The sequence below is a fragment of the Artemia franciscana genome, chromosome 4 (assembly GCF_032884065.1).
Source record: "Artemia franciscana chromosome 4, ASM3288406v1, whole genome shotgun sequence".
Classification (NCBI taxonomy): domain Eukaryota; kingdom Metazoa; phylum Arthropoda; class Branchiopoda; order Anostraca; family Artemiidae; genus Artemia; species Artemia franciscana.
The window spans coordinates 5,312,520-5,456,698 of NC_088866.1; the positions used below are offsets into that span (position 1 = coordinate 5,312,520).

A 144,179-nucleotide genomic window follows, 5' to 3' on the forward strand; every position below is an offset into this window, starting at 1 on the left:
GCATATTCAGCTTGACTACTAAGGTCCCTGCGGCAGGTCAGTTTCTGAAGAAGAATAAAAAGAAGAAGAAGAAAAAAAAAAACAATGGCGAAGTTTAAAAAGAAACGCTAAGAAACATTAAATGGGTTTTGTGATTATTTTCGACATTAGCACCAGTTTTTAGTCTTACAAGTTACCCTTTGTACAAGACCTGCAACATGAGGGTAATCAATCGGGTGTCTATACTTTGGCATATTCAGCTTGACTACTAAGGTCCCTGCGGCAGGTCAGTTTCTGAAGAAGAATAAGAAGAAGAAGAAGAAGAAGAAAAAAAAAAAACAATGGCGAAGATCATGAGGGTAATCAATCGGGTGTCTATACTTCGGCATATTCAGCTGACAAAAGAACAGTTTGTCTGATTTTTTTTGTAACACAAAACATAGGATGTTTGCCCAGGGAAAGCCTCTCAAAGCCCAAATTAATTTGCCTAAGGAGCCTTTCATTACAAATGAAGACCATTTTCTTCTTTTTTACTTTTATCCTTTTTTTTTCTCAAGGTACAACGAAAATGAGAACCTGCTACAGAAATAAACCTTGTTAAGGCAAATAATAATCATCAAAAAGTTATCAAGCAGTGATAAAAAAATGCCAACAAAAGACCAAAAAAGGCTTCTTTTCAAAAATATTCTCTAACTTCAAATTTCATACGATCTAACCACTTTTTTTTTACAATGGCGTCAATTGGGGGAGAGGGCAGGGGAGGCATGTGCCCCTTCCAGGTTTTGATAATTACCCTTCTTTGGGTGTATCTTCATCGTAAAAGAACTTTTTTGATATTTTAATTCAAAAAACAGAAAAAAAAAACAACAAAGAATTTGCTTTCTCCCTAGATTTTGAAAATACATTTTTCCATCTACCTAAAATTTTCGTGGATTGATGCCATTCTTTTTGAGGGCTGCTCAAATGACTATTTTTGTGATTGTTCTTTAATTACTATTGTAATTACTATTTAACATTGTAATTATTATTGTAATCAAACCAAACAAATTGAATCGTGCTGAAATAGTAATTACAATATTAATTAAATAGCAATTACACTAATTATGTACTTAATTTCCAATGTGCTTAGTTACCCACTGTATTTATTAAAAAAGCTTAAGGGCTGTTTATTTCATTAAATACGATAAATTTAACATACTTTAATGTTTTTTCTTTGAGCCTAAGAAAAGTACAAAAATTATTGAGCAAAAAGCAATAATAATTAAGTAATAATAATAATAAAAAAAAACAGAAGTAACAATGACAATTAAAAAAAAAAAAACTAAGTGGAGAAGTTCCACCAACTAGCCGATAGATTTCAGCCAATGAATGGACTTCATCGGGATTCTAAATGATTGGACTAAATTCCATAGCAAACATTTCAACAAATGTGGGGCCCACTGAAGATATTAGGGTCATGCCTAGTCAAATTTACCAAATACTATTTATAACCCCTTTAAAAAAAATACCTACACTGTTTCTCGATGATTTTTTTAACACTGAATATTCTCCTACCTGTCTTCAGGGTCACCACCCCTAGTGATTTATCACTATTTCTAGTGATTTTTTACACTGGCTAAACAAAAACAACCATTAAATTAGCACAAAAATCTCTAGATTGTTGAAAAAATTACTGACCACAGAACCACTGAAATCTTGTAATTTTCTTCCTCTTCGAGTGACAACCCTGTCTGTCTTACGACACAGGACTTATCGATATTCATTTGTATCCACATCACAGATATATCTCCATCAATTACAAATAAATAACAATTACACTCATTAATAAAAAACACATTCACTCCACAACTGTATACACAAGGGAATAGTGTTCAAATGAGATGTCTCTAAATTTACATACTCTTTATAAAAGTAAAATAAACATACAAAAAGTGTCCCACTATCTTTTGTTCATGATTGGGTTGGCAAGAATCACACTACCATGGGAGCCGTAGCGTGTCATAACGGGTGTTCCTGTACTTGAGGAAGAAGGTTGGACAGGGCGTGGCCTGGGTTGAATAATAAACGAAGATTGCTCAACCTATAAAATGAAATAAACCATCAAATCAAAATAAAACATAGAAACAGTCATAAATGCAACTCGTTAATCCATTTCTGCTGTCTTGTATCAAATCACTGAATTCTTTTTCGCTGAAGATTGGGGTACCAGACAGAACAAGAGCGCTGCATACAGCGGCAAATCTCCAGCATTTTTACTGGGGGGAAAGAAGGATCCGAATAGTCAAGGGACAAAGGCTACATAATAATTTTGTCTCCAAATTATTAGGGGGTAACTGCCCCCCCCCAAACGATGCCCCTGGCTGTATAAACAAACAGCCATAAGAATTAAATCTATTATTTGTTTTTTTGCTGGTCACTTCTTATAGAAGAAGTGATCATAGAAACTGTTGTTTGGCTCATTTGACTAGAAACCGAAAGCACCGCTGCCGTTTTTGAGAGCTGAAAGTAATTGGAGTGCAACCACAGCCTCCCTTGCTACCTACTTTTACTACCCACCCCTCCTAATCCTCAAAGACATCTAGTCAAAACTTTAAGATAGACATTTTATCCAAAATAGTCTAGAAACGCAACAAATATGTCTCAGGGAATGAAATGACTCCCAAAGTCCCTAGGATTATTGGCGTAAATACTTCAAATAACCAATATCTTAAACATAGGTTTTATGATGTTAATGAGTTTGTTTGATGTTGGGTATATGATTGGCTCGAAATTTTGTGCCAGATCGTCCTCAGGCTCAAAAGAATTAGAAAATTTTGAGTAGGTGAGGGGGTAGGGGTCCAGAGATTGGCTAAAACACTTTATATCCTGAATCAGCTTGAAAATTACAGCCACAAAACATTTGGCCAAAAGACAAAACCTTTGTTTTTGAGAAAACAAAAACACAACAAATTCGTTTATATATGAATTGTTCATGTGTACTTTTTTCTGATTCATTATGTTCCACATTTACCAAAATGTTTTGTATTTCCTTTTCTAAAATGCAGGCATGGTTGAATTATTGAGCTTTTTAAATGAAAATCCTGTTTGCTTTATCTTGACGTCTAAACAAAAAAATTTTCGGCACAAAAACCATAACAGTCCATAACGTTCATAACAGAACAATCTACAACATAAATAACAATCGAAGTACTCGAAGCATATTCGAAAGTTTGTTTCTCTCTTTCGTAAGATTTGTAATGTGTGACATACCCTTTTTTTTTAGTTGTTCGTCGTTTTATTGTTCAATTTGTCGTTTAATATTATGTTACCAGTTGCTTCTCAGAGGAGTAGTTTTATTATTGTATAGTTTAATTCCAAGGGTTGTATCATGAAGCAGCAGTTGGATTATTTACTTTTTATTCTTCAAAGATGTTAAGTACATATGACACTAAAAATCAAATTCAGACGAGAATAAAGCAAATATAAATCCTACATGATTTCTAATCTGTCAAGACTTATTATTATTTTTTTTTAAAATTCCCTATTTTTTTACTTTGTTGTCTTCAACTTTTTACTTTCTCAGTTCCTAAATTTAGGTCTTTTAACCCCCCTCCCCCCCGAAAAAAGTTCTTTTTTAGCAAGAAAGGGAGGGAATATTCAGAAGAAGACTTGTTCTTCCCTCCCCTAATTTCAAAAATCAAAATACTCTGTCTTGCAGCTCAGATTCTTCTTCACAATTCTGTAAAGGTTACCAATATAAAACCCACACAGATCCAAGTCTTGGGAATGGGGTCCTGTTTGTACACAGGACTTGATGGAGAACTTAAAAAAAAAAAAAAAAAAAAACGCAACATGGGTGATATATAAATAAAACATCGGTGAATAAAGCGAAAAACAAACTGCACTCAGAATTCTCGAAATTTTTGGGAAAGGGTGTAGGTACAATACCCCCTCTAGGATAAACCGGAAAAGACAGCTAGAGCCCTATTATACTTTCGTAGCAAATACACAGCAAGGCTAATAAAAATATTGAATAGGCTGATTAGGCTTTGAATAGATTTATGTTTACTGATTTATTGGGCCTTTGCACTGCTGTGAGCTTTTAATAGGAGTAGTAAAAATAATAATATTCCCAGTTTATGTAACAAGGTAACAAATAATCACATTTGGTGAGTTAAATCACACACACTTACTTGGCTGATTACGCTGGTAAACGAAGTATGGTATGTATTCCTTCAATCAGCGAAATAATACCCCCTCTAGGATAAGGAGGGGTATAATATCCCCTCTAGGTTAAACTGGAAAAGAGACAGCTAGGGTCTTATACTATCTTATTCTTATACATCTTATACTTTCATAATAAATACAGCAGGATTAATAATCATATTGAATACATTATTAATAATGTTGAATACAATTTTAATAATAATTATGGAATACACTAATTATACTTTGAATAGGTAGTGGTTGACGTAGGTGGTTGTGTTGTTCTTAGCCGGCTTAGTACTGCAGTGAGTACGGTTCTTAGTTGTTCTTAGTACGGAAGTAGTACCAATAATAATATTCCCGATTTATGAGAAAAAGAGATAAATGATCACACTTGGCGTGTTAAATAGCACACATTTACTGGGATAATCACACCGGTAAACGAAAGATGGTGTGCATTTCCATCAATTAGCAAAATGATTTGAACTCGAGCAAAGTGTAAAAGGGACAAATTTGGTACTTTTCAAAAACTTACACAAGTTGTTCAATGACCTTTTATGGGAAAAATTTCACAGACTTTCATATACAGAACTCAAATATGGAGCCCCGGCTATGTCACCATTTTGAAATCATAGAAAAATGACTCATTTCAATAAGACAGCACATCTTATAATTTAAGAACTAATTTTTACAAACCACCAGAAAGAATTAAAAGGAGAAATATCTTGTTGTTGGAATAAAGCTTTTCCCTCCACCGTTTCCCTGATGAGAAAAAAAAAGTGGAAAACACAAGACAAATTTTGAAATTGTAGCTTAAAATTAATTTTAGTATTCGAAGCCCTTCTTATGTGGAAAATACCCTACCCCCTACCCCAAGGAGCGCTGGTCTACTGAGTATATTAATTAATACCAAAACTGTTTTGTTCTCTTATAAAATGTGCTATTCAACACGTTAGTCAATTTTGGAGGTAGGAGGCAATTGCCCCACGAGACCTCTCCCCAAGATTTTGAAAATAACTTTTGCCGCTATTTTTCACAGAAAATGTTTTTTGTCATCTCAATTGGAAAAAGAATTGAAACATGACAAAACTGCCCCCCCTCCAGATATTGAAAAATACTCTTTGCTGCATTTTCATAAATTGATGCGCCTGCTTTTCTCACTTTCCCTTTAACAAGCACCCTCTTATATTTTCAGATGGGGCGTATACCCAATATATGGCTAAAAACTCCTGAAACTACACGCTTCGATTTGGACATATATTTTATTTAAAATAAAACTTGAAACTAACAAATTCTGTTCGGATGTTGCCTTACTTGTTTCGAATTATCCAGTTTCTTCTTCTGAGAGGTAAGGTTTAATGGCCTATCATGGAGGCCCAATGATCCCACTGATTCTCTTACACCAACGCCACGTATGACTGATACTTGAGTCGTGGCACCTGTTGTTAATACTTGTGCACTCGAGATCCCGTTTGCCTTTCCTGCCTAAAAGAAACTCAAGAGTAAAGAACAAGGCCGTATCCAGTAGGCTAAAGAAGGGGGGGGGGGGTTGATCCCCCTCCTGAAATATTTTGTCTGATTCGTAAAAAAGTAACAAAAATGGATATAAACAAATTTTTATGCGTTTTGTGAGGTTTGTTTTGTGTCATCCTCCCCCCCCCCCGCGAAAAAAATCCCCGTGTAAAAACATCCCCTAAAAAAAAAAAAAAAAATACTGAATACGGCCCAGGTCAAGAGTCAAACTTAGCCTGCTGAGGAGTTGGAGTCGCTGGAACTTGGAAACTAAATGAGCTCCTAATCCGGCTGATGGAAAACCACCCTCTAGCAAAAGTCGGAGTCGAAAGTATAGCTTAGCTTGCTTAAGATTTGGAGACGGTAGAACTAAACAAACTCCTAATCCCGATGATGAAATTCCCCCCCCCCCAAAAAAAAAACAGTCGGAATCGAGAGTATAGCTTAGCTTGCTTCAGATCTGGAGACGGTAGAACTAAAGAGACTCCTAATCCCGATGATGGAATTCTTGACATTACCCTTCATAATGCTTCTTCTACCTCAACACTGCTTCTTCATGCTACCCCTTCATACCGCTTCTTCGCACTACCTCTTCATAGTATCTCTTCATACTTGCGTTTCGTACTACTTCTTCGTATTATTTTTTCTTACTACCTCTCCATACTCCTTCTTCTTACTGCCTCGTCACACTACTTCTTCATGCTACCTTTTCATACTGATCCTTGATATTAACTCTTACTACAACTTCTTAGAAATACCTCAACATACTACTTCTTCGTATTACCTCTTTATAATACTTTCTCCTACCTTCTTCGTATTATTTTTTCTTACTACCTCTTCTTACTCCTTCGTATTACTGCCTCGTCACACTACTTCTTCATGCTATCTTTTCATACTGCTTCTTGATATTAACTCTTTAACTTCTTCCAACACAACTTCTTTCACAACTTCATAAAATACCATTTCACACTACTTCTTCATACGACCTTTTCTAACTACCTCTTCATCCTAATTCTTCAACCTACCACTTCATACTATTTTTTTGTGCCACATCTTCATAATACTTCTTCATATTACCTCTTCCATACTACTTGTTCTTACTGATTGTTCATGCTACTTCTTCAGATTACCTCTTCATCAAACTTTTTCATACTACCTCTTGTAATACTTTTTCGGACCATATCCTGATACTACGTCTTCATATTACCTTTTCACCTTTCTTCATGCTTTCCTCTACCATGCTTTCCTTCTTCATTTCATCTACCATGCTTTCCATGCATACTTCTTCATGCTTTCCTCTACCTCATCTTCAAAAGTTTGAAGATAAATTATACAAAATTAAATCTTGTGATGAATGAATCTGGTATTAGCTAAAACTCATGACGAATGAGTCTTGAGCACCTCCAGCATAAAATCTAAAACGACTGGAGATGATATTGATGATGAGATTTAGTCCTCCTTCTCACCGATGTGACTTGAGAGCCACGCACTCCATAAAGACACTAGGTTATAGAAATAAAAGGGTTATTATGCAGGGGCTTCTTTATTGAACGACTAGAAACAACATTTGCAAGAGTCAAGCAGCACGCCTTTTAAGCTTGGTTGACGCCTTTTACGCCTTTTTTGGTTACGCCTTTTAAGCTTGGTTGACGACAAAAGTCTCAATCAGTGAAGGCCAAGCAGAATACTAGAACCGTATTGTTTATCCCCCGAGAAGTCCTATGGTTTGTCTGTTTAACATCTCCATGGGGATCAGCCTTGACTTTACAGTTGTAATAATGCTGGATAGCTATTGAGAAAACATGAAAGACAATTGAAATATGAACTCGCTTAGCAACCTAACAGTTCATTAGACAGTTCAAAACTTTATTAGACATTTCACAGACGACACTTGACACAACTACAATGGCGCGTAACTAATATGGCGCGTAACGACTTACGCGCGCGGGGGGGCTTGGGGGGGCGCGAAGCGCCCCCACCAACTAGGTGTTGGGGTGGCGCGAAGCGCCGCCCCAACAGCTAGTATATATATATATATATACAATATATATATATATATATATATATATATATATATATATATATATATATTATATATATATATATATATATATCACATAAAGCTGTACTTGTTGATACAGAGCTAGTGTCATGCGTAAAATGCTCACTGCCATGTTCTCTAAAGTCCCCAACAGCTTTTGCTTTAAATCTCTAGTAGTGAGCTACCTATTCACACCCCCCTGGGGCATGGGAAATCCCCTTGGCTTTGATAAGCAGACATAATTGCTGTGATAATTCACAAAAAGTTATGAGCCATCATTCTTAGAGCGGGCTGAACTAATCTAACCCTATTTAAGCTAAACTGAACTAAACTTCAAACTGAACTAATCAAACGATAATTTCGTCCGTTTATCCCAAACATATTTGATTCTCAATATGCTTAAGACCTGTTTTATTAAGAAAGCGTCATTCCAGGTCATTCCTTACTTTCTACATTTTATTAAGGAATGATGTTCGCAAAAATTAACTAAAGACATAAAGGCGAACTTTTCCCTGTTTTATTAAAGAATGATTCCTTGCCTGTCCAGGCATATCAAGGAATGATAAGGAATTGCCATTTTTGTGGCGTCAATTCACGAAAATTAAAGTGGGACGGGGGCAAAATGCTTTTTTCAAGATCTATACCGGGAGGAGTAATTTTTTAAATTTTCTTTTATGAAAATGCTTTTAGAAAACATTTTTGAATGAGACTACCCAAAAAGCTGGCTTTCCAAAATCTTAGGGGGATGAACTGTCTTATATTCCGTTTTCTGGCGTGTATAACTGGTTGGAAAATTGTTCTTTTGGCATCAAAATTATTTTTGCTGCATCTCCTATACCTTAGAAAACGTTTTCTGTAGAAGTAGTTATTGAAGATGGTGAAAATAACCCAACACCACAAAGGTATCTGACAGTGTGGCGGAAGAAAAAAAAAAGGTTGTAATACTAATTTTAAAGGCATTATTTACAGAAGAAGCTGAATCTTTATTTTACATCATTACACAGATTGTAACGACATAAACGATTTTGTCGAACCCGCTCAAAACATGTTTCGAACCCGGTGCCTAAAAACACAACTCTGGCTGTGCCCTTCAGCTTATACCCTTGAATACATCCTTCAGCTATCCAGGAAAATAATCTGCATTTTTTTAATTTCGATATTCACCACAAGAATCTAAATACCTTCACGTCTTGAAAAAAAAAATTAAAAAAAAATTATCTATAAAGATATGTTTATATGTTGCACGCGTAATGCATCCAGACATTTTCTTATTTAAAAAAAAAAATAAGCTGTCTATTTAGGAAAATAGCGAAAAAGTGTTAATTTACCCAATTACATCCCTCTGAATATAAAAAAAGAGACTTACAATACTGGTAAATCCAGGATGTGAAATTTGAGGTACATATTCTAATCGGGAGCCACATTCAGCTACTTCAAAGGGTTCTCTAACAACACACTCCGAGCTTTCCCTAGTAGAACTACTGTGATAATTCGACAGAACTATTGGGACCCTCTTTTCCTGTGGCTGGTTAGTTCGTAATTGATTCTGATTATCTAAGTTATAGCTCTGAACATTGATATCCTCAGGATCGCTATCTCCTCGTTCTAGAAAAAAGAGACCATAATGTTCATGACAAACAATACAAATATAACAAAATCACCAGAACTTGCAAGACATGGAAGGGGACCTTGAACCTCACGTGCATGTAAGGGATGATTTGACCCTTTCAGAAGCCAATTTGACTAACTCCAACTTTTTACAGTTTTTGAACATTTAGCGTAAGTCAGACGATTCAGTCTTAAAGTTAGACGATCAAAAGGACATTTCTTATAAATGAGGGTATTTCCTAGAAATTCTAAAAATCTAAATAAGATATTTTTCTTTTTTAATAGTTCAACTAGTAGCAGCAAAGTCTTTGGGACAACATGCATACAAAAACAAAAAACTATAGCGCATAATTTTTTTTTGCTATGACTGAAGAATTCCCCCCCCCCACAACACTATTTCTGAAAGTTTCTTGTGCTTCTATCCATGAGGCAAAACAGGATACACTTGTTAAAACTAAAAATTTAGTTTTCAGGAATGAAAACTTTTGTATCTCCCTTTTTAAATGGAGGGAGGTACAAAAATACCAAAATAATTATATACAGCGTAGATTCACCAAAACAATAAATTTAGAAATATTCAAAAAGAGAAAAGATTCCCCCTTTTCTAAAAGTAAGTGCGATACAAAAATACAAAAATATATCTACAAAATAAAATACACAAAAATATAAATTTGAAAATATATAAAATATACATATACAAAACAAACATACACGAAAAATATAAATTTGGAAATACTTGTGAAGAGAAAAGATCCCCAAGTCTCTTTTACCTGAATTTTTATCAATCTGCAGGCAAAACATGGTCTGATATCACTTCTTCTCCACAAATATAACTTTTACCAACAAGGAATATTCAATATCTATTTTTGGCGATTGAAAAAAACCCCTAATATCGAGCTCAGACCCCTAACCTTGAAATTAGATGCTATCAGCTGAAGCTTGATGGGTCTGTAAGCTGGTTTTATTAACATACTACATTATTATATTAATATGTATTGTGTATTTTGAATTGAAATATACAAATAAACGGGTTATCTATAAGCACATCCCTGGAGTTAGGAATACTTCCTAATTACGATTGGCTAAATCTATTTTCAAGCACATAAGGAAACACCTAAAATGTTGGACATTTATCTATTCATCTATAACCCAATTTTTCTATTTGGTATGTTTAATTATTGTCACTGTTCAATATGGCAACCCTGACGAAAATATGATACTGACCTTAAACTGATAATTTTCAAACAACCAAAAGAAGGATCTTTTGTTTTTCAAAGTTTTTTTTTGTCCGGTTTTTTAAAGGATAAATAGACCATAGATGGGTATAGAGGCAAAAATTTATATTATTTTTGTCCTATAAAGTCTTATTTCAAATTCTTTCTTATTTTTTAAAAGTTTTTACTTTGTTTTAAGAATTATATTAATCGAAGTTTAGTTTATAGCAAGCTAAGTGAATTTGGTCTAGCCATTAAGGATGCAGAAAAAGTTCTTTCTTTAAATGACCATTTTCTTAAAGGACACTGCAGGAAAGGACAATCTCTTGTTGGTCTTAAAGTAAGAACTGAACTTATTTTTACTGGCTATTTGTGTTTTGTTTTCAATTAAAATTAATCTTTATTTCCCCTTACCCCCCTTACCTCCCCCACCTTACCTCCTCTTACGTATGGTAGTGGCAATCTAGTAAAGAAGCCTCGTTCTCCAGTAGTACAACATCTTGCAACATCATGAGTAACATCTAATGAAGTATCAAATCAGACCAAGTCATCTGATTTTCCCCGTCAGATGACTGGTGTATTATATAATCACGATCAGTTTATGAATGTTTATTTTGACGACTAGATTACATTGTCATTTTTCATTCATTATTGAAAAACTAAGATTAAAATAAATGGTTGAGATGGGTGCACGTTAGAAAACAGACTAGAACTCAACGACACAATATTTATGACTGAAAATGTGGCATCATGTAAAAAAAACCATTAAATAAAGAGTGATGTTAAACCAAATATCATTAAAATATTTAAACTAAATATCATAATTGAAATATATTTAGAAAAATTAATTGAAATACAGAAAAATTGACTATCTTTGAAAAAAACTAACAATTTAATAATTTAAACAGATGGCGCTTGATCACCTTCTGTATTGTTCAAAAACAAAAATACGTCATTTTAAGACGTGTTCCCATTTTGCGTAAGACGTGTTCACATTTTGCGTTTTACGCAAAATGGGTAGTTTGTAAAATTGTAGCTTTATTATTCAGATGGATAGCGATAAGATTAATTTATTTCTTGGGTAGTCGATTGACTACGTGGAGAGCCACAGAAAATCACTTCTTACGTGGAAAACTAAGAATTTTGATTTTACTCGAGAAAGAGCGGTTTTTAATGTTTTCTTTGGCTGTCAGTGACACTTTGACCGCTTTTTCTTTCAATAATTTTACGTCAGTGGAGAACTTTACGTCAGTGCCACTCTGAATAGTCGAACGCAACGTCATGGGATCATCTTCATTCATATAAAAGACCTTTCTACGCAACTTGTGTTTCAGATCTAAGACAGATGGCACAGTTCCTAATACCTGCCGTAGATACACATGCGCTATGGGCGCTATATCCATACATGCGCATTACATTGACACACATCCATATTATCCTGTTAATCCACCAGCATATCTGCAACCAGTATTTTTAAGCATAAGTAAAGTTTACGTCCTATGATGTTTGAATAATAACCACAACTTTTCTACCGTTATTTTTTTTTTTTTTTTTACTATTGACCTTATTTATTTGTTTTTTTTTTTGTAGCTTATTAACTGAATTATAATATCAGTATGTAATGAAAATTGTGAAGATTAGAATGATTAACACATTCTGCTTTTATTCAAGAAAGAGTGGCTTTCATTGGCTGTCAGTGATGCTTTGACTCAAAGCATCACTACTTTCCCTTCTAATCAGGGCTGAAAAAAGGACCATTGGAACTATTGGGCCCAATCGGGCCCCGCGCCATCATCAAAATGAACAATTGATTTTCGAAATTGTAAAGTGTTCTTAACAATTTCAATAAGGGTTGCTTCTGGAGAGAGTTCATTTTCCAGGCTAAAGCCAATAAAAACTTTGCGATATTAACAATAAACCAGGGTATACTAAATAATGAAGCAATCATGTTGACTGAAAGTGAAGACACAAGAAAAATCGATTTTCAAACCGTTTTAGAAGCATTTGCAGAACAAGAATTTAGAAATATGTAAATTCATGTGCCTATATTCGGTGATGTAAATCTTAAAAGGCATTTTCAGCAGTTTCATTTTCACGCAAATTAACGTTAGCACAAAATGAGTACAAAAAAACAAAACAAAAGAAGGACAAAACCTAAGGTCCAAATGAACAAACTGGACCATACGATGAGACAAGATCAAGAGAACGACCGGAGAAAAGTAAATGTACGAGGGATGATAATGAACAGCCTAGACCAGTGGTTCCCAAACTTATTTAAACACTACCCATTTTACCCGCAATTCATTTTAGGTACCCCTTCTAGTTAGTAAACTATAGCTAAAATATATATAAAATCGCCAGTTCTAAAGTAAAACGGTTGTTTTATTTTTTGTTGGCCGGCCACGTACCTCCTAAAAATTGTTGCGAACTCCCAAGGGGTATGCGTATCACAGTTTGAGAACCACAGACCTAGACCCTCAAAAGCGACAAGACCAATCCAAGCAACTAGGGCAAAAGTCCCTGAAAATACTCGACGTAGATAACTTCGAAGACCACACTGCCTTTCCGTGACGAAAGTAAAACAGTTCAAAATAGGATGATACCTTTTTATTGACAGTGAATAGATATAAAATTATTTAACTGGATATTTTGAACACATATACAGTGTTCATCATCAGCAGTAAAACTCTTTGTTTAAAAAAAAAGTGTTTTACTGCTGATGATGAGCACTGTATATGCGTTCGAAATATCCAGTTAAATAATTTTATATCTATTCACTGTCAATAAAAAGGTATCATCCCTATTTTGAACTGTTTTACTTTCGTCCCTGAAAAAATGTCTAATGAAATGATAAACGAAAATAAAGATAAATGAGATATGCAGTTAAAATATTAGCGAAACTGACAATTAGAACAAGTCAAAAACGAAATTGAAGAAAAAAAAACGCGGTTTCAAGACATGCGAAATGAGGATAAGAACGAAGAACGAAAATTAAGAACAGAGAAATGTGTAGTTAGAAGATATACAACCGTGAGAACAAAGAAGTATGCAGTTAAAAGATTAACCAGCAGCGAGAATTATAAGCAATACCAGGAATCGGAACTTGCCAAAGATGAAAGTGAAGGACAAAGAAATGTAGGATTAGCAGACACGCTAAAGCAAGTACCAAGAGTGTCAAAAGTGACAGGGAAGAACAAAGAACTGTGCTGTTAAAGGACAGCGAGAATCAGAACGAGTCCAAAATGAAAGTGCAGAAGAAAAAAGGAACTTATGTACAGAATGGTAAACACTCGGGAACAAACCGGTTTTATCTGTCTGTATTAAGAGACAATTAGCTTACACTCAGTGGAAACAAGCGACGGGTGACAGAATACATTGTATTTATATAGTTTGGGCTATACATTTGCACATTAGGGGGTGGGGGTAAAGTATTTGGACAGCGTTGAGTTATAGTTGTAGCTAACACATTTTGCATGCAAACCCGCTACACTTTACCCCCCTCTCCCTAATGTGCATAAATATAGCCCAAATTTGTTTCCAAAGTACTATATTTTCATTATATTTTCGTATATTTCATTAAGATTGCCATAAATTCAATTCTTGTGTGTGTACCATTATGTGCATAAGTGCTGACAGAAATATTATGTGAGGAGAACAGCACCATCACAATCTTTGATGCCAACAAATTGTGGCATAAAACCCAGTAAAAACCTACAAAAAATGGCGTAAATTATGCAAGTGATATTCACAAGTCATTGGGACCCTTCAACTCCATATGTATTCACTGTGGAGTCCTCCATTATCCCACAGGAAAAGTAGCTAACAAAGATGATTTACGTTGGGACTGCTGCCTCCTTGGTCGAATTGCATTCATGCATCAACAATTTCCAAATGAATTTGTTCGGCCTGTTTTAGGACATCACTTGCTCTCTAAATAGTTCCGCAGACAAATACAAAACTGGACCTCATGTTTTGCTTTAGCTTCATTCAACGTAAGCGATGAGTGAACCAAAAATAGTCGTAATGTTTTCAGCTTCAAAATAGCTGGACAAATTTATCACAGAATTAGTTTAGCAGCTCGCCCATCACAGACCCCCTGAAGGTGATCTTGAACCATATTCATATGGCCAAATGTACTTTACAGACCCCAATGGAGATGTTAATGAACACCTTTCACATCTTTTAAACTATTCAGTCGTAACCCAACAGATCTCTAGGAGGAAATATTTTGAGACACAAATAGCTATGCTAAAGGTTACATAAAATGCAATAATAATAATAATAATTTATTTATAACCCACAAAGTACATTAAACTGTGGAGTAAACACACAAAAAAAGAAAAAACAAGACAAAAAACATAATAACATAAATAACATAGCAGCATAACGACATACAACATAAATAAATTACCTCCAATCAAAAAATGGCCAAAGAGGGTCAAAAACACCGACCATTTGCCGAGTTTTAAAATATATATCTTTAGATAAATGTTTCAGTCGCGAGGGCGCATCAACGATGTCAAATTTAGAGACGACTGTATGATTCCGATACCACCGAGGCAGACGCAGCAAATACTTGCAATACTTAAAATATCCTGAGCGTATTTTCTTTGTATCCTTCTTGCGAAGGAGGAAAGCAAAACCAGAAAGATAAAAAACAGCAGGGGCACAAAAACTAGAATAAAGACGGCATAGTCCATTTCGGTTATACCGACCACGATTTGGTGAAATTTTCGCGTATCCAACCCGCATACTTTTCAGCACGCTGGACGTAATAGCGGAGCAAGTAGACGAAAGTGACGTGGAAAAAGAGAGACCCAACCATTTAATACTTGCTGAACATGGTATAGTTGAAGAACCCAAGCAAAGAGGTGATGCTGGTGGAGGACTCCCAAAACACAAAAACTCACATTTGGAGGCATTAACTGAAAGGCCTACTGTGGATAGTGCGGCTGAAAGCCGGTAGAAGTTGGTAATTAGGCTATTTTTTGTCCGGCTAAGAAGCAGAACATCATCAGCATAAGCAACGTGACTAATGCCTAAATTATCATTGTAAAAAATTGACGGTTGAAGACGTTGGAGACACGAAGCTAAAACACATTTAAAAATGCTCGGGGATAACACGGCACCTTGCCTAACGCCTTTTTTAACAGGAATATACTCCCCTACCGTACCATTCCACTTCACCCTAACTGAAGAATTAGCATACCAATACTTAAGCACGGAAACAATAGAAAGGTTAACACCCGAGGCTGCTAGAGAAAACAAAGCATTTGAATGAATTACATTATCAAAAGCACTAGATATGTCAACAGTCAAACAATACAGGGGACTTTTTTGAGCAACAGCTTGTTTCATTAGCCGACCCACAATATGGTGAGCTTGAAAACAGCCCATACCTTTTCTAAAACCAAGCTGGAAGGGTGTAAAATTGCACTTGGAGTTAATGGCCGGTAGCAATACATATTCAAATAGCTTACTAACAAAAAAAGACACAGGGATAGGACGATAATTAGAGCAAGCACTGGGGTCCTTACCCCTCTTGACTATGGGAGATATACAACCGGACAAAAAACTATCTGGCACAACGGACTGTGCCAAACACATCTGAAACAATAATTGCAAATGCTTCAGCAGTTCAGGACAATCATAAGCAAAAAACTTGAAGCAAAGACCATCACTATCGAGAGACTCAGACTTATTCACTTGCATAAGAGCTCGGAGTATAACACCAGATTCCACCGACAACACTTGAGATTGGCTGATACGAATTGGGAGGATTGAGTTTACAAGCTTTGTAAAATGATTTTGGAGATTAATATTAAACGAAAGCAAAATATTTTTATAATGAGAAACGAAGTCACATAGCCGAAGAGACGAATTAATTGGAGGTGAACACTTAACACTGTTTATAACACGATCCCAGGATTTCTTGTCACAAGGACCATCCCAGGCATTTAGTCTCGCTCTACGCAGGGAATATTTGTACTCTCGTTTGGTTTTCTGTTTTATTTGATGTACTGAACCAGAAGAAGGACGATTACAGGCTATCCACATACGGAGCCAGAACTTAGCTTTTTGTTTAGCTATCTTCACTTTAGGATCAACTTTCCAAAAGGGATTGCGAGTACCCGTTCGCACGCACTCGGAGGGTACAGCTGTTTTAGCGGCAGACTTTAGACAGAACACTATTTGCTGATAATACGAGTTGATATCTATCCGCGTTGAAATTGTAGATACAGATGTTTGCAATAAGTGGAAAGGCACTTTAATAGATGATAATAACTGGGACAATGTCAATACATAAAGTGGAACATTGGTATTTTCCCAATTTAACTTTGAGAACCACTTGGGAGAGTTACGTTGCACAGAGGTCGCCATGGAGCAAGATAGTTGGCACGTGATTGGTAAATGATCGTCGTTGATTTTAGAGTCTTCCACATGAACTATTGATGAAAGTAGAGTTGAATCTGACACAATTACATGATCAAGGTTGGAAGTAAGACCACCACGATTGTGAATATAAGTAAATAGAAGATCTTTATCAGCAAGATGGAATCCTCCAGGTAGTGAATCGAGAAAGATTTCAGATCGGTCGGAATTAGATAATAAGTCAGTGTTCATGTCACCGGCGAGAACCCATTTGGTATTTTGTTTTGAAAGGTCGCTAAGTAGTGTTCGTAGGCGATTACATGCTTGTGAAAAACTAGACAATGACTGCACAGTCTTTTTATTACAGGGGAAATAAATGTTTATAAATGCGGTATCACCACCTTTTATCGCTAAGATGTTAGCGTCGCTTTGCAATAATATCGGCTGAGTCTTGTGTCTGAAATAGATGGCCAGACCTCCTGATGGTCTTCCACGGGTTTTTTGGGCGGCTCTCAAGAAGGTATAATGGGTCCGAGAACGCTTTAGGCTATCAACATTCACTTTAGAGAGAAGGTGCTCCTGTAGAAACACAATATCATTTTCAAGTAGCTCACTTATCAGTAGATCCTTGTCTTTTGTACCATTAATATTAAGGGAAACAAAGCTAAACGGAGTTTGATCATTCATTTATTAGCATTGTTTAGAGCCGATCGGAGAACTTTGCATTTCAGGCTAAAACTTACGTGTTCCATAGTGCAATTTGCACATTTTGGTGAGGCTTGGCAAGGGTTTTCCTTAGAATTCACATGAGGGCCAGAACATCTGGAACACTTGGGATGTGCTGGTGAGCTGGGACAAGCTCCAATCAGGTGATCAGTACTTTGACAGCGAAAGCATCGACGCGGAATGGATTGAAAGGGCTTAGCGCGAAAAATTTCATATCCAATACGGATTCCCGACTCCAGAACCGCATTCAGAGCGGTTTTGTCGACAAACTCGAGGCGAAAAGTACGAGAGTCGCCGATTTGACTAGCACTAATAAGTCCTTCCACTGAGGCCTCCAAATCAGCTCTTGAATAATTATGGGGTATATCCCGGACCACAGCTAAAGGCTTTTTATCAATCACTCTGGCTCCAACGTTAGGGATGGAGCTAGTAACAGCTTCAGCAAGCGAGTCGGCTGAGCACTTATCGCGTACCATCACAACCCAGCTTTTGCTATGTGGCTTAGATTTTAGACTTATGATTCCGTCGTGACCATCCAACGTTTCGAGCTTCTTCATGCGAAGGATAGGGTCGCTGAGCTCCGGGGTGGGTTTCTTACAACGACAGCGTAGGATGGTTTTTTCTTATTTTGAGTAGGGGCTACAAGCTTAGACTGTCTCTCTGTAACCTTGGACGCAATATCACGCAGCTGTTCAAGGCAAGAATTCACCTTGGCACTGAGGGTACTGAAGGCATCGACAGGGATCATTGGCACTTCGCTGGGACATTTGATAACAAAGTCCGGAAGCTTTATGTTCTGGGAATCGCACTTTAAAAGCGAAGAAATAATGTCCGAAGCACAGTTTAATGCAGCATTGGCTCCTACGCGCTTCGATGGGACTTCATTCGGAAAAAGATTTAAAAAAAGCAATTTACGGGTCTCACCAAGAGAAGAAGACTCGAAGAAATCGGCCAAGTACTCTTTTATCGTATCGGGCGAAACTCCTTTTGCAAGATTTTAGTATATATATATATATATATATATATATATATATATATATATATATATATATATATATATATATATATATATATATATATATATATATATATATATATATATATATATATATATATATTATTTATGAATGTTTATATATGTTTATTTATCTATTTATATACTGGATTTTATTTTGCTTAAAAATTAAACATATAGATGTGCCCCGTGAAAAAATTCCAATCGGGCCCCGCACCTAGTCGATCCAGCCATGCTTCCAATAATTTTATGTCAGTGGAAAACGCCTCTTATTAGTCGAAAGCAATATCATGCAATTATTTTCATCCAATCAAAGACCATCTCATGCTATTTTTGGTTCAAATTTGAGACAAATGGTAGGGTTCCTAGTATCTACCATACACGCGCAACTCATGGATGCAACTCATGTACATCCACTCAAGATCCATCATACCATCAATAAAACATCATGAAGCCACAATTTTTAGGCAGAACTAAAGTTTACGTCCTATAGTGTTTGAGGGATTCATATTTACATTTCTACCGTTTTTTTTTTTACAATTAACCATAACTAATTTTGCTCTTTTTTGTGAACTTGGTAATTAAATTAAAAAACAATCGGTAACATAATCTTGGTAAATATAATCTTATAATCCTATAATCTTGGTAAATATAATCACTCGGTAATATAACCTTGGTAATTAAATTAAAATATAATTAAAATTTAATTGAAAGTTGTGACGATTACAGTGACTTTCTTCTTGGCCAATGAGTAGGTAGCTCATCTTCACCCAAGGGCACTAATTGGGAAAAAGGGAGAGAAAGGCGGATTTAGAGCCTATATTTGCATTTTGAACCTACTTCCTATGAGGAAGAGGAAGGGCAGCTATGAATTTAGCAGGGATTTTTCAGCACCCCTAGCTCAAAACTACCTTATAGAATCTATATGTAGTATATCCAGAAATGAAGCATTATTTAACCACACTCTGTAATTCTGTCCATTCCTAATTTCGTATCCTCAGCATTTATTCCATTATGCCGCTGAATCAAAGAAAATAGCCAACTATATGATTATGCAGATATCTTTTATAAGAAACACATTATCATTAATCAAAATGAATTTAAACATTTTTTAATAAAAAGAAGGCAGTATCTCCTTCTGCCATAGTAACATACCTGATGCTGTGGCTGTGGTTCGACTTTCCCTGTCATCTTCAAGATACAGATCTTTTTGCTCAAAATAAACACCCAAAGTTCTCCACGGGTCTCCAAATATTTGATCTGATGGACTAGATTCGCTTTTGACTTCAATCTAAATAAAACAAAAACATTACTTTGTAAATGTTTATCAAACCTATATAAAGGGAGACGGGTGGAATAGTGATAGCGGCGGTTCTAGCCTCTCTAGCACCCAGGACAAAATATTGATTAGCGCCCCCCCTCTGTCCCCCAAAAATTTGCAGGCCAATTTTTAACGAAGTTTTCATTTGTTAACAAAATTTTACCAACTGCGCCCTCTATTTTATTTTAATAAACATAAAATTTCAAAGATTACAAAATGATATATCAATTATTTAAAATTTTGCACCTCTAATATTTCTGCGCCTAGGGCAAGTGCTCTCGCTTCTAAAACCACCTCTGGATAGTGAGCTGTCCAATTAAAGAACAATGACGAAGACCACAATGCTTTCCATCATACAAACAAAAACAGGTAAAACATTGAGGAACTAAACTAAGACTGCAAAATTTTTTATCTTTAAATGAACATTTCGGCTCTACATCAAAGGGCAGTCGTCAGTAAAGGACATAAAAAATATAGAATAAGACTTACAATAAAAAGTTTGGTCATTAAAACTAAAATTAAAACACTCCTAGAATCATTACTTCAAGGAAGTTCAATGACGACTGAAGAAAAACAAGACAAAAAAAAAGCAATTCATTCAGGCAAAAAACAAATCAAGAGCATACTTTCAGTGCTATTGTCGATTTTTGGAAGCGAACCTAAAAGGTCTCTTTGATTCAGGCTCATTACTATTAGGTATTGGTTTTGTTATGTAACTCGTTAAATCATTTGTAATTCAATTTGCATGTAATGCGCTAAGTGAATACTCCCCTAGATCCCTACTTAAAGAAATATTTTCATTTACCTGAAGTTTAATTTCTATTGGAAAACTGGAATCTTCGTCTGGACTGGAATCGGGATCGTCCCCGAAAAGGGCGGGAAGATGTCGTAAGGAAAAGTTCAAACAAAAATGGAACTTCCAGAGGTTAGAGGGTTAGAGGGAAAATTTGATGGAGGAGTGTGCGTAACTACGTTGGCCTCAAGCAGCTTGGTGCTGCAGTGAGTTGTTAGTAAAAGTAATTTCTATTGCCTCCCGGATCGCCTCTTCATAAAGACTGTTTAAGAGATCTTCTTATTCAAAATTGAAAGCCGAAAGTTCACTAGGAATCTTCTAATCTTTGATTTGATGAAGCAGCCTTCGCTTCTGATTTGTTAAATGACTCGAATACCCTCCCCCCTCCCCAATTGTTAAATTGTGCCCGACAATTAATGAACAAAATACTATTTTATTTGGGTTCAGGTAGGTTCTGGACATGCATTTCCAACTACCCCCATTTTGGGGAGTGGTGGTGCAGAAATCCTTAATTGTGCATCTTCAAGAAAATGAAGAATTAATAAGAAAATCTCAAGAGGCTATTTAAAATAAAATTTTTAACTAATGTCTTGCAATTTTGAGACATGATAACCTTAGATAAATATGGGCGAAAAGATGTCGGTTCGAGGTCCATTTTAATAATGTTAGACATAAGGAATAAAACTTTATTATGAAAAATTTCGTCAGCCACCAACATAGACAGTCTAAAAAGAAAAGACCTCTACAGACACACCCAATACCGTAGAAGCATCCAGAAAAAAAAAAATGGCTTTCTTCCTACACATTTTGCCTGGAAGTAATACCTTCCACATGGTTCTTGCCAAACTAGAAGGGACAGTTTAGTTTTTTGTTCATTTTAAAGAAAAGAAAATTATACTTTGCATGCGGTGACATAAAGCTATGCATTGCTAAATTTTATGGTTGGCATTGACACAATTCCAAAGAGACGGGCTTAAACAGGGGCTTTTACATCAACATCGTAGAGAGCAGTTTCGTTGAACTCTCCATTCAGCAACCACGAGGTTAAAATTTTAACGCGTGTGTCGTAGACAGACTTGCCACCCCCAGTGATTTATCACTATTTCTAGTGATTTGTTATATTACCAAAGGAAAAATCAATAAATAAGCACATAATTCACTAGATTATTGAAGAAAATCACTAAATCAACTAAAATATCACTAAAATACGGTGATTTTTCCTCCGGGTGGCAACCCTGGTCGTAGAGCAATAAGTAGTTTTTTGCTTTCGATTTTCTGCTTTAAATTCGAAGTCCTTGGCCTTCGTTGAAAAAGAGATAATTTAATGAATGCCCTGAAGAACTCAATCATCATTAAAGTAATTATTTCTAGCCAATAATGGCAGATAACAACAAATGTAGCCCCAAATATTGTTTGCTAACACATAAAAGGGATGAAGACGGCGATCAGTTCTGCATGTTTAACAATTTCCATGATTTGTCGCTCGATTATGGTTGCTTTCGGATGATACTTCGTAAGCAATCCATTTTTTTTTCTTTGTAGTATCAATTAAGGTCGGATTGATTAGTATTGGGCGATATTGGATATCAATATATCGATAGAGAAACGTAAATATCAATATCAAAAACGATATCATTTCGGCTTTTCTTGTATCTACCGCTGAACGCCCAACAGAAAAGATCCAACATAGAAAATTGTTTCGCAAATGGTCAAGAAGAAGAATAATGTATTCAGCCAATTGACTCGTACATACTGACATGCAGCATGGACAGCTGTATCCATAAAGCCAGTTGTCAGTAAAATTCGTCCGCGGTTGCATTGACAATAATGGGTGAGTCGACAAAGTTTTCTGCCCAATTAGGACCACCTTTGGGGTTTAAAGCGAGATTCCAGTCAATCCAGCCAACAACCCAGTGGTGGACTCAAAAATTTTGCTGAGAACTTTCGAAAGGCTTGGCTAGATAAAATACCTTCTAGGCTCATAGGCCTTGTTCAGATCACACTCGTCACGATTGCCACATAACTCAATCCGTGTTTCAAGAAACTGTATATTATTCCTGACGATCTTCTCCGTGTTCAGAGTAAAATATCAAGAGACATGAATTTGGCCTTACTGTAATCTGTATCAACAGATGCAAGTGCCGTGACAGTCCCTGTGATTCAGCCACTACAGAATCAAACCAGTTTGTGGAGTTCACATGAAGAAGTTTCAAATTGTCAATGCAAGGCAAGCTTCGTCAGCAGCTGCATCTGTCAGGGCTCTTCAGATTTTCAGTAGGGAGTCTTAAGTTCCAAGAACAAGAATCAGACCAGTTTGTGGAGTTCACGTGAAGAAGTTTCAATAGTCACTACAGGCAAGCTTCGTCAGCAGCTGCATCTGTCAGGGCTCTCCAGATTTTCAGTAGGAAGTCTTTAGTTCCAAGAACAAGCATGAAACCAGTTTGTGTAGTTCACATGAACAAGTTTCAATATTTAATGCAAGGCAAGCTTCATCAGCAGCCGCATCTGTCAGGGATCTCCAGATTTTCAGTAGGGAGTCTTTAGTTCCAAGAACAAGCATGAAACCAGTTTGTGTAGTTCACATGAACAAGTTTCAATATTTAATGCAAGGCAAGCTTCATCAGCAGCCGCATCTGTCAGGGCTCTCCAGATTTTCAGTAGGGAGTCTTTAGTTCCAAGAACAAGCATGAAACCAGTTTGTGTAGTTCAAATGAACAAGTTTCAATAAATAATGCAGTGCAAGCTTCATCAGCAGCCGCATCTGTCAGGGCTCTCCAGATTTTCAGTAGGTCTCAGTAGATTACGGGTCTCAGAAATACCTATACGAAGTTGTCATGAAATTAGTGTCTATGTCCTCCATCAATATCCTTTCTGGCAGTGGAAGCCAAGTATGATTAATTAATTAAATAGTTTGTGGTAACAAACCGTAGCGAAGGAGCAACTCAGCCAAATAGCAACCGAAACTCTAAAACATAGAATTTCGGTAACAATAGATATATCAAATGAATTGGCTTTTTTTGCCAACTCCAGTTATGTAGAATTCATTAATTTTCATGTACCTAACCAAAGCTAGGAGGATGAACAAATCTGTATTATTTCCAAGAGAGGGCGGAAAAGCCAATAAAAAGTCAAAGAATCTTAATAGTAAATCACAACATGAGATTAGGTATATCAGACAACCTCACTGTAAGGGTTTCTAGCTTCCACCTGCAAAAATAATTTTGCCAGAAGAAAGATCACGGATGTGTGCTTATGTGTTCTGTTTTGTAGGCTATGATTCGCCTAATTTTTTTGCTTTTTTTGCCATGGTGATTGTATTCAGCCAATGGTCATATAAGATTAGAAGAGGGCTTTCTCGAACGGAAATTAAACTTATAATTCCCAATTTTAGGATCAAAACAATCGGGGGATGGCAAATAGATTACCCCTTCCCCCTCCCACATCCCTTTTTCCAAAAAGTCATCCGATCAAAAATTTAAGATAGCCGTTTCAACCATCATAGTTGAAACGTCAAATAATCATGTCATCCTGCAAGTCCCTGGGAAAAAGTTATGGGATTTGTCTAGTGTTTACATATAGTATTGGTTATTGGGAAGTAAACAAACATTTTTTGGGGACAGTGAATTCTCTGTAGGGAGTTTTTTTGCGAGAATTTTCAGCTGTAGTGAAACTGTCTGGAGTAAGGGGGATCTTACGCGAGAGAAACTTTCCAATGAAGAATTTTCTTGGAGAAGGGATTTTCCACGGAGAGAAATGCGGATTTTCTGAATTTTTAGAAAAACAATCATAAATTCAATAAAAAACACACTTTTTCAACTATAAGTAAGGAGCAATATTAAAACTTAAAACAAACAGAATTTATACCATATTTGAGGGAGGATCCGCCTTCCTCGATACCTCGCTCTTTACGCTATTTTCAACTTTTTGTAGCAATTATTTAAGAACAACTCGTGAAACACAAGAGCCATTTAATTAGAGTAAATAAAATTCTAAAATACAAAAAGAAACTTAGGTGTGAAGAGTGAGGTATTGAGGAGGGGTTATTCCTCTCATATAAGGAACAATTTATGTTCTTTTAACTTTAATGCTGCTTCTTACATTCAACTAAAAAAACAAACCTTTTTTATTTAATCATTGAATGGCTGACCCATTTCTCAGGGGGAAATATTGGCATGTTACTGAATCTGAATAACCAAAAATAGCCAGTAGCTTATTTTTTTTTATACTGAGCCTGAGTAATTCCAAATCAGGGTTTTTATGATATTCATTCATGTAATGGAATTTTTAACGTTTTTTTTTCAAAATTTGCAAAAATTGCTCAAATACTCTTTAGTTATAGTTTGTGTCATTAAATATTCGCAAAATCGATATATCGATGATCAAATAAAGAAAATAAAAATTATCGATATATCGTTTAATGAAATTCTCGCCTAACAGTAGGACTGATGCAATATTGTAGCAATATCAATATATTTCAAATCATGTAGATTTTTGAAGTCTCTCTAAAATAAAGATAATATTTAATGAGAGGAGGGGGAGAACGGGATTTCTAGGATTCCTCATTATTTGAAAAACGACCAGAAAGTAAATTAAAAAAAAAACGTTTTCCAACCGAAAGTTAGGAGAAACGTTTAAACTTAGTAAATATTAAATATTTTAGGTGCAAACACATTATTTCCTCCCTCTTCCTCCTTCTTCAGTTTTCTAATAGAATTGTTTCACAATTCCTTCTAATTTTAATGCAATGAAAGAGGAATCAAGTGTATGTGCCTGTTACGGAATACTTCAAGCATCTTGGCGACAAGGAAGAAACTCAGAAGTGACGACATTACACTGCCAAAGAGGAAATTAATACTTTTACAAGAAACTTATACGAGAAACTTTATAGAAATAAGCCACCAATAAAGGTTGACGCTCCTAATTTGGAGGTTCAACGACCCCAATTTGAGGATTCTAGTGTATAAAAGCAGACTATTTAGGGTGCACTTTGGCGAATATATCTGTGCTACTGGAAACAAAATAATAGTCAAAGAAAATCTATTTAAAACACAATAAACTATGGGTAACAACAACTGTGAGTAGGTAGGGAAAAGTTTAGAATCCATGAAAACTTGGCAAATGTTCCTTAAGCAAGAGCTTAAGCGACTTGTACTAAAACACTAAATTATAAAATTTTGCTGAATGAAGTTGTATAAGCTATTAAAATAATCAAATATATTTGCTTCATGGATAATAGCTGCTCTCAGCAACATGTAATAAATTCTGAATAAATTCGTACAATAAATCAAAACGTAGAAACCAAGTAAAAATCTAACTGACGATCAGAAAGCTACAAAACTACCCCCCCCCCCACAAAAGAATGCATAAATTAATAGTGCCATAGCATCATCACCTCACAAAAGTTTGACCCTTTTGGGCACTATTTCGGCTATTAGTAATTTAGCCGGAATATTCGGTTAGATTTTATTTAGATCAGTCTACGAAAAAAATTCCCATTCCTCATAGTTTCCAGTTTTTCCCGGATAGAAGGTAGTATGGTCTTCGCCATTAATTACGCCAATAAAACTAAAATAATAAATATTCTTTTTTTTTCGAAAAGGCTATAGACACTACTGAACAATGTGTTATTAAAACGCAAAAATTGTTTAAAATAACAGAGAAATGAATAAAAAGCCTGTACGAACTGGAAAACCAAATTAAAATATAAAATAAAAGCCAACGACTAAAGTGCAGTGATCGTTATAATTTCCGGACTTAATTCAGATTATGTCTTATAAGGAAATTCAATTAAAGGAAAAATAAATTAAAATTTAAGCGAACATAAGTTGCTGACTCCTTCATTTTCTCTAAGAATAATTGAGTAAAATAGAACAGATATAAATGATCAGTGTAGATGATTTTTTAAAAGCAAAATATACATTTTTTGTTTATTTAATTCCTCCTTCACAATTTACTCTTTGCCATACATTATAAGATTAATTTTCACAAAAAATACGTATTTCTGCAAAGGATTTTGTCACAATCTTGGAAACATCCAGAAAAAAGTGTAATAAAAAAGTAAAAAACTAAGCAATAAAAAAATTGTAGTGAAGAAAAAAGAAAAGGAAACGTTACAGACTAAGCTAGAAACAATACTAAACAAGAGCCAAAAGCTTATATGGCACTTGTGATGAGGTCGGAACCTAAAATTAGAATCCGTACTAGAGTTATCAATCTTGCTGTTCTTTGTTTATTGGCAATTATTACAAAGATAAACTTGGTAGTCTCGTCATGTTCGGCATTCTAACTATAAAGAAGATAAATCCCCCCCTCCAACTTCCTCAAAGAGAGCGAATCCGGTCCGGTTTTGTCAATCACGTATCTAGGACTGATGCTTGTTCTCGAACTTGCCGAAGCACTAGAAATCCCACCAGCTCCCCAAAGAGGATAAAATCCGGTTATATCAATCACGTATCTAGAACTTGTGCTTATTCTTCCCAATCTTCCCAAGTTTCATCCCGATCTCGCCACTCAAAGCGTTTTCCAAGATTTCCGGTTTCCAGGATTACCGTTTCTTCCCTCCACCCCCAATGCCCCCGGATCCCATCCGAATTGAAAATTGACCATTTGAGACATCAGCTCTTTCTATATATCAAGTTTCATTAACGTCCGATCACCCACTCTTAAGATAGACATACCTATATTTTCACGATTTCCCCTCCCTCTAGCCCCCCCCCCTGAAAGTCATGCTTTGTCGAATCGGGGAAACAACTGTTAGAAAGTCAATTTGTGCAGGTCCCTGACGCACCTACCAATATTCATCGTCCTAGCACGTTCAGAAGCACCGAACTCGCCAAAGCACCGTAAATCCTCCCCTTTCCCAACTCCCCCAAAGAGAGAAGATCCGGTCCTGTTATGTCAATCACGTATCTAAGATTTGTGCTTATTCTTCCCACCAAGTTTCATCCCGATCTGTCTACTCTGAGCATTTTTCCAAGATTTCCGGTTTCCCCCTCCTACTCCCCCCCAATATACTGGATCCGGTCGGGGTTTAAAAGAAGAGCTCTGAGACACGAGGTCCTCCCAAATATAAAATTTCATTAAGATCCGATCATCTGTTCACAAGTTAAAAATGCCTCCTTTTTTGTGATTTTTCCGAATTAACCGTCCCTCCACTCCCCCCCCCCCCCAGATGGTCGAATCGGGGAAGCGACTATTTCTAATTTAACCTGGTCCGGTCCCTGATACGCCTGGCAGCTTTCATCGTCCTAGCTTATCTGGAAATGCCTGAACTAGCAAAACCGGGACCGACAGACCGACGGACGGAGAGAAATTGCAATCGCTATATGCACTTGGCCGACGAACAAGTGCCATAAAAACAAACTGCTTACATAACAAAATGATTACTAAAAATCCTAAAATTCCCCGTTCAACGATAGAACATCTCGCAGTTCAAGCCTCACCAAACGGGTAGAAACAGATGAAATATATCCAACCTGAGCAGGATTTACTTCGTATCAATGCTACGATTCTTTTTTCTTCTTTTCAACCCGAAAGGTGAGAAATGCATTTCTATATTTCATCAGTAACTTAACATTAGCTTTGACCCAAACACGTACAGGTGAAATTCTTTCGGGAGACATTTAGACCAAGGGCTAAACGGAAAGCAAGTCGTCGGCCGTTGGGGTGGCAGGAAAGATTTAAAGGAAATGGGAACTTCCTGGATGGGAAGCTTTGAATAGATTGGGATCAAATCACTAGTTTTCTATAATCCTAGAAACATAGGGAAACATAATTAGTTGGTTAATTTGTACTAGTTTTAATGATATGTATTAGGTAGGCTTTGAAGCAATAATTTTTGTCTGTTTTAAGTTTCAACTTTGATCTTTACTTTTCGGAATTACTTTTTTTTAAATTAATCTTTGTTCGTTTTTGATTAAAATTTAATGTAGAAACAACGGTGCCATGATCTTTTTTATTTATACGGAGTACTGTATGTCCGTTTTAAGTTTTAATGTCACTCCTTAGTTTCAGTTGAAAACTTATTTTTAATACAATTTTTAATTATTACCGATCTAGTGGAGATAGGACACCTCTAGAAAATACTGCTGAGAACCAACGAAAAGCTGTCAGTCAATAATATAAGGTTCTTCATCCATACTCCACAAAACAATGCATGTTTTTCAAGAACGTTTGTTTTTCGATGAACAAAAAGCTATTTTTACTCGGCTGATTTCGCCTGAAAAAGCCATAATGAAGACAGGGCTTTATAAATCGCCTACTGACTAGCAGAACTAGAATGCTACTGCAACAATACAGCTGTTTAAGGGCTCATTTAAAAGCTTATATTTACACATAATCGTTTTTTATAAATTTGGCTTGACTGCACATTCCCACAAAGTGCACTTTCGGTTGTTTCCCCCATTTTTTCAATTGAAAAAGTGCCTTTTCCAATCAACTAACCAAAAAAGTTATTTTTCAAAACCTAGACAGGAACAAAAAAATAAGGGGGCAAGGACGTCCCTTCCCCTCAATTACCACCGTTAGAACTAGCCCACAGACTTCATCGCAGAGTGAAGTTTGAAGAATCAATTCAAAACTGTTGGTTATTCAAGCTGAATTTATGGTAAATGTTTAGTTGAAAAGTTTTTAGTTTTAGTTAATTTTTTTTCGCAATAATCTTTTACTTTTAAGATAAGTAGGCAATTTACGAAACTCACTGAGAGGGTTTGGGGGGGGGAGTATATGTGAGGGGTTCTTATAACCCTCTAGTTAAGGAGTTTGGACCATAATTATTGCAATGGTACCGTTTTACACTTCCAAACTCTTCCACTTAAGAAGTAGCCCCAAAAGTGTCGTTCTTAGTGTTATATGGCACTCGTGGATGGTAAAATTAATAAATAGCACGTAGATATGACTAATAGGTTTAAAATTAACCTTCCCGGGATATGCTTTAAAAATGAGTGCATCACATTTGTAAAAATAGTGGATTATCTGAAAAGTAATCATAAGAAGGGACAAACCATGAAAATAAAAATCCAAGCTGGATTAGAACGCAAATTAGACAATCTAATTTGAAGTCCAGCGCTGTACAACAGAACCACACCTCTAATAATATAATTTAATACATTGGTGTTTGTAGAACTTTAATTGCGTAGCTTATTAAGGGGGCCCGGAGGAGGAACATGCGGGAGGTATTCTTGCAAACCTCCAGTTAAGGGTTTAGACCGTAATTATTGCAATGATACCATTTTATACTTCCAAGATTTTTCCACTTAAGAAGTGCCACCAAAAGTGTCGTTTTCAGTGCTATATCGCACTTACAAATGGCGGAATTGATAAAAAGCACGTAGATATGAGCAAAAGTTTTCAAATGAGCCATAAAATATCACTCTAAATAGTTCTGGAAGCCCCTAGCCCCAACTTTTCCATATGAGATATGACACCAAAAGTGCCGTTTTAGTGCCATTTAAAACTGCAGATGGTGAAATTTATGGGAAGAACGTAGATATGAGCAATATTTTTGTATGAACTACGAAAAATATATCGAAGATGTTCTGGGAGTCCGCTATCGCCACCCCTTGAGAAACGGCATAAAAAATGCCCTTTTTCGTGCCATATCGCACTTGCAGATGGCCGAATTTATAAAAACCACGTACATATGAGAAATAGCTTTTGAATGAGCTCTTAAGCATCTCTCTTTTGATTTTCGAGGAACATGTTAGGCCAGGAAAAAGAGAAGAAAAAAAAAACCTTTTTAACGTTTTTTAACTTTTAGTTACTATGGGCTGTAGTTCGCTCTTTACTAGGTTGCAGCTATTGCTTCAACCATGACAAAGAGTTCATTGCAAATTCTCCCCAGAAACTAGTTAACACTGAAATGTGTGAAATCTAATAGATGGTAGAATTTTAAAAACCTAGTAAGTGTAGGTAAGAGCTTTGAATTGAGTCATTAATTATCTACGATGGTGTGGTAGCCTGCTAATGTTTCAGTAGCTTACTGATGAGCAGACGGTTTATGAAACTTACTAAGGGGACTGGGAGGCGGGGTGTACAAGAAGGGTTCTTGTAAACCTCCAATTAAGGGTTCGGGAACATAATTGTTACAATAGTAACTGTTGTGTACTTCAGAGCTTTTCCACCTCAGAAGTGGCACCGAAACTGTTGTTTTTAGTGCTATATCACACTTACGAATGGTAGAATTGACTAAAAAGCACCTAGGTATAAAGGAATAGCTTTCAAATGAGCCATTAAACACAACTCTTACAATTTCTGTTAGCCCAATAGTCCCAGCTTTTCCACTTGATACATGGCACCAAAAGTGCCGCTTTTAGTGCCATTTGGAATTTGCAGATGGTAGAATTTATAGGGAGAAGGTAGATATGAGCAATAGCTTTTATATGAGCTATAAAAAATTGTCTACGATGTCTTGGTAGCCTGCTAGTGCCATCTCCTGAGTAATGGCACACAAAGTGTCATTTTAGTGTTTTATGGTACAACCTGCTAGGCCTGGAAAAAAAGAAAAAGAAAAAAAAGCAAACAGGAGACGGATCAGTGCTAACGATACAAAAAATTGATTTTTCTTATTGTTCAAGGAGGGGGACTATAATTCTCCTATATAAGGTTTTCGACCACGCTGATTCTAATTTTTATGTGACCCCGTTTTCGAGGGGTTTCAGGCTTTTTTCCCGAAATCACTATAAACTTCTTTTCGAAATAAACGTTTACTTTGAGACGAACCGAAATAATTGTCACCATTCCTGAATTAGTGTCAGATGGCAATTTTTTTCACTAGGCAGTTTTTTTTTCAAAACGCGTTTTTTTTTTAACTTTTGTTTACTATGGGCTCTTGTTCTCTCTATACTAGGTTGCAACTATCGCTGTAACCATGAAAACTGAGGACCAAAGGTGTTGGATAACTAAGCCGCTTCTCAATTATTAACATAAGAGTAAAAATTCCTGGTCGATACATCCTCTATCTTCTCTAAAACCGCACTGTTCTTCTCTTAAAACTTTGTCTACAGTAACTCTCAGTCTAAAAAGTATCATTTTACTAAGTAATTTGCTAACTACAGAAACCAGACTATTAATCTTTTCAGGAGCTTGATTTCTCACCTCGGAGCCGCCATATTTAAGAAACTCGTTTACCACACTATCAGCAACCTGAGCCTTATTATTTTGTAATTCTTTTAGTTTTGTCGCTAATTCTTCCTCACAAAACAAATCTTCTTTCACATCCAAGGTATCACAAACTTTTTCATTTTCCTCTTTATCTTTTCCTGCGACTCTATCTCGGTTTAGCATATTCTCAAAATACTCTGCCCATCTCTTCCTCATCCTTATCTCTTTAACTCTTTCCTTATCATTAATTGTGGCCCCGTTCCCATCTTTAACTGGGACAAGTCCAGATTGACTACTCCCTCTCAATTTATTAACATGCCAGTACAATATGCAGTCTAGCTGCATCTTCCAAATCCTCGACGATTTTATCCATGGCCTCCACTTCACACCTCCTTAGTTCACATTTTAATCATTTCTCCTCTTTCATTACATTCCTTATGTTTTCATATGATATATTACCCAGAATTCTTGTACATACCCCTTCTCCTCTCTATTACACTTAAAGCTTTTCCCCTAACATTCCTAGCTGCGGTCCTAACTTTCTTTCCTAAGACAGCCTCAGCAAGATATGCGTTCCAGAAGGCAATTATCATTAACTAGCAATAAAGGCCGTATCAAAGGGGAGGGGGTTACCGGGATTACGTCCCCCCCAAAAAAAAATTCGATTCGTAAAATCGTAACAAAATATCTAAACGCTTTTTAAGTTTTTTTTGTACCCCCTCCCCTCCCCAAAAAATCCTGGATACGCCCTTGTTAGTAGTACATCCTGGATTCTGACTAACTGCACCGAAAATAATAATCACACAAAACGCATTAAACGCACTAAACAGTACACACATTATAAATAATAAACCAGCAAATCATTTTACTGTCATTAACAATCAAAAGGGGTCGAAAAAAATTTCTTCTTTCCCATCCACAAGTTCCCTGGTCAGAAATCACTCATCTCCCAACAGAAATTTCCCGGAAATATTCAAACTGATCCCCCAACCGTGATTTAAAATACGGACAAACTTCGCCAGAATTTCAATAAATCCAAATTCGTTGTACAGCCTCAAAAGCTATTTTTAGAGAAAAGAGTTTACTAACATAGCTAATTGTTAATATGATTACTATTAATCATTTATTATTATTTCCATTCCAAAATATAAAACAAAAATCCAATTTTTTAATTGTAAGAGCAGAAAAAAAGCCTCTTTTTCTTATTGCGAGCATATAAGGGATTGAATTTAAAGGTTTAAGCCATTTTAAGATGAAAGTAATAAGATATGATTAATTAAAATGAATGATAATTGGCTTTTGGAATTCTGCCAAGGGGTATTCTGCCCACAAAGAAATACGCATTCAGACCGATTAATATGGCATTATTCGGTGTCTGTGGTATTCTAAGGTCTTTGATCGGTTCAAACCATGAGACAAAAAGCATCGTTTGTAGTGGCTTCATTGTTTACTTAAACAGCCTCTACCCAATCGATATTATTGCGGATAACTTGGTAAAATAACATGGTAAAACAAATAACTTGTTAAATTAAAATTGACTGCCTGCTCAACTTGACCCTTTTTAGGGAATTCCCACCATCAATTGTTTACACTTTTGACATTTTCATGCGTAGATTCCTCTGCCATGGAATCTATCAAGAACCCTATGCATCTTATGCATTGTCCTGCCAAGAAACATTAACTATCAGCACTTTCATTTAATAGGAAAAACGTTTTTCTAAACCCAGTCGACATGTTCAGTATTTAACTACAAAATACAAACTCATATATTGGCAATACATTTCAGAATGTGGAGTCCCCCCTCATTTCACATAGTGGAGCTTATCCTATATGGGACCGAAGAAGAAAACAATTCATTCTACACATATAACTATGAGTCCACTTACCCCCTACAAAAAATAAATAAATTTAAAAAAAATTGGAAATTTCAGCTCGATCCACCAGTTGTAAGACACAGAAAAACAGTGGTATATTTCTCTTGTGATGATCGGAAACCAACTGGAAAATTGATTGTAAAAGTAGGCCTACTCTGGAGAAATATTGACTTTAGCTACCCATTGCATAGCATCAAGTGATTAGCTAGGTGTTAAAGACACTTAACCATTATGTAAATTAAGGTAAGGGGGTACATATTTAGTGGCTCCACTCCCCATTAAGAAACACTATAAAACTCTGAAAATACTTGAAACATTCGAAAATACTTGCTTTTATCATTCCTAAATGCTATTTGCTCCCCCTCCCCCAATGAACAAACATATTACCGAAATTATATGTACTCAATGAATTTTCAATAGCACGAATTTTCTTGATATTAATTTAACAACAAACGGTAAGAAATCGACGGGAAAACAGTTTTGAAAACAAAATTTTAAATAATTTAAGCTCTGTATTTGTCCATTAGGGGATGGGGGCTAAATCTGTGTGGTACACATTTAGGAACGATAAAAGTAAGTATTTTAGAATATTTTAAAGCAAATATGAGTTAATCCCAAAATAAAGATAATAAGCTTAAAAGTATGTTTAAACTTACCATCTCGTCAAACGAGATTGAAGGTGTGGAGTCAACAATTTCATATTCTGGTACTTCTTTCTTAAGAGCTTCCAATCTTTGTTGATTTGCTATTTTGTCCCTAGCCAACAGCTCAATCGAGTGCTCCAACTCCCGTTCTTTTCTTTTTAATAGCTATAAGAGAAAAAAAAGGTACTTGTCTGTTATAGCGCCGACACTCCAGCTTTTCCATATAAGTAGAACCTAAGTAGATCTGGTTTTATGTCTGTATTAAGAGACAAATAGCTTACACTCAGTGGAAAACAAGTCACGGGTGACTTGTGGGCGATTGATGGTGAACTTGTATAAATTGGGCGAACAACAAAGAATTTTAGGGCTAGCACACACGCTAAAGCAAGTATCAAGAGTGTCAAAAATGACAGGTGAAAACAATGAACTGTGCTGTAAAAGGACAGCGAGAATCAGAACGATTCAAAAATGAAAGTGCGGAAGAAAAAAAAAGATACTTGTTTACAGAATGGTACACACTCGAGAACAAACATGTTTTATTTGTCTGTATTGGAGACAATTAGCTTACACTCAGTGGAAAAAAGCGACGGGTGACAAAATACATTAAACTTGTATAATTTGGGTGATATATTTGCACATTAGGAGGGGAGGGTAAAGCATTTGGACAGTGTGAAGTTAAAACACAATTCTTACTTCATACTATGTAGAATAATTGTAGCTAATACATTTTGCATACAGAACCGCTAAACTTACCCCCTCCCCTTCCTAATGTGCAAATATATAGCCCAAGTTTGTTTCTAAAGCATTATATTTTCATTATGTTTTGGTATTCTTCATTATGATTAACCTAGCTTTACCTCTTGAGTGTTGGCGCTATAAAATACAAGTACCGATTTTTTTTTTTTTTACCTTCTTGGAATTTTCATTATTGACAAAGTCATCACATACAACCACGTAAATACTCACGTGCATACAAGTATGTACGCGTGCAAAAGACTGATGCTCCTTGAGGTTGAGGAGTCAGAAAAATGTCCCCAAAATTACAAGACAAATGATTAAGAAAATGTCTGATCACTCCACTGCGCCAATTTAAAACATAATTACCTACAATCATCAGACTGTTGATGCGTTTTCGATTGACAATCCGGATACTCGCTTTGGATTGTGAAAAGAAAATCAAATATTGCTACAATATTTGAATAGTAAAAAGGTGGAAATAATTGTCCATTTTTATTTTGTAATTCAGGAAATTTATTTAGAATATTACTGATTTTTGTAATTCTACCAGACCCTCACTCCTTTCACCACACGAAAAAGGGGTTTATCAAACCCAACATTAGGTTTATTATAATACTAATTTATGAGTAGAGGCTGCATTTATGAAGATTATTCGATGTTAGAATGTTTTACGCATGCAGATGGATAAAGAATTCGGTCAAAGCGAAAGGGGAGGGGGTATTTTCTCTTCCTAAATGATGATTTCTGACGTTATGGTTTTGGAAAGCCTACCCTTTTACCTCAAGTCTGAATCGAGTTGAAACTTTCAGGAATAGTTTTGTTGGAGAAGGAGAGAAGGGCTATGTGACTTCAACTTTTGCGCTGAGGGGGGGGGGACACGAATATTTCGTCAGTCATAATAGAAAAGTATACGCTACGGTTTTTTCATGCTTGTTGCCCGACACTTATACCGACAATATTTTTTCTAATTTCCCCACTAAGGGCGGAGTCGCCTTTAAAAGGATTGAGCCCCATTCCTGTTTGTTCATGCATACACGAAATTTAATGACTTTCACAAACCGCAGATATCTACGGGCTGTATTTTCCAAAGTCAAGAGAACGAAAAAGAAGACAGAAACACAAAAACAACATTATTGAGGCAGTCAGCATTATGATGGGAGTCATGCATTCATAATTCTAGAACTGGTTTCCAGCACGTGGTGCAAAATGACAATAAGAAAAATACTGTTGCCAAACCCACAGCAAGACAATTCTTTTTGCCTCATGGGTGTGTTATAGTTCCTTGAAGGCAAAAAACAACGCATGTTCAATGCATACCATAGATGGGCTAGACAAAACTTGTTATCCAAATTTTATATAAACAATTCATTATACATGGTTGAACGGGTATCCAGGTAATAAAGCGAATTTAAAATGTCAGCATAATAGCGAAACCAATACAGAAATAGACAAGAACACTATAATTATTATTTCTATTGAGTAGAACCAAGATTTAAGGAATGTCGGCAATTATAGAGGATGGGGGCAGGCTACAATGTCAATATTTGTGTCCTCAGTATCAACAACCCAAAAGATGTTGAGACAACCTCGCCCTCTAGGATGGTAATGAAGAATGACATTACAATTCACAAGAAATTATACTATATCGCCCATTGAGCTTTTCTTATTCCGCCAATGCTTGAATTTGTTTTGCTAGTGCTTGTCTGCTTCTTTGCAGCTTGAAGTTACAGTAATTCAGGAAAATTGTAGCAAATACCAGATTTAAAATAAAAATGGTACTTGTACGATATAGTGCTGACCACACAAGTTGTTCATCCATTGACGCATTGTAGAATCTGTTGGGTTTTTTTCGCTAGTTTCTTTTAGCTTAGCGTGAGACAAGACAAAGAGAAGCGACAGAATAGACGGGTAATATATAATTTTGGCTATATAGCTGTACACTAGGGGGGTAGGGGTAAAGTATTTGGACAGTGTGAAGTTAGAAAACAAGTCTTATTTTGTAATATGCAGAATAACAGCAAGGGGCCAGCGATCCACTTCCAGGAGAGACTAAACGATTCCATTCGAGACCTAGAACTATAAGGAATTAGTGCGCTGGACTTAGGATTCTTTGTCAGAGAGGGCGAGGGTTCGAATCCTAGTGTACCCAATTATTTAGTTCGGGGCGGGGATCAGTGGCGTGACTGTAAGCTCAGCCAGAGCCGACCCAGCTTTAAACGGGTACAAAGATAAATCTGGGGAAGGTAAACAGGAAGGGTGTTCGAAAGCAAAGGATGGTTGGCCCCCTTGCTCCCCATTGTACTTACTGGCTGAAGGGCCAAGAAATGGAGATCAGCACCGCTGGTAGGGACTGTAAAATCCGATGTCGTATTCTTTACCTCTTCTTTTTAGTTCACATAAACATATTAGTCGATGTCTTTTTTTTATGCTCTTTCCGAATACAATAATCGCTTTACTCACGGATTCAATTTTAACCTAACCTTTCTACCCTTACCCAGACATATAGTCTATATTATATGTTTCCCATACAATTATTGATCCTCGGCTTTGTCACCGTCGATTCAATTTACGTGTAAACCGGTTTTAACAAGATTATGACAGATCTTACAGAGATTCTAACAAAGGTACATAAGCCGTATCTAAAATAAGAGCAAGGGGTAACGTCTTTGAGGGCTTAAAATTGAACTGGCGAGGAAACCGATTTTTGTATTCGGAAAAGGCATCGAGCGGTAATGTTCCCTTTATTCGAAGGTCATTTGTGTGAACTGCTCAATATTTACCTGGATTTACCATGTGCCCTTATATATATATATATATATATATATATATATATATATATATATATATATATATATATATATATATATATATATATATATATATATATATATATATATATATATATATATATATAAAGAAACCATTTCCATGCCGTGTGTCCTTCTATATATACATTTAAAACGAAGACATCTCCATTTTAATGAAGCAACTACTATTAATAAACACATTTAAAGGGCTTTAAATTATTATCAACGCGCCAAGAAAAACTTCCCCATCTCAAAATTATACAGCGACGCTCAACATGCTTGTATACCAGCGTATTTAGTCTCACAACTGTAATCGATCAATAAATGCTTGGCGACAAACATGATAAGTATGTGGGAACACTGACATTCTCATTGCGTTGTCGTTTAAAGAGATAAGATTTGGGTTGGTTATGCTCAACAGCTACGATATCTTACGACCTTTTAAGAAGTCGACCATACCTCCAGTGAATACAAAAAACGCTGACACTCTAAGTGAAAAACATGGCAAAATATCAACAATGCCAGCCATTAACATGTTACTGGAACCACTGCGTCTGCGTCCTGATGATAGATAACAATAATATAATGCCAAAAAAACTCGTTATCTCTAAGAGCAAAACTAGCTACACTATACATTAGATGATGAAACCAAATCATTATTTCCGGGATTATTAACTTGCGGTTTGCACCAGGTACGTCACGTACCGAGAAGAATCCGTTTCGGCATAAAATACACTGGCATGTTTTGAATCCACCAAGTTCATAAAATTTCTCAAATGGGAAGTAGGCTGGCTTAAATTTTACCATATGTCATTCTAAAACCGCCTTCAAGGTCATCAAGGCCGTATCTCAGATTTTGTTCGGAGGAGGGGCATTTTTAATTGCAAAGAGCTATCCTGTTTTAGGCCTTGTATGGCGAAAAAATTATTGATCAACAGTCGCGAGAACAGACTTGTTTATCAATAATAATACATCAACAATAACTCACATAAAACGGAATTTTTTATAAATTAACGGCAACATTTTCAAAACCAATAGAACATTTACTATTTGCAATTAAACTCATTTTTATTCCTGTAATTTCCATTGTTTATACACCTTCTCACTGTCTCATCAAACTCTGGGAGTTTCAGTTAAACGAAAAAAAAGTTTCCTTCAGAGGGGAAAGGTTGGGTATTTTGAAAGAAACTACTACCTCGTGTCTTATTTTAGGTAAGAGATTGAGCTAATAATAAATATAAGGACATTTATGGCAAAGTAACCCTTTCTTCTCCTCTAGAATTGTAAGAATATTGAGCTTCTCTAAAATTGAGCAGGGATAGAAGATGTCCCTACTTGTTCTTTGCGAATCCAAGATCTCAAACTATTTTGGATTCTTGCAGAACATTCCATCCTTGCTTTGGTAATAGTCATATTGTAAGAATAACAACTATCCCATGACAACCCCCCCCCTAATTGTTACTACAATATCGACTATATACTAAGAACTCTTCGCTCAACACCACAGATAAAAGTGGAAAATTTTATATTTTTTTTGCAAGTTGTTTTAGCAACTACAGTTTCCTAATGTCACTGAAAGTTGAAAAAATTCTTATTAGTGTGACGCCTGCTACTCCTAGATCTGTGCATAAGCGTCACAGATTCAGCAATATGCAACAGTTTTACATACGCTAACTAAAAACTATTTAAAGAACAAGAAAATATACTTATTATATAGAATTATTATATACTTATAAAATATACAATTATACACTTCGTAAGTGTCATAGTGTTATAGCGTTCATCTTCGCTCTTAGAAATAATGGCTGTCGTCTTAGTAAAAATCGATAGATAGTTCTTAGCCTGAAAGCTATCTAGCGGAATTGGGTGTTTTAACGCCACCATGGTTTCCCGCCGCCGTATATTTTTCCGCCACCCCGGATTTCTTGCATCATCAAGAGGATTAGTTGGGTCGGAATAGACAGGTTAGGTTAGTCTATGCCTATATCTACATTTATGTTTATGTCTATGTCTATATTTATGTTTAGGTCTATGTCTATGCTTTTGCCTATATCTGTGTCTATGTCTGTTCTTATGTCTATGTTTATTTCTGACCTACCTGAATTAAAAGGTGGCGGAAAACATATGGTGGTGAAAAACCGTGGTGGCGTTAAAACACTGCAACCATCTACTGATGGCTCTTCTTTTTGGTCCGGAGATGAATCGGAAATTCGGCATGTCAAGGAGGCACACTCGTGCCTCTATAAAGAGGCGACACATGACAATGTTAAGCGATCTTCGGTTCCAGTGGTCGCAGAGGGATGGGGAGGGATGCATTTCGTAGCCCGAGCTCCAACTGCAAAATTTCATCCCCCTCCAACTTTTCCTTCATGGGGAAAATCTGGCCGAAAGTTTCGACCCGTCAACCCCAGCCCCCCTTTAACGTTGTCCGATCGGGCTGAAATTCACAAGTTAAGGTCCCCTAGGGCCCAGGAGCTTATCCGCGAAATTTCAGCTCGATCCGATAACTCCTTCCCTGTTTTCCAGAAACCACGCATAGCCACTTAAAATTTATTTTCTTTTTTTTTTCCTAGACGCCTACAGGTCACATCCGACATCGGATCTGGGTGTACGAAGACTCATTCGATGTGGAATTCTCCGAGTAAGTGCCCTTGAAAGTTTCGTAGGAAAATCTTAACCCCCCGAAAGTTTCGACCCCCTAACCCACCCCCCTCCCTTTTAACGTTGTCTTATCGGGCTGAAATTCACAAGTTAAGGTCCCCTACGGCCCAGGAGCTTATCCGCGAAATCTCAGCTCGATCCGATAACTCCTTCGCTGTTTTCCAGAAACCACGCATTAGCTACTTAATTAACGTCTCCATAAGAGCCCATGTTAATTTGAAATTTTTAAAATTTATTGAGAAGTTATATTTACACACATGCAAGTGATTAACTCAGTCGGTAGAGCGTGGAACTTTTAATCTTCTGGTCAAGGGTTCAAGTCCCTTACGGGCGGTTTTTTTTCACCACATCAAAAAAATTTTGATAACACCTGGACAGCTTATCATTTGAGAGATAACAGAATATTAGCTTCTTATGAGCAAAAGAAACATTTCGGTCATTCTATCTATTTTTTTTTTCTATTTTATACAATGATTTAAAAGCGGGGGGGGGGGTCCTCTCCTAATTCCTGTACGAGGAGTACAGGAATTATTAAATTACATCCACCATGGATTGTAGAAAAAACGTACAGAAATAATATGAAAAAAACTTCGTTTTCTTAAAGAGTTAAAGAGGCTGCGTCCCAAAGTCGAACCTTAAAACGTACAGGAATTAGAAGAGGCAGTTGGGGGGCTGCCGCCCCCCAAACCCCCGCTTTTAAAGACTCTTTTGTACAGGTTTTTTTGTGGGGGGACTTCATTGTTACTAATTACTAGTTTCGGCGCAATGGTTCTCCTGTCCTCTTGTGTTCAATATTTTTCGAAGTTATTCCATTATTCATTCATTTCAATTTTTTGTTAATTAAAAGAGGACCTTTCCGAAGCCAAGAGCGGGGGGTTAGCAAAAAAACAAAAAACCTGTACAAAAGAGTCTTTAAAAGCGGGGGGTTTGGGGGGCGGCAGCCCCCCAACTGCCTCTTCTAATTCCTGTACGTTTTAAGGTTCGACTTTGGGACGCAGCCTCTTTAACTCTTTAAGAAAACGAAGTTTTTTTCATATTATCTCCCGAAAAATCAGTAAAAATGGAAGCTCTGGCTCAACAGCGCAGGAGTTATCATACATTTTTATCACAGTAGTATAACCCTTGAAACCATAGATCACAAGTAGAAATTACTGCTTTTATTTGCACAACCCTGAGGTCAAATAGCATCTAAAATGCAGCCTAGGCAAATTCTAATCCTATGGTGGTTTTCTCGGCGCCTATCCCTTCTAATATTATGTTTAAACAAGTTGTCAAAGTTCTCTAGTAAAGTTCAACCTGAAATAATAGAATATAGTGGAATAATACAAATATATCAGGCCTCGTACGTTCAGCCAAGGAGATGTTAACTGGCTGTTGTTCTGGGCACTTCTTAAGCCATCTTTTCCGAAACAAACAAACAGACAAATCAATCAACGATTGTAACTTTCTAGATAAGTATATAGCTTTTAACCAGCTGATTTAAATGGAGTTTCGTCCACAAAACCTTAAATGGAAACTCGGCTTCATAATACAAATGTCCAACAGGCCTATCCTGCAATGTTAACAAAATTCCGCAATGCTAAGTAGTAGATGGCGGTATTGGGACACTTGGTCCGGATGGGCGATGGCATACTACCCCATAATGCCTGGTGATGGGTTCTCCTAGTATTGGAAGGCATGGACAGCAGTAAGCGATGATGGCCGAAGCCTAGAGAAAGATGCTTGATTGGCGAGAGCGTGTTTGAAAGACCCGTAGACGCAAGGTCTTCAGACATCCTTATTAACAGGCACCATTCCCGCCTAATGCACCAGCGATGTGGGAGGAACTAAGCAACTCTAAACACGCCAGGCATTATGTATGTCTTGAAGACAGTATTAATTTGTTTATTGACCAATACATTTATTCAAGCGATCAATTGATCTTCATTAATTACTATTTATTAAACCATCATAGATTTAAAAATCATTGGTGACCATAACAAAATTTTCCGATTATTTTCTAAATTATATTTAATTCTCTTGAATTGCTTTTGTGAAGACAAAATTTTCTAAATAAACCTGGTAATAAGCATTTTACCAGGCAAAATTAATGAAACCATATTTAGAGAAAACTGAAGACCGATGAGCACAAGCACATAACTTGTCTGTTATCAAAAAGTTGCTGGCTTGGACATCTCTACTATTTACCTCTTGTCTTTGCTTATCGCCATGCTTTCGGCTATTTCATACGTGACTCTAAATCTCGCTTTATAGATATAACTCTACAATTTTCTCAAAGCCCAAGTCTAGTCGGTACGTATTTCGCAGTGATGATCGAACCAGTAATTTGATCAAATACTTATGGTTTTGAAGTTGCTCTATGGAGGCGGTTATTAGTTGTCTGTCCAAATGCTTAGGATTTTGATCTAAGCACTTATTTGTTCCTATCAATACAGCGAACTAAAAAAGTGCGTAGTCCCTTATTTTGAACTCATTGGCAAAATAACAGTTATTAGGACACTCAGAAATTCTCTGTAGCCGTCTTCGGAAAAAAAGATCAATGAAACTTGCAAGCGGGGCTTCCCCGATAAAAAGATAACTAAAGGTAAGGTGGAAAAAAGATACATCTTAGGTTTTATAGCGCTGAAAGAATTATGTTCTGTGTAACAATAGTCAATAGTACAAATTAATGTAGAATAATAGGGTAGAATTCAAACAAAATAAAGAGAATAACAATGGAAAGTAAACCAGTGCCGGTTCTGGCCTCTCCTGCACCCGAGACAAAATCTTGATTAGCGCCACTCCTGTCTCCCACGAAATTTTCAGGCCAAATTTAGATAAAATTTCATTTATTTACAAAATTTTTTTCATTTTATTAATTAATTATTTTTTTTTTAAATAATTAACCATTATTAATTATTTCCTATTTCTGAATTATTTTCATTCATAAAATGCGCCTTCCACTTTATTGCTACAATTTCAGAAATATTATAACTGTTACTGCCCGTTACATTATTTGCTTTAGATTTTGCGCCCCTAAAATTCCTGCACCCAGAGAAAATGCCCCCTCTGTCCCTCCCCTAAAACCGCCTCTTAACTAGACAGAATAGTAGTGTAGAATATAGCAGAGTAATACCACTACTACGACTAACAACTGATTGCAGCACTGATTGCATGATCGAAAAGCAAGAGATCCTCAATTGAGAACTCGATACAATTTATTTCTTAGAACTTCTTTTTCTTTACTTTTCACTTATTGGCTAATAATAATTGCACTTGTCACTTATTGGCTAATAAATTATCACTTACTTTTCACTTATTGGCTAATAATAAAGTAAAATCTTCAGCAGCAAAACAATTGTAATAGAAATAAAAAATCCGAAGCATTCTGCTTCTATAGATTCTTAATGACGGTTTTTAAAAAAAAATGACGGTTTTTAAAAAAACTGTCGATTCTTAATGACGGTTTTTTTAAAAAACCGTTTTTTATTCCACCCACACGTGTGGGGGGTATAACTTAACTCATTTTCAAAAAGTGTCATATAACTATTGATTTCGGCATTGCAAAATTTGACAGCAAGGACTAGAGCACTAAGTTAATTCGTTACACCAGTGCAATAAAGCCATGAAGGTAGGACTAGAGCTGTGGAGGTAGCATTAGAGGCATGATACTTACACGCAAAGGCAGGTTCAGAGTAAAGAATCTATTTAAAGGTACAACATATAGTGGACAAACCCTTGCTTAGATCTATGTCTGCAGGTGCAAACAGGTCAAAAACCATTTTTGAGGATTCTTGGCTATTCTCCGAGGTACGGACCAACGTACACATTACATGGAAATGTTTTTAAATTAGAATGTCCGTTCTGATCAATAATCATGACGGTATTGACGAAGCTCTAGGATCACCAGTTTATACTTCAAAAGGATAAATAATGGCATCCCGGACGTGACAACGTTCCAGAAGCGAAACCGTTCCGAACACGAGTTTAGGACCACTTCTTAATATGGCAATGATTTATGTTACGGTGGCATCCATGTACAACTAGGCAGTATCTCGGGGAACGGTACAGACAACATAATGTTCGTGTATAAGAGGTATCGATACTATTCAAGAATATTATTCCATCAATATCCGCTCAATATCAACAATTGGAATGTTTAGAACCGGAAAAATACTATGTAGTCTACAGGGTCATATCCAGGATATTTGTTCAGTGGGGAGGGGGAGGTTTACAAAAAAGAGTAGCGATTATCAAGGTTTGTATGTGCACATTCTTTTATACGTATTTTGCTACTTCTGTACGAATAGGACAAATGTTTTTTTTTTTTTTTTTTTTTTTTTTTTTTTTTTTTTTTTTTTTTTTTTTTTTTTTTTTTTTTTTTTAGGGAGGATTCAAACCTGGTACTCCCCCCTGGATGCAGGCAATGATACGCAGACAACAATAATTTGGGATTTGGTATATTAAAATTAACACAATCTTCAAGAAAATCCATTTCCCCAAAGAAACGATACGCTTTTCATGCGATACCATGTAACATTAGGAATAACAGAAAGGATAGCCAATAGCAAACAATTCACTGAAAACGATCATCCCTGTTGAAAACAATGAAAGAATGTTTAATAATGAATCGCTTAAAATAATGATAAACTCATGCGCACATACTAGTCAGCATCTTCTCGTAGACGCATTCCATATTCCCCGGAACAATAGATATTGACTTCCAAATCATCAATAGATGTATGGTTGGTGGACAATTAGTTTAATCCTGTAACCATTGATGGGGTGAAGAGAGAGGGCAGCAACAGGAAGTAATCTGCATAGCGACATTTCAGAAATGACGGAAGTGGCTTCCCCACTGAAGTTTAAGTTTCCCAAAATACATATGATTTTGCAGCCCTGTCTACAGCCCTCACTTGCCACAAAAAAAGAAGATAGTTAGATCATGGGAACCATTTAGTTTCATGTCCATACATTCACCGAACCAGATTTAGGGTATTACTTCCAACATTTACTGCCAGTGAAAAAAAAAATAAATAAATGAATATTCTTCTAATTTCACACATTTTTATCAACCTTTTCAGCGTGTTTTCCAGTTTAAATACATTCAAAATTTAATTAAATAAAACAGAAAAAAATTTTTTTTAATGAAAGTAAGGAGCAACATTAAAACTCAAAAAGAACAGATCTGTATATGAAAGGGGCTATCCCCTCCTCAACGCCCGACTCTTTACGCAAATCTTTTTATTATTTATGACTGAAATGACTGAATGAATGAAAGAAAAGATTTTGAACCTCTCATACACGTAATAATTCATAACCGTTTTAAATTTTAATACTGTTCTTTACTTTCAGTAGAAAAAAAACTATTTTTTTTTTATTTAATAACAACCACAAGCCGAAGACATACTATATGTTTGTTTATATACACATAAGAATCATAGTTATGAAGTTGCTTAAGATGAAATTAAATGCTAAGATTGGCCGAAAAATAACACAAACAAATAATTGTTTATATCGGCCATTATTTAACAAAATTTGAACTTCAGCGCAAAGAGCGAGGTATTGACAAGGGGGCAAACTCCTTCACATACGTAATATGATGAAGTTCACCCCTCGTCAATAATTCACTCTTTACGCTAAAGTTCAAATCTGGCTCCAATTCTTTACGAATGACCCCTGAATCGCAAAGGCCGTTTAATCACAATAAATATCTCTTTTGAAATTACTAAAAATATATTAGCGTAAGGAGCGAGGTACGTAATAATTTCTGTTATTTTGAAGTTTTAATGTTGCCCCTTACTCTCAGTTGAAAAAAAATGTGTTTTTCATTTAATTTCTGATTGTTTTTTAAATAATGTTGGAAAATCCAGCACGCCTTCATGGAAATTCTTTTCCCCCATAAAAAATTCCTCCATGGAAAGATCCTCCCATATAACTCGATCCCCCCCACCAGAAAAAATACCCCAGAAAACGTCTGTATGCTTCCCAATAAGCAACATTATATGTAAACAATGGGCAAAGTTCATAAGTTGCAGCCCTTCCCCTGGGAGCTGTGGGGGATTAAGTCGTCCTCAAGGACATAGATTTTTCAATTATGCTGAACAAAATGGCTATCTCAAGATTTTGATCCGGTGACTTTGGGAAAAAATGAGCGCGTGAGAGGGCCTAGTTGCCCTCCAATTTTTTTGGTTCAATTAAAAAGGGGCATTAGAACTTCTAATTTCTGTTCGAATGAGTCCTGTCGCGATATTCTAGGGCCACTGGAGCGATAGATCACCCCTGAAAAAAAACGCATCCGTGACTTTTTTTCTGGAGAAAAAATACAAAATTCCTTTTTTTTACAGATAGGAGCTTGAAACCTTTACAGTAGGGTTTTCTGATACGTTGAATCTGAGATGTGATTTTCATTACGATTCTATGACTTTTAGGGGGCGTTTGCCATTTTTCGAAAATTAGGCAAATTTTCTCAAGCTCTTAACTTTCAATGGGTAAGACTAGGCTTGATGAAATTTCTATATTTAAAATTAGCATAAAAATATGATTCTTTTTATGCGTCCATTGGTATCAAAATTCCATTTTTTAGAGTTTCGGTTGCTATTGAGCCGGGTTGCTCCTTACTTACAGTTCGTTACTACGAACTGTTTGATTCAGTAGATCGATAAGGCTGAATCTAAGCCCTGAAATTACAGCAAAATTATAATCTTATGTTGAAGCATTTAAGCCGTAGGACCACAGAAGAATGAAATTCCATGATTTTTCCAGGGAACATACACCTTGAAATGAAACTTGATATTTTAACCTTTTCAGGAGTTGAGTGAACAAGTAAACATTTTCCCAAGAATTATTGCCACAGGTCAATTTTTTGTCGTCTATTTCAATCTTTATAAATTTTTTATCGAATGATTAACTTTGATCAAAGTAGCGTAGTCTTTGGATTAATTAATTTTCTCTGACATCTGTATTCTAATCCTAATAGGCGTATCTGTATTGCATGTTATTGCAACATTTTTTTAAAAACTATATTTGGTAGGTGCACATTGTTTTTATACCTGCCGAACGGGCTCATACACCTCTAGCCCTCCATCGGATTTCCTAGAATGGTAGATAGAAAGATAGAAAACCGCAAAAAGAAAAGCTTACAACCATGTCAAAGGGGTCGATGTAGACCCCTGTAACATATGACATTCAGGCCTCTATGTCATAGGGGTAAGCAAGTTCTCTGGTTCTTGGTGTTACTTTCTAATTAAATTAACATATGGCATTTAGGCCCCAGTGCCATAACGACAAGTAAACTCTCTGGACCTCTACATTGCTTTCCAATTAAGAAATATAAAATTTAAAGCTGTTGGACTTGGTTGTACAAGCCGACAGCCAGGTTTGAAAGCATAGAAATCAGGAATGCAAGGCGACTTCATACCTGACATTCAACGCAAACAATGTCAGATATTTTTCCTTCAGAATTTTTCCACACTTTTGTTTGGATGTCGCTAATGACAAACATTGAAATGGAGTCAGCGAACGGAATCCAGAAGAAATAAATTTGTGAGGCAATCGTAGAACAATAATTTGTCGGAAGAAATAAATAAAGTCACCAAGACAAAATATTTTTCGTCTGGAATTGAAATTTAAAATAAACAAATAAAAAAAAACGCTATTTGGCAGAAGATACTTTCCACAAACATATGCCATGAAACTGTAAAGCAAGAACAATTGAAGGAACTTCATAAACATGTTTTCATGCCATTTCTGAACAGTGAGCGTGCCAAATGGCACCGCTTCGTAAAGAAATTAAGTGGAAACTCATCAAAACCAACTATTACAACAACGGACGATAGCGGACGATTACTGATGTCTCGTGCTGTCAATGCCTTCTTAACCTCTATAGGCACTACATTTGCTCTTGTGACTACTCAAGAAAAAGATTATCTGCTTGAAGACTTCCCCAAGAAGATTCCATTGAACTCAGTGAGCTAGATGTGTACAAGGAGCTAAGAAAAATAAAAACAGGAGTCTCACCTTTTCCAAGGGAAATCCATGCAAAACTTATCCATGAATTTTCTATGTTCCTCGCCCTACCCCTTTCCACTCTGATTAATCAATGCTTTGCTTCCGGAGTGTTTCTCTCGCTTTGGAAGAAAGCACACACACATGTCACTCCAAAGGTAAATCCACCTAAGGGTAGTGATAACTTGAGACCCATCTCCCTAACCCCGTGCATTGCGAAAGTGACGGAGCCTTTCATACTTCGCTGCCTGTTGGCTCAAGTGAGTGAATCCATAAACATATATCAGTACGGAGGGCTCTCGAAATAGGGAACTTCCGTCTACCTACTAAGAATTTTCGACCGTATTCTAAAGTCACTAGAGACCCCGGGTTGTTTTATTGAACTAGCTGTGATCGATTTTTGCAAAGCCTTTAACTTTCTATCTCATCTCAGTGCATCCCTTAACTTGAAGCGAATGGGAGCCAAGCGTCAAACTCAAGCAATTGTACTTGATTTTGTGTCTGGACGACAGCAGAAGGTATTTGGGTATCTCAAAATTTTATCTGATGTAACTAGGGAAAAAAGGCATGAGGAGGGAGGGGGCTAGTTGCCCTCTAATCTCTTTTGACTCTAAAAAAGTGAAGTAGGACCTTTAATTTCCAATCAAATGAGCCCTCTCTGAATTTTATACGAGCATCACTTCTATAAGAGCCATATTTCCCCCTAGTGCATAACTTAGAACGCCTGCTCCCAGATTCTGGGGGTCGTGTCAACCTCAGAGTTTTCGCTATATGATCTTTGAATTTTTTTTTAACAAAATAGATACCTCAAAATTTTTATTGGATATATTTGGGGAAAAAAGGGCATGGAGAGAGGCTAGTTGCCCTCCAATCACTTTTAACTCTTAAAAAGGACACTAGAACTTTCTATTTCCAATCAAATGAGCCCCATTGAAGTTTATAAGACAACACCTTCCATATGAAGTACCTATGGGAAAAAATAAGTAAATAATAAATATTGGAGCTATGTGATCTTTACTATAGGCAACGCTATAGCGTTGCCTCTGAAAGGAGAAGCACATAAAATGTCCTTAACATCCAGCCCCCCCCCCAATCTTCTGATTCTTGCAATGTTGGAGATGCAATTTATTATATATTTCCACACAATTCACCAAGGTTTGTGCTTTATTCCAAGGGAACCGGTGCCTTTGCACATAGCTGTACTGATATGCCTTTTCTTCCCTTTTTTTTCTTTTCCTTTCGTAAAAAGAGCATGCCTTTATTTAGTTAATATTCGATAAGGTATAAGGGTTTATTATATAAGTAATTTCATTGAAAAAAGAAAATTATCAGACATGCAATCAATTATATTCCGAATAGTACGCCCTTGCTCTAGGTGTACTTAGCCCGGTGTATAAATATTATATTATTCGAAGGCAAATCCTTACCCCGCCTAGAGATTCAGATTGTGCGAGCATAAGACTAAGAACCAAAAACTATGCGCGCAGAAAACTTTGAAAGGGAATCCTGGAACCGCCAATAATAGCAAGACACGACATAAAAGAAATGTATAACAAAAGATAAAAAACTTTAAATACTACAAAATATTCCCCCAAAATTAGCATGATTTCAAACCTAAATATGAGAGAGAGAGTTTATTTAGAAAATGGGTAATAACTTTTTGCTTTTTGGGCTTATTCTTCCCCGTCAAAAACGCCAAAATTCTTTCATATCATAATACGGGACAATAGTCAAACATAACTTTGACAACTTTTGCTTGTTCCAGGTCTTTTAAAATTACCCAATATTTCCAAGCAGAGTAACATACTGCTTAGCATGTCTTCCTTTTCCCCTCGTAACGCATTACAATGCGGTAAAATATGAGAACTGCCTGGAAAACCATACGTGGATGGAATCACGTGCGCTTTACCAGCTTCAATCGATCTTTTCAGCGGGAACATCTAGTTGAAACTCTATGTTTTATATGGTTCTTCTGGTGGTCAGTCATTGAGACAGAATTTCCTGAGAGATTTATATCGATTTTTGTCTGTATTTCGTCGCTATGTCTGGCGAACTAAAACAACAGGCGACAAAAAAGTTCATTAAGATTTATTTGAGGGGTAATAGTGATGTAGGTCCTTGTCTTTCACAAGGTTAAACAGGAAAGAAATAAAGCTAAACCCTCGGGATAGTTACAATTTTTTGCCTCGCATTAAACGCGTTTTTAAGGTTTTGATTACTACAGGCTGTGGTTCGTTTTTTACTAGGTTGCATCTATTGCTGCAACCAAGATCTGTCTGAATCTTATCCTGAACATTATGGAACCTTATCCGACTATAAAATCTTACTTTAACTTTGAAATTTTAGATATAAGGAAGATTCCAAGAAAAAACAAGCCTAAAAAAATAAGCAAACCTTATAGTACAATAAAAATATATAATAAAATATACGCAACTTACAATATAATATAAATAATAGCATATAATATAAATAAAAATAAACTTGTAATAAATTATAATAAGCCTTACAATAAAAATAAGCAAACCTATCATTGTCCCTTTTTCCACATTTTTGAGTGATAAGACTTGTTGAGAGCATTATCATGTTGACTTATATAAATAAATTAATCAAACAAAACCATTAGCACACGTGGCGATTTCTCTTATGAAAACAAAGACATTTATTTATAGATTGAACTTCACTATGACGCATTAGACAATCGGACAGAAAATACTTTTAAATAATGACATATTTGTCCTGCCTATTCAAAGTTTTAATTGGTTATCATTTATTTTCCGCAATTCCAGATGCATTACCGTAAATATAAAAGTATTGTGTTGGTAGGGTGTGCATAGCTCCTCGTTAAGAGTAAATCTGCTACATCATACGCTCCTTGATTTATATATAATTTTCGAGAGAAGACTGTTACAAAAAACATTTTAAAATATGGAAAAAAATTTGTTTATATACATTTTTGTTATATTTTTACGTGTCAGCATTTTTTGTACAAAGGGGTTGAACCCCCGAACTCCCTAAGTATAGCCTTGAGCATCAGGCATGCACGCATAGGTCAGGATACGGTGGGACAATGCTCCTTCTAAAAAGCTCAGAATATTTACGATTCTTCCGTAATTAATCTAAACATTCATATCAAGGGTTCTCCCACTTTCCACCACCTGGTGTACATCTCAGAGTACCACACGTCCTGTGTACACGATACAATACAATCCCACCATACAATGTACACGATACACGTACGTATATCACATACACGTATCACGATACACGACACGTGTACTGTGTACACGATACAATCCCACCATAAATCGCATGGTTTACGCAACGCATAGCGGTTCTACCATACCTGGCATGCACAACAAGTTGTACGTGATTTCTGAAAGTTTGTAGCCCCTTAATTAAAAAAATCAATTGCTTTGTTCTTTTCCAATATCACCCCTTCTTCCCGAAACAAATCTTTCAATAAGTTTTTGGCTACCCTTGGCACCGTGCGAAATCGATGTATTTAAACGCTGGACGCGCTTGCTTAAGTTCAGAATATTTTTTGAGATCTAATTCCTTTGAGCTTCTATGTTTTTTAGATAAATTTTTCTTATGCTGCTCTTCGAAACACCAGAAGGAGTTTTAATCACAATTTTAATGTTGAGACACGAATTCTGTGAAACTACCTATCTGAGAAACGATACGTTATTTTAGTTTTACAGGTCGCTTGACTTTTTAAATATAGACAGTGATATGACTTAATAGTTACATCATTCTTCCACATAGTTATACAATACAACAAAATAAAAACATCACCTCCGTAAGGGGGTCTACCTTTAGAAAATACATTACAGCGCCCTCTTCCGACTCAAATACAAGAAAAAGCAAAATAAAATTGACAAATTTGATCAAAGGTTGACACCCCCCACCCTACCACGGCGTCCCCTCCAGTCATGGCAAACTGGGCAGCTACCCAGTTGCCCCCTCCATTTTAATGGCTCTGAGCGAGATGCGTTTAAAGTGCCAAGGACATCGAAATGTAAAGAATTTTTGCCATTCGGGCCCATCTTAGGTTTGTACATGCCAAAAAACCACAATTTTCTAAGATTTTTCTTTTGGTTGTTTCAAAATTATGAAGTTTTAAGGAGGGTTACATTTTCGTCTGTGTTGCCATGCTAGACATGAAAATAAACAAGCAAAACCATGACATGTTTTTCTTCCGTACAAATTCAAACAGTAACAATTGATTCCCAAATACAACTAAACATTAGAAAGCAAGACCTTCCTATGCTACTTAGCGCCTAAGCGGTTTTTAGCCTTTTTTTGCTGATTTTCCACAGGCATTAATATACAAAATTTATTGATTTCTATAACCAAAAATTAAATAGCTGCATAATGAGGTTCTTCTTCATCAAAAGCTGAAATCCTAATTTTCCATTATTTTTTCAGACAATGTAGCTGTGCAAGTTTCCACAGATTCAAAAACTCAAATTTCATTTTTACTTTCACTGGGACTTTAAAAGAAAACTTCGTAAATACCAAGTATCAACTACATAATATTTGGATTATATATATTATATATATTTTATTTTTATTATTATATTACTATATAATTTTATATTATATAATTATTATATTAATTATATAATTAAAATAATAATTATAATAATATTATTTATTATTATTATTTATTATATTATTATTATTTATTATAATATTAAAATAATAATAATAAAAGATTATTATATAATTAAAATAATATCCACAAAGCTGGGTTCTCAAACAATCACAATGTACGAAAAGGTACATGTAACATTCGAAAAAATACGAGATTATCCTCAGAATTTATTTTCATCCACATTCATTTTCCCCGCTTTGTCTGTCGTCAGACTGCACCTTTGGCTAGGCAAGTGCAAGACATTTAGAATACCAAACAGTAATTACAAAGCTCTGTCTGAAAATGTAGCTACAAACTAATAAATGTTGTAAGATTTTGGACAAAAAATGGTCTGGCATGAAATATTATTAAGAAATAGGAATTAAGTTTAAACAATATTAACTAACTATAAACTACTAGTTCATGCAGTATCTATACAACCTTGTCTTCAACTGTATTAGTAAATTAGGGGCGGATCTAGAGCAAAATCTTGGGGGAGCCTTACTGTGATAAGGATCCCAATATTTCACAAAATTGACAAATATATCTTAAAAAAGAGTAAAAAAGAAACAAAATCAAAGAATGAGGGTGCTAGAAAAAATCTTGGGGAGGGAAGGGACAGGGTCACCCATCCCCCTGGATCCACCACAGTAGTAAATGTCATACGGAAAAAGAAAAGAATGGTAACTAAAAAAGAAATAATTGTATATATCTCTGTTAATGTTTCCTCGAAAATGGTAATGCAATTTTTTTTCTGAAAATTGGCTTACTAAGATTAAGCCTTGAGCATAATTGAGTTGAGTTTCAAGATGTAATTTGATTTTTGACAAATCAGTTGATTTCTAGTTTTTAGAGAAAGTCAATCCCGTTTGATAGCTATGATGTTGGTTTTCTATTTCTAATTGCTTTCCATAAAATGCTTCGTATTGAGGCAAAAAAAAAAAAAATCACAATTATAATTTGTTGCCCATAACCGTTTCAACCAGCTCATGCAAGCTTTACGAACTACTGTTTATAAAAGAGTTCGAATGTTACACGCCTCCACATCAATTTGGCCTTCAACACGGCATTGGACGTGTAGACGACCTTGGAACTGTTGCTAATGCCCTACTTAATGCTTCTTGTACAGGTAGTTCACTCGTCTTGGTGAGCCATGATGTTCGTCATGCCTTTGACTCCTGACCCACTCCCTTATGCTTTTAAGGACAGTTAAAAGGAGTAAATCCGGCTAAATTTAGATCTCAAAGGGATATGTATGGTAAGCTACGAGTTCGTCTTAAAATCCCTCTTAAGCAAAATGAATAGGCAAGGCTACTCGATACAAATATACCACTTAAAAAAGGAGACAGGCAAGGTAGAATTGCCTCACCTTGTTATTTCAGTAACTATGTCCTCGGAGCTCAGGACCAGTGTGAGATGTCTTGCATTCTCTCTGGCCTCAATATCTCCTCAGTCACTTATGCTGATGATATTTTTAATATTAACCGAACTTTGGATAAAATTTCGGAAACTTTCCGAAAACTGCAAGCAGAATACTTAAACTCTCGTCTTGAATTTAACGCTGCGAAGTTTTAACCGTAACGGCACATTTCCTCATGAAATTGAACTTGAGAATTAAAGATCTGCCGTCTGACCAAATCATTTACCTTGGTATTCCCACCGGAAAGACCATTTCTCATGCTCTTCATCTCCTAACAAAAATCCCCGAAGGCCGCAAATAGACTGCCTATGCTACCATAGTCTCTGCTTAGCTTAGTTTCACTGAGCTTGATCTCCCCCACATCATCTACATTGCATGCTTCTGGAAGATTCTTACAAATGTCGATAAATTGAAAATCTGCTCTACTTTTTTCTGTTTCATAAAATAGCTACTGAGATATACAATTTAGACAACAAATTCAAAACTCATCAAGAGTCTTCACATAGCAGATCCTACTATAGCTGTTGCTAAACTTACGGAGAAACACAACCACAAGATTCCAAGACATGTTTGTAGCCAACTCCTTGAACTATAGTTACCTTGTCATCGTTGTATAGTGATATTTTTTTTTCTCTTTGCAGAGCTCTGTCATTTTCGTTTTGTAACAAAGCCAGTTTTTCAACAAATGATATATATATATATATATATATATATATATATATATATATATATATATATATATATATATATATATATATATATATATATATATATATATATATATACACAAACACACACGCTGCGAAATCTGACGTCTTGCACTTCAACTGGAAAGGCCAACTTCCTCATGAAACTGTACTTGGGAATTAAAAGATCTGCCCGTCTGACCAAATTGTTTATCTTGGTCTTCCCATTGGAAATACCATTTCTCTTACTGTTCATATTTTAACAGAAGTCATCAAACACCACATATCGGCTGCCTAGGCTTCCATAGTCTCTGCTAAGCTTCGTTTCTATCGCCGTTATCTCGCAACGCTGAACAAAAGTGTTGATCTCCCCCATATCCTCTACATTGCACCCTTTTGGAAGATCCTTATAAATGTTGATAAATTGAAGATCTGCTCCACTTTTTTCTGTTTCGCAAAAATACTTACTGAGATATCCAGTTTGGACGCGCAATTCAAAACTCATCAATAGTCTTCACACAGCAGATCCTACTATAGCTGTTGCTAAACTTACGGAGAAACACAACCACAAGATTCCAAGACATGTTTGTAGCCAACTCCTTGAACTATAGTTACCTTGTCATCGTTGTGGAGTGATATTTTTTTTCTCTTTGCAGAGCTCCGTCATTTTCTTTTTGTAACAAAGCCAGTTTTTCAACATATATATATATATATATATATATATATATATATATATATATATATATATATATATATATATATATATATATATATATATATATATATATATATATATATATATATATATATATATATATATATCATGAAAAGAGAAATCACCAATGCTACAGCACAAACACACACAAAAAAAAAAAAAAAGAGACAGAAGGAAAAAAGGAAGACTGTTTTCCTAAATTAGTGATTAATATAGACCAGCACTTGAATGAGGCCTTAACCCTACTCATCCATACAATCACATATACAAACACACACGCTGCGAAATCTGACGTCTTGCACTTCAACTGGAAAGGCTAACTTCCTCATGAAACTGTACTTGGGAATTAAAAGATCTGCCCGTCTGACCAAATTGTTTATCTTGGTCTTCCCATTGGAAATACCATTTCTCTTACTGTTCATCTTTTAACAAAAGTCATCAAACGCCACATATCGGCTGCCTAGGCTTCCATAGTCTCTGCTAAGCTTCGTTTCTATCGCCGTTATCTCGCAACGCTGAACAAAAGTGTTGATCTCCCCCATATCCTCTACATTGCACCCTTTTGGAAGATCCTTATAAATGTTGATAAATTGAAGATCCGCTCCACTTTTTTCTGTTTCGCAAAAATACTTACTGAGATATCCAGTTTGGAAGCGCAATTCAAAACTCATCAAGAGTCTTCACATAACAGATCCTTCTATAGCTGTTGCTGAACTTACGGAGAAACACAACCACAAGATTTCAAGACGTGCTTGGAGCCAACTTCTTGAACCATAGTTAACTTGTCATAGTTGTATAGCAGTATTTTCCTTTTTTTCTCTCTTTACACTCCTCCGTCATTTTCTTTTAGCACAAAGACGGGTTTCAATAAATAATAATAATAATAATGATAGGAACAGCGAATAGTTATTAACAATGAATAGAATAGTAATAAATGGAGTAGTAAAAGAAATGAATGAAAAGAAAAATAAATAAAAATGTAATCAAACGGTTCGTGGAACTGTAAGCAAGGAGTGACCCGGCTCAGTAGTAACCGAAACTCTAAAAAGCTGAATTTTGATACCAATAAATACATTAAAAGAATCAAATTTTTATGCTGACTTCAAATATATAAGTTTCATCAGGTTTAGTCTTACCCATCAAAAGTAACGAACCTGAAAATATTTACCTTCTTTTCGAAAAAAGGCGGAAATACCCCCTGAAAGTCATAAAATCACACCATCAGATTCAGCGTATCAGAGAACCCTACTATAGAGATTTCAAACTCCTATCTGCAAAAATGTAGAATTTTGTATTTTAAGAAAGATTACGAAAGCTTGTTTATTTGTTTTTTTTTTTTTCTTCTCAGGGGTGACCATATCCTCCCTCTATTACCAAAATATCACGAGAGGGCTCATTCAACTAGAAATAAAAAGTTCTAGTGCCTTTTTTAAGGACCAAAGAAATTGGAGGGCAACTAGGCCGCCTCCCACGTTCATTTTTTCCCAAAGTCATCCAATCAAAATTTTAAAATAGCTATTTTGTTCAGTATAGTCGGAAACTACTACTACTACTAAAAACTCACTGCAGCACCAAGCCGCCTGAGGCCAACACAGGTACGCACGCTCCTCCTCCAACCTAATCTATTCAAGACCTCCTTCTTTACACCCTCCCAGGAAGTTCCCATTTCCTTTAAATCTGTATTTATGACATCTTCCCAACCCAGACAAGGACGACTTGCTTTCCGTGTAGTCCCAGACAGTTGGCCAAAAATGACAATCTTCGGCAATCTGTCATCCTTCATCCACAAAACGTGGCCTAGCATTCTCAACCTTTCTTTAGTCCTAGAAAACGGGATTAAACCACATTTTTCGTACAGCCTACTGTTTCAAATACGGTCAGTCAGCCGGGTACCCACAACAATCCGTATGCAATTTCTCTGGAAAACATTCATTAAATTTTAATCTGCTTTTCGGAGCGCCCATGCTTCAGAGCCATATTTGACCACTGTCATCACTGTAGCTGCCAATATTCTAATCTTGGTTTGCAGACTTATCTTTCTATTCTTCCGAACTTTTTTTTTAAGCTGTTAGAAAACACCATGAGCCTTAGCTATTCTACTTTTAACATCTTCACTGCTCCCACCGTCTTTACTAATAATACTACCAAGGTAAGTGAAGGTGCCAACCTGGTCAATCTTTTCGTTACCTAATGTCACCTTTTCATCTTCACTTATTCCTAGTCTTAGTGACTTAGTCTTTTTCACATTAATTTTCAAGCCTATTATAGCACCCTGAACTCGCAAAACCTCTAAAAATTCATTCATTTTGCTCACACTTTCATCTAATATGCTTAAATCATCAGCATAATCTAAGTAAAGGGGCGTTTTTCCTCCCCATTTGATTCTGTGGTCTCCAATTGCCTTTCCTATGCTCCTTAAGACGAAGTCCATCAAAATGATCCATATAAAGGGGTATAGAACACAACCCTGCTTAACTCCTGATTTAATACAAAACCAGTAGCTAACCTCATTTCATACCTTAACCGCAGCAGTATTATTCTCGTACAAAGCACAAAACATTTAATGTATTTTTCTGGTATACCATATAAGGATAAGACCTTTGCTAACGCTCTTCTATCAACAGAATCAAAAGCTTGCTCATAATCGATAAAACTGAGGACCAAAGGTGTTTGACAACAAAGGGACTTCTCAATTATTAACCTAAGAGTGAAAACTTAGTCGACACATCCTCTACCTTTTCTAAAACCGCACTGTTCTTCCCTTAAAACTTTGTCTACAGCATCTCTCAGTCTAAAAAGTATCATATTACTCAGTAATTTGCTACCTACAGAGACCAGACTAATGCCTCGATAATTACGACACTCACTCTTGGCACCTTTCTTATACAGTGGTTTAATTAAGTTTCCTAAAATCATTAGGTACTTCCCCTTTCTCAAAAATCATGTTCATAATCTTCAGTAGCTTATTCCTAACCTCAGAGCCACCATATCTAAGAAACTCATTTATCACACTATCAGCATCTGGAGCCTTATTATTTTTTAATCCTTTTATTACTGTCGCTAATTCTTCCTCACTAAACAAATCTTTCTTCACATCCAAGGTATCACAAACTTTTTCATTTTCATCTATATCTTTTCCTGCAACTGTATCTCGGTTTAGCACATTCTCAAAATGTTCTACCCATCTTTCTTTAACTTTTTCCTTATTACTAACTGTGGCCCCATTTCTATCTTTAACTAGGACTAGTCCGGATTGACTACTCCCTTTCAATTTATTAACATGCTAATATAATAGTTGTTCCCCGGAGGAAGGGCTGTAAGTTGTGAACTAAGCCCATTGTTTACATATAGCATTATAATAATAATAATATAATATTTATTTCTAACCCACTTACATCAAAAAGATAAATAGTGGAGTAAAAATTTGAAGAAAAACGGAAAACAAATAACAAATAAAAAAACAAATAACAAAAAAACGAGAGTCAACAATAGACATTAAACATACAAACGGATCAGACCGTGGTGAGGCGACAAACGCCGATACATTGGTTATCGGGAAGTGTACAGACGTTTTCAGGGGGGATTTTTTTTCTAGTGGGGGGGGGAGAAGGTGACTTGGGAGCATCTTTCCATGAAGGAATTTTTCATGGGGGAGGAAAATTTTCCATGAAGCGGTGCCCAATTTTCTAGCATTAAAAAATGATCAGAAATTAATTAAAAAACAAGTTTTCTCAACTGAAACTAAGGAGTGACATTAAAACTTAAAACGAACAGAAATTTTTACATATATGAGGGGGTTCGCCCCCTCGTCAATGCCTCACTCTTTACGCTAAAGTTTTTTTTAATAATTTCAAAAGAGCTATTTATTTTAATTAAACCCTTTGTGGTTTAAATTTCTGCTAAAGTAATTAAACATATTCTTCCATCGATTATCACCCCAATTTGCCATTTGATTAATAGGTCATTTCAACTAGGAGTATTTCCCCAACGTCTCAGATTAGCGCGTGTGATAGCTCTCTTTAAAGGAGGTGACCGTGAGGATCCTGGGAACTACAGGCCGATCTCTCTTTTGTCAGCGTTCTCTAAGATATTTAAAAGGGCAATGCTCAAACGTCTGGTGAGATTTCTTGAAGCTAAATTTTTTTTCCATCAGCATCAGCTTTGGTTTCGCTAAGTATTCTACAGAACATGCTTGTAATAGACTTTTACAGTTTATACGATGATCTTTAGATTCTAATCTTATTCCTGCAGCGAATTTTCTCGGTGTAAAGAAAGCTTCTGACAGCCTAACTCACAAGATCCTCATTGGTAAACTTTCTCACCGTGGTGTGCGTGGGGAAGCATAGTCTTGGTCCTCGTCATACCTAACTGACAGATCTATCGCCACGGAAGTTACTGACAAAAAATTTCCAATTGAATACAGAGTACCCCAAGGTTCTATTCTTGGGTCAACCCTTTTTCCTCATCTATGTGAACGATCTCTACCAACTTTTTAACACCCCAATCAACAGTGTTTTCCTGTGGATTGTGTCATAAGTCTTACTCTCAGACTGCATTGGTGTTCACGGCTGATAGTCGAGAATCATTGATAGCATTTGCAGATGACACTACTTTAGGTGCTGCAGCTCTGGATGAATCATCCCTCGTTCTATAGCTTCAAGCTATGACAAAGAAGATACTCATTTAGTTTGACATAGATCAACTAGCTTCAAATGTAAAAAAGTCGTACCTTCTTATTTTTTCTCGTAAAGGTGTGAGCTGCCCCACAATTACTGAGCTTCCTACACCAAGAGGCTCCATAAGTCACCCCCGGATCGATATGTGCGATTCCTGGGAGTTCTTTTGGATGGAAATTTGTCGTTTAAGTGGCATATTCAAATAACAAGAGTGAAGATTTCCCGTGGACTCGGAATCATCCGAAAATTAAAGCGTTTATTTCCTTTTCCTATCCTTCGTCTTTTATACTTCTCTCTCATTTACCCTTATATATGTTACTGTTCGTCTGTGTGGATGTCCGCACTTCCTTCGGTACTTGCTCCTATTCGCCATCTTCATGAGAAAGCGGCAAGAATTCTCCAGTCGGCTACAGACACTCCTGTTAGCCTCCTTAAGACTAAAGATATTTACGTTTTATCTCTATCTTCGTTGGCTTGTTAATACTTCCAGGGAGATCCCCCATGTTGTTTTTCGGGACTACTCATACTAGTAGGGGGAGTAAATTTGTATACAGTTCGAAACTGGGAGGATGTGATGATTTCAGCTACTCCCTCGGTTCGTTCAGACTTCGGTCTGACCGTGACAGTGGAGCGTGCTTGGAACTTGGTTACCGCTGAGATCCGGCAGTCACGATCCAGATTTGCTAATGCAAAGATTGTTGCAAACAGAGGGAAGTATAATAGACAGGCGCAGGCCAAACTTTATTCTACTTTCTGTGATCATTCTGTCCTGTATGCTTCAGGTCTTTTCCCCCTTCTTAAGAAAGGTAATTTAAAAAGAATCTGGATAAATTACTTCAAATTTTGCAAATTTTCAATTCCTGATATAACTTTAAAGTTGGAGATTCTACACAGAAAATTCTCCAGTACAGCATATGCGTGCCTATCCCCTCACCACGTTTCTTATCCGTTTCTTTCGTTGGTTTTGTGTGTGTATTTGTTTTCTCTATGTGTTTTTATTTTATTTATTCTTACTCTGCCATATTTACTTTGTGTATCGTATGAGTGAAACATAAGTTAATTAATAATAAATTAATGAATACAACAATGTAGTAGTAAATTAAGTAGGATTCGAAGTAAAAAAGTATTTACACAACTTTGTCTTGAAGTATTTATGACTGTAGCTCATATTGGGTCACACTATTATCTATGCGAAAATAATCTTGGGAATATTACCTAATTACAAAGTAGACTTTAGTCAATAAGAAACCATACATAAATGAGTAAAATACAGCAGAGATAGAGCAAATTATTTGCACATGGGATATTTCACTCTATGACGCTTGAGATAATCCAAAAAAAGTTATGTAAACAAGACTGTCTAACAAGCTTTGTCTTATAATATAGTTTTATGACTACATTGCACTTGGATCTTTACATATTTAATTTAGATATTGCTTATAAATATTTAATGTATTTTATATTAGCAATTATAATTATTTAATATTACATTATACTTTGTTATTCAGTATTATTAAATTCTACCAAAATGTCACCAAACAAAGTTTTGGTGAAAGTTTGGTGAAACCCTAACATTTCCTTCAATAGAGGATTCGTTGACTCAACAGAAATACGTTAGATATCACTACTTCAAAAATTATTGATTTCTCCTCCATTTGCGTTAATAAATCACACAAAATAAACCAAATCATCATAGTCACAAAAAAATACAGATTTTTTTCTAAGATAATTATGTAACATGTTTCAAGAAGATTTCAATTAGGTGTGTGATTTCTATGTCATGTTCCTCGATGAGCTTAATTTTGGAGCTCCAGAGGGATCTACAATACGCAATTGGTGTTGCGTCAAATGCCTCCAAGAGGTGGGTGGTAAAAAAAAGGTTAAAGTTTAAATTCTTCTGCAAACTAAAATTTCAATTTTGACTGAGAGATAAATAACGGAAAAAGGAAAATTGTCAATCCAGATGAAAGAAATATCAACTGAGCAACAATATCATTTTAAAAGACCAGACAACATTCCGGATTGCGAGACTTTCACGGAAAACCGGATTTGACAACCTAAATTGTCACAGAAAACACAATTTACACCCCAGACTCTATATTTACAGTTTAGATCGGGGGTTGGCATGCGTTTTTAAAGTTTTGTTGCACACCCCCCTCCCTCTGAAAAATACCCCTCGCTCCCCAAAAAAAGTCCTGGATACCGCGAAACAAAACTACAAAGCAGTCAGAGAACCCTATTGTAGAGGTTTAAAGCCCTTATATGCAAATGTTTGGAATCGTAATACCAGATAATTTACCTAAGACAGTGAAATTTGTTTAGATCTTAAACATATTTTAGCTAGTTAAGGAGGGAGGAAGATACCTCAAAGGGTACATTTTAATGCCTAAAAACTCTCATTGAGCCTTCAGATAAATACCCTACATAATCATTTCTAAGGGTGATACGAGGTGAGGGCGGACGTAGAAATTTGTGCATAATCCTCAGGGCCCGTATCCAGGACTGGGAACCTAACAATCTAAACTTCATTTTTGACTTACATCATGGAAACGTGACATACGCTCTTTTAGTCTAGCTTACACTATAAGAGTTGTCTATTAAGGCCTAAGGTTAATTAACTCCTCAACTTCTAGGTATACTTCAAGGAATCTTATTTTCTTAGCATTTGAATAAGGCCATCATCTACTGACAAAAAATCACAACACAACAAAGTTGTGCACACTTCTTATAGAGTACGTTCTGATAATAGCTTCACCCTTAACCTCATCCAACAAAAATTCCTTCTTTCTTTACATGTTTTTTTTTTTTTCTATAACATCTTACCCCACTCGAGGACGTTCTGCTTTGGATTTGGCATTAGTTTGATTAACAAAACATGATTTTAGGCACTATTTCATCCTCCATTTGTAAAACACTGCTTCCTTTCTTTCTGCACTCATTTAGTCAAGTTTTCATTGTTAATAGTATCCCATCATCGCTCATTGGTTGCTGGCTGATTGTTTTTTGACTTGTTCAAAATAGGAAATCCCTCTTAATTTGGGATAAGTCATTTATCGATAGGAGGTTAGTAAACAAATTTCAATTTGCTAAAATCGTCAAAAAAACAGACCATTAAAAATAAGATATAAAAAAATATAAAGATTTATAAAGATATAAAGAGTTATACTCTTTCTCTCAACTCTACTTTTTAAAACAGTAAAAAACTTTAGCGTAAAGAGCGGGACGTTGATGAAGAAGCAGCCCCTTTCATATACGAAGTAATTTCTGTTCGTTTTAAGTTTTAATGTCGCTCCTTACTTTCAGTTAAAAAAACGTGTTTTTTTATTTAATTTCTGAACGTTTTTGAATCAATGCATGTTTTGATTTTGGCTCTCCGCAGAGGAATAATTAAAACGAAACTTGCATTTTTTTTTTATTTTGGGCTAAATGGCTTTCTCATAGTTTTGATAGAATGATTTTGAGAAAAAAAGGAGTGGGGGAGGAAGCCTAGTTGCCCTCCGATTTTTTGGTTACTTAAAAAGGCAACTAGAACTTTTAATTTTTTACGAATGTTTTTATTAGTAAAAGATATACGTAACTTGTAAATTAGCTTACGTAACTAACTTTTGTATTCTCATGTTTTTATTAAATATATGAGGGGGTTCACCCCCTCATCAGTACCTCGCTCTTTACACTAAAGCTTAAATTTTGTCCCAATTCATTAAGAATGACCCCTGAATCACAAAAGCCGCAGAATAAACAGTTGAAATTACTAAAAATACTTTAGCGTAAAGAGCGAGGTATTAGGAGGTGAGCCCCTCATATGGGTAATACTTTCTGTTCGTTTTAAGTTTTAATGCTGCTGCTTACTTCCAGCTGAAAAAAAACTTTTCATATTTATTTTTTCGTTTTTTTTTAAGTAATGCTAGTAAATCCTGCGCTCTCTTCATGGAAATTTTCTTCCCCCATGACCAATTCCTCGATGAAAAGTTCCCCCAGCATATCCCCCTCTTCTCAACCCCTGTCTCCAACCAAAAATCCTCCTGAAAACGCATATACACTTCCCAATAACCATTACTATATGTAAGCGCTGGTCAAAGTTTTGAACTTGTAACTCCTCTGAACTTGTAAGGAGCGACCCGGCTCAATAGTAAACGAAACTCTAAAAAACGGAATTTCGATGCTAAAAGATATATCAAAAGAATCGGATTTTTATGCTGATTTTAAATATATAAGTTTCATCAAATTTAGTCTTTGTCATCAAAAGTTACGAGCCTGAGAAAATTTGCCTTATTTTGGAAAATAGGGGGTAACACCCCCTAAAAGTCATAGGATCTTAACGCTCCCCGCTCCTTGAGCTAAAGTTTGATTCTTTCTCGCAACTCTACTTTTTAAAACAATAAAAAACTTTAGCGTAAGGAGCGGCGTGTCGAGGAGGAAAAGCCCCTTTCATATACGGAGTAATTTCTGTTCGTTTTAAGTTTTAATGTCGCTCCTTACTTTCATTTAAATTTTTTTTATTTAATACTAACTGAGCTTGTTATAATCCTGAGTACTACATGAGGAACGCGAATGTTTATATTGTTTTTAAAATGAAGTCATTTCTTCAACATGCAATGCTAAAAACGTATTATACGCGTGACGAAATACCACGCGGTCTCAACATATTAGTTAGCAACAGAGTGTTTCATTTGTTTGGAAATCACGACTATGTATGGGATGCAAAATAAAGAAGATTTGGCAACAGTGTATACATACTTTGGACAAAGAGACGCTTGAGATAACTAAAACAAGATTATTCAAAAGCTTTAAAAAAGATCTCCAACAGTAAAGGATGCCTTAGCACTCACGTTAAACAACTAGGAACAGCTTAGGCTAGTTAGGGAAAATTCTGCCGCAGCTAGTCAAATTAAATCTAGTTGCAAAAACAAATTTAAAGAAAAAAAGATGAAGAAGGTGTTTATTTTAGGGCCAAAGAAACTATTGAAGGAAAAAACGAACATTTCGAGAGGACAACTACCTCCCTTCCTCAAAACTATCAGAAAATAAGAAGAAAATGCCAGGAAATGTGGACAAGACTAATAAGATAAAATCAAACTGATAAAATCAAATAACGAGGAAAGCCGACAGAAAAACAAACAAATAAAAACCAGAAACCAGAAAATACAAGAACCAAACAAAGCGGAGAAACAACAGGAATGACAAAAAAAGATCCCGAAATCCAAAATTAGCAGAATTTGAAATAGTAAGAAAAATAGTAAGAAAACTTACTTACAGAATAGTAAGAAAAAACTAGTCGTAAGAACGAGCCACTCACAAATATCTACAATTTGCAAGTAAATGACTAGCGAATGCTTTTGTTATAGCAGGTAAATGTGGTTTAAGAAATCACCTTAATTTTAGTTATCATTACCTATTTCGATTGTAGAAAGATAACAACTTTAATCTACGACCAATTAAGCCAAACAATAACTTAACGAGGCCTACACCTGGATGCCAAAGATTATAAAAAAAACACTGCACCAAAAATTGATAATAATAGCCTAACGAAGAAGTAGGCCTAATTAACAAGTTTTACCAGATTAAAACACGGGCAGGCCCCTTTGCTGGAGATATGGAAGAAGAAACAAAGCAAAAATAACAAAAAACGCATGCTGACTACACTTTATTATAAATTAATCCATCTATGACAGAAACCTATTATAAAGAGAAAATTCTGATGGAAAATTCAAGCAAAATCATCCAAAAAAAAAATTATATGCTGAATCACCGACATGGCCAGTCATACAGGAGTTACAAATCCTTCCTTCAGCAATTGAGCATGGTAGTAAACCTTACTAATATTGTCTGTTGTAGGAGCAGAAATCCAATGCAGCTTTCAATTATCTAATCATCAAAAATAATGGTCCATCATCAAGCATTTGCTAGCGCTAAAAATTTCGTGATTAAAGACTTACTTGTATAGATCTACATGCCATTTTTAAAATTCCGAGATTGGAGAGCCGCTTATCTTCTGTATCAGGGAGTTGTCTCCTCAGTACTTCAAAGCATTCTCGCATGTGTGCTCGTCTATTTTTCTCCAGTTTGTTGTGAGTTTCTCTAGTTGTTGAGCTAAAATAAATACACAAGAATAAACACTAAAGAAATTCAAAAGCACAAAGGATTTTGTGAAATAAAAATAAAGACTTCTAAAGTAAATCTATAGCTAATAGGAGTATAACCGCGAACCATTAGCAAAGCTGTACTCGACCTACTGTGAATCTTATTTTTATTTTATTTATTTCCAATTTTTCTTAAATTAAACCAAAACAAGGTTTTTAACTGAAAGTAAGGAGCAACATTAAAATTTAAAACGAACAAAATTATTCTGCACATGAAAAGGGACTGTCCCCTCTTCCAAGCCTCGCTCATTACGCTAAAGTTTGACTCTTGTCACAACTCTACTTTTAAAACAACAAAAACTTTAGCGTAAAGAGGATGTCTATGGGGGAGAAGGGGCATGGAAAAAGAGCTAGTTGCCCTCTCATCTATTTGGTCACTTCAAAAAGGGAAGTAGAAATGCTAATTCCCGTTCTATTGAACCCTTACCTGATCTTCTAGGACTATGGGGTGGATTACATCAGCCCTGGGGAAGAGACTCATCCGTGATCTTTCTTCAGACAAAAAACACAAAATTGCACATTCTTGTAGATAGGAGCTGTAAACCTCTACAACAGGGTTATCCGATACGCTGAAAATGATGGTAAGATTGACATTAAGATCACTTTACCTCTCTGGATGTTTCCCTCTTCTCACAAAATCAGGCAAATTTTCTCAGGCTTGTAGCTTTTAATGGGTAACATTAACCTTAAAGGATTTTATATAATTACAATTAGCATGAAAAAAACAATTCTTTTGACGCGTTAGTGTTAATCAAATTCGTTTTTTTAGAGTTTTATCTACTATTGGGAAAGTTCGTCACCATGAATTGTTTGAAACATTTGACTGTGAAAAAGATTCGACGTTTTCGCTTCTTATATTCAAAATCTTTCTTAAAACTTGAAACATTTTCAAGCCAAAAATTCCTTCGTCCTCAAGGAAAACCAACATATAATCAGTGATGTATGCACACATGACATGCTATGTTTCTGAAACGATCATAAAATCACATCACGAGTTATTGATGCTTACGCAGATTTCTCACTTCAGTACACTTTTGCAAACCTGCAAAATATATATATATATATATATATATATATATATATATATATATATATATATATATATATATATATATATATATATATATATATATATATATATATGACATAAATGAGGAAAAAATTGCGCATTTCTCACTCCTATGCCAAAACTGTTGAATGGAAAAATCGATTCGATTACCAAACAACAATGTCAAGGATTTTTTCCTCGTTTAGTAAAAATACGTTGGACTTGGTAAAATTGATTGCCTTTTTTCTCAAAGCTTATTTTTTCTGTAAATTTTGTGAAAACCAAAATACTTGGCTCCTGCTTGTCATCAACGCAACGTTAGCTTTACCTTTGGACAGCTGAGTTGATGACATGGTAAATGTAAATGGTAAATGGTAACATGGTAAATGTAGGCACAGAAGAAAAAAATGATTATATCTTGCTTTCGTAAAATAAAATGGACCAAAACCGAGAAGGAAGAGTATAAGTATGTCCAAAATTGAAATCTATTCAAAATCTGATACAAAAAAATTAAGAAAATAAGAGCTAAGAGCTCATATGGCACTTGTGACGAGGCGAGAAGAGCTAAGAGCCAAAAGATCATATGATATGAGCTCTAACAAAATTCTATGAATCAATAGATTGATTTAAAAAGGAAAATAAGAGGCTTAATGCCGGTCAGGATTTAAAATAAGAGCTCTGAGTCACGATGTCCTTCTAAATATCAAAATTCATTAAGATCCGATCACCCACTCGTAAGTTATAAATACCTAATTTTTTCTAATTTTTCCTCTCCCTTTAGCCCCAGATGGTCGAATTTGGGAAAACGACTTTATCAAGTCAAATTGTGCAGCTCCCTGACACGCCTACCAATTTTAATCGTCCTAGCACGTCCAGAAGCACCAAACTCGCCAAATCACTGAACCCCTCCCCCAACTCCCCCAAAGAGAGGGAATCCAGTACGATTCTGTCAATCACGTATCAAGGACATTTGTTTATTCTATCCACCAAGCTTCATCCCGATTCCTCCACTCCAAGTGTTTTTCCAAGATTTCTCCCTCCAATTCCACCCAATGTCAAAAGATCTGGTTGGGATTTGAAATAAGAGCTCTGAGACATGAATTCCTTCTAAAAATCAAATTTCATTAAGATCCGATCATCTATTCGTAAGATAAAAATACCCCAATTTTCACGTTTTCCAAGAATTCCGGCTTCCTCCTCCAACTCCCCCCAATGTCACAGGATCTGGTCGGAATTTAAAATTAGAACTTTAAAGCACAAGATCCTTCTAAATATCAAATTTCATTAAGATCTGGTCACCCTTTCGTAAGTTACAAATACCTCAATTTTCAAAAATACCCCCCCCCAATCCACTAAAGAGAGCAGATCCACTCCGGTTATGTCAGTCACGCATCTTAGACAGATTTCTATTCTTCCCATCCAGTTTTATCCTGATCTCACCGCTTTAAGTATTTTCTAAGATTTCCGGGCCCCCCAACTGCCCCCCCCCCAATTACGCTTGATCCGGTTGAGATTTAAAATAAGAGATCTGAGTTACAAGGTCCTTCTAAATATGAAGTTTCATGAAGATCTTATCACTCCTTCGTAAGTTCAAATGCGTCATTTTTTCTTATTTTTCAGAATTAGCCCCCCCCCCCCCAATAGAGCGGATCCGTTCAAATTATGTGAATCACGTATGTAAGACTTCTGCTCTTATTTTTCCCAACAAACTTCATCCCGATCCCTCCAATCTAAGCGTTTTCCATGATTTTAGGTTCCCCACCCCAAACTTCCCCCAGTGTCACCAGATCCGGTCAGGATTTAAAATGAGAGCTTTGAGACACGATATCCTTCTAAATATCAAATTTCATTGAGATCCGATCACGCGTTCGTAAGTTAAAAATACCTCATTTTTTCTAATTTTTCAGAATTAACCCCTCCCCCATCTACCGCAAAGAGAGCGGATCCGTTCCAGTTATGTCAATCATGTATCTAGGACTTGTGCTTAATATTCCCACCAAGTTTCATCTCGATCCCTCCACTCTAAGTGTTTTCCAAGTTTTAGGTTTCCCCCTCCCAACTCCCCCCCCCCAATGTCACCAGATCTGTTCTGGATTTAAAATAAGAGCTCTAAGACACCATATCCTTCTCAATATCAAATTTCATCGAGATCCGATCACCCATTCGTTAAGTTAAAAATACCTCATTTTTTAATTTTTCAGAATTACCCCCCCCCAACCACCCCAAAGAGAGCGGATCCATTCCGGTTATGTCAATCATGTACCTAGGACTTGTGCTTATTTTTCCCACCAAGTTTCATCCCGATCCCTCCACTCTAAGTGTTTTCCAAGATTTTAGGTTTCCCCCTCCCATACCCCCCCCCCCAAATGTCACCAGATCCGTTCGGGATTTAAAACAACAGCTCCGAGACATGATATCCTTCCAAACATCAAATTTCATTAAGATCTGATCAACATTTCGTAAGTTAAAAATACTTCAATTTTTCTATTTTTTCCGAATTAACCGGCCCCCCACTCCCCCCTCCAGATGGTCAAATTGGGAAAATAACTATTTTTAATTTAAGCTGGTCCCGTCCCTGATATGCCTGCCAAATTTCATCCTCCTAGCTTACCTGGAAGTGCCTAAAGTAGCAAAACCGGGACCGACAGAATTGGCGATTGCTATATGTCACTTGGTTAATACCAAGTGCCATAAAAACGAACCAAGAGCCTGTGTATGTACCTGCAGTCCTTTGAGTCTGCAAGGCTATCGAAATATTCAACAACCGACATTAGAATAATATCAAAAATAATTACCTAGCCCTTTTGAATTATCGATACCGTTCTTTATAGAGCTTAGGAGTATAAGCCTAGAGAAGAAAACATGTTAAGAACATTTCATAATACACACAATAGCTGTAGTTAACACCTTTTGCATGGATTCCCCCTATACTTTACCGCCAACCCACATTCCCCTAAAAAGCAAATATATAGTCCAAATTATATAAAACCAATGCATTCTGTCACCCATCATTTCTTTTCCGGTTCTTCTTTTAAACAGTTAATTCAATTAATAAGTACAAGGTATGAAACAAGAGAGACGCATTGGGAGAATAGAGGGGAAATATATAATTTCGACTGTATATTTACACATTAAGGGGAGGGGGCAAAAAAATATGGGGAGTTCCATGTAAAATCTGTTTGCTACAATTGTTATGCATATTGTATTCTTATCATGCTTCCTTCTCAAACATGTTTCCTTCTTAACTCGCAAGTTAAAAATACCTCATTTTTCTAATCTTTCAGAATTAACCCTCGCCCCCACTCCCCCAAAGAGAGCAGATCCGTCCCGGTTATGTCAATCACGTATCTAGGACTTGTGCTTATTTTTCCCACCAAGTTTCATCCCAATCCCTCCACTCTAAGCGTTTTCAAAATTTTAGGTCCCCCCTCAATTCCCCCCAATGTCACCAGATCCAGTCAGGATTAAAATAAGAGCTCTGAGACACGATTACTTCCAAACTTCGAATTTCATTAACATCCGATCACTCCTTCGTAAGTTAAAAATACCTCATTTTTCTAATTTGTGCAGAATTAACCCTCCCCAACTCCCCAAAGAGAACGTATCCGTTGCGGTTATGTCAATCACGTATCTAGGACTTGTGCTTATTTTTCCCAATAAGTTTCATCCCGATCCCTCCACTCTAAGCGTTTTCCAAGATTTTAGGCCCCCCTCAATTCCCCCCAATTTCACCAGATCCAGTCGGGATTTAAAATGAAAGCTCTGAGACACGATATCCTTCCAAATTTCATTGAGATCCGATCGCTCCTTCGTAAGTTACAAATACCTCATTTTTTCTATTTTTTCAGAATTAACCCCAGCCCCCCCAAACTCCCCAAAACAGAGAAGATCCGTTCCGGTTATGTCAATTATGTATCTAGGACTTGTGCTTATTCTTCCCACCAAGTTTCATCCCGATCCCTCCACTCTAAGTGTTTTCCAAGTTTTAGGTTTCCCCCTCCCAACTACCCGCCCCCGTCACCAGATCCGGTCGGGATTTAAAATAAGAGCTCTAAGACACGATATCCTTCTAAACATCAAATTTCATTGAGATCCGATCACCCGTTCATAAGTTGAAAATACCTCATTTTTTCTAATTTTTAAGAATTACTCCCCCCCCCCCAACTACCCCAAAGAGAGCGAATCAGATCCGATTATGTCAATCATGTATCTGGGACTTGCGCTTATTTTTCCCATCAAGTTTCATCCCGATCCCTCCACTCTAAGTGTTTTCCAAGATTTTAGGTTTCCCCCCTCCAAGTCCCCCCAATTTCATCAGATCCGGTCGGGATTTAAAATAAGAGCTCTGAGACACAATATCATTCCAAACATCAAATTTCATTAAGATTCAATTACCCGCTCATAAGTTAAAAATACTTCATTTTTTCTATTTTTTGCGAATTAACCGGCCCCCCACTCCCCCCAGATGGTCAAATCGGAAAAACGATTATTTCTAATTTAATCTGGTCCGGTCCCTGATACGCTTGCCAAATTTCATCGTCCTAGCTTACCTGGAAGTGCCTAAAGTAGCAAAACCGGGACCGATAGACAGACAGACAGACCGACAGAATTGGCGATTGCTATATGTCACTTGGTTAATACCAAGTGCCATAAAAAAGGGGTTTCACAATCCTCACAATTTCTAATTTAGCTCATTCAGCAACTAGTTTTCATGATACTTTACAAGATTTCATTGGAGTACATGATTGAAACCGAAATTTTCTGAAGTAGAAAAAAAAGGTAAACAATATGGCTCTGGAGTTTATAATTCCTACCGGCCGTGCTGCTCTGTTTCATGACCCTTCAACCAAGAAGTAGAATTCCGGGGTGGGGCTAGGGGCCAGCCATCCTGTGGTTTCGCACACTCTTCTTGTTGACCTTCCCCAGATTTCTCTGGGTACTCCTTTTGAGCTGGGTCGACTCTGGCTGAGCTTACAGTCACAACACTAACCCTCATTCCTAAACAAATAACCAGCGATACCAGGACTCGAAACCCCGTCCTCACAGACAAAGGATTTCAAAAAAGATTTTTCTCTGAAATTTTAATTAAAACATCTCTAAAAAAAAACTCTTGAATAACTTTTTCCACAAAGATGACACCGTATAAGATGGTGACCTTGTTTTAAATTAACTTTTCATCTTCTAAACTTAATTCTTTCATAAGCATATTTCTCTTGGTCTGAGCAAAAATCATAGGTTTCATTTATACATTTATAGTAACTTCCCTTCCTTTGAAGCTAAACTTATTGTTTGAATTTATTTCTGCTCATTTTAGCTTTATACTGCAACCAAAAATGTCATATTCAAAGTAAACTGCGGAGTTTCACACCGATCTGTCTTGGAACTTCTTTTGTTTATCGTTTATGTGGATTTTCCTCACTTTTTCCGAAATTTTGCAAGTTTTTTATGATTTGTAGATTTTGGTGAGCCATAATTCATCATCACCTGACGATTTTTTATGTTTTGAATCACCATAAAAATATTTTTTTGAGTTTCGGTTACTATTAGCCTATGTATTTCCGTATTTAAATTTCGTTTTCACGAACTACTCCATTTTTTTAAAACTAATCCAAACAACAAGTTTTGTGAGAAAGTAAAGTGAGACAGAACGCAGGAATATTGTCACGCAAAAATGACCAAGAGGCGTCGGTACCTATGTATATACTGTTAGAGGGGAAATTTAGTCTTCCGAGAAAAGTTCTTGAAAGAAAAAGAACCCTTTAAAATATATCTAAAAAATAATACTAATTATATACTTTCAACTGTAATTCAACGGGAAGCACTTGTTTATTGTTTAAAAAAAAGAAAAAGAAAAAAAGCCTGTCTGGAACAGATTTTCAGCTCTGATCCAAAGAGAAGCAAACCAAAAATTCAAAAATGGTCATACTTTTTTATCATCGGGTGACCGAAGACTCGCCTGCCCATTTTATAAGATCTTGGCTACAATAAAGGTTTTTCTTACCTTGTTCTTCTAGGCTTATTGTCAAAACAGTCCAATTGTCGATAATCACCACTCGACTCAATAATCTTTGGCTTCACCGTCGGCAAAAAGTTGAACTTCTGTGCACATTTTTGGCTCTCCAACACATAATAAGTGCCTTGAGGTTTACCATATTGTCCAATTTCTGTATAAACAGGAGACTGGTGGCTCCTTGACTCATTCGGAGCAAAACAGTTCTGATTATCCTCTCTACTTGTTTCTACATACACCATATTACTTGGGGAGGGTGTTGAGGACTGAGGCTGTACAGTTCGCATTGAAGATTCAAGAGGTGTGGATTCTTCTACTGTAATTTCTGACACAATATACGGGGGTGCTGGAACTGTCATGAATTCTATTTTGTTTCGTCGATCGCTCAAATTCTCTGCTTCGCAAACTTCAGTTGTATACACGATTTCTTTACAACTTTCTGAACCTAAAATTACAGTGTAAAATCGTCAGTTTCTTATATGAACCGAAATAAATCAATCTGGTCTATTTACCGGTCTTTACACTAAAGCTTGTTTAATGCAAAAAAAGGCAGGAACCTTTACTTTGATGTGGCGGTTCCTCTTTGGCTACTTACAGCGCCACAAAAACTTTCAATTTCCGTACGAAGGAGTTTTGCCCTATAGGCAAGTGCATATTCTCCTGATGATCCCTTTTGTTGGGTGGTCGCCTTAGAATTATTTGTTCGATTTATAGTTTTAAATATTCGGTATATGACGACTTATATTTACTTACGACACGACTTCCTGTCCATGGACTATTCTTTGCGGTTGATTGTGCATGGCTATTATATATATACATTGTTTATTATTCACTATTTATTATATTTTGTATGTTATTTATTATTTAATGTTTATTATTTTTATAGTTTATATTTTTTGTATTCGATTTTGTGTTGTGTGTTTATTTCTGTGTTCGTGCTATTGCATTGGTGATTTCTTTTTTACTATTGATTCGATACGACCATTCCTGAGATCTGGGAGAATAAGCAAACAAACAAATAAACATGTATTCGTGTCCATCATTCTTCAAAAAAAGTATAAGAGGCATGAAACCTCTATTGCAGATTTCTCCGCTATGCCATTCTAAAATATCCTTTCATACTCATAGCTTTTCGTATGGCCCGGTCCCATAAACTTGATGTACTTTACATGTGTAAAAGTCTATTTATTAAACACCATAAACCATAATACACCATATTTATACACATTTATACCATTTATACACCATAAAAAGTCTATTTATTTGGTGCATATGTTACGGTTAATTTCATTACTCAGAGAAGATTTCAAAATGCTCGGTCAATATGAATAATAACAGGTAAAATCCGACAAGTTCATAATTTTACAATCGTCTGAAACCATTTAGGATTAATATTTCTAACATTTCTGTGGTTACTTTAAATATTTGAAAAAATTGAAATATCTAAAAGCAAAGTGGTAAGAAAAAACAAAACACGAGTATTATCAACATTTAATCGGGGTTGACACAGTAAACATTATAGAGGAAAAAAGTAGAGAGTTCTTGAAGTTGAAGGTAAAACACAGACTGGTATTAACGGACGTCGGGAAACAGTGGCGCCAAGTCACGAAAATGTAGGGAGGGAGGGGTGAAATATATTTTTCAGATCTCTGCGAACTCTGCAGTGGTCTTCCGTGATGGGCTGAAACTACCGGTGCGATTTTTACTTGGACCGCCTAATTTTTTACTGGACTGAGCGAGTGTTCCCTTTTTTTGAAAATGAGACGAATTTTCTCAGGATCTTATATTTTAATGCGTAACATTAAATTTAATAATTTTTTATTTTTGGAATTAGATATTGACGAATACCACACTGCCTTTCCTTAATATAAATACAAAAGAGAGAATAATGAGGACTTTTTTTTCCAAAGACAGTGAACGAACAAAACCTATCTGAATATTTCAACCCTATATCTAAGGGCCGTCTTCAGCAAAGGAAATAATAAACAAATAATAAGCAAAGAAAAGTGTGTATCTTTCATTGTATGGGTGTTATTACTTATTATTTTCTTTACTGAAGAGGGCCCTTAAATATAGGGCCAAAATATTCAAATAGGTTTTGTTCGTTCACTGTTTTGGGAAAAAAATTCCCCATTATTCTCTCTTCTGTATTTGTATTTTTGGAATTAGCATAAAAAGGCAATGTTTTATGCATTAATGGTTATCAAACACCGTTTTTTAGAGTTTCGGTTGCTAACGGGCTGAGTCACTTCTTACTTTCTGTTTTTTACCACGAACTGTCGGAAAAGGACAAATCGTTGCTACCTGTGCAAAAAACGAAATTTCTACATTTTAAAAGATTTTAAAACCTTCAGTTCAGTGTTTTTTATCTTGGTGATTCCAATGGTGCATTTTCCATCCACCACCACCACCATTTTCAATGGTGGATCAATGGTGCATCCACCACCATTTTCAAGGAGCTTCAAGGAAAATTCTCGCAACAAAATTTTGCTATTAAGACAAGTATCAGCATTAGTTATCATTACTAAGCCATCTTTGAGGAAAAACCCAACTTGACCTTTTTTTTCCAAACACGTCTTTAAATTTTTAATCATTATGAGCTATGGTTCGCTCCTTACTAAACTGCAGCTATTGTTACAGTCACGATCGTCAACGAAAAAAGCATTGACGGGCAATATAGAATAGCCTTGGACACAACATACCCAATAATTGTCAAAGCTTATGTGAATATACAGGACCCTGAGTTAGAAAGCTGCAGCAATACAATGAAAGGCCCGGTACTTGTTTCTGGTGGCAAGATTACTTGAAAGCTTCTCCATATTCATCCTAACAAGAAGAAGAGGGTAGGCAACGTTTACAACCTGAGTGAGCCCCCACATTTCATCATCGACCTTTATTCTTTTCTTAGAGACCAGCTTGAGTCCCTTGGCCGTTTTCCTATTTACACTTTTTCTTTAAAATTTGCAGAGAAAGCAAAAAATGGTTCCATTATTGCTTTTGCATGGTTTTGGTCAAATAACTTTTTTTCTGAAATTCTATAAGTCTCCAATAGTATTTGACTAGGTTAAAACGATTTTATTGAAATTTGACAGTTCCACTGCACGCTTTTCATCGATGCCTTAGAAATAGCACCTCACCACGTGGATTAGAAATTTTCTATCGATAAAATTGGAACAAGCGCTTAGACTATATTACGTCAGAAGACTCCGGAAAGTTGGCAAACCTCCAATGAAACACTGTCTCGGATTACGCCTAATTCCCTGATGGAAAAGAGAGAAAAAAAAGTACATTACTTGATTGACAATCTCTTCTCGTAATAAAAAATCATAAAAAAATAGAACTTTAAAACTTCAGCAGAACAGTTTTGGGACCTTGAGAATGGACATTCGCTATATAGTCTGAAAAATACGAAACAAACAAAAAGTAAGTCACAAAAGCAAGCACGCAAGGGCAGAAGGTTTACCCCACGTTCAACATAGCTTATTGCAGTTAATTGCAATGAAAAATTGAGTTAGCGTAATTATTTTGCTCTGCTTCCGTGAATATTCAAAATCCGGTTAATGTTGACATTCATCGGTGAATGTCCGAAATTCCTTTTTCTCTGCTTGGATTCAACTAGCTTTGCGAATCAGCTTTTTTGGTCTTATGCAAGTAATGATGGTAAAAGTTAAAAGTTAGGTTAGATTATGTTAGCTTAGGTTAAATCTGGCTATAAGTATCAAAATGGGTTCTAACCTAACCTGTCATGATCAAACCTTGCTTCAAATTAAAAAAGTTGACTGGCAACGCTGAACCAATCCAAGGAGAAAAAAGACATTTCGGACATTCACCTATGAATGTCGACATTCATAGTAACAGCTCTATTGAACACAGCCGGAACATAAAAAAAAAAAAAAATATATTAAAAAATCAAATAAAACCTTTGAAACTACCAAGTATTGTTAGTCTGTACTAGTACTTCTTCTTCTTGTTTGGATTGAAAACTTCATCAATGGAATCAACTTCCGAGCTTTGCAGAGGGTTGCACAGTTGAGTTCGAGCTTAGGATTCCGTATTGTCAAGCCGAGATCAATTCAACCTCCGACAATACAGGGCCAAGGGCTAATATCTTTTTCTTCTTCTTGTTCGGGCTAGTATGAAGAAGTTTTCTGAAAACCTCGTCAACCGAATCTGGACCCGGCAGTGGGTTTTTGCAGCTGAGTTCAACTTGGGTTCTCGTATTACCAAGATTAGACCATTCCCACTATACCACACCACTACAGGAGATTCCAGAATATTTGTACAAGTTCCAATTCTAGCTTATTGGCTTCGAAGAACAATAAGCAAACAAGAGCTAAGAGCTCATATGGCACTTGTGACGAGACCGGAAGAGCCAAGAGCTCATATGTTATGAGCTCTAGCAAAATTCTAAGAATCAAAAGATTGATTTAAAAGGAAAATCAGAGGCTTAATGCCGATCGGGATTTAAAATAAGAGCTCTGAGTCACGAAGTCCTTCTAAATATCAAAATTCATTTAAATCCGATCACCCACTCGTAAGTTAAAAATACCTCAATTTTACAAATTTTTCCTCTCCTTTCAGCCCCCCAGATGGTCGAATCGGGGATCAAGTCAATTTGTGCAGCTCCCTGACACGCCTACCAATTTTCATCGTCCTAGCACGTCCAGAAGCACCAACCTCGCCAAAACCCTGAACCCCACCCCCCTAGCTCCCCCAAAGAGAGCGGATCCAGTCCGGTTACGCTACGACATTTGATTATTCTACCCACCAAGTTTCATCCCGATCTCTCCACTCTAAGCGTTTTCCATGATTTCCGGTTTCCCCCTCCAACTCCCCCCAATGTCAACAAATCTGGTCAGGATTTGAAATAAAAGCTCTGAGACATGAGTTTTTTCTAAATATCAAATTTCATTAAGATACGGTCACCCGTTCTTAAGTTAAAAATACTTCAATTTTTCTAATTTTTCCAAATTAACAACCCCCAGTTCCCTCAAAGAGAGCATATTATGTTGATTGTGTATCTAGGACTTGTGCTTATTCTTCCCACCGAGTTTCATCCCGATCTCTCCACTCTAGCGTTTTCCAAGATTCCTGGTTTCCAAGATTTCTGTTCCCCCCCCCCTTCAACCCCAATGTCTGCGAATCCGATTCGAGTTGGAAATGGAGCATCTGAGACATAGGACCTTTCTATATATCAAGTTTCATTCAGATCCGATCACCATTCGTAAGATAAAGATACCTCATTCACGTTTTCCAAGATTTTAGGTCCCCCCCCCATTGTCACCGGATCCGGTCGGGATTTAAAATAAGAGCTCTGAGACACGATATCCTTCCAAACATCAAACTTCATTAAGATCTGATCACTTCTTCTTAAGTTAAAAATACATCATTTTTTTCTAATTTTTCAGGATTAATCCTCCCCCCAACTCCCCCGAAGAGCAGATCCATTCCAGTTATTTCAATTACGTATCTAGGACTTGTGCTTCTTTTTCCCATCAAGTTTCATCCCGATCCCTCCACTCCAAGCGTTTTCCAAGATTTTAGGTCAACCCCCAAACTCCCCCCCCCAATGTCACCAGGTTCAGTCGGGATTTAAAATAAGAGCTTTGAGACACGATATCTTTCCAAACATCAAATTTCATTAAGATCCGATCACTCGTTCGTGAGTTAAAAATACCTCATTTTTTCTAATTTTTCCAATTTAACCGTCCCCCCCACTCTCCCCAGATGGTCGAATCGGGGGAACAACAGTTTCTAATTTAATCTGGTCTGGTCTCTGATACGCCAGCCAAATTTCATCGTCCTAGCTTACCTTGAAGTGCCTAAAGTAACAAAATCGGGACAGACAGACAGACAGACCGACCGACAGAATTTGCGATCGCTATTTCTCACTTGGTAGATATCAACTGCCAGAAAAAACCAGAACTAAGAGCTCATATGGCACTTGTGACGAGGCGAGAAGAGCTAAGAGCCAAGAGATCATATGGTATGAGCTCTAACAAAATTCTATGAATCAATAGATTGATTTTAAAAGGAAAATAAGAGGCTTAATGCCGGTCAGGATTTAAAATAAGAGCTCTGAGTCACGATGGCCTTCTAAATATCACAATTCGTTAAGATCCGATCACCCACTCGTAAGTTATAAATACCTAATTTTTTCTAATTTTTCCTCTTCCTTTAGCCCCCCAGATGGTCGAATCTGGGAAAATGACTTTATCAAGTCAAATTGTGCAGCTCCCTGACACGCCTACCAATTTTCATCGTCCTAGCACGTCCAGAAGCACCAAACTCACCAAATCACTGAACCCCTCCCCCCAACTCCTCCAAAGAGAGCGAATCCAGTACGATTCTGTCAATCACGTATCAAGGACATTTGTTTATTCTATCCACCAAGCTTCATCCCGATTCCTCCCCTCCAAGTGTTTTTCCAAGATTTCCCCCTCCAACTCCCCCCAGTGTCAAAAGATCTGGTCGGGATTTGAAATAAGAGCTCTGAGACATGAGTTACTACTAAAAACCAAATTGCATTAGAATCCGATCATCTATTCGTAAGATAAAAATACACCAATTTTCACGTTTTCCAAGAATTCCGGTTTCCCCCTCCAACTCCCCCCAATGTCACAGGATCTGGTCGGAATTTAAAATTAGAACTTTAAAGCTCACGATCCTTCTAAATATCAAATTTCATTAAGATCTGGTCACCCTTTCGCAAGTTACAAATACCTCAATTTTCAAAATTACCCTCCCCCCAATTCCACCAAAGAGAGCACATCCGGTTCGGTTATGTCAGTCACGTATCTTAAACAGGTTTCTATTCTTCCCATCCAGTTTCATCCTGATCTCACCGCTTTTAGTATTTTCTAAGATTTCCGTTCCCCCCAACTGCCCCACCCCCAATTACGCTTGATCCGTTCGAGATTTAAAATAAGAGATCTGAGTTACGAGGTCCTTCTAAATATGAAGTTTCATGAAGATCCAATCACTCCTTAGTAAGTTAAAATACGTAATTTTTTCTTATTTTTCAGAATTAACCCCCCCCCCAAATAGAGCGGATCCGTTCCAATTATGTAAATCACGTATGTAAGACTTCTGCTTATTTTTCCCACCAAGTTTCATCCCGATCCCTCCAATCTAAGCGTTTTCCATGATTTTAGGTTCCCCCACCCCAAAATTCCCCCAATGTCACCAGATCTGGTCAGGATTTAAAATAAGAGCTTTGAGACACGATATCCTTCTAAATATCAAATTTCATTGAAATCCGATCACCCGTTCGTAAGTTAAAAATACCTCGTTTTTCTAATTTTTCAGAATCAACCCCCCCCCGTAACTACCCCAAAGAGAGCGGATCCGTTCCGGTTATGTCAATCATGTATCTAGGATTTGTGCTTATTTTTCCCACCAAGTTTCATCCAGATCCCTCCACTCTAAGTGTTTTCCAAGTTTTAGGTTTCCCCCTCCCAACTCTCCCCCAATGTCACCAGATCCGGTCGGGATTTAAAATAAGAGCTCTGAGACACGATATCCTTCTAAATATCAAATTTCATTGAGATCCGATCACCCATTCGTAAGTTAAAAATAACTCATTTTTCAGAAATAACCCCCCCCACAACTACCCCAAAGAGAGCGGATCCGTTCCGTCTATGTCAATCATGTACCTAGGACTTGTGTTTATTTTTCCCACCAAGTTTATCCCGATTTCTCCACTCTAAGTGTTTTCCAAGTTTTAGGTTTCCCCTCCCAAATCCCCCCAATGTCACCAGATTCGGTCGGGATTTAAAATAAGAGCTCTAAGACACAATATCCTTCTAAACATCAAATTTCATTGAGATCCAATCACCCGTTCGTAAGTTAAAAATACCTCATTTTTATAATTTTTCAGAATTCCCCCCCCCCCCTAACTACCCCAAAGAGACCGGATCCGTCCCGATTATGTCAATCATGTATCTGGGACTTGTGCTTATTTTTCCCATCAAGTTTCATCCCGATCCCTCCACTCTAAGTGTTTTCCAAGATTCTAGGTTTCCCTCCTCCAACTCCCCTTAGTGTCATCAGATCCGGTCGGGATTTAAAATAAGAGCTCTGAGACACAATATCATTCCAAACTTCAAATTTCATCAAGATCCCATCACCCGCTCATAAGTTAAAAATACTTCATTTTTTCTATTTTTTTCGAATTAACCTGCCCCCCACTCCCCTCCCCCCAGATGGTCAAATCGGGAAAACGACTGTTTCTAATTTAATCCGGTCCGGTCCCTGATACGCTTGCCAAATTTAATCGTCCTAGCTTACCTGGAAGTGCCTAAAGTAGCAAAACCGGGACCGACAGACAGACCGACAGAATTTGCGATTGCTATATGTCACTTGGTTAATACCAAGTACCATAATTACGGAAGGTTTTCTCTTTACGTGCATCTTAATAAACAGAAAGCGTTCTGCTTGGCGTTTACAAAGATCTGTGTGAGGGAGAAGACAAGTAACAATGAACAATCAGAGTAAGGGTTTCTGTTTTAAATCTAACACCAGGTCCTATGTTACCTCGGACCATCTATGTCACCGGTAATCCATCTTAACACAAAGAAAGCGCTCCGCTTGGCGTTTACAAAGATCTGTATGAGGGAGAAGACAAGTAACAATGAACAATCAGAGTAAGGGTTTCTGTTTTAAATCTAACACCAGGTCCTATGTTACCTCGGACCATCTATGTCACCGGTAATCCATCTTAACACAAAGAAAGCGCTCCGCTTGGCGTTTACAAAGATCTGTGTGAGGGAGAAGACAAGTAACAATGAACAATCAGAGTAAGTGCTTCTGTTTTAAATCTGACACCAGATCCTATGTTATCGTAGATCTAGATCAAAAGTTATTTTTAAGTCATAAAAACGGTTTTTAATAAAACTAAAGTAGCTTGGTTTTTGAATTTTACGTTATTTACGAAAAATGGCGGGAAATTACTATATGAGAGAAAATAGACTTCCGTGAACGACTTTATTTGAAACTTGACTACGTTTATTCAGTGGCAAGAATTTTGCAATATATTGGGATAAAATACAACTTCATTCCAGATGCTCAAAAACTTAACAAAAAAAAAGATCTACAATCACACTTTTGGCCGGTTTGAAATTTTTTGGCCAATTTTAACGTGAACCCCTGAGCATTTCAGAAAATTTTCGCTGCTTTTACGTGCCACGTCCTTGAAGCTATCACGGGACTTGTCTATTATCTCGACCACACTCAGGAAGTGTAAGTCAGGTTAATCATAATGAAATATACGAAAATCTGATGAAAATATGATAATTTAGTAACGAAATTATTGAAACTAAAACAGAGGACTATGGAAAACAGGCCGCCCAGAACGCATTATATGAAATACCTAACCTGATCAAATCTATATGCTAAACACTTAATCAAAATATACCTACAAAATAATTTATTATGGCCTCACTCAGGCCAAGTTAATTATAACTGAATGCAGATGGAAAAACCAGTTTTATTCAGAATAAGAACTTGAGTTTGGTCGGTATAATAGACGAGTGCCACTACCACTAGATGGCAATACTAATTTTGAACTACATCAGTTAAAAATGTTGACTGCAAGATCGTACCCACGAGAATCTGCACCCTCAGAAGCCTATGGTCGAAATCACCAACATAAGAACGTGCTTACTGAACTCTCGACTCTGAAACTGTAGCTACTGTTAGTCCAATCTTCCAAGAATTTATAATTCAGAAGGTGATGTGCACTTTGTATTAAGGATTTGGAGGGCCACATGGTACTCATCGGCTATATAATAAACACTTGAGAGTTTGTGACGCTATTTTAAGACAAAAACTAGTCAAGCAACTCCAACAAGACAATTCCTTTGACTCTCGAGGCAAACAGGGGTTTCTGGTGAACAATATTTATCAAACAGTTCGTGGTAACGAACTGTAGTAAGGAGCGACCCGGCTCAATAGTAACCAAAACTCTAAAAAATTGAATTTTGATATCAATAGCTGCATCAAAAGGATCGCATTTTAATGCTGATTTTAAATATATAAGTTTCATCAAGTTTAGTCTTACCCATCAAAACTTAAGAGCCTGAGAAAATTTGCCTTATTTAGGAAAATAGGGGGAAACACCCCCTAAGAGTCGTAGGATCTTAACGAAAATGACACCATCAGATTCAGCGTATCAGAGAACCCTACTGTAGAAGTTTCAAGCTCCTATCTACAAAAATGTGGAATTCTGTATTTTTTTTCCAGAAGACAAATCACGGGTGCGTGTTTATTTGTTTGTTTTTTTTTGTTTTTCCCAGGGGTCATCGTATCGACCAAGTGGTCCTAGAATGTCGCAAGAGGGCTCATTCCAACGGAAATGAAAAGTTCTAGTGCCCTTTTTAAGTGACCAAAAAAATTGGAGGGCATCTAGGCCCCCTCCCACGCTCATTTTTTTCCCAAAGTCAACAGATCAAAATTTTGAGATAGCCATTTTGTTCAACATAGTCGAAAACCATAGTAACTATGTCTTTGGGGATGACTTACTCCCCCACAATCCCTGGGGGAGGGGCTGCAAGTTACAAATTTTGACCAGTGTTTACATATAGTAATGGTTATTGGGAAGTGTACAGACGTTTTCAGGGGGATTTTATTTTGTTTGGGGGTGGGGCTGAGGAGAGGGGGCTATGTTGGAGGATCTTTCCTTGGAGGAATCTGTCATGGGGGAAGAAAAATTCAATGAAAAGGGCGCAGGATTCTCTAGCATTACTATAAGAAAACAATGAAAAATAAACATGAAAACGTTTTTTCAAATGAAAGGAAGAAGTAGCATTGAAACTTAAAACGAACAGAGATTATTACGCATATGAGGGGTTCTAAAAATACTTTAGCATAAAGAGCGAGGTATTTAGGAGGAGATAAATACCTTGCTCTTTATGCTAAAGTATTTTTAGTAATTTCAACTATTTATTCTACGGCCTTTCCTATTGAGGGGTCATTCTTAAAGAATTGGGACAAAACTTACGATTTAGTGTAAAGAGCGAGGTATTAACGAGGGTACAAACCCCCTCGTATACATAATAAAAATATAAGGCTATGAAAGTTTGTTACGTAAGTTAATTCTTAAGTTACGCATATTTTTTACTAATAAAAACGTTCGTTAAAATTAAAAGTTCTAGTTGCATTTTTAAGTAACCGAAAAATTACAGGGCAACTAGGCCTCCTTCCTCACCCCTTATTTCTCAAAATCGTCTGATCAAAACTAAGAGAAAGCCATTTAGCCAAAAAAGGAATTAATATGCAAATTTCATTTTAATAATTTATGTGCAGAGAGCCAAAACCAAACATGCATTAATTCAAAAACGTTCAGAAATTAAATAAAAAAAAACTAATTTTTGTAGCTGAAAGTAAGGAGCGACATTAAAACTTAAAACGAACAGAAATTACTCCGTACATGAAATGGGTTGTCCCCTCTGCAATCCCTCGCTCTTTACGCTAAAGTTTGACTTTTTGCCACAATTCTACTTTTTAAAACAATTAAAAGCTTTAGCGTAAAGAGCGAGGGATTGCAGAGGGGACAACCCATTTCATATACGGAGTAATTTCTGTTCGTTTTAAGTTTTAATGTCGCTCCTTACTTTCAGCTAAAAAAATTAGTTATTTTTTTATTTAATATAAATAAAGGTTGAGGTGCGAAGTTTTTTACTGTTTTAAAAAGAAGAATTGAGAGAAAGAGTCAAACTTTAGCGTAAAGAGCGGGGCGCTGATGAGGAAGCAGCCTCTTTCATATACGAAGTAATTTCTGTTCGTTTTAAGTTTTAATGTCGCTCCTTGCTTTCAGTTAAAAAAAACCTTTTTTTTTATTTAATATAAATAAAGGTTGACGTGCGAAAAGGCACCGAGATTTAGGTTAGGTTACGTATTTAATATACTGCAATCTGGGCATAGCCCCCCCCCCTCCGCTTCCATAATTCTTGGAGGTTGTTTTCATAGTTTTGTTACTAAAACATTATATTTTTATCATATTTTGTTTTATTTCATTAGCACTAGCCAAACTTCACTTTTCGAGTGTTTATAATATCACCGATAACTAGCGGCCACACTAACACATAAAGTAACGGTTGAGAACCAGAGAGCGACCAAAGATTGATGGTTTATTTTAGAAGACAAAATTCCCATATTTTTTAAGAAGAAAATAAAACCATAGAATTTGTGTAGTGGATAGCCAACGGTTAGAATTAAGTCTATATTATGCGAAAATTTCATAGCCGTTTTTCCGGTTTGTGCAGTGCTTGAGGCATTGTGTCAAGCCAAATATTTTTCACCGCTTTAAATACCCTTGAACCATAGGTAATGCTAGGAAAAAGACAAACTGCAGGTACAATTGTAAATTACAACAACCATGAGGTAACAATACAAAAATAATTGCGGGAACTTTTGCAATAAAGTAACCCACGATATTACCACTAGAACGAAACCAAAACATGACTGATGATTGATAAACACAAATAAAAGTTGATTAAGCATTGTTCTGTAGGCAAACATGATACAATTTCACCCTCAGGCTTCATTTCTATAACAAGCAAAACAAATAACCAGGCCAGAGAGTACATTTCTTTTACGATAATTACATTAAAAAAACTAGTTTTTTTTAACTGAAAGTAAGGAGCGACATTAAAACTTAAAACGAACAGAAATTACTCTGTATATGAAATGGGTTGTCCTCTCCGCAATCCCTCGCTCTTTACGCTAAAGCTTTTAATTATTTTAAAAAGCAGAATTGTGGCAAAGAGTCAAAGTTTAGCGTAAAAAGCGAGGGATTTCGGAGGGGACAGCCAATTTCATTTACGGAGTAATTTCTGTTCGTTTTAAGTTTTAATGTCGCTCCTTACTTTCAGTTAAAAAAAAAACTAGTTTTTTAATGTAATTTCTGAACGTTTTTGAATTAATGCATGTTTGATTTTGGCTCTCCAGACATGAATTATTAAAATGAAACTTGCATTTAATTCCTTTTTAGGCTAAATGGCTTTCTCTTAGTTTTGATCAGACGATTTTGAGAAATAAGGGGTAGGGAAAGTCTAGTTTTTTTTCGGTTTCAGTAAAAAATATACGTAACTTAAGAATTAGCTTACGTAATATTCTTAAATTTTTATTATGTATATGAGGGGGTTTGTCCCCTCGTTAATACCTCGCTCTTTACACTAAATCTTAAGTTTTGTCCCAATTCTTTAAGAATGACCACTGAATCCGAATGGGCGTAGAATAAATAGTTGAAATCACTATAGCATAAAGAGCGAGGTATCTATCTCCTCCTAAATACCTCGCTTTGTCCTACAGTATTTTTAGAACCCCTCATATGCATAATAATCTCTGTTCGTTTTTAAGTTTCAATGCTGCTCCTTACTTTCAATTGAAAAACTTTTCCATGTTTATTTTTTCATTGTTTTTTTTTAGTAATCTTAGAAAATCCTGCGCCCTTCTCATTGAATTTCTGTTCCCCCATGACATATTTCTCCAAGGAAAGATCCTCCCACATAGCTCCCTCCCCTCAACCCTACCTTCAAAACCAAAAAAAAATCCCCTGAAAACGCTGTACACTTCCAAATGACCATTATTATATGTAAACACTGGCCGAAGTTTGTAACTTGCAACCCCTCCCCCAGGGACTGTGGGGGAGTAAGTCATTCCCAAAGACATAGTTATTATGGTTTTTGACTATGCGGAACAAAATGGCTATCTCAAAATATTGATCCGTTGACTTTGGAGAAAAAATAAGCGTGGGAGGGGGCCTAGGTGCCCTGCAATTGTTTTGGTCACTTAAAAAGGGCACTAGAACTTTTCATTTCCGTTATAATGAGCCTTCTTGCGACATTCTAGGACCACTTGGTCGATACGATGACCCCTGGGAAGAAAAAAAAAACAAAAACAAACAAACAAACAAAAATAGAATAAATAAACACGCACCCGTGATTTGTCTTCTGGCAAAAAATACGAAATTCCACCTTTTTGTAGATAGGAGCTTGAAACTTCTACAGTAAGGTTCTCTCGTACGCTGAATCTGATAGCGTGATTTTCGTTAAGATTCTATGACTTTTAGGGGTTGTTTTCCCTTATTTTTTAAAATAAGGCAAATTTTCTCAGGCTCGTAACTTTTGATTCGTAAGACTAAACTTGATTAAACTTATATATTTAAAATCAGCATTAAAATGCGATTCTCTTGATGTAGCTATTGATATTAAAACCCCATTTTTTAGATTTTTGGTTGCTATTGAGCCGGGTCGCTCCTTACTACAGTTCGTTACCACGAACTGTTTGATAATATTAGTCTCAACTTAATTCAATTTCAATTGCCACTACCCTTATTCATCTAACTCAGGAACTTCATTTTATATGAAGCATGACACATAAAATAATGCTGTCCTACCTTGCCCTTATAAGAATATCAAATTGATAGTGACAACATTTGCGCAAATGTTGCAACATCTGCCTTACAATATTTCTTTCCAAATTAATGAGTAGGGGCAACCTCCTCTTTTCCCACTCCCAAAAAACGAAGCAATTATATATATATATATATATATATATATATATATATATATATATATATATATATATATATATATATATATATATATATATATATATATATATATATATATATATTCATTAAAACAATGCCAGTAACATACGAAACAGATGTTTTGACTAGGATACAGGGTACATTGGTATATAGAACATTTTATTTGGGGTCTAAGGGGAGGAAGATGGCAAAACCCAAGGGAAAAATGAATTTCCTCGAGTTTTTTGAGGGCTGCAACATTGGCTCTACAACAAAGAAACATATAACAAACGTTTTCTTCTTCAGGGTAGTGCCATTTTCGGGGTTAGACATTCTCAAAATTGGAAACAAACCAAATCGCTCATGTAGCATAGATCATGATTTCCCATAAATTAACATTTTCTCCATAGTTATCCAGTTACAATTACTTAGAAAACCTCATGTAGGTTCAATGCTAACCGAGCAAAGTTCCAAATAAACAACTAGCCTGCAAAACAAATACCCACAGAAAAATCAAAAGGCAGGAGGGAAAACTATTCCGATTTGTCCCCTCCAAAACATGTCTGAGTTTTGATGTTTGTGGAGAGATATGGGGAAAATCACACTTTGACTGGATCAAATTCCAATGTAATAAAGCGAAACTTAATGGAATATATGAAGTAATCGACTTTATTTGTGGGAGTTGAGCCCCTTAATAAGAAACTCACTCATAAATTTCTTTTTTAACATTGCCTAAATTTTTATAGGTTAAAGATAAACTGTTCAGAAACGCTGTTTAAAAATGTTTTCAATTTGAGGGTTTTGTATGAACTAGCTGTCATTGGTAGGTCTCAAACACTCACAGAGCTTTTTGTTGATCTTTGAGAGGATCTCAACTAGGATAAAATTCTAGATTATCTGAAAATTGAAATTGTTAAGAATAGATATAATTTTAGAATCAGTATTTCATCCTGAAGTCACTCTTATCTTGAAGTTGATTTAACGCTTTATTAAAAGAATAAAAATCCACTCCATATATGCAACTCATGGCAAGTATCTGACCATTAGGGGTGGGGGGGGGGGTAAAGTAAATTCGTAACAAAATCAGATGTTACATTTGGATTCAGGTCAACTGTTTGTTAATCTAGAAGTTTATCAAAACTAATTGTTTCTCCCTAATCGGGATCAAAATTGCTCCCCGACCTTAAGGAAAAAATAAAGAAAATCCTTCTACACTATTTGAAGAGATGTTTGCGAAAATCGTCGGAGCATAAAATACTCCCTGAATAAAATAGACTATGACTAGGCCTATTATAATTCCTATAGAAAACTGATAACGGAACTGGCTATTTCATACTTAGAGGATTTTATTTTTTCTTTAACGTCTACACACGCCATAAAACCATCATAAGAGCCTACTTCGCTACATGCCCCTAAAACCCCAAAAGGCATGGTGGTACTTTTAGGGTAAGATGTACTATCTGAACTAGCTGAAACAACAGCAAAACGATTATAGCTGCAACGATTCAACGTGAATCCTATTCTACCCCCCCCCCTCACTGTTTGGATATTATCCTTAGACTATAGGTTATAGAAGTTGGTTGATTTGTGGCATCTTATATTCAAATCGGCATTATCGGCCAACTGTCAATGAGAAATAGGCCTAAGTGCAAAATAATGCAAATAAAATATCAGGAAATACTTGTAGGCTTATACAGCCAATGACGGAATTCAGGCTTTACGGGAGGGGGAGGGGCTAGGACACATCTGCTATGATTATAATCAAAAGTATTGAATCCAAATCGAATAGTAGGTTACAAATCTTTTGTTAATGACGATGAACCAAAAAAGGGTGGATGAGCACCTCCAGTGTTGGCGCATACACCCCTTAGGAAACCATAGTTAAATCATAATAAAAGTTCCTACCAGCGTAATGTTGTTGTATCCATTTTTTCTTAGGAGGAGGGGCTAAACTGTTCATTGCATCACTTGGCGACCTTTTGTCATTCTGAGTGGCCACCCCCATCTCCAACTTCCTCTCAATTCTATCTTGAATCTTCTCTCAGACACCTGTATCACACACAAAACCTTACTTTCGGAACGGGTGCCTAAGTTTTAATTGACATTCCGCCAAAGAAACAAATCAGACAAGGAGGACTTGCGCAAGGCGTGTTAAAAGCAGACATCCTTATAATCGACATGCCGTTCTGATGATAAACAATACAGCGTGGACCGCAATGCTGAGTGAGTCATGAAATTCTCCCATCAATAAGGGAAGAGGGTAAGAACTTAAATTACGGCTCTACAATTTATAAGTATATTATATAATATAAGTGTATTATAAGTATATTTACAAGTATAAGCATATTTATAAGTATGGACCGCAATACTGAATGAGTCATGAAATTCTCCCATCAACAAGGAAAGAGGGTAAGAACTTTAATTGCGGCTCTACTATTTATAAGTATATTATATAATATAAGTGTATTATAAGTATATTTACAAGTATAAGTATATCTATAAGTATGGGCCGCAATACTGAATGAGTCATGAAATTCTCCCATCAACAAGGGAAGAGGGTAAGAACTTAAATTACGGCTCAACAGTTAAAGTATACAATACGGCCCAATGCTAATACAATTACAACACGGCTCTATGCATTACAATTTATAATGCGCTATTCACAACGCTCAGTCATAATCAGTTATTAAAACATTAATTTGTTTTCTTTTCAAATAAGAATTATCGGCCAGCTTTTGATGACAAATCAGTAGGAAAATGCTGCATATATGCAAAACAAAACACCAAACGGTGCTTATGTATTATACCACAAACACTCAATAATCGAAGTTTAGGTTAATCCTAATTAAAAATATCCAAAATATGATGAAAAAAATACTTTAGGAAAAAATTTGGGCTATATAATTGCACATTAAGGGGGCGGGGTTCAGGTTAACCTAACCTCCACCCCAGCTTATGTGCAAATATATATCCCAAATTATATAAGTCCGATATATTCTGTCACTCGCCGCTTTTTTTCCCGCTGAGCGTAAGCTAGTTGTTTCTTAATACAGACAGATAAAACCGGTTTGTTCTCGAGTTTTACACATCATAAACTCGAGTATTTAGCGGTATAATACACAACTACCGACCAAACAACAAAATTATTACTTTATAATTTGCGATGAGTTTCCACTAATCAGATTATCTTGTTTCGTTCCATTATTGTCAACATTTCAACCCATTGTTTATATAATAGGCTATTCTACATAAAAATTTATTTAAAATCACTTAAGACAGAACTGTATTTCATCAAGTCAAGACTGAAGCTCCGTTTAACGTTTTATGACGCATTACGAGTAGTGCTGGGCGATATTAGACATCGATACATCGCACCAAATATCGACACCGAAACCTAAATATCGATATCTGGAACGATATTCTTTCAGCTTTTCCGGTATCTACCGGTGAACGTCCAGCAGAAAATATCCAATATAGAAACTTATTTCGCAAAGGGTCGAAAAGATGAATAATGTATATATGTATATGTATAATGTATATATAATGTATATGCTGATACACAGTATGCACAGCTGTAACTATAAGTTTACAAAGGCCTGTTCTTAAACTACATTTAGTGCGGGTGGACTCTAAAATGTTGCTGAGAACCTCCAAAAGTCTTAGCTATAAATTATCTTCTATGCTTATAGGCCTTGCTCAGATCACACTCCAGGTCAGGTCAGGATTGCCACATACCTCAATTGACATTTCTAGAAATTGTGTATTAAGTATGACAGTCATCTCCAAGTTGAGAGTAAAATAGCTAAAGACATGGATTAGGCCTTACTGGAATCTGTATCAACAGATGCAAGTGTCGTCACAGTCCCTGTGATTCAGCCACAACTGAATCAACCCAGTTTGTAGGGAGCACATGGTGGAGTTTCGGTAGTCAATGGAAAGCAAGCTTCATCAGCAGCTGCATCTATCACGGCTCTCCAGATTTCCAGTAGGGAGTCTTTAGTTTCAAGAAAAAAGGATCCACTTAAGTCGGGGATGTATTGTAATATAATATGAAAAAAACTTCATTTTCTTAAAGAGTTAAAGAGGCTGCGTCCCAAAGTCGAACCTTAAAACGTACAGGAATTAGAAGAGGCAGTTGGGGGGCTGCCGCCCCCCAAACCCCCCGCTTTTAAATACTCTTTTGTACACGTTTTTTTGTTTTTTTGCTAACCCCCCGCTCTTGGCTTCGGAAAGGCCCTCTTTTAATAAACAAAAAATTGAAATGAATGAATAATGGAATAACTTCGAAAAATGTTAAACACAAGAGGACAGGAGAACCATTGCGCCGAAACTAGTAATTAGTAACAATGAAGTCCCCCCACAAAAAAAAAACTGTACAAAAGAGTCTTTAAAAGCGGGGGGTTTGGGGGGCGGCAGCCCCCCAACTGCCTCTTCTAATTCCTGTACGTTTTAAGGTTCGACTTTGGGACGCAGCCTCTTTAACTCTTTAAGAAAACGAAGTTTTTTTCATATTATTTCTGTACGTTTTTCTACAATCCATGGTGGATGTAATTTAATAATTCCTGTAGTCCTCGTAGAGGAATTAGGAGAGGAAGTTGGGTGGCTGCCGCCCCCCAACCCCCCCGCTTTAAAATCATTGTATAAAATAGAAAAAAAATAGATAGAATGACCGAAATGTTTCTTTTGCTCATAAGAAGCTAATATTCTGTTATCTCTCAAATGATAAGCAGTCCAGGTGTTAACAAAATTATACACTTTTATTTTGATCGCTACGTCCAAAAGCCTATAATAAAGAATTTATTCTAAAAATGCCTTCTCATATAGGAAACATCTTTAGGTAATTATAGTAAATTATATATTATTTATCTTATTTAGCAACTATTTATATAAAATAAGTAAATATCCACGTTTCATTAAATCGAGAAAAACTTAAACTTCTTAAAAACATTTGAAAATTCACCTAAAAATTGGCAATGAGCACTTAAAGGCTATAAAATATATACTTAAAGCACATTTATATCACACTTATTTCGGACATCGCTGAGGATTGCCCCAGTTGCAAAGTCCCCAACAGGGTCAAAAGTCAGTTCTTTTGGACATGTATCTTACAGCTCCAGTCAACTCGTGCATTTCTGGAATGGAGCTGGATTTTTATGATGTTTGCAGTCATTCTCGCCGTGCCGAGCTGATTATTTTGATGTACTTGAATGTTGATATTCGTAACTTTTAAGAATTTCAAAAATTAACATGGGACTATTAGACTATTAGGACTATAAGAAGACTATTAGGAGAGGCAAACCCCCCGCTTTTAAAGACTCTTTTTTACAGGTTTAATTTTTTTTCATATTAATTCTGTACGTTTTTCTACAATCCATGGTGGATGTAATTTAATAATTCCTGTACTCCTCGTACAGGAATTAGGAGAGGAAACCCCCCCGCTTTTAAATCATTGTATAAAATAGAAAAAAAATAGATAGAATGACCGAAATGTTTCTTTTGCTCATAAGAAGCTAATATTCTGTTATCTCTCAAATGATAAGCTGTCCAGGTGTTATCAAAAATTTTTTGATGTTGTGAAAAAAACCGCCCGTAAGGGACTTGAACCCTTGACCCAAGGATTATAAGTCCCACGCTCTACCGACTGAGTTAATCACTTGCATGTGTGTAAATATAACTTCTCAATAACTTTTAAAAATTGCAAATTAACATGGGCTCTTATGGAGAGAAATGCGTTAATTAAGTAGCTAATGCGTGGTTTCTGGAAAACAGGGAAGGAGTTATCGGATCGAGCTGAAATTTCGCGGATAAGCTCCTGGGCCGTAGGGGACCTTAACTTGTGAATTTCAGCCCGATCGGACAACGTTAAAAGGGAGTGGGGTGGGGTTGGGGGGTCGAAACTTTCGGGGGGTTAAGATTTTCCTACGAAACTTTCCAGGAAAATTACTCGGAGAATTCCGCATCGAATGAGTCTTCGTACACCCAGATCCGATGTCGGATGTGACCTGTAGGCGTCTAGAAAAAAAAGAAAATGAATTTTAAGTGGTTATGCGTGGTTTCTGGAAAACAGGAAAGGAGTTATCGGATCGAGCTGAAATTTCGCGGATAAGCTCCTGGGCCCTAGGGGACCTTAACTTGTGAATTTCAGCCCGATCGGACAACGTTAAAGGGGGGCTGGGGTTGACGGGTCGAAACTTTCGGCCAGATTTTCCCCATGAAGGAAAAGTTGGAGGGGGATGAAATTTTGCAGGTTTCTTAGTTGGAGCTCGGGCTACGAAATGCATCCCTCCCCATCCCTCTGCGACCACTGGAACCGAAGATCGCTTAACATTGTCGTGGGTCGCCTCTTTATAGAGGCACGAGTGTGCCTCCTTGATGGGTCTCAGAAATACCTATACGAACTCTTCATAAAATTATTTTCCATGTTCGCCATCAATGTCCTCTCTGAAAGTGTATTCCAAGGCTGATCAGTTAATCAAATAGTTCGCTGTAACAATCTGTAAGTAAGACACAACTTAGCCCAATAACAACCGAAACTCGAAAACACCGAATCTTGATAACAATAGATACATCAAATGAATTGGCTTTTATGCCAACTCCAGATATATAAAATTCATCAAGTTTCTTGTACCCATCAAAAGCTACGAGTCTCAGAAAATTTGTATGAAAATCTATACAGAAATAGTTTTTAGACAGAGTGGGAACGCCCCTAAAAAGTCAAAGTATCTTAAAAAATTGCAATATCAGATTCGACATATCAGAAAATCATACTGCAAGAGTTTCTAGCTCCCATCTGCAAAAATGTGGAATTTTGTAATTTTTGCCAGAAGAAAGGTCACGAATGTGTGTTTATTAGCTCTGTTGGTTTTTTTTTTGCCAGGGTGATCGTATCGAGCCAATGGTCATATAAGATCGGGAGAGGGCTTGCTCAAACGGAAATTACATTTCTAGATTCCCCTTTTGTGACCAAAACGATCGGAGGGCAACTAGAATTCCCCTCCCTCCCACGCTCCTTTTCCCCGAAATCATCTGATCAACATTTTGAGGTAACCATTTTGATCAATTTAGTTGACAGGTCAAGTAAGCATATCTCTGGGGATGACATGGCCCTGTAAGTCCCTGGGGAGAGGGTTGTAAATTATGAAATTTGTCCAGTGTTAACACATAGTATTTGTTATTGGAAAGTAAACAGACATTAATGGGGGGGGGGGGTGCTTTTTCTATGGAGGGAACTTTCTGCGGGGGATTTTCCTAGGGGAATATTTTCCGCAAAGAGGAAAGTTTCCGGGGATGAACTTTCCAAGGGAAACTATACACAGGGAAATTTATGGAAATTATTATACGAAATTCATTTAATTTGACCTACTTTCTCTTTGCCCAATTCAATTTTATATTTGAAAATATTCCAGGGGAAAAGCCCAGGTAAAATTTTCAAAGGAGTTAAAGTTGTCTGGGGGATATTTTCATAGGGGTAATTATTTTACGCAGGAAAAATTCTCAATGTGTGAATTTTACGGGGAGAAACCTTCCATTGAAACATTGGGTGAGGTGAATTTCTAAGGAAAATTGTCCACGGAGGGAGGATTTCTGGTATAATTTGAAAAACCATTAAAAATTTAAAAAAACAAGTCTTTTTTTCCAAATGAAATTAGGTTAAAAACAATTTTCCAGGAGTAATTGCCGAAAGGAGTTTTTTATGGGGAATTTTCAGCAGGGGTGGAATTGTCTGGGGGAGGGGGGATCTTGCTTGGGAGTAACTTTCCAAGAAAAAATTTTCTTGGGTAGATTTTCCATGAAGAAAAGGTGGATCTTCCAGCATCATTTGAAATACGATAAAAAATTATATGAAAAAATAACAATTTTTTCAACTAAAAGTAGGGAGCAACATTAAAAGAAATAGAAAATACCCCGTGTTTTAGGCTGGATCCCGTCCTCAATACTTTGCTCTTAATGCTAATTTTAACTTTTTGTCCCAATTATTTAAGAACAACTTTTGAAACACAAGAGCCGTTTAATTCAGTCAGGGGATTTTTAAAATACAAGAAGAAACTTTGGCGTAAGGAGAGCGAGGTATTGGGAGGGGTTGTCCCCTTGTATACAGGAAATTTTCTGTTTTTTTTAAGTTTTAATATTGATCCTTCCTTTCAGTTGAAAAAAATAACATTTTTTTTATTTGATTACTGAAAGGCAGAACCAATTAACAAGGGAAAATATTGACATGTTGCTGATTTGAATAACCAAAAAAAAAAAAACTATAATTTATTATTCTTTATCATAAGCTCGAGTAATTCCAAATCAGAATTTCTGTAATGTTCATTCATGTAGTGGAAGTTTATTCATTTTATTAAAAATATAAACAATTTACAATTAAAATGTGCAAAATACTCTTTATTTGCAAATTGTGTAATAAAATTTTGCCAAACCCTAGTTATTCCGAGCAAAAAATCGATATATCGATTACTGAATATCGAAAGTGAAAATATCAATATATCGCTTAATTATGATGTCGCCCAGCACTAATTACGAGATGAAAAACAACGAAGCAATACGTATCGGGATTATATATGGGATCGCTAGGAAGTGGTGGAGCATTGTCACAAACACAAATATGCTATTCGAAAATAAAATAAGGATTCTAATCAAGCCAAGATTTTTTTTTGGGGGGGAGAGGGGGGTATACAAAAAATACTCCATGAAACGTAACAAAAATCTGTTAATATGTATTTTTGTTACTCTTTTACTAGACGAACATACATTTGGGGGGAGGGGGGGTGGAAGGTGAAAACGGGTACCCTCCATTAAATACGGCAATGAATATAATAGTAGCTTCCTTTTATTTTAATAACACATTTCCTTTGGAGGAGATCTAACTCGTTGCCACCAGGAGAAGATAAAATTTTAATTTGAACCATGCTGGATAGGGAAATTTCAGCAGAAAATTCAGAATACTTCGAAAAAAAACGGCGAACATTACAACCTATGACTTAGCTCAAATGAGGAATATCAATATCTTAAACTGTATATGCTGTAGCGATGCAGCATCTAATATTTTTGGGCTTCGACAAAATTATCAAAAATCATCTGATTCCAAACATAGGATTTATTTTTCAATTACGAGGAATTTGAGCTAGGAGAATGAATGATTTTTAAAATACCAATATTACTAGCCGGGTTTGTTGTGAAACTATAATACATAAAATCTTCATTGGTTTATTTTTAAACCAATAAGTTGAGGCGAATATTATGAAGGGGTGGGATACAAAGACCTTGGCATAGAAATTTCTTTTACGATTGAAAATAACCGCCAAGAGTTTAAATAATCGTATCAACGCCAGCATTCTGATAATTATCATAATATTATTATTAAAACTAATATTGACAACTCACCGTAGCACAAAAACATTCGAGGCAGGTACGCACGCTCCTCTTTTAACCCACTCTATTCAGGGCGTCACTTTTTGCTCCCTCTCTTGGGGTTCTAATTTACTTTAATGGCTTCTTATTATCTCTTCCCTTCCTTTTGAATAGGTCTCTCTGATTTGTTTGACCTAAGCTGGATTGCCAAAGGACGTCATCCTGTACATGGGGAGGGGCAGCCACTCTCCATAGAAATCTAATTTTTTTCCTAAAGTTTCATGTTTTTGCCTTAATATTTCTAGCATTTCTGGAAAAGTTAGCCATTTTAGAAAAACTTCAGTTAAATTACTTAAAAGAAAAGTGAAGAGAGTAAGTTTGGTAATTATAGAGGCAATTTAGTTAATTAATCGGTAATTTAGGACACCATACTGTACATGGGGGGGGGGCAGCCACTCTCCATAGCAATCTAACTTTTTATTCTAAACTTATACCCTTTTGTTTTAATATTTTTAGCATTTTTGGAAAAGTTAGTCATTTTAGAAATTTTTCAGGTAAATTTCTTAAAATAAAAGTGAACAGAGTGAGTCTGGCGATTATAGAGGTTGGCTTCTGTAGGAGGCAATTTACTTAATTAATCGGTAATTTAGGACACCATACTGCACATGGGGGGGGGTCAGCCACCCTCCATAGCAATCTAACTTCTTATTCTAAACTTATACCCTTTTGTTTTAATATTTCTAGCATTTTTGGAAAAGTTTCAGGTAAATTTCTTAAAATAAAAGTGAACAGAGTGAGTTTGATGATTATAGAGGTTGGCTTCTGTAGGAAGCAAATTACTTAATATGATGATACTTTTTGGCTTAAAGATGCTGGAGACAAAGTTTTAAGAGAAGAGTGTCTTCTCAGTAAGGGGGGAGTGCGCATTGACCAAATTTTTACTCTCAGGTTAATAATTAATCGAGAAGTGCCTAAACCAACCCTTTAGTCCTCAGTTTTATAGATTATGAATAGAGGTTTGATTCAGCTGATAGAAGAGTTTTAGAGAAGGTTTTATCCTAGTTTGGTATACCAGATGAATAAAAGTGATAAGTATGAGAAAAATGTTGCTGGGGTTAAGGTAGGATATGAGGTTAGTAGTTGGTGGTTTAGTATTGAATCAGGAGTTAAGTGAGACAGAGATCAGCACCGCCGGTTCGGACCTTAAGGGTCTAGCGCCGGATCCTTTGCCTTTTTTTTAAGTGGACTGAAAGAGGTCAATGGATGGAAAGAGGTCGTAAACAAGAATTTAAAGGGGACTGGTACTTCTTTGGAGGGGTAAAGAGAGAAGCTTCGAATAGATTGGGGTAAAGAAGGATCTTGCGCCGTTGTGCTGGTCTTGGGTAGCTTAGTATTACAGTGAGTTGTTAGTAATAGCGGTAGTAGTTCAATAAAAAATTCTCTGAGAGAAAAGCAATGCGATTATGTTTATATTGTTTGTTGTAACGCTTATGGAACTAATCTGTGTTGATTATTTAAGCCTTAAAGTCGCTCTTTACCTATTTCTGAAAAAAATATTTAATTGCTATTGTTATTGACTATGCTATTGACTATTGCTATTGACAGTCGGTCAGGTTTTTTGGTGTATATCGATGCATTTAAGCAAGATAAATTAGATAGACGATTCTCCCTTAGGTTGAAGGTCATTACTTACAATTTCAGAGGGTTCCATGCGTTTATATAATTCAATTGTTGGTAATTTTGTCTTATGGCCACCACAATCAAGATCTTGTATTTCAAACATGAGACAATATCGGGTTTTCATGGTCTTTATACCAGACAATATAATCTTCGGTTCGGTGGGAAACTACATTGTAGCTATATTTTAATTAAATATTTAGTTGGTATTTTGGTTAAGTTAGTTCAGGTTACGTATTTAATATAATGCGGTCTGGGCGACCCCCTTCCATAATTCTTTGTTGGTAAAGTATTATATTTTTTATTATATTTTGTTTTATTTCATTAGCATTAAACAAACTTCACTTCTTGACAGAAATTGGGTGTGATGGCTATAAGACACAAGTACCTTGTTGTTTTCTACGTGTTGGAAGTTTTTTCCCCCACAAAAATAAAACCTCACAAAACATTAGTTTTGTGACAATAAACATTCACCTCACGAGGTGTGACAAATAAACACCTCACAATAAACATTGGTTTATTCGCACAGTAAACCAAGTCAGTGTTGATGAATTGTATCCTTATCTAGTTGTAATTCCTGTTTAACAACTTTCACAAGAAGTGCGCAATACTGAAAGTCTACCAACTAAATTAACAAGAGCTAAGAACTCATATGGCACTTGTGACGAGGCCGGAATAGCCAAGAGCCCCAATGGTATGAGCTCTAGCAAAATTCTAAGAATCAATAGATTGATTTGAAAAGAAAATCAGAGGTTTAATGCCGGTCAGGATTTAAAATAAAAGCTCTGAGTCACGAGGTCCTTCTAAATATCAAAATTCATTAAGATCCGATCACCCACTCGTAAGATATAAATACCTCATTTTTTCTAATTTTTTCCTCCCCCTTTAGCCCCTCAGATGGTCGAATCGGGGAAAACGGCTTTATCAAGTCAATTTGTGCAGCTCCCTGACACGCCTACCAATTTTTATCGTCCTAGCACGTCCAGAAACACCAAACCCACAAAAGCACTGAGCCCCACCCCCTAACTCCCCAAAGCGAGCGGATCCAGTACGGTTACGTCAAGGACGTATCTACGACATCTGCTTATTCTACCCACCAAGTTTCATCCCAATTTCTCCACTCTAAGCGTTTTCCAAGATTTCCGGTTTCCCCCTCCAACTCCCCTCAATGTCGACAGATCTGGAGGGGATTTGAAAGAACAGCTCTGAGACATGAGTGCCTTCTAAATATCAAATTTCATTAAGATCCGGTAACCCATTCTTAAGTTAAAAATACCTCAATTTTTCTAATTTTTCCAAATTAACACCCCCAAGCTCCCCTAAAGAGAACAGATCCGTTCAAACAATATCAATAACGTATCTATAACTTTTGCTTATTCTTCCCATAAAGTTTTATCCCGATCTCTCCACTCTAAGCGTTTTCCAAGATTTCCGGTTTCCAATATCTCTGTTTCCCCCCTACCACCACCTATGTCCCCGGATCGGATTATAATTGAAAATGGTGCATCTGAGACGTAAGATTCTTCTATATATTAAGTTTCATTAAGATCTGATCACCCGTTCGTAATGATCACCAATTCGTCAGTAATCCCTCTAGAAGTTTTTTGAAGCCCGTGGCAAGTACAATAATTTGACCGACCTTCTGTGAACAACCCTGTTTATTTTCAATTATGCATTCCATTTTTGGAAAAAAATTATTCGGTAATGAAACATTAAATATACCGCTAAGTTAATAGGGATATTGAACTGCCATCTTTCCGTCTAAGATCAAACGCGCTAATGTTACTAGCCTTTTATAACTATGCCAGGCCCTGATTTTAATAATGTTATTAAAATTTTTTGAATACGGGGGAAAATATACTTTGGATTTAAGCGCTGTTTAAAGACAGTTGGTGAAATGGCGTGGAAATCTTGAAAAAAGACACTTTGAACAGTAGAATTGAAATTTCGTGGAATTTTTCTCCGTTTTTTTCTTTTTCCTGAATATTGAAATTGTTTGTTGGTTATTGTTGGAAGTGTTTGGAATACCAGGGAAAGGATAATGCGGATTTAAGGTAGTGTTTAAAGACATTTGGTGAAATTACGTGGAAATTTTGAAGAGACTTTGAACTCTGGAATTGGAATTCATGGATTCTTTTTTTTCGAAATTGTCTTTTCTATCGCCAGAATTTTAAAAATATTTGTAGGTAATTTGTAGGAATTGGAATTCATGGATTTTTTTCCGAAACTGTCTTTTCTATCGCCAAAATTTTGAAAATATTTGTAAGTAATTATTGAAATTGTGAGTCCGTTCGTTATTTTGATACGATGTAACAAGTATGGTTCATTTATTTAGTCCCCTGTCATCAGATTCCCCAAAAGAATTGCCAATCGATCAGGGTTTCAATCACCATTTCAGACCAATTCAGGGCGTACGTCATATAGGACGGTTTCTAGACCGCGTAACTACAAGGGCCAGTCCTTGTACATCCCAACTCATCGAAGGTAAACCTTTGAGGAGTCCAGTTCGTCTTACTGCCCTCCTTCTGTCCATTCTGATAGCGTAACCGCTGTAGCGGTTTCCGATAACGAACAACTTTTGCTGCTCTAGCATCCTCTCAATTTGGAGACCTCTGATTCGTTAGTAGTATCCCCTGCATCGTTTCCATGAGGCCTAAAGGGGTTTACAATTGGAGCTACTTGTCCCTCAAGACGTTATTACACGCACCTGGGTCTTACGCAATACTATAGTACACCTGTAACGGTATATTACAACTACGTCATAGGGTTTGCTTGTTACACAATAGGGTTTGTTTACTATTGGTTGTTTTGTAATGAGACTTAGAGACATCACATTAAAAACTGTCAAGCTGATCTCAAGCTTCCTTTAATGAGAGAAAGAGTCAACCATTTTTATAACAGGGAGGTAATTTTTTCTGTGGCCCTTAAAGGATCATATAAGCTCCGTTTTTTTAAATGCCGGTCGTGCGACAGGCTCCTTGACAAGTTGTACAATAACTAGCGTTTTGACAAATAGCTAAAGAAAATTTTCAGAAACGTCAGTTTTCTGTGCTTGAAGCTATTTATTGAGTTACACAATGAATTTGAGATTACCTTGAAATTAAAACAATGTTTCCCCTTAAGAGTAATTTTACCCCAACTCCCTTCCAAAGTCAAACGGCCAATTAGTCTTTAGCAAAAACAGGGAGATTCGTAATTAATATGGATCAAAACGCTATTTAAGCAAGAAAAAAAAATTAAAAATAAAATAGATATACATGACTTAGTGCGCACCCTCCTAGACGGGATTACTAAAAAGAACGAGGTCTTTCTTTGTGATATTCAAGTTATAAAGTCATTCTTTACGTTGAATGCTATTGGAAACCACCGGGAAATTGGGACATTTCTTGCATTGATTCTACTTCTTATTCTAAGAAATTCGAAAGAAAGGAACAAAGGAAAAATCCACAATTGTCTGCAAGAACAAGAAAAATTCAGCCACCTTCAAACCCGGGCAAATTTCATTTAGAGACCCGGCAAAACCTGGGCAAATTTCCTTTCATTCCAATTCCTTTAATTTCTGCAGATACAATTACATTCGCTCTTACCACGCGTGCAACCATCGAGCGTTTTCTTTTAGATTCCCTATTTAATTCTTTAGTGGCTTATACAAACCGTTTTTGAAAAAAAAAGTATTTCAGTGAAAAGCAAAGAGCCATATTAACACCCAAGATGAGGAGCATTGAAGTCCTTTAATAATTCAAGCAAACAGAAATTACTATCAATGAAAAAATGAAACCAAAGACAAACATAAAATTATTAACACCATATTAATACACAAGAGGAGGAGCAATGAAGTCCTATAATAATTCAAGCAAACAGAAATTACTGTCAATGAGTAGATGAAACCAAAACACAAACATAAAATATGATAATAGTCATATCAAGCATAAAACCATATATTCTGTTATAGATGAGTAAATAAATTCTAAACGAAGAGATATTAAATTCAATTGTCTAGTCAAGCTTAAAACAAACACAAACAACCACAAATATGAGTAGTGCTACTGTCGCATAAACCCCCTGAAAGCTAAAGCGTCATTCGTGTTTAGATCAGGGGAAAAATGTAAACCACCCTTTTCTACTGTCTTCCTAAGCTAAAAATTGAAGTCGAACCCACCCATCCCCCACCCCAAAAAATGCCAGAAAGTTTCTACTTGATATCCAAATTTGTTCATAAAATAGTAAAGGTACAATATTTTTACAACCAAAAACACTTACTATAAAACTTTTATGTTGACCAGAAAGGAAACCTGATTAACCAGAAAAAGAAACTCTTAAAGTTTCCCTTCCCCTCCCTTCTCCTACACTAACTGAAGGCTTAAGCTCCATCCTTCAGTGATTCCTAAGACACTGTGCTTCAATAACCGTTCATTAGATATTGTCTTTTGAATGCACTAAATCTTTTTTTGATTTACCTCTACCCACTCCCCCAATTCACAGTGTAATGTTCACTTGTTCCTTCTATACTTCCCAGACAAGCTCCAGTTGATGCCCCAACTCGGTCCATTGCTGGTCCACTCGGTCCAACATGTTGCGTACTTTGATTTACCTTGCTACTTAGCTCTGCATAGATTATAAATCGTAGGATTTTATAGTAAAAAAAAGTTTTGCGGATCAGAGACAAAAATTGTTTTACCACTTTTCCCTCTCCTCAGCACAAAATTTGGATGAAATATTTGTCATTTTCAATAACTTGAATGCAGGTAGTGTCTTCTGATTTCTGCCCTCTCATCACGTCAACATTTCAGGCCCACTTGTCACACAACTCCTTACCAAAAAACTCCCTGAAAGTTTGAACTTCCAATGTATTGCAGATACGCCATTTTGACAACCTTGTAACAAGCATCGTCTTTTGATTGCCGTCGCTACCTAACTGTGCATAGATTGTAAGTCCCAAAGAAGCTTACAGCGTACAAACGTTTTGCTAGATCAGCAACCAATATTGTTTAGCCCCTTTTTCCTTCCCCAACATGAGATTTTAAGTCCCATTACAATACCCTGCTCCCTTTCTCTACCCGACTATACCTAGCAGTTTTAAATGCATCTTCAAAGCCATTGCCAAGAAATTGCAGATATGCTGTTCCGACGACCTGGATACACATAGTATGTTCATCTTTACCTGTCCGCTCAACAAATCAAAATCTGATCTTTAACAACTCCCCCCCAACAGTACCTGAAAGCTTCACCTTATCAGTCAAGCCATAGATAGCGACGAAAATAGCGACGGAATATTTATTCTAATTTGTTTCCCACTGTCTTGAGAAATTCCATATTGTTCTTCTTGTTTTTGGTGTTTGTTCAGTCAAGCCATTCCCGACATACTGCAGATATTTTGAAAACTAAGGTCCACAAAACGTCTTTTGATTCAGTCACGTACCCTTGTTGTTTCCTGAACAAATTCGAGACTCCGAGAGTCTTGATCTAGCGAACGATCCCTAACAGTTTTCAGAGTAAAACCTATTTCTAAAATAAGACTAATTTACATAGTTTATGGCCATTGACCCTGGAGCTATAGGGGTTATGTTGACCCCGGAGGAATACTTATCATACCTTTCTATATTATTGGACAAAATGATTAAATCAACATTTGAATCTTATATCATTTGACAAATCAGGGCCGGTATGGGGGATGGGTAGCAGAAAAAGCACGAGAGGGAGGCCAATTTACCCTCAAACTTCGTAGTCGAGAGAGAAAAAAGTTATTAAGCCCTTCTATTGTATTTTGTCGGGCCCGTTTCCAGGGAAACAATAAAGCAGGGAAACAAATGCTCTGCCTTTGATTTTATGCGGAGAGAAACACTATAGGAAGAATTGGTCGATCATATTCCTATTTAATGCAGATTAATTCCCTTTTTCGTCACCCTCATTAGATGTTTAACAATCTTATAATTTAGTCAATTTATAAAGCATGATTTTACGTGTATAACGTCAGATATCCATCTTACTTTAAGAGGATACGGTGTCTTAAAATTATTTTAGGATGCTGACTGTTGGCTGACTGTCACAAAGACAAAAGGTCTACTAGCGAATTCTCCCTCGGAACTAGCAATTATCAAAACAATCCGTGGTTTGACTATGAAGTCCGAATGAAAAGACAATAAAAGTTGTGTCCCTTGTGTCCAAAGGTTTTCAATCTAAGTGGGTATCACCAGAGAACCCCCCTCCAGAGCTGTTGAATTCCTCGAATAATAATTCCTCAAGGGGATCGTTAAATTTGAATATCTGGACCTAGAAACTTTGTAACGGGTATAACTTATGCGCTCAGTGACATTGACCCGAAAAAGTCAAATTAAACAACGTATTTTTGGAAAAGTGTCAGAACAAGCTATTAAATTAAACGCGTTGTGGAATACCAATTAAGTTTTTTTTTCGTTTGAAAATGACTAAAAGCCTAATTATACGTTGTATCTGACAAGTGTTTTGCGGGAAATTTTACTTAAAGACAAAAGGTACAGGAAGATGGCCAAACTTTTTAAATTGTACGCTACCACAGGATTAGGTCTGTTCCTAGAAATCCGCCCATTTTAGGTTGTCAGAATTTATTGATAATCTCACATTTATTCGACTTAACTAAATGACTTTCATCTGGTTTAACAGCCGAACTCTTCTAAATATTAACTGTTTCTGGATTATTTTTAAGTACCAAGGACAAGTGCATCAGAATAAAAGCAATTTTTACCCTGTTGGACCGATCTTAGGTTTACTCATGCCTCAAAACGGCAATTTTTTAAGATTTTTCTTCTAAATGTTTTAAAAATTTAAGTAGTGTAACATTTTTGTCAGATTTGCCACTTCATATCATGAATTTGAGTAAGCAAAATTATTTAATGATTGGACGTATATTTTGACGTATATATATATATTTGGACGTGATATTTTGACCGTAATAAATCAAAATATTGACAATATGCTGATTTCCAAAGACAACAGCTTCAAAGGAAAGCTATATCCTCTTAATCTTCTTGGTGCTATATGTTTTGTTTATAATTTTTCACGCAAGTTTCCGTTTTCTTTTAATATGACGCCCACTACCGCCAAAAACTGCATAAACACAAACAGAGGTCTTTTTCATTAAAAAAGAATGTCCCGATGTTTCTTGATTTTTTAAGATATATAATATATATTATAATTCTTATAAAGAAATATAATAAAAATATTATAACCTCCTATAGTTCTTTTATTCAATAAAAATAAAAAGCTCTACAATGAAAAAAAATTCCAATGGGCCAAAATTGGGAAAAAAACAAATTAACATTATACTCTAATCATGAACCATAATAATCAAACCATAAACACTATATATAATACAAATATATTAACGTAAGATATCAATACAAACAATAGTTTCATTTTCCCTGTCCTTAGTACTTAAGCGATTTAACAGAGGGGCCATTGGCTTTTTTTCACTGATTCATTTTTGGCACTAATGAACTCCGACGCCAAAGATAGCATAAAACAATTAAGGGCTGAAAATCTCCATTATTTGGCATGGAGCCAGTGCTTGACCATTCTGTTAAATAGAGTACGATTGAAAACCCTCAAGTTTTATGGTCTCTGTAAAAAATGTGATTTCTCTACAAGCCTACAGATGTAACAGGACATAATTTTTTTTACTTTTAGACTCATTAATTCCAGATCAACCCATGAGCCGGAAGTAAGATGTTAGATAAATATGGAACTGATCAGAAACATGGAAGCCAGAAATATGGAACTGAACAGGACACCATTCTGATATTTTTAGACTCATTGATTTCAGATCAATCCATGAGCCAGAAATACATAGTACACAGATTTTTCCTTACAGGCTGATGCAAATTTTCTTAAAACCCGACAATTTGCCTATTTTTGCATAGTTTTTCCTGTTTTCAACACATTTATCAATATAAAAAGGAATACATGGCAACTTTCAGAAATATAACTGAGTGTAAAAAGTGAGCTAAATCTTTGATACTTTTGGATATGTTGTACGACTCAGTCAAACCAGCAGTGGCTGAATACAGTTCAGCAGACGGGACATTGGTGCCCTTCAAGGGAAAAGGCAATCTAGAGCAGTTCGCTGTATTTAATCCTATTAATGCAAGTTTCAAAACTTGGGTTCGCGCTGGACTGTCTGAATATTTTTATGATTTTTAGCCTTATCAATGTAGTGGCGCCAGCGATACCCCCCCCCCCTACGTTCATATTAGTAAGAGGCGTGGCTGCAAGATTTACACCTGGTCTTGAAAACACAAACGCTAAAGTCTACTTCGACAATTTTCTTACTCCTGTTTGATGGGAGCATTAGCAAAGGAGAGAACTCTTTGTATAAGCCGCCTACCGATTGTCACAACTAAGCTAACAGCAGAAGAAGAGACGAAAAAAAGAAAAAAATGAATTGTCTTGTCGTATTCTAAGTCTGTTGAAATGAACTGTTTTGGATTGGAAATTCAATAATATCATCAATATTCGGTCATTTTTTACAGGTTATGCCCCTACTGAGCGTCCAGAGATAGTGCTGAAGAGAAAGTCCAAATTACGACGAAAGACCGGAAGATTTAAAGCAATATAGCAGATGCATTTGAGGCGTTGATTAATTACTGGCTTCATCATCATCATCATCATAAAAAAAATGAAACAGGTATTTGAACCCTGCTTTTTCCCCCGTTTCATTTATATTTCTCTAGTCAATGTTTGGATTTTCTATAGCACACTAACTTTTTGGGACACCTGATTTTTTCTGCTTCAAACCATCTGTTGCAATAACTATGATAAACAACTGAAGGGTAGAGGTGAAGACAAGCCCTGGTTAACCCTAAAAATTACCCTGCCAAAAAAGGACTGTTGTTTCTTGGTGCCAGTACAACAAAAGGCAAACAAGATTGAAATACTAAAAATTGAAGCATGCTTTCCGAATACTTAAAGAGCTATCACATTGTCAGATAAGAAATTCTAAGTGACTGTTTTCTGCGCACTGTCCTCATTTTTGGCCAGTAGCATTTTCAGTTTTGTGTCATTTTCTCAGCTTCTAAGCGTGTACTCTAAATCTATGTATTTTTTTATTGGTATAAAACAACACTTTCCAACCAATTTATCCCAGAAATTGGAAATTCACCTTCGAGAGAGTTAAGAATTAGCACCAAACCGATTCCCTATACAAAAGTCGCAAACGCCATCTATTTTCGAAATTGACTCAATAAAATTTTGCCGTCAACGTAGAGTTGTGCTATTCATGATAACACTATTTCATGAATAAAGAGCAAGAACAACCGGCCAGGATAACTGAAAGCCTTTAAAAGCTTCTAATGTGAAAAAATTATCCTTTGTAGTTGATTCAGAATTCAATTAATGATGATTGTAAAGTGTAATTTAGAAAACAAAATTTATGGGTATTACGAAAAAACATAAGAGATCCCTCGATAATGAAATTGAAAATAAAAAACACAGTGTTGGGATAGTCATTGTCAAAAACCATGCGAGAAAGTAACTCTTTCCACTTGTTTGTAGAATTCTGAAAAACTAGCACTGCACTGAAAACTAAGAGTGCTTCAGTTTTTTCGAAAAGTAAAAATTGTAAAGTAAAATGTATTAATTCACGGCCTGTAATTGAGAAATTTATATAGTAGTATTTTAATTTCTGCATGCTAATTAAGGATTTTTCTGCACCTAATTCTGTTATGTTGCACAGTTTTTTTGTTTTCTGTAAAACACTAGTTTTCCAGAATTCTATAAAAATGGGAAAATGCGCAGAGCCAGTTTATTTGAATTTGTTTTTAACATGTTGAATAAATTGCGAAGCAGTATTTTTTATTTTGAGTGTCAACTTGGCTCTTTACTTTCACCAGTTTTTTCATTATTATTTAGAATAATAACACCATAGGTACCACTTCAAGAAGTGATTACTATCGATGAGAGATAACATACAATTGAGTGCTGCTCGAGCAATTCGTATAATTACGTCCCACTACCCTGCTTTCGTTACTTGGGGCCATCAGAAGGGTATACACAATTAATATTTTGTTTTTTTGTTGTTTCTTTTTTGGGTGTGTAGGGGGGGGGGGTCACAGAAACATCCACCAAAATGGTGTTGGGATTTCTACCAAACTTTGTGGTAATAAAAGCTAGCGTCTTTGTTATGTCTAAGACCCAAACTGTGGGTCTTAACTAATTTAGAAGAAATCAGAGGGAGGGAACAATTAACTTAATCTTGTGCTTTGAAACTAATATCTAAAAAAAAAATGTATTTTGACCTTTGAAGGCCAAGTGACTAAAGGCCAACTGAGTAAGTCAGCGTCCTGCACGATTTATAGGTAAAGAATTCCGAGCTCCACAACAAACTTTATTAATATTCCTATATTTTTCTCTTTGAAAAAAAGTCAAAGGGAAATGCTAAAAATTTTAACGTCATTTTATTAATAATTTTAATAAAATATTTTAAAAATCATATTCATTCTTGGTCTGGCAGCAAAAAATCTTGCATAGCACTTTTGTAACTTATGGCAAATTCTCCGTAAAATTATCATTTATTATTATTATTTTGTATGATTATTAAATTATTTCGCAAAATTCCTAAAAATTTCGGTGGACTCTCATTCGATTGAAAATTATAAGTTCTACAGCCGTTTTTAAAATGTCAAAAGAGAATGGAGGGAAGTCAAAACCCTTCCCAGGTCCTCTTCTCCCCCCCCCCCCATTGGTGGCAAAACTTTGTGTTTCAGATGACTATCTTTGTAAATATGAAAATTCAGGAAATATTTAGAAGTAGGCCCTGGACTCTCATTTTGCGTACCTATCTGTTCCCTTCCCAGAAGGCTACCATAAAAAAAAAAAAAAAAAAAAAAAATCTTCAGTTACTTCCTCTTCGACTCGCTAACTAGTGAAAACCGATGCAGTATTGAAATGACGTTTTCGATTCAAGTAAAAAAAATGTAAAAGAAAAACTACACACAGTTTAGTAACTTATAATAGATCCTTAGAAAAATTGTCTAATATTTTAACAACAACATTAAATACCTAAATGAATGAAGAGGTTTATTTTCCCACAGTTTTGCCACTATTTATTATATATTTGCCACACTACCTAATAAATATTGGAGAAAAATAACTTACCATCGTCTGTTACACAATATTCAAGGTATCTTGCAGCTTCTATTAGAGTATTCAGTGACATTTTAGTCTCAACATTCACTTCCAGTCAAGCAGACATGCCTACTCTAAAATAAAAACAAAGTTGAAATACTTTTAGTAATAATTAATAATATTTTTAATATAAGTATTTAACATTTTAATAAAAAAAGTAAATTTTAAAATATGTTAAAAATATCTTTATATTTCAATTTAATAATACTTTAATAAATAGCATTAATATTAATGAAGTTAGACACGTGTGGTGGTGGCAACTCTCATGTCCACACTTGTTTAAAATTGGGAGAGGGGGACGGGCGGATTGGTCCAATACAAGTAGCAACCAAACATTGACATATATTAATGAATCTTCTGTATTGATTCGTTTCAAAATTGTCAACGGAATTAATGACTTTCCATCAAGAACATGCAATTGTCAGCAACATTAATCACAATTCACAAAAGACATTCTATTAAATAGATAAAACAAATTTAGAAATTGTCATATGTTTAATTTAAGAGCATGATTGGCAACTGTACAATAATTACGATTTTTTACATATTGAAATTCATACAGTAAAAAAAGTAAAGGTACAGAATAGGGCGTTGGAATCCGCAGTCCCTACCTGCGGTTCTAATCTACGTTTCTTGGTCCTTCAGCCAGGAAGTACAATAGGGGTTGGGGGTCAACCATCCTGTGCTTTCGCACACCCTTCCTATTTGTCTTTCCCAGATTTCTCCACGTATCCATTTAGAGCTGGGTCGACTCTGACTGAGCTTACAGAGTCAAGCCACTGACCCCTATCCTAAACCAAATAATTTGGTACATTAAGACTCGATCCTTTCCCCTCATGGACGAAGGATCCTAAATCCAGCACATCAATCCACTCGGCTCGGACGGCCTTTTGTACAGTAGGCTATAATATTCAAAGTAACTTGACCATTTGAAAATACATTTAAAAATTGAAAATGGATAGTTCGATTGTATAAAAAATACATTATTCGATCTTACGTATTTGGAACAGGCAAAATCATCTTTTCATCCTGATCTGTTTAAATTTGGAGCCATGAGTCCTTGTACCTAGAGGAACCTAATGTACAAAAAAAAAGTTTTGAGGCATGATCACAGGACTAAGGCCTAGAAAGACAATAGAAACAGTCATGTATATTTCTCCTGATAAGCTCAAAATTTAAACCCTCAAGTCTTTGGGGGTAAGAGGAACCAAATACAAAAGACAACATTAAAAAAGATAATAATGATGATTCCCCCAGAAACAGACCAAAAGAATTTCTAACTTCTTGTCAGATGATTAAAAGCAGCCTCCCTGCAATGTCCTTGGAACAGCTTTGGAGAGCAGCTTGAAACTTTCAGAAGGTCTGGGGGATCAAGCGGGCCTCTATCTTGGCTGGGGGAGAGGAAAAGAGAGAGAAGGGGCCATGTAAAAAAAAAAATAGTATATCAAAGGCACAAGGCTGTTTACTCAGATAGTGCTAGAGCTCTGCTTCTAATATTTAATAAAACTTATTTAGCAGGTGTTCAAACACTTAGTTTTATTATTACAGATAATTTTGTCCAAACAGTATGTCCGTAAGTTACTAGATGAAGGACTAGTTCCTTGTATCAAACAGTTCGTGGTAACGAACTGTAGTAAGGAGCGATCGGCTCGATATTGGCCAAAACTCTAAAAAATGGAATTTTGACTGGAATTTTTTTTTTACTGTTTTAAAAAGCAGAGTTGAGAGAAAGAGTCAAACTTTAGCGTAAAGAGCGGGGCGTTGATGAGGAAGCAGCCCCTTTCACATACGAAGTAATTTCTGTTCGTTTTAAGTTCTAATGTCGCTCCTTACTTTCAGCTAAAACAACTTGTTTTTTTTTTATTTAATACCAAAAAAGAACTAAGTCCCAACACTATGCAATTCATATAGACTATATCCATATGCTCTGTGCTTAGCAAGTTACTTGAAAAAATAAAGGGTCCGTTTCTGTGCAATAATTGTGTTTTGAGGACCATCAATTTGATTTCAGTCAAGGATTAGGAGTACAAAATACGCATTGTGTGTTCGTGTCTATAATCATTTATTTCTTTTAATTTAATTATTCTTCGTATTATTCGTTTCTTTTGTACTTACTACTCATTTTGACCTAATTTTCCACTTATTATTCGTTTCTTTTTTTTAATTGTTTGTTTATTCTTTCTTTTTCTATTTTTCTCGCTGTTTATACCCATCTACTGTATTTTTGTAATGCAACAAAAAAGGGTGAAAACATATTATTATCATTAATATCACTTAAAATGCCACAGTATAAGTGTCTTGTTTGCTTAATGGTCAGTGTGCTTTGAAGACAGAGGGTCGGAAGTAAAATTTTCTAAGGAAAAAATTACAGCCCTGAGTTCATTTCTAAGAGTTTCATTCATTTAAATCAAATACTTATCAAGATAGCGAACAATCCCTTATATGGAGATTTACCAAGCTTCAAATTACGCAATTTTTGACGTTTTCAGTTTTGAAAAAACTTTGACGTTTTTGAAATTTTTGACGTTTCAGTTTCTATTTATGCATTAAAACTTTCCTAGATCTTAATATACTACCTGACACATTTATCGGAAAGAGCTGGTCAAAAAGGTCTGAAAACCAACACCAAAAACAAAACACATGCCAAAAACTAACTCTCCCTCTAATATTGAGTGCAGGGTCAGGACACATGAAGACAAAGACATTGAGCAAGTAGTTCAGTTCAAATTCTTGGAGTGTATAACTGAGAAAACTGGTTCAATAGCACAAGAAGTATAATGGCAAAATAGCACCAGAACAGGCAAAAAGAACCTTTAACATGAAATATAATGTTAAGTGAATGGTTAAAACATTACCTGCTAGAGGAGATACCTTGCTTGATAATATTTATTCTAACTAACATGGAAATTTTATATAGTGCCTTTACAGTCTCACCCCCCATTGGGTGAAATTTATTATCTTTCCTTCCTTTTGTCTCCCTCTTTAAGTTTATTATTCTTTCTCAATGATCTATAGCACTTATCTCCCTCTTCACAATTTGGCCTTCTTTCTTCTGGTTTGTGGCTGAAACCCAAAGATTGGTTCAATATTTACAATTTACAAAATTTTGATGAAAAAAAAGCTCATTTCTATAAGAAGCTAGTGAAGAATATTTATAATTTTTTCTCCCAAAAATAATGTTCAAAAAGAACTCTGGTGATACACCCTAGATCAATCAGCCACTTCAAATGCTGGTTAGAAATAAATTAAAGCTTTTCAGAAATGGTAAACAGGTGGCAACTAATAAATTAGAAAAAAAAGAAAATTTGTAAGTCTGCTCAATCCTACTACAAAACAAAAACCGAAGAATTGTTAGATAGTACACCAAAAATGGCTAATCTAAATTTAAAAAGCTGTATGACAGAAGACTTAATCAGCTTAATTCTAACCTACCTCAAAAGCTTGACAATACTGAATATAGCCTTATTGGCGGTAGCCCTGCAAATAATCTTAAAAAAAGGTAAAAGTTCCATCCCATCCATATATCCCCAATTATTACATAGATGAGGGGGTTACCCCTTTGTGATTCCTTGCTCTGTAGGCTAAAGATCTTAGTGCTTTAAAAAACTTCTTGTTGTTTTAATTAAATGGCCCCTGTGTTTCAGGAGTTGTTCTTTAAAGATTTGGCTCAAAAATTCAAACTTGCATAAAGAGTGAGGTAATGGCACTTCTGGCAAGGTCGGAAGAGCCAAGAGCTCATATGGTATGAGCTCCAGCAAAATTCTAAGAATCAATAGATTGATTTAAAAGGAAAATCAGAGGCTTAATGCTGGTCGGGATTTAAAATAAGAGCTCTGAGACACAAGGTCCATCTAAATATCACAATTCATTCAGATCCAACTACCCACTTGTACGCTTAAAACACCTCATTTTCTCAAATTTTTCCTCTCCCTTCAGCCCCCCAGATGGTTGAATCAGGGAAAACAAATTTATCAAGTCAACTTCTGCAGGTCCCTGACACACCAAACAATTTTCATTGTCCTAGCACGTCCAGAATCACCAAACTCCACAAAGAACTGGATCCCCCTAACTCCCCCAAAGAGAGCGGATCCAGTCCGGTTACCTCAACCACGTATCTACGATATTTTCGTATTCTACCCACCAAGTTTCATCCCAATCTCTCCACTGTAAGCATTTTCCAAGATTTCCGGTTTCCCCCTCCAACTCCCCCCAATGTCACCAGATCTGGTCGGAATTTAAAATAAGCGCTCTGAGACATTAGTTCCTTCTAAATATCAAATTTTATTAAGATCCAGTCACCCATTTGTAAGTTATAAATACCTCAATTTTTCTAATTTTTCCGAATTAACATCCCCCCCCTAACTCTCCCAAAAAGAGCGGGTTCAGTCCGGCTATGTTAATTATGTATCTAGGATTTGTGCCTATTCTTCCCAAAAAGTTTCATCCCAATCTCTCCACTCTAAGCATTTTCTAAGATTTCCTGTTTCCCCCTCCAACTCCTTCCAATATCACCAGATACGATCGAGATTTAAAATAAGAGCTGTGAGACGCGAGGTCCTTCTAAATATCAAAATTCATTAAGATCCAACCACCCATTTGCAAGTTAAAAATACCTCATTTTTTTCAATGTCCCAGATGGTTGAATCAGGGAAACAACTGTTATGTGTAGGTCCCTGACACGCCTACCAATTTTCATCGTCCTAGCACGTCCAGAAGCACCAAACTCACCAAAGCACTGGAAATCCTCCCTACTCCCACAAAAAGAGCAAATTCAGTCCAGTTATGTCAATCATGTATCTAGGACTTGTGCCTATTCTTCCTACCAAGTTTCATCCTGATCTCTCCACTTTAAGCGTTTTCCAAGATTCTGGTCCCCCCCCCCCCCCAAATGACACTGGATCTGGTTGGGATTTGAAATGAGAGATCTGAGTTACGAGCTCCTTCTAAATATCAAATTTTATTAAGATCTGATCACTCCTTGTAAGTTAAAAGTACCTCATTTTTTCTAATTTTTCAGAATTAACCCCCCCCCCCCCATCTCCTCCAAGGAGAGTGGATCCATTCTGGTTATTTCAATCATGTATCTAGGACTTGTGCATATTTCCCCCCCCCTCCAAGTTTCATCCTGATCCCTCCACTATAGGCATTTTCCAAGATTTCAGGTTTCCCCTTCAACTCCCTCCAATGTCACCAGATCCGGTCAAAATTTAAAATAAGAGCTCTGAGACATGATATCCTTCTAAATATCAAATTTGATTAAGATCCAATCACCCATTCGTAAGTTAAAAATACCTCATTTTTTTCCAATTTTTCTGGATTAACTGTCCCCCACTACCCCCCAGATGGTGGAATCAGGGAAACGACAATTTCTAATTTAATCTGATCTGGTCCCTGATAGGCCTGCCAAATTTCATCATCCTAGCTTATCTGGAAGTGTACAAAATGGCGGAAAATCCAGCTCCCCCTCCACAGAAAATCCTCTAAAAATTCAGTAATTGTGATAATTTACCCCAGGCAGATACCATTAATATCTTCACAGGTAAATTGAGCTGGAAAGGGAGAGTAAGACAAACAAAAAGAATTTCATCAAGAATTCTAAAATTCTCCCAGTGTAAAATTTCCCCTGAAAAATTCACCCCCAGGAACTTCCTTCCCCATGGAAAATTCTCTTATTGAGAATCACCACAGCAGAAAACTTACCCTCCCCTCCAACTGAAAAAGGTATACATGCTTCTCAATAAAAGAAACTAAATTCTATATAAAAATGACCAAATTTTGTAACTTGAAGACCTTTCCCCAGGGGCTGTAGGGTGTTATGTTACCTTGAAAGATATATATTTTGAACCTTTTTAACTATGCTGAACAATATGACTGTCTCAAAAGGTCCAATAAATATGACACTGGGAATGACAAGACCACCCACAGCCATTTAATTAGAATTATAAATTATTTTTAAAGTACAATTTTTTTAGCATAATGAGCAGAGTATTGAGGAAAGGGCGGTCCCTTTGATATATGGAATAATTTGTCTGTTTCAAGTTTTAATGTTGCTCTTTACTTTCAGTTGGAAAAACATGTTTTTTCACTTTATTAAAGATCTGGATTTAGTCCTCAGAGTATTATTTGGTAACAGTTCAGAGTCACAGCTCTCCTGAAAGAACCATCTTAATAAAGTAAAAGTAGTACCATTAGATTACTTATCCAACCTTAAATTACCTTAAATTGCAGCTTGGAGCAATCTAAAGATTTTTCCTTGTAGAAGCTCCAGAGTTGATAACACATGACACATAGTTGAATACATACACTTGACTAGTGGTTTGATGTTGCTGAGTCGAGTGCTTCCCAGTTATACTTCCATTCTTTTGCTGACCATTCATTGTCAAGATGGTTCTTAAAGCTATCTGTGGTTTGGGCAGCAATGATATCTGGCAGTAATTTGTTCCAGAGGTTGGCAACACGCTTGGTAAGAAAATGGGCTCGTTGTGGCTTTGAGGAGAAATGCCTGGATAACTGCAGGTTATGTCCCCTTGTACAAAAGTCCTGAGAAGCCAGAGGAAGAAGATCAGGAAGTGCCTTTGAATTAATAAGTTTATGAACCAGAATGACATCACCCCACTCTTCTTCTATAAACCAGAGTTGGGAGTTTTAGCTTGCATAGCCTTGTAGGGTAAGGGAGTTCATGCAGTCCACTCACCATTTTAGTGGCTCTTCTCTAGACATCTTCAAGAATTTTAACATCTTTTTTGAAAAAGGGGGATGCAAGGACCATGCCTGTCTCAAGCCGTGGCTGAACAAGTCCTTTATACAAAAGGCTCAGAATTTTAGGAGAACAGGAGGAAATTGTTCTTTTTATGAGCCCTAGTGATGAGCTAGCTGATGCTGCTATCTTTGCATGAGTGCCAACACACCTTCAAATACCATGGTTGCTTTTCAGGCAATGTAGGCCACCTCATGGATGGTCCTATATATAGCCCTAGGCCTAAGATATCTATAAAACTAAAACAATGAGATTCTTCATTTCTATGTGTAAAGAGTTTTTTTATGAGTCAGATTATTATTTTCAATAATCTCCCACAATTTCAAAACATTTCAAACAGTATTTTTGGTAAAGCTCTAGTTTAGGCAATTAAGTGAACAAAACTTTTAGGAACAGATCCAGGGCCAAAAATATATCTGCCAAAGTATTGTCAAGCAGAAGTATCTACCTTTTTTTATTTCTAGGGCTAGAATTCAATTAAGATAATAATAATTGTATTTAATAAAAATAATGAGTATAACATATTATGATAATACTAATGAAATGATAACAATAATGCATAGTTTCCAAGACCATATTGACAAAAGATGAACAACCATATGAACAAAAAATAAAGAAATAAACAAAAAAAGAAGAAGCAAAGGGACAAACTAACAGACAAATGAACAAGCAGATGGCTAATAACAATAATAAAAATGAACAAAAAAATAAACAGAAAATCAAGAAGCAAAATGACAAACAAATGAACAAAAAAAAGAAGCAAAAGGACAATAAAAATGAAGAAATAAAAAAACAAAAAATAATAAGGATTGCGCTATTGAATAGAAGAATCTATTAGAAGATAGGGCCTGAAAAATAGAAGATTGTATATAAGAAAGATTTAGGCTATATTTGAATGACAAAAAAGTCTATTTTGTTTTGTTGACAGGTCAGAAATAAACTGAATTAAACTTGAATTACTATCAATTGCTTTTTCATTGCCTTTGTTTTTTGGGTATGACTTGTATTAACAAAGTATTCAGATAGCTATGAAATAAACTTACCTCTACAATTAGAATTGCATCCTGAATCCAAATTTAAAATTCATTTTTGCTGGAAAAGGACTTCACCCCCAACCCTATATATACCAATTCAAGATATATATTTTCAAATTAAGTAAAGTTCAAATTAAGCAAATTAAGTGTGTAAAGTTTTTTTCTGATGTCATTGAATGCTAAATTTGGATTCAGGATGCAAATCTGACTATAAAGATAAGTCTGAACTTGACCCCCCTCCCACCCTAATACACAGATATATACCTTGAATTGGGACATAGAAGGGTGGGGGTTAAGTTCATTTCTGACACAAGTGCATGTTAAATTTGAATTCAGGATGCAATTCTGACTATAGAGTTAAGTTATGTCTTAGCTGCCTGAAGTCTTTTACTGGGTAAAATTAAACTTTAGCTACTTTTGACTATCTTGGAAAGGGGTTAGGTTAGGAAAATGATACTTTAAGGAATAGATCTACAGGCTAAAGTATGTCCCTGGAAGGTATTTTGAAGTGCCTTTCTCTACTCCTTCTCCCTCTAGAGGGTCCTGAAATTTGCCTACAATATCTACTGAAATTTTGACAAAACAACATTTACCTTAATTTTTAGTTATCAGTTTCTTATTCTCTGGCTTTAGTTCTGAGAGTACAATTTCTCTTATTTGAGTAGAATTTTAAGCCAAATCAGTATTTTTTTTCAAAATTTAGGAAATGTATTTGGGTAAATTTTTGTTGTTCCTATTATTGACTTATAAATAAAGTGAAAATACCCCTCAATTCCTTTTTTCAAGCTCTTTATGAATATAATTATTGCTTCTAATGCAAGTTTTGTTTGTTGGAAAGGTTAGTTTGTTTGTTTTAAGTTTGAAACCAATGTTTTAAGCCTTTTTTATACTCAAAACTAGAAATATTTTGGTCATTTTCAAGAGCTCCAAAAGGGCTAAAATTTGAATTTGCAATTGCAGCAATTATTATATTTGTATAAGTCAATAACATGATCAAGAAAAAATTTACCTGTATTTGCATATCTTTAAAACCTTATAAATTGGGTTGAGCAAAGTTGTGAAGCTGAAAACAATTGTATTATACTTCATTTGAGCAGAAGATCTATTATGCAAGATTTCACTTTAATAGCACACAGATTTTTAAAGGTCATCAAAGGTCAGGACCCTCTAGAGGGGGAAGGAGTGGAGGCAAGTACTTCAAATTACCTTCCCAAGACATACTTTAGCCTGTGGAACCATCACTGAATGTTTAATTTTTCTAACCTAACCACATTTCCAAGATGGCTAAAAGTAGCTAAAATAGAATTTTATGTCAATGTTGATATTACCTGAACAATTGTTTAGGATCATGAAACTATTGTTAATAGATACATTTTGACTTTTTGAACATATTTTCTCTCTTGCAAAACTACTGCAAACTCACCATTACAGAGTTATTATATATTTGCACATTAGGGGGGGGGGTAAAGCATAGCATATATTAAATACAGCAATGGTTAGTTTACATATTTAATATATGCTATGATTTACCACTGCCCCCCTAATGTGCAAATATATAGCCCAAATTTGTTTCAAAACTATTACAGATTTAAGATTTCAAATATCTAATCAACAAAAATGAAAATGATTGCAATTCTATATGTATAAATACAAGAATATTTGGGGTGAAATAACTCTATAATAGTGAGTTTGCAGTAGTTTTGCAAGAGAGAAAAGATGTTTCAAAAGTCAAAATGTATATATTAACAATAATTTCATGACCCTAACCAATTGTTCAGGTAATATCAACATTCAACAAATTTTATCCATTAATGTAAAGCTCATGGATTTTTTACTGCATATTGAGGGGGATCCCCCCCCCAAAAAAAATATAAAAAACAAAGACATTTACAATTAGGACTATAAATGCAACCATTAGGGTAGTTGGGTGCATTGTCAGAGTAACAACTTTGAAAATTGAAAATTGGCTTAGCAAGCTAATTCCAGTTTGTATTCCTACATTCTGGAATCTACCTAGACCTATGTCTGTCCTTAAGCGAATTGTTTGCAAATATGTTATTAGAGTGATTTTGAAAATTAGGTAGCAATGAAAGAAAACATGATAATCTAATAAGGTCTAATAGGAAAATTATTGAAAACTAGGTTATAAAGTAAGAATTTCCCTCTTTAGCATTTTCTACATTATATTGCAAACAAATATATAGGCCTATTACTATGAGAATTTAGACTAGTTTTCAAATTGCTGTAATTTGACAATGAGTCTCGAAATTCATCTGTTTGACCTAAAGATAAAATAAAATCTTTACTCTACCGAAAAAGAATTGTGAATCATTCATTTCTGCTTCTTCAAAAATAAATTATGGCGACAGATACGAGTCTTTCGCTGTCCAGTTGTAAAGGCCTTTTTTCGCGTCAACCAAAGAGACTGTTTGAGCTCAACCACTCGGTGTGGTTGAGCTCAACCGCTGTTTTTGCGTGAAACAGTGACAAACCAGGTTGTCATGAAAAGTGATTTTGCGTGAAACAATTGACTGGTTGAACTCTAATTTAACCAGAACTGTCATTGTTTTTAACCGTAGGGTTCTACCATTCATAATTGTTGGTTGATCTTTTCAGGCGTAGATTTCGAAAAGAAGAATTCGTAGGCTATAAATAAGTCTATATAAAATAAGAATTATAAGCTGACAAATAGAATTCTAGCCACGCAAAAGTAAGGTTTAATTTTGTTTTTTTTTTCGTATTAGGGCTATTTGGATAAATGTTGGGTTATATCCTGCAATTTGATTCACATAGGCCTTAATACAGGAAGTCAAGAGTTTGAATATGCTTTTGAAAACTTATGTAGATACTTGGAAATCTTTGTTTCATCCCTTTGATGCCCTAGACGTGACCTTAGCTTGGTAATTTGGCTTCAGAGATAAAACCTTGATGAAGCAAGACCCTAGTGGTTATAAAGCATTGTTAATCCAATTACTATTCTTACTAGATACTTCAAGATGTGTTGCATCTTTGTCAGAACTCTTTACATTTCAGCCTTACCCTATAGGGCCATGGATAAATTTTCAGGTCAAACTCTAGTTTGGCTACTGTTTGCTATCTTAGAAATGGGTTAAGTCAGGAAAATAGAACTTCCAGTAATGAATCCAAAGCAAAAAATATGTAAAATTCTAGTTTAGCTAATTTTCATTATCTTGGAAAGGGAATAGGTTACAAGAATGAAACTCAGTAATTAATCCAGGGTCAAAAACACTCTGGGAAGGTACTGCCAGGCTTCTATGTCAACCCTTTTCTGATTTCTAAGTCTTAGATAATTGCTTACTCAAAAGGTCTATACCTATACTATTGAAATTTTGACAAAACAAGATTTACCTTAATTTTTAATTATCAGTTTCTTTTTCTCTGGCTTTAGCTCTTAAAATGCAATTCCTTTTATTTGAGTAGCATTTTAAGCCATATCAATATTTTTTTTTCAAAATTTAGGAAATGTCTTTGCATATCTTTAAAACCTTATAAAGTGGATTGAGGAAAGCTGTGAAACAGTTTCTTTGTACTCCATGTAAGCAGACCTTCCCAGAACATACTTTAGCCTTTAGACCCATCCCTGAAAGTTTTTTTTTTCAATCTCACCCCCTGGTGCTCTTTTACACATTGTATAAATTGTGAAGAAATGCCTGCCCCCTTGCTAAAAGTCTTAGAAGTATCTTATATCAAAATACACCTGATACAGTTTAATTTTTTAGAGATGACACAGAATAGCATTAAAACTGAGTATTTGCTTTGCAAGAAATGTGTCCCTTCTGTTGTAAAGCATTTTGGATAGACACTAATCTAACCATGGACATATTGCTGTTGCAAATGGTTTTGCTTAAAATGGTTTGGAAAGCAAATAGCAAATGTAAATTTGCTTTTTTATCATTATTTAAGACTAGAATATCACAAAGCTATGCAATCACATTGCTTGTTGTATCTTAAGTAAATACAATCCCTGATGGAGTTTTGTTGATACCTGTCTTAAAATTAATTTGTCTAAATAAAATATATTGTTTATGGGACAGTAGAGAAAAGCAACAACCATGAATTGAGTTTTTTTCAATATTTCTTTTTTCAAATAATAGTTCTCTGGTCTATTTTATATTTGTGTTCCTTGCTAAGTTGTTGGCACTCTGGTTTGGGAATCCTTTGTCCAAGGGGTACAGGTTTAATTCCTGGCATTGCTAGTGTATTGGGTTTTTGCCAGCTAAGTATTCACCATGCTAGTTTGCATCTTAAGTAAAGCAATCCCTGCTGGAGCTTTGTTGACACCTGCCTTACAATAACTTGTCTAAGTAAAATACAATGTGTATTGAAGATTAGTGAAAATGGCTGTAAATCCATCTTGTTTTTTTTTTTCAATTTTTTTTTTTTTAATAGTTGTTCTACTCTGGTTGTAATTATGTTCTTGGCTAAGTGGAAAGCACTCTTAGTAAGAAATCCTTTGTCCATGGGGTACAGGTTTGATTCCTAGTATTGCCTGTTTATTTGTTTTAAATGGGGGTCAGTGATGTTAGACAGATCTAAACCAGCTCTAAATAGGCAAATGGAGAAATATGCAAAAGGTAAGCAGGGAGGGTGTACAAAAGCACAAGATTTCTGGCCCCCAGCCCTTAATTGCAATTCTTGGCCAAAGGGTCACAAAGTGGAAATTAGCACTGCCAGTTTAGACCTTGATGTGTCAGTGCTGCCATACTTACTTACTTGCATATTGGTGTTGAGTTTGCCCACATTTTATCTTCATTACTATCTAAAATCATTTAGACATTCAGCAAACTGTCTCAAACCACAATTAGTATTGAATAGTTTTTGGGCCTTACTGACTTTCCCTTTATAGCAAAGGTTTATTGTTGTGTATAATGTAGATATTTTAAAGTAATCAATCATTAAGAAGTCCCTTTTAGTTTTATCAAGTTTTTGAGTAATAAACCTTTTTAATTACCTTAAAATATTTATTCAGGTCCTTTACTATTGGCTGCCCTTTATATTACAATAATGATTGAAATATATTGTGGCAACTAAAAATTTGGATAATCCAACCTATTTTACCATCTTAAGGTTGTTTACAAAGGTGTATGAAATATTTAAGTACTGACTTAGCTACAGAAAACCTCTAGATATAATAAAATGTAAGCAAGATGGCTCTTACTTTGACCATATCTATGGAAGCACTAATGAGAGAGTGGGTTATTTGATGCATTTGTAGGATTGAGTGAGATGAGAAATGAAGTGTAGGCTTGATGAGAGATGGCTGGTGAATGTGATGAGGGATGAATGTTTTGCAAGATTTTAAAATTTTGGACAATGTCTCATGTTGACAGTAGAGTGCAGAAGTAAAATTTGGTAATTTTTTTTTCTTTGTTTCTGTTATGTTAGACAATATTGAATATTCTAAAGTGAAGTTTCTTTTTTGTTTGGAATTGTGATGGCCCTAGGGCTTTAGTGCAATACAAATTACTAAGGTTTATTCACTTTCTTTAAACAAACACAAGGTCTATGTCTCCTAGCTTTAACAAAGTTAAATGTAATTTTAAGACCAGGGATTTCAAAGTAGGTCAAATGAACTTCTGGTAAAAATGAGCAATTTATGAAACATCTAGATTAAAAAAAAGTCTTTTAGACAACAAAGAAGACAATTGAATAAAGAAAAGTACCTTATATCATAATTGTTGTGCACCCTTAAGATAGAAATGAACAAAGCTTCAATTAAGATTCTGTTTTGTTTAAACAGACAGAAGGGACAAACCTCCAAGCTTTGACAAATACAATCTCACTTTGTGGCTCCTATCTTTTCAAAGGGGACTTTCTTTGGATTTTTTCTATCCAACTAAAACTGAAAAGGACAGCATGATATACAAGTGACTTTCCAATTACCCTATATAGCAAGAGAAAATCATTAAGTTAGGCTATGCTTTATCTCAATCCCCCTCCCAATGTGCAGAAATATGGCTCAAATTTCATATTTTCAATGCATTTAACTTCCTGTCACCTGTTTTTCTAGTTATTGTTTGTCACATTTGTTTAATTTACAGCTACATGGGATGAAGTTAGAGAGACAGATTGACAAAACAAATGGAAAATAGGAAATTTCAGCAATACATTTTTATATTGGGAGGATTGAGGGGTAAAGTAGAGCAAAGTTGAATATAAAATGTGTTACCAGCTATTATTCTAAAAATTATGAAGCATGAATTTTTTTTTTATTATGTTTCTTTCTCTTCAGGTCCTTCTCTAGGGCTTTACCAAATCAAACATTCTATGCCCAGAAAAATTAGCAACAAGGTATAGTCTATATACAAAGGCTTATGTTATTTAACTATGAATATGGAATTTATATGGCAATCAGGAACTGGATACAGGCGAAAGCAAGTAAAAAAGAAAGAAAAAACTTCCCTAGTTAGCTCAGGAGACTTTTAATAGATTACTCTTCAGATAATTGCCTATGATACATAATTTAAATATTTACCCCTGTACAGTAGGGCATTAAAACAATCTATCACAATGTAAGATACAATATATTTAGATATGATGCTGATTTACAAATTCCAGGATTCTTTGTTGTAGTTTTCATAATTTTGTTGATAAAGTTTTATATATTCATTATATTTTATTTTATGTCATTAACATTAGCCAAACTAAACTTCTCAATAGAACTTGAATGTGGTGGCTATAATGCACAAGTACTGCAAAAATCTTACAACACATTATGTGTTATGGTAACTGTTCAGTGAGAAAAAAACTATTTTCCTAGTTTAGCTTAATTTGTTATATTTTTGTGCTTATCAGAAATATTTTATTAATTTTAGGCAGCTGTCCCCCCTCAAAAAATTCTTAAACATTTGCTGGTTTATACTTAACTAGTATTCTACTGAAAACAAAAATTAATATATATTTTGTATTGAAGAAATATAAAGTCCTTTGGATTATTTTTTATTAAGATTAAGCAGTTTGCTACTTTCTTTTGTTAGGCTAAGCCTGTAATAGTGCTTTATTGTGAAGAGCCAAAATTTGTAGGGATTGCAAAGGCTAGCCTGAACAATATGTTATTACAAATTATTAGGTTAAACTTCTGTTTGGTAAAATTCTATTTTAGATAAATTTGTATTATCTTGAAAAAGGTTTAGGTTAGGAAAATAAACTTTTAGGGATGGGTCTAGAGACTAAACTATATCATGGGAAAGTATTTTGGAGCATCTAACTCTACTCTTTCTCTCTCTTAAAAACGTTTGCCTTAAATTACCTTAAATCACATTGTCTAATGAAATAAGGATTAAATCCCATAGAATTGCTGGTTAGTGATGATGACAGTTGGAAATCTCAATATTTGGTCCACACCCTTAGAAATGCTTGTGTTATAAAAGTGAAACCCTTGCAAAATAAATCTTCTACTTAAATGACAAGAAAAAAGCGTTTTTAGTGTCCTAACTTTGCTCAATTTCAATTTATGAAGTTTCCAAGATTTGGAAACTTTCAGGATATACATTTCCCTATATTTAAATACGAAACACTGATATGGCTTAAAATTCTACTCAAATAACAAGAATTGCATTTTCAGAGCTAAAACCAGAGAAACAGAAACTGCTAGCTGAAAATTAAGATAAGATGTTGTTTTACCAAAATTTTAATAGTTACAGACCAGTCCAGTATGCAAAATTCCAAGATTTAAAAACAGAAGAGGGTAATCACATAAGCTTAGCAATAGCTTCTCAGAGTATGTTTTTAGCTATGGATTAATCACTGAAAGTTTCATTCACCTAACATAACCCCAATCAAAGATAGCAAAAAGTAGCTAAACTGGAATTTGACTGGAAATTTAATCTATAGCCTGGTAGGCTAGTAGAATTCCAAATCAAAACAAAAAGAAGTCAAACTAGAATTTTATCCTCTGTTTAGGGTAGCTCAACAAAGCTAAAGTCTTATCATTTAGGACTTTTTAATAGATAATTTTGCTTTTACAGTATGAATACAACATTTTCCAATATATTACCTGAACAATTTAACCCAAGATTCCACTAATTCAGACCCTTCCTTTCTCTCCAAATATACCAGAGAGTATGCTAGATCATTTTTCAATTCTCTCTGACCTCAAACTAATGTGAAATATGTCAAACCCGGAGGAAATTAAGCCAGTGCTAAATCATTTAATTATAATAGAATGACACTCTTAACATTATACGGATGTTTTATGTTTGAAATTTTTTGCCCAAACCGACAAGTAAAAAGTGTTTTCGCGAACCAGAGTTGCGTTCGAATCACATTCCAAGTTGACTGAAACCAGCATTCTGACGTTTTATTTGTGATTCCGAGTTAACTTTTAGCGTTCGATTTGTAAAAGTTGACTGAAAGTTAATGAAAAGTTGACTTTTAACAACTTTTACATTTTGTACGTTCGTCTCAAGTTAACTCGGAAAGAGGGCAAAAGTTTCAATTATAGGTAATCATGGAGTATGTGTTCAGATGGATCCAGGATGAAGGCACCACTTTTGTGTACCAATGTGGTGAGTTATTGAGCCAGATTTTTTGTTGTTGGGTAGGTTGCACTAAAATAGACTTAGAAACTATGTTATTATCCCTGTTAAAACTGGCTTTTTTCTTGTGTGGGTTGGTGGGTTTTATCTTTTACTGGGTGGGGGGATAGGTAGATAATAAAATGGTTAAGAAAAAACTTATAAAGTTATTGCAATATTAGTTAAAGTTACTGCAAAGCTACTTGAGCAATTATTTCAGAGCTGGGTATCCTAATACAATTTGTGTGGCCAGAAGTTTAATTGTTAGATTGCAAATTGTGATTTTCATTTGTCTTCTTTTAGTCATTCCATTCAAGATGCCTTGGATATTTTTTTTTTTTTATTGTGATGGATTGTCTTAATGCTCTGGAAAGGTAAAATATTTCAATTGCATAGGATAGGTAAATTCCAGTAGGCTAATCAATTTAAAGTCCTAAATTAGCAAGGGAAGCATTTAGTTCACTAAAAAATCACTTATATACAGTGATTTTTTTTAAAATCACTGTATAATTGGAGTTCTTTGAACTCCAATTATATAGCCCTGTTTTTGGCCCCCTTTAGCCTGTATCCAGTTCCTGATTGCCATTTAGTCCAAATTGAATTTTTTCTGTTACTCATTTCTTGTCAATATTGCTAAGGGGTCATATTTAAGCACTAGAGAAGTATGCAGCTCTGCTTTACTTTAGCACCAACCCTCCTAATATGGAAATCTAAGGCTGAAATTGCATATTTCCTATTGAATCTGCCAATCTATACCTCAACCATAGTACCTGATAATTGAAGCAACTGTGGCAAAACAAGAACTGGAAAAATAAGTAGGCTAAAAGGTGGCAAAATACATTTAAAATTTATAATTTGGGCTATATATTAGCAAATTAGGCAGGTCGGGAGTAAATTTTTTGTTTTTTTCATATTTTGACTTAAAAATAAAGTGAATATACTACTTGATGCCTTTTTGTATGTTCTTTACAGATATAATTGCTATAAGATATAATTGATATAATTGCTTATGTATATATATATAATATAATAATATAATATAAGATATATAATTGATATAATATACAGATATAATTGCTTATGGGTGTGTTCCAGCTGATGGTTTTTCAGTAACTGCAGTTACTGCGTGGTAACTGCCCATTTTTAACTGCAGTAGAGCCAGTGGGAACAGCACAGTAACCTGACTAGCAGTAGCATCATTTTCAAATTAAATACACGTGTTCAAATTTAAGGGACAGTTTAATGCTGATTAGTATAATTTTTTTTTAATTCCTGCTGTTTCAGAGCATTTAGAGAGGTTCTAAGCCAACCATGGGCATTTGGCTGTCACAAATGAGTTGGTGAAAAATAAATAGAAAATATAAATTTTCTCTTTTTTTTATTATTTCAAGACTAGAATATCACAAAGCTGAGCATTCACATAGCTTGATTGTATTTTAAGCAAATACAATACCTGATGGAGTTTTGTTGATACCTGTCTTAAATTGATTTGTCTAAATAAAATGGGCCTATAGCATTTATAGGACAGTAGTGGGACAACTATAGCAATTTTTTTTCAAATAATTATTGTTCTCTGGTCAAATTTGTGTTCCTTGCTAAGTGGTAGGCGCTTTGGGTCGGAATGCTTTGTCCAAGGTGTATAGGTTTAATTCCTGGCATTGCCAGTTCATTTGGTTTTGGATAGGGGTTGGTGATATGACTAACTTCAGCTAGAATTGGCCCAACTTTAAATGAGTACAGATGGAAATCTAGGGACAGTAAGGAGGAAGGGCATGCAAGAGAATAGGCTGGCTGGTCCTTAGCTTCCTATTGCACTACCTGGCTAAAGGACCACCAGGTCCTTTACTGGCCTACTGACTTAGCCATAGAAACTTTCTTTCAAACCCATTAAATATAAGTAGAAATGAAGAATACCAGTGTGATGGTCCTTCCATTTCCCTGAAATGTGGATGTATGGACAAATTTGTGGGTCATGAGAGATAGCTTGTGAATGTAATGGGGGTGAATGTTCTGTAAGATTTAAAAATTTATGACAGTTGCTCAGGTTGGCAACTGAACACAGAAGTATAATTTTGTTATTTGTTTTTCTTTGTGGCTATTATGCTTATTTAATGTCAAGTATTTTAAAGTTAATCTCCTTTATTTTGTTTTTAATTGCCATGGCCCTAGGGCTTAAATACAATAAAACCTACTTATATCCATTGATTTTCTTTAAATAGATAGGAGTTCTGTGTGTCCTAGCTTCAGTAAATTTAAATGTAATTGTGAGACCAGGGATTACAAAGTAGGTGAAAACTTGCAAATGGACCTCTGGTATCAATAAAAATTTGTAAGAAATGGATACCAATTTAAAGATTAAAAAAAAAACTGTTAGAAAACAAAGAAGACTAATGAATAAACAAAAGTATCCCTTTACAACCATTTAATGAATTGTCACAAATATTGGTTACCCTTAAGATTGAAATGAACAAAGCTTCAATTATGAATCCATTTTCCTTTAAACAGACTGAAGGGGCAAACCTCCAAGCTTTGACAAATTCAATCTCACTTTTGGGCAATCTCACCTTTCCTTTTCAAAGGAAACTTTCTTTGGATGTTTCCAATCCAACTAAAAACAACAGGGACAGCATCAGGTACAAGTGATCTTCTACTTAGCCTACATACCAAAGGGAAAAACATGCATCTTTATACTATAATTTACCTCCAACCTGCCTAAGGTGTAAATATATAGCCAAAATTATGTAGTTCCAATGTATTCTGTCACCTGTTACCTTTTCCGCCATTCTTGCTTTGTTGCAATTGCTTCAATTAACAGGGAGTTAAAGGTTGAGGGATAGATTGGCAGAATCAACAGGTAACATGTAACTTCAGCTATATATTTCTATATTAGGAGGGTTGGGGGTAAAGTAGAGCAGGACTGCATGTAAAATTATGTAAGCTGTAATTATTGTGCAATTATAAAAATCGGTTTTCTTAACATATTTTTCTCTTGGCCTACAGGTCCTTTCTTTGGTTTATGCCACATCAAACATTGTATTCCCAGAGAAAAATAAGTAGCAACAAGCTATATATATACAAGCACATATTATTTATCAATGAGGACTCTAGTGCTTATCTGTGACCCCTCAGTAATATTGACAAGAAATGAGCAACAGACAAAATGAAATTTAAATGGCTATCAGAAACTGGATACAGGCTTAAGGGGGGTAAAAAAAACAGGGCTGTATAATTGAAGTTCAAAAATAGGTGGTGAGTTTTTAGTGGAATAAATATTTCCCTAGCAAATTTCAACTATAGGTCATGAAAGGAGATTAATGTGAAGCTTGATCATTTTTAAACAATAATATGCACATAAAGAAAGAGAGTATAGCCTAGAGGGTTGTATACTCAACCATGCAGCTTGCCAAGACAATTTTAAGCTCCCATTATAAACTATGCACTCATAGCAGCAAATAGCAGCTACATCAGGCTAAAGGACCAATTACTACAACTTATCTTGAGGTTTTTGTGCAAGTCAACATGGGATTTGTGTTTTATTTTGGTGAGAATAGAAAAAGCATAAAAGGCGTTTCTGACTTAAATTCCATACTTTACTCATTGTCAGACCTTTTGCCACTGTTGAAGAAGCAGCAAGCAAATTCAAGTGTTTTGACTCCCTAGGTAGGCTAGTTTGCTTTATACAGGCATTTTAGCTAATATCTTACCTCATAATGGCAATTTTAAAAAGCAATTTTTTTGCCCCTATATAATTAGAGCATATCTAAAATTTGAAGGATGTTTTTTACCAGACAGATAAAAGGTAAAATTCTAGTTGAGTTACTTCTTGCTATCTCAGAAAGAAGTTAGGTTAGGAAAATGAAACTTTCAGGGATGGGTCTATAGGCTAAAGTATATCCTGGGAAGGTATATTAAAGTACCCACCTCCACTTCTTCTCCCTCTAGAGAGCCCTAAAATTTGACTCCATGACAGGTCTATACCTATTGAAATTTTGACAAAACAACATTTTACCTTAATTTTCAGGTACCATTTGCTTTTTCTCTGCCTTTAGTTCTGAAAATTCAATTCCTTTTATTTGAGTAGAATTCTGAGCCATATCAAAATTTTTTTTTTTTTCAAAATTTAGGAAATGTTTTTTCATACCTTTAAAACCTTATAAATTGGGATTGAGCAAAGTTGTTAAGCTGAGAACAACTTTGTTGTACTTCATTTCAGCAGAAGATCTATTTTGTAAGGTTTCACTTTTATAACACAGATAGCCTATTTTTGAAGGTCATCAAGGGTCAAGGCCCTCTAGAGCAAGAATGAGTAGAGATATGCACTTTGAAATACCTTCCCAGGACATACTTTAGCCTGTAGACCCATCCCTTAAAGTTTCATTTTCCTAACCTATCCCCTTTCAGTGATATTTCAGAGAAAATTTCAGTGATATTTATATCACTCATATATTTCTCATATTTTATATCACTTTATATTTCAGTGATATTTTTCAGAGAAAAATCATTCAAATTTTTTCTCAAAAGAAGCTTGATTTTTAAAAATAAATGTATGTTTAACAGAAAGCAACTGACATCATATGAAATCCAATAAAAAAAAAATTCATGGAGAATAAATAATATCTGCCAAATATTTAACCTATAGTGAGGTGGCATAAAAGATTATTTCTAAATTTAGAAAACCCAGTGTTATGGCAACAACAGTATGGCAAATCAACAGGAATTGTCTTTTCAGAACTAAAGCCAGAGAAAAAGAAACTGATAACCCAAAATTTCAGGACCATTTAGAGGGAAAAGAAATGGAGGTAGGTACTTCAAAATACTTTCCTGGGACATACTTCAGCCTGCAGACACATCCCTGAAAGTTTCATTTTCCTAACCTAACCTCTTTCAAAGATAGTCAAAAGTAGCCAAAGTAAAATTTTGCCCCTACTTTATGTTAAAAATCTAGTTTAAACAGCAATCTCAATGAATACAGACTATATAACTAGGGAAAAGGGTAAAATTGGTGCAAACAGTATTACTGGCTTTCATATAAAGTGAATATACCACTTGATGCCTGTTTTAATGCTGTTTACATATATAATAATCGCTTTTACTGCAAATTCAGATTTAAACATTTTTTGGCCTCTTAAAAATGACCTAAATATGGGGTATAAAAAATCTGTAATAGATTAGAAACAAATTTGGGCTATATATTTGCACATCAGGGGGGGGGGGGTAAAGCATAGCATATATTAAATAAGTAAACTAATCTTTGCCATATTTTTTTTTATGTGTTTGTGCACATTGAATTTTAATGAGAAGAGAAATCACCAGTGCAACAGCACAAACATAAAAAAAATACACCAATGGTTAGTTTACGTATTTAATATATGCTATGCTTTACCCCCCACCCCCTGATGTACACATATATATCCTAAATTTGTTTCTAAGCTATTACAGATTTGTAATGACCCCACATATAGGTCATTTTTAAGAGGTCAAAAAGTGCTTAAATCTGAATTTGTGGTAGAAGCAATTATTATATTTATAAAGAGGATAAAAAAGGGCATGGAGTGGTATATCCACTTTATTTGAAAGCCAGTAATACTGTTTGCACCAATTTTACTGGGAAAAGAAGCCAATAATTTTTAGCTTTTAACTAACCTATAATATAAAGTTACAAACCAACCTATAATTTTTAATTTTTTCAACTAAAAATTATAGGTTGGTTTAGAAACTAAGCTTGTTAGATTTGGTAATATTAGAATAACTCACCAATGTGATAGCTGCCTTCCTGAGAATCAACGTTTTTAACAACATAAAATTTTTCTTTTCATTTCTTATTAAGCTTGGCCTATGCAAGATAGGCCTAGAACACCAAAAACCCTTTAAATCCTAAGGAATATGCATAAGATTACTTACAGGTCACTGAAAAGCTAAGATTATTTCCACTAGGCCTATTAACAATTTCCTTGTCTTTAGACAAAAACAATTTCATATTTCTAAATTTTTTGCCATTGAAGCGTTCGATTCGCAATTCTGTGTTGACTTTATAGGTCAACTTTTTACTAAATAAAACGGCAGCAGAGAAAAAAGTCAACTTTTAAGTTGACTTTTTCGAGTCGATTCGAACGCAACTCAGTTTTGTTTGAGCTCAACCATATGTAATTTTTTCCGTTTTTGCGTTAAACATACAAGCTGGTTAAACCAAAGCTGTCATTGGTTAAACCAGCTGGTTGACGCGAAAAAAGGCCTTAAGCCAATAGTGCCGATCAAAACTCTTGATCACCCACTTAAGCCTTATCCCCGTGTTCTTTTACTTGTCCGATTACTTATCTGACTAATCCAAGCGTTTTATGAAACGCATGTGACGTCAGAAGTTACTCGGATTACCCTCTCGAACGCTCAGGATTACTTGTCCGTGGGCTTGCACTTTCTAACCCCGAAAAAAAAAAAGACAAAGTGACGTCGATGTTACATTTTTTTTAAATGAATAACCATGTGAAATTGTTAAGACGAGAGAAAAGACAAGGAAACTGTAAATAGTGGAAACAATCTTAGACCTGTAAGTAATTTCATTTATATTCCTTAGGATCTAAAGGGTTTTTGGTGTTCTAGGCCTGTCTTGCATAGGCTAAGCTGCATAAGGAGTCAGAAGAAAAGTTTTTTGGTTATTGAAAAGGTTGGTTCTTAGGAAGGAAGCTATCACATTGGTGAATTAGTCAAATATCACTATATCAAACAGGCCTAGTTTCTAAACCATCCTATAATTTTTAGTTTAAAAAAATTTGAATGATTAAGCCAATACTTATAGCCTTTTATATAGTCTACTAGCTGTTGGGGTGGCGCTTCACACCAACCCAACACCTAGTTAGTGGGGGCACTTTGCGACCCCCCAAGCCCCCCCGCGCACACAAGTTGTTACATGCCATATTGGTTACACACCATTGTAGTTGTGTCCCTGTGTCCCACCTGTGAATATAGATAGATATATATATATTTTTAACTATGTAAAACTTGCAAATGTACAACATTCTTGGCTTTCCCATTGTCTGTGCATATAAATAGATTGTCAGGTTTGCCAACTCTTGAACATGCAACATATAATTGTCCATGGGAAAAACAATCTGTATTCAGATCCATACATCATTATTCTAGTGATTGCCCTTGAGCTTTGTTGATGGTGATTGCTAATCAAACATTCCCTGTGTCCCTGTCATCATTTATATATCCCCCTGTGCCCCATGGCGTCCCTGTTGTTGTTGTGTCCCTGTTCCCCAGTCTGTAATTTCTCTTTGAGTGTTGTGGTCATCATTTATATTCCCTGTGTTCCAGTGTCCGGTCTGTAATTTCTCTTTGAGTGTCCTGGTCATCATTTATATTCCCTGTGTCCTGGTCATCATTTGTGTCCTGGTGCTTTGTTGATGGTGATTGCTAATTGAACATTCCTTGTGTCCTGTTTGCTTGCTTTTTGAGTGTCCCGGTCATCATTTATATTCCCTATGTCCTGGTGTCCCAGTCATCATTTGTGTCCCAATGTGCTGGTGTGTAATTTTGTCAATCAACAAACATCATGTCAGTCGACACACAAACATGACGCCACTCAACACACAGACACACAGACAACTTATTTTTACATATATAGAAAGATGTCCTGGTTGTCATTTGTGTCCCAATGTTCCGGTGTGTAATTTTGTCAATCAACAAACATGATGTCAGTCAACACACAAACATGACGTCACTTGACACACACACACACAGACAACTTATTTATATATTTATAGATATTTGTTGAGATTGCTATTTAAACTGGATTTTTAAGGTATAGTAGGGGTAAAATTTTACTTTAGCTACTTTTGGCTATCTTTGAAAGAGGTTAGGCTAGGAAAATGAAACTTTCAGGGATGTGTTTACAGGCTAAAGTATGTCCCAGGAAGGTATTTTGAAGTACCTACTTCTACTTCTTCTCCCTCTAGAGAGTCCCAAAATTTTTGGGTGCCTTAGATTTTGGTTATCAGTTTCTTTTTCTCTATCCTTAGTTCTGAAAAGACAATTCCTATTGATTGAGCAGAACTTTAAGCCATAACACTGTTTTTTCTAATTTTAGAAATAGTTTTTTATGCCACCTCATTATAGGTTAAATATATGGCTTATATTATTTATTCTCCATGAATTTTTGTTTTATTTGATTTCATTGATGTCAGTTGCTTTCTGTTAAAAATTCATTTATTTTTTTACATCAAGCTTCTTCTTTTGTGAAAAAATTTGAACTGTTTTCTTTTTACATGTTGTATAAAATGTAAAGGAATACCTGGCCCTTCATTTCATAGATTCAACTAAAAGTCTTTGAGGCATCTTATATCAAAATACATCTGGCACATTTTAATGGTTTTTTTAGGTGACATAGGACACCATTAAAGTTTTGCATTTGCTTTGCTAAAAATTGTCTTAAAAAGTGTCAAGTTTAGAGAGTTATGTTAATATTCTTATTGCTGATAGTATAATTGTTTTTCCTTCTGTTTAAAGCATTTTAGAGAGATTCTGAGCCAACCATGGGTATACTGTTGTCACAAATGATTTTTCTCAAATGGGCTGGTGGAAAACCAATAGAACACATAATTTCTCTTTTTTTATTATTTCAAGACTAAAATATCACAAAACTAAGAATTCATATTGCTGATTGTATCTTAAGTAAATACAATCCCTGATGGAGTTTTGTTGATACCTGTCTTAAAATTTATTTGTCTAAATAAAATAAATATTTTCATGGAACAGCAGTGAAAAATTGGAGCAACTATGACTTGAGTTGTTTTTTTTTCAATATTTTCTTTTTCCAAATAATTTTTGTTCTCTGGTGACATTTGTGTTCCTTCCAAATGGCTGGCACTCTAGGTTGCAAAGGGCACAGGTTTAATTCCTGGCATTAGCAGTTTATTTGGTTTGGGACAAATGTCAGTGATGTCACTCTGTAAGTTCAGCCAGAATTGTCCCAAACTTAACAGGTTACCTAGAGAAATCTGGGGTCAGTAAGCAGGAAGGGCATGCAAAACATAGGATGACTGGCCCCTAGCTTCCTATTGCACTTCCTGGCTAAAGGACCACCTGGTCCTTTACTGGGCTTCTGACTTAGCCATAGAAGCTTTCTTTTAAACCCATTAAATATAAGTACAAAGGAAGAAATGTCAGTAAGGTGGTCCTTCCTTTTCAATGAATTGTTGATGTACAGACAAGAGTGTAGGTCATAAGAGGTGGCTGGTGAATGTTTTGCAAGGTTTAAAAATTTAGGGCAATTGCTCAGGTTGGCAACTGAGCACAAAAGTAAAATTTTGTGAATGGTTTTTCTTTGTGAATGTTATATTTATGTAATGTCAAGCATTTTAAAGTTAATCTTCATTGTTTTGTTTTAATTGCCATGGCCCTAAGACTTTAGTGTATTAAAACCTACTTATGTCCATCTATTTTCTATTAAACAGAGAGGAGTTCTATGTTTCCTAGCTTCAATAAATTTATATGCAATTTTGAGACCGGGATTACGAAGTAGGTCAAAACTTGCAAATGGAACTGTGGTATGACTAATTAATTTGTAAGAAATGTATATCAATTTAAAGATTTAAAAAATCATGTAGAAAACAAACAAGACAAATAAAATAAAAGCATCCCTTTACAACCATTTAATGAAGTGTAACAAATGTAGATCATCCCTAAGATTTAAATGAACAAAGCTTCAATTATGAATCTGTTTTCTTTAAACAGACTGAAGGGGCAAACCTCCAAGCTATGACAAATTCAATCTCACTTTTGGTCTCTTTCCTTTTCAATGGGAACTTTCTTTGGATTTTTTTAACCAAATAAAAACAGTAGGGACAGGATCAGGTATAATTGACCTTCCATTTAGCCTACATACCCAGGGGAAAATCATGCAGCTTACATACCCCTTGATGCCTTTTTTATGTTTTTTACAAATATAATAAGTGCTTCAATTGCAAGTTTTTGAGCTCTTAAAAATGACCAAAATATACCCAAATAGTTTTTGGGTATAAAAAAGCTTAAAACATTGGTCTCAAATTTACTGTTTCATTATTAATCCATTTTTTAAATGTTGTATAATCTATGAGCACTGATTTTCCACAATTAAGTTGGATTAACAAATTATACAATACTATGCTGTTTTTCTTCTTCATTGATGCCGAATTTTCAATTAAAGTATGTGTTTTGGTCATTTTCGACAAAATAATGTATGTTTTTCACTGCCAAAATTTGTTAGGTTAAGCATGGTCAAAAAGTGCTTAAACTTGAACTAGCAGTATAAGCTAATATTATATTTGTAAAGAACATCCAAAAAAGCATCAAGTGGTATATTCACTTTATTTGTAAGTCAAAATATGAACAACAAAAAATTTACCCCTAACATGCCTAATTTGCAAATATATAGCCAAAATTATATATTTCCAATGTTTTCTACCACCTTTTACTTGTTTTGCCACAGTTGCTTCAATTAACAGGTACTAGGGTTGAGGGATAGATTGGTAGAATCAATAGAAAATATTTAATTTCAGCTATAGATTTCCATATTAGGAGGGTTGGGGCTAAAGTAGAGCAGGGCTGCATGTAGATTGTGTTAGCTATAATTATTATGTAAATTACAAAGAATCATCTTTGTTTAACTGGTTTTCTTCTATAGTCTACAGGTCCTTCTCTTGGCTTATACCACATCAAGCATTATATAACCAGAGAAGAATAAATAGCAAAAAACTATATATACATAAGCACATGTTATTTAACAATGACTTTTTAGTGCTCAACTATGACCTCTTAGTAATATTGACAAGAAATGAGTAACAGAAAAAGTGAAATTTAGTATAAATGACAATCAGGAACTGGATACTGGCTCAATGAGGCCAAAAACAGGGCTAGTAAAATTCTAGTTAATTGACTTATTTCTATATCGGAAACGGTTTAGGTTAGGAAAAAGAAACTTTCAGGGATGAATCTACAGGCTAAAGTATGTCCCAGGAAGGTATTTTAAAGTACCCACTTCCACTCCTTCTCCCCCCAGAGGGCCCTGAAATTTGCCTACATGACAGGTCTATACCTATTGAAATTTTGACAAAACAACATTTTACCTTAATTTTCAGTTACCAGTTGCCCTTCCTCTGCCTTTAGTTCTGAAGATGCAATTCCTGTTATTTGAGTAGAATTTTGTGCCACATCAATGTTTTTTTCAAAATTTAGGAAATGTATTCGCAAATCTTTAAACCCTTATAAAATAGAATTGAGCAAAGTTATGAAGCTGAAAACACTTTTGTTGTACTTCAATTAAGCAGAAGATCTATTTTGCAAGGTTCCACTTTTATAACACACATATTTTCAAAGGTCAGGGCCCTCTAGAGGGAGAAGGAGTGGAGTTAGTTGCTTCAAAATACCTTCCAGGGACACACTTCAGTCTGTAGATTCATCCCTGAAAGTTTTATTTTCCTAACCTAAACCCTTTCTGAGATAGCAAGAAGTCAATTAACTAGAATTTTACCAACAGGGCTATATAATTGGAGTTCAAAGAAGGTGGTGATTTTTTAGTGAAACAAACACTTCCCTGGCTAATTTAGGACTTTAAATTGATTAGCCTACTGAAATTTTCCTATCCTATGCAATTGAAATATTTTTTCCTTTTCAGAGCATTAAGACAATCTATCACAATAAAAAATATCCAAAGCATCTTGAATGGAATGACTGAAAAAGGCAAATGACAACCACAATGTGCAATCTTACAATTAAACTTCTGGCCACACAAACTGTATTAGGCTACTCAGCTCTGAAATAATTGCTGAAAGTGTATTTGCCTGTAAAATTAGAAACAGGCCCGTAGCCCCAGCCTCTTCCTTGTCAGAACTTCACATAGCATTTAAGCAATAATATAGGCTATTTTACATGTGAAAATGTTGTTATTCTCATAGTTATTCATGCAGTTTCAAGTAACACGCGGCCAGATAAGTATTTGTTGTTATCTTTTAGGGGTTAAACCCCGATAAGTGGAAATTCCATTGGACAAGTAAAAGAACACGGGGTATATAATTATTGTATCATCTTGATCCCCTTAAACTACCTCCTTCTCCTATTTGTCTTTGCAAAAAAAGATACAACATAACAATTTTTTACTTTCTTCTTTCACCAAAGTGAGTAAAAGCTTTCGCTGTTTCTAAGTTTAGATATATTCAAGAAATTTCAAGGGAGACCCATGATATTTAAAGAAAGGTTTTTCTTTTTGTAAAGTTTAGAACTTCGGAGACAATTCAAAACAACTCTACAAGTATAAAAAGACTAATAGACAACTATTAATCCAAAAAAAACCAATTTTCTTTCTTACAAGTACATGTTATCTCTGCTTTTTAGGAAAATAAATTTAAAAAAAACTTTCCTAAGAAAGAGCTTTTCAAAGAAAAGTAAAGACCATATTAAACTTCAGGTCAGAAAAAATTAAACCTTCAATAATTCAAGCTCAGGACGACCAGAAATTGTTACTGAAGAATATTTGAAACCCAAAACGAATAAAAATTTGAATAAACAATCATAGCAAAAAAAATACAACAGGTACTAATATAAAAAATAAATAGATAATCTTAAAACTAGTAAAACTTAAATGGAATACTCGAATCAAGCTTACAACGAAGAAAAATCAATAAAAACATGAGTTTAGGTACTGTCTCTTTCCCTAATTGTCAAAGTCTAAAACCTACTGCGTCATTAGCGCTTTACTGAAAACTGTATGGGCCTTGATCAGTCTTGGGAGGAATTAATAAAATCAAACTTATATATATATATATATATATATATATATATATATATATATATATATATATATATATATATATATATATATATATATATATATATATATATATATATATATATATATATATATATATATATATATATATATATATATATATATAGTGATAATTGTTAAAGATTATCAGTTCAATAGTTTTTTTCACTGTAGTTTTTATTTTCGAGTTTTAATCGTTTTGTGATTTATTTATTTGATATATTAGTGCCTGGTCTATGATTGTTTGCTATGGTTGTTTATTTGATTTATGTTTGTTTTGGGTTTCAATTATGCTTCAATAGCTAAAGATTTCTGTTCATTTTAAGCTTAATTTGCATATTAAATTTAAACTTTACTCGTTTTAAGATTTATCTATTCATTTCTTTAAGTACATGTTGTATGTTTTTTTCTATGACTGTTTATTTAATTTCTATTTATTTTGGGTTTCATTTATTCTTTGATAGTAATTACGGCTCATTTTGAGTTTGGATTATTATAGGTTTTATTTCTTCCGATTTTAAGTTAATATGACCTTACCTTTTTTCTGGCGGGGGGGGAGGGGTAGGTCATTACAGAAGACTAGAGGTGAGATCCCATAAGTTCCGGAATAAAATATCATTAATCAGGTTTCTTATATTAAAGATGTTTTATTCTAAAACCTATGGGAACTGACCCATGGCCATCAATGGCCTCACCCCCCCCCCTTCCAGAAAAAAAGTAAGGCCATATTAGACTTCAAATCAGAAGAAATAAAACCCGCCATTAGTTCTGGAATAAAATATCATTAATAAATTTTTTGTGGGGGATCAAGCCATGGAGGGTCCGTAATACGCCCAAATGAGATTTGAAATAAAATTTCGTTAATATTCGTTTTTAGGGGAATTTGGCCATGGGGGGAAGGCAGTGGTGATTTTCAGGCATTTTCATTGGGGGGCAAGAGGGGTCCATATCCGGACAGTCAGGGGGAGTGGGATATATAATATTTTGTTTTCGCCACATTATGGGGGGCAACTGCTCCCCTTTGCCCCCCAATATGCTCCTTGGGCCAGGAGTAAGCTCCCATAACCCGTGGAGTAAAATATCGTCAATCATTTTTTGGGGGGGGATTCAGGTCATGAGGGCTGAAGGTCTGCTCCCATTAATTTTTTGCATAAAATATTCTTAATTTTTTCTGGGGGGGGGGAGGTCATACTGTGGAGATTCACAGGTCAGCTCCCGTAAGTTTTGAAATAAAACGTCTTTAATAGTTTTTTTTTTGGGGGGGGGTTCTTTAAGGGCCAGGGGTCAGCTGCCAAAAGTTTGGGAACAAAATATTCTTAATGTTTTTTTGGGGGGAGAGGAGGAATCGGGTCATGGAGGGCCAAGGATCAGCTGCCATTATTTTGGAATGAAATATCGCTAATAAATTTGTTTGTCTGGATGGGGGCTAGACTATGAAGGAAGGGCTAGGGATCGGCTCTTTTTGGAGATTTTTGGATTAAAATATCACTAATAATTTTGTTTTTGGGGGGGGCCATGGATGTCGGGCAGGTTCCGTGATTTCTACAATAAAATATCGTTAAGAATTTTTTTTTAGGGTGGGGTCTGTCCTTGATGGGCCAGAGGTCAACTTCTACAATTTTTGGAATGGAATATCACTAATAAGTTATTTTCTAGGGGGGTCGGACCATGGGGTCGAGGGTCCCGAGAGTCAGCTCTCATAATTTTTCTATCGAGGGGGGGGGGTTTGGTGGGTGATGGACGTCGAGCCAGGGGTCATTTCTTTTTTTTTTTGAATAAAATATATTCCAGCTTTCAAGTCACAGGCAAAGAAGTTTCTTTTATCTCATGAGTGAATTTTGATGCGAATCCCTCTCCAGGTTGTCATTCTGCTCAAGGTATTTCTCCGATTTTCTTTGCTGTTAGTTTTTTGTTTTCAATTTTCTTCTTGTCTTTTCCTCTGTCTTTTTTTTCCTTTTTTACTTCAACAGTTGAGTTTCTTGTGTGTTGAGTAGCTGGGTATGAAATTGGTTTTAATTGGCTAAGAGTGATAACCTCGCTTGCCCTTCCAAGCTTATTGCCTTAATTGGCAGGCGAAAGGTTAATAGTGTTAGTTTTCTTTTTAAGAAATGTATGCATCATCTCGTATCTAATCTCTAAAATGATTTATCAAACAGTTCGTGGTAACGAACTGTAGTAAGGAGCGACCCGGCTCGATAGTAAACGAAACTGTAAAAAACGGAATTTCGATGCTAAAAGATATATCAAAAGAATCGTATTTTTATGCTGATTTTAAACACATAAGTTTCATGAAATTTAGTCTTTGTCATCAAAAGTTACAAGCCTGAGAAAATTTGCCTTATTTTGGAAAATAGGGAGAAACACCCCCTAAAAGTCACGGGATATTAACGAAAATCACGCCATCGCATTCAGCGTATCAGAGAACTCTATAGAAAAAATTTCAAAGTCCAATCTACAAAAATGTGGGATTTCGAATTTTTTGCCAGAAGACAAATCACGGGTGCGTGTTTATTTGTTTGTTTGTCTGTTTTTTTTTCCAGGGGTCATCGTATCGACCAAGTAGTCCTAGAGTGTTGCAAGAGGGCTCATTGTAACGAAAATGAAAATTTCACGCTCATTTTTTTCCCAAAGTCAACGGATCAAAATCTTGAGATAGCCATTTTGTTCCGCATAGTCAAAAACCATAATAACTATGTCTTTGAGGATGACTTACCCTCCCCACAGTCCCTGGGGGAGGGGCTGCAAGTTACAAACTTTGACCTGTGTTTCCATATAGTAATGGTTACTGGGAAGTGTACAGCGTTTTCAGGGGATTTTTTTTGTTTGGGAGTGAGAGTTGAGGTGGGGGGGTTATGTGGGAGGATCTTTCCATGGAAAAACATTTCATGGGGGAAGAGACTTTCAATGACGGGGGCGCATGATTTTTTAGGATTATTAAAAAAAATGAAAAAATAAATATGAAAAGTTTTTTCTACTGAAAGTGAGGAACAGCACTAAAACTTAAAACTAGCAGAAATTATTGCGCCTATGAGGGGTTTACCTCCTCGTAGTACCTCGCTCTTTACGCTAAAGTTTTTTTAGTAACTTTAACTATTTATTCTACGGTCTTTGTGATTCAAGGGTCATTCTTAAGGAATTGGAACAGAATTTAAGCTTTAGTGTAAAGAGCAAGGTATCGACGAGGGGTAAACTCCCTCATATACGCAATAAAAACATACGAATATAGAAATTCGTTACTTAAGTTAATTCGTAAATTACGTATATTTTTTTACTAATGAAAATGTTCGTAAAAAAAATTTAAAAGTTCTAGTTGCCTTTTTAAGTAATCAAAAAAGTGGAGGGTGACTAGGCTTCCTCCCTCTCACCTTTTTTCTCAAAATCCTTTGATTAAAACTATGAGAAAGCCATTTACCCCCCCCCCCCAAAAAAAAATGCAAATTTCGTTTTAATTGCTTACGTGCGGAGAGCCAAGATCAAAATGCATTAATTTAAAAACGTTCAGAAATCAAATAAAAAAAACTATTTTTTTAAATGAAAGTAAGGAGCGACATTAAAACTTAAAACGAACAGAAATTACTTCGTATATGAAAGGGGTTGCTTCCTCCTCAGTGCCTCGCTCTTTACGCTAAAGTTTGACTCTTTCTCTTAACTCTGCTTTTTAAAACAGTAAAAAACTTTAGCGTAAAGAGCCATGCATTGAGGAGGAAGCAGCCCCTTTCATATACGAAGTAATTTTTGTTCGTTTTAAGTTTTAATGTCGCTCCTTACTTTCATTTAAAAAAACTTGTTTTTTTTATTTAATTTGAGAAGAGATAGGTTCTGTTTCCTTGAGAGTGATTGTATGAGGCTACATGATATAAGGGGAGGGGTAGGTTACTGCAAAGGCATTTTAATACGAGATATATTTGTGATGATTGAAAATCCGGATTTGAAAACAATAAATGGTAATGGCAGGGCCCGTGAGCATCGTCAAACACTTTGCTTGGTAAAGGCTCCATCGGCTCTTAGCATGTGTTCAAGTCTGACCCATGATTCAGCAACATTGACTAATAGTATTTTTTCAAACAGTTAGTGGCGACAAACTGTAAGTAAGGAGCGGTGCGGCTCAATAGCAACGGGAAGTTTAAAAAAACGGAATATAGATACGAATGGATATACAAAAAAATTGACTTAATAGGCTGATTCCAAATATATAAGTTTCATTACGTTTACTTTGGCCCATCAAAGGCTACGAGCCTATTAAAGTTAAATTAATTTTAAAAAGGGGGAAAAACACAGTCAAAGAATCTCAATGAAAATCTTACCATCAGATTCAACATATCAGAAAACAATGTAGAGCTTTCAAGATCCAATCTCCACAAAATGTGGAATTTTGTAAATGCATGTTCGTTTTTTTTTATTTCCCAGGAGTGATTATATCGCCTCAC

General features: G+C 35.6%; 1 protein-coding gene across 2 annotated transcripts; it reads right to left on the reverse strand.

The window, feature by feature from the left end:
* Window positions 1-559: 559 nt before the first annotated feature.
* Window positions 560-120,809, reverse strand: LOC136025899 (uncharacterized). 2 transcript variants are annotated; one of them, XM_065701954.1, is made up of 9 exons: window positions 120,728-120,809; window positions 110,596-110,699; window positions 73,899-74,352; window positions 66,646-66,799; window positions 34,397-34,549; window positions 19,808-19,943; window positions 9,084-9,322; window positions 5,479-5,649; window positions 560-2,059 (listed from the first exon to the last, which is right to left on the reverse strand). In XM_065701954.1, the coding sequence occupies exons 2-9, from the start codon at window positions 110,654-110,656 to the stop codon at window positions 1,919-1,921; spliced, it is 1,509 nt and encodes a 502-aa protein (XP_065558026.1). In that variant the 5' UTR covers window positions 110,657-110,699; window positions 120,728-120,809; the 3' UTR covers window positions 560-1,918. The 2 variants fall into 2 exon arrangements, with proteins under 2 accessions (XP_065558026.1, XP_065558025.1); XM_065701953.1 differs by lacking the exons at window positions 110,596-110,699; window positions 120,728-120,809 and adding an exon at window positions 90,346-90,540.
* Window positions 120,810-144,179: the final 23,370 nt, after the last annotated feature.

What these genes read in the sequence shown, in the direction of transcription:
- LOC136025899 (XM_065701953.1), bottom strand. Translation starts at nt 90,445, where the DNA reads ATGGGGGTGGCCACTCAGAATGACAAAAGGTCGCCAAGTGATGCAATG. An exon ending in TGGCATGTAGATCTATACAA is followed by an intron (nt 34,550 to 66,645) that starts GTAAGTCTTTAA and finishes TTTCTCTTATAG; the next exon opens with CTATTAAAAAGAAAAGAACG. An exon ending in AACCACAGCCACAGCATCAG is followed by an intron (nt 9,323 to 19,807) that starts GTATGTTACTAT and finishes TCTTTTTTCTAG; the next exon opens with AACGAGGAGATAGCGATCCT.